General features: G+C 46.0%; 7 protein-coding genes across 33 annotated transcripts in view; 4 read left to right on the top strand and 3 right to left on the bottom strand.

Moving 5' to 3' along the window:
- Positions 1–7,635, top strand: part of NRXN2 (neurexin 2) — a 336,628-nt gene extending 328,993 nt beyond the window's left edge. For 15 of the 25 annotated variants that reach the window (XM_087913733.1, XM_087913744.1, XM_087913729.1 and 12 more), the window contains one exon: positions 6,603–7,635. In XM_087913733.1, coding sequence (XP_087769859.1) covers positions 6,603–7,501 — 899 coding nt within the window. In that variant the 3' untranslated portion in view covers positions 7,502–7,635. The remainder of the gene's footprint in view (positions 1–6,602) is intronic. The other 10 variants (XM_087913745.1, XM_087913746.1, XM_087913747.1 and 7 more) reach the window with 1 other exon arrangement.
- Positions 7,636–68,873: 61,238 nt separating this feature from the next.
- On the top strand, positions 68,874–70,920 carry LOC148124547 (cystatin-like). Its single transcript, XM_087913884.1, has 3 exons — positions 68,874–69,092; positions 69,597–69,722; positions 70,843–70,920. The coding sequence occupies exons 1-3, from the start codon at positions 68,874–68,876 to the stop codon at positions 70,918–70,920; spliced, it is 423 nt and encodes a 140-aa protein (XP_087770010.1).
- Positions 70,921–79,318: 8,398 nt separating this feature from the next.
- Positions 79,319–88,597, bottom strand: LOC113450568 (cystatin-like). The gene is made up of 3 exons (XM_087913764.1): positions 87,473–88,597; positions 86,744–86,872; positions 79,319–79,711 (listed from the first exon to the last, which is right to left on the bottom strand). Exons 1-3 carry the CDS (start codon positions 87,689–87,691, stop codon positions 79,634–79,636), a joined length of 426 nt encoding a protein of 141 aa, XP_087769890.1. The 5' UTR covers positions 87,692–88,597; the 3' UTR covers positions 79,319–79,633.
- Positions 88,598–89,440: 843 nt separating this feature from the next.
- Positions 89,441–99,416, bottom strand: SSR2 (signal sequence receptor subunit 2). The gene is made up of 6 exons (XM_026721796.2): positions 99,382–99,416; positions 97,509–97,669; positions 94,561–94,659; positions 92,070–92,178; positions 91,139–91,216; positions 89,441–89,949 (listed from the first exon to the last, which is right to left on the bottom strand). Exons 2-6 carry the CDS (start codon positions 97,667–97,669, stop codon positions 89,839–89,841), a joined length of 558 nt encoding a protein of 185 aa, XP_026577581.1. The 5' UTR covers positions 99,382–99,416; the 3' UTR covers positions 89,441–89,838.
- A 1,423-nt stretch (positions 99,417–100,839) lies between these two features.
- Positions 100,840–107,509, bottom strand: TSACC (TSSK6 activating cochaperone). 2 transcript variants are annotated; one of them, XM_087913762.1, is made up of 5 exons: positions 107,426–107,509; positions 105,458–105,526; positions 104,339–104,368; positions 102,178–102,336; positions 100,840–101,227 (listed from the first exon to the last, which is right to left on the bottom strand). In XM_087913762.1, exons 1-5 carry the CDS (start codon positions 107,472–107,474, stop codon positions 101,001–101,003), a joined length of 534 nt encoding a protein of 177 aa, XP_087769888.1. In that variant the 5' UTR covers positions 107,475–107,509; the 3' UTR covers positions 100,840–101,000. The 2 variants fall into 2 exon arrangements, with proteins under 2 accessions (XP_087769888.1, XP_026577611.1); XM_026721826.2 differs by lacking the exon at positions 107,426–107,509 and adding an exon at positions 107,268–107,394.
- CCT3 (chaperonin containing TCP1 subunit 3) lies at positions 107,371–122,316 on the top strand. Its single transcript, XM_026721798.2, has 14 exons — positions 107,371–107,816; positions 110,829–110,890; positions 111,566–111,616; positions 112,087–112,149; positions 112,513–112,609; positions 113,771–113,888; positions 116,636–116,822; positions 118,024–118,173; positions 118,707–118,839; positions 119,130–119,211; positions 119,420–119,600; positions 120,393–120,638; positions 121,199–121,330; positions 121,939–122,316. Exons 1-14 carry the CDS (start codon positions 107,786–107,788, stop codon positions 122,041–122,043), a joined length of 1,638 nt encoding a protein of 545 aa, XP_026577583.1. The 5' UTR covers positions 107,371–107,785; the 3' UTR covers positions 122,044–122,316.
- A 1,538-nt stretch (positions 122,317–123,854) lies between these two features.
- GLMP (glycosylated lysosomal membrane protein) lies at positions 123,855–139,103 on the top strand. Of its 2 annotated transcripts, XM_026721823.2 has the most exons (6): positions 123,855–124,001; positions 130,656–130,913; positions 131,550–131,735; positions 132,420–132,638; positions 134,182–134,459; positions 136,533–139,103. In XM_026721823.2, the coding sequence occupies exons 1-6, from the start codon at positions 123,900–123,902 to the stop codon at positions 136,699–136,701; spliced, it is 1,212 nt and encodes a 403-aa protein (XP_026577608.2). In that variant the 5' UTR covers positions 123,855–123,899; the 3' UTR covers positions 136,702–139,103. The 2 variants fall into 2 exon arrangements, with proteins under 2 accessions (XP_026577608.2, XP_087769884.1); XM_087913758.1 differs by lacking the exon at positions 132,420–132,638 and having other exon boundaries at positions 123,886–124,001; positions 136,533–136,838.
- The last annotated feature ends 1,996 nt before the right edge of the window (positions 139,104–141,099 follow it).

The following is a 141,099-nucleotide window of genomic DNA, read 5'->3' as shown; positions in this document are numbered from 1 at the left end:
TTCTTCCCCACTGTCCGATTCCGCTGCCATCTGCACAGGCTGCTGGCGAACCACAACAGGGGAATAGGGTTTAGATGCTGGATTGCGACCAGGGAAAGACCCCAGTTCAAATCCCTCCCTCACTGGCTGGGTCTCCACAGTTGGCTCCACCAGGTCAGGGAAAGAAGTAAACACCAGGGAAAGAAGTAAACACCAGAAGTAAACACCAGTTTCTGGCAAAAATGGTTGTAAGCAGGGGTGGGATTCTACAGGTTCGCACTATTCGCTAGAACCGGTTGTTAACATTCTAGGCAGTTGGGAGAACCGGTTGTTAGAAGAAATTACTGGGCTAATCCTGTAAGGAAGGCAGGAAGGAAGCATTCTGGGGTTGCTTACAGAAACTGCCTCTCCGTTAACCCTTATTACATTCATGGCAGGACTAGACTTCCTGTCTCAGGAACTTCTCTGGAGTTTTTTTCCCCTCCTTTGCTGGCATTTTGCTTGTGTGAAGTGGCCATTCAAACTCACAACGGCACTGAAAAAAGTGACTTATGACCATTTTTCACACTTACAACTGTTGCAGCATCCCCGCAGTCATGAGAGGCCAGGCGAGGAGATGCGTGCCTCGATGTGAGTGATATGGAGTTGGCCACACCCAGCCAATAACATGACCACCAAGCCACGTCCACCCAGTCACATGACCACCAAGCCACGCCCAACTAAGCCAAGCCCACAGAACCTGTTGTTAAAAAATTTGAATCCCATCCCTGGTCGTAAGTGTGAAAATAACAGAAGAGTTGGAAGGGACCTTGTAGGTCATCTAGTCCAACCCCCCACCCAAGCAGGAGATCCTGCCTACACCAGATAGCAGTCCAGTCTCTTCTTGAACACTTCCAGTGATGAAGGTCATAAGTCCCTTTTTTTAGTGCCATACCTTTGAACGGTCACTAAATGAACTGCTGTAAGTCAAGGACTACCTGTATTTGTGAACACAAACGTGGGAAAAAAACCATCATTTGCCTTACATTTTGTGTGAACTTGGTGACAATGACAAACCATTGCATAGGCTATAAACACAGCAATTAGGTTTCCTTCATCAGTGTTCAGCAGGTTGTGAGAATACAGAGAGAATCAGTTTTGTGCACACAGATTGCCTAAACAGGTCAATTTTACAATCCAGCAGATGGATTTCCAAAGCCTGCCAATTTTTTTTAAAAAAAACCCAACTGTGGTTAGTTTGTTAATAGGTATAGCATATTGAATGAATTCAGCCCATTTGGTTCCTTGACAGAGAGATCCTGGTAACATATTTAGAAAATAGGTCAGTTCAGTAATTGAGTTAAGCTTGCCTGCACTTTATTATGAGATAACAATATCTTTATTAGATGTTCGTCTTTTAAAACTGGGCCTCTAATTCACACAAGCCATTTTCCAAAATGGAGGGCAGGCATGAGATTCGCACGTCACTGGACCCAGGCCTTGAATTCCTCTGTTTCCTAGGTTCACCCGAACCAGGCTGAGTTTGCGACACTCTGTCAACCCCCCTTCCCTCCAAAACAGCCCCCCTTTAGCCCTACCCCAACATCATTAGCTGAGCCACCAGGCTGGCAAATTGACCTAGTTAAGAGGGTTGTGAGAACCGAGCTAATAAGAAGGACAAAAAAAAAATCCAGCTGCAATCAAGTGATAATTCCAGGTGGATTTTCCTCCTAACATCTCAGTTCTTGCTTATTAAAAAGCAAATGAGAGGTTTTTTTAAAAATGTATTATTTGCAGCATCTGGAGATTGAGACGGCAGGAAATCTGAAAATGTGTGACATTTAATTGGGGTGGAAAGCAGGCTGTTAATCATAGTGGGCCGGACGAGTGAGCCCCACCACTTCCCTTGCTCTGCTGTGGCTCTCGCGCTCCGCCACCGGCTCTGGCACAGCCCTTCCCTGCCTGCCATCGGTGCCCGGCCCAGCCTGGCCCTGCAGCTGGAGGCTTCCTTAATGAACCCACCGCCTAACAGCTGGGAATAGCTTGCCAGGGGGCTGCAAAGGCACGGACACGTGTGTGTTGCATGCCTGGGAACTCTTTGCCCTGCACCGCCTGGCTGCAGGTTGCAGGCAGGTACACAATGAATTGAACTAATTGTCTCCTGCAAAACCCCACTCCCCTTTCACTTCTCTTTATTCCCTCTGGGAGGGGCCATTCACCATCCACCTGTGCCTTTACTCCCAAGTCGACCCTTGTTCCTTAACTGTTCCCTTCTCCTGGCAGCTCTGTGCATGCGCACACTGGGAACAGGCTCCAGCTGTTCTTCTGCCCCACTGATCTCCGACTCCAAAGGCAGCTGATAACTGTCAGACTGTCCTGGCCCCATCTCTGCCTCTGATGCAGAGCCCTCAGAGCCTTCCCCAGACTCCAGGACTGGCCCATGTTCCTCCCCAACCTCCTCACTGTCCGCGTCTGCCGTCAGCTCTACTGGCCTCTGGCGGGCCACAACAGTACATAGGTTGAACACACCTGGCTGGAGCTGATGGAAGTTCTCTAGCCCAGCTGTCCCCAACCTTTTAGGCACCAGGGTCTGGTTCTGTGGAGAGACGTTTCTCAGTGGACTGGTGGGAACGTGGTTTCACATGATGCCTGCATTCCTTGGAAGCGGCTTTGCTTGTTTGCATGGCACGCTTTCTGGCATGCCACAACTCAATGCCGGTCCATGAACCAGCAGCTGGGGACACCTGGACTAACCTATAAGGAAGGGCTGGTGCCAGGGGTAGGCTGCAGGGGGCTCACAGGGGCTCGGGAGAGCCCCCACTAACCTCAGAAAGACAAGCAGCCAGGGAAAGCTCTTAATAGGCTTAATTGAACTTCTGGGCATTCAGCCAAGAGCATTTCACATCTTGTAAAAGTGTTGCAAGCTAGATAAACAATCCACTCAGCGCTTGCCAGGGAGAGGAATTGAGAAAATCAGATCACAGAGCCACTGGCCTCCGAGGGGATTAATTCCCAAATAATAAGAATCACATAACTCACCAGAAACTCCAGTAAGACTCCAAGATCCCTCTCTCAGTCACTGCTAGTAAGCCTGGATTCACCCAATCTTTTATTTAAGTATTAAATGCACAAAATAATAAACAACTTTTTGGTATATATCTTTTTTTAAGGTAATTAGGGCAAAGAAGTGACGTGGAGTTGGACACACCCACCCAGCCATGCCCACATGATCACCCAATCACATGACCACCTAACCACACCCAGCCAGCCAAATGACCAGCCAGTCAGCCATTAGGTCAGAGAGCCCCTTGCTTAAAAATGTGAAGCCCACCCCTGGCTGGTGCTAGCTGCCTTCCTGCGTTTCCCCCCTGCAGACATTCTAGAATGAGTGGTCCTGGGTGCTCTCGGAGCTCGCTTGCTTTCTTGCAGACGTTTCGTGACCCAAACTAGGGAACGTCATCAGTGCAAATCAGTGCAATTCAGTGCAATGTTCTGTCACTTGTCGCACTGACAGGCTAGCCACTGAATATAAACTGACAGCAAACTGCACTCCTTAATCGCACTGATGATGTTACCTAGAGCTGAAGAAGCTTCTTGGATAAGAAGTGAAACGTCTTCAAAGAAAAAAAGCAGAAAGTCCGGTTGCCTCTTGAAAAAAGCACCTTTGGGGGTAACATTCCTGAAGTTTTATGAATCCAAACTATTTGATTAGCTTCTGCTTTTAAGCAGAAGGAAAAATGAGTTAATTCCATTTAACCTTTTAACTTAATTAACCAGGCGAATGGTGCTGTGCAAACTCAGCTAAGGAATAAAATTATGCATAATTGTAATCTGTTTTAAAACCTTTTCAAACATCCTGCCAGATTTAGGCTGGCTTGCCTTGTCGAATGTGCTGCGCTGGTTTACTGTTTCAGGGTTAAGATGCAGCCTTCAAACTCTCCTTATAGCCTGCTCCTCTGAATATTTCAGTGCGGATCTTGCTTTTAGGAACACAAAAGTGGTTCAGACACAGCCCAGTAATTTTCTTGCTCTGCATGAAAATCTCCCTGATCTTTTCCTGCTTAAAAATGTTCAGAGTGCGACATGCAAAGGGCTTCCAAGCACTTGTGTATCTGTGACATGCCCATGACGAAGATAAAAACACAGTTTATACCAGCACAGAATAAACCTATGAATGTTTGCATCTCCTTCCCACTTTCCCCTAGAACAGCCATGCCATTTAACCTTCTCACATAATTAACCAAGCAAACAGCGCTGTGCAAATTCAGCTAAGGAATAAAATTATGCATAATCATAATCCAGGCTCTCCACCAAAAGGTGGAAATGCTTTTGCAATAGCCAGATTTATCATCCAACCCTCTTAAAGTTGCTGAGGCCAGAAACACTGGCTTAAGTGGTTAACCAAAATATATTAACAGATTAACAGAGTTGGAAGGGACCTAGTAGGTCATCTAGTCCAACCCCTCCCCCATCCTACTACACCATTTCTGACAGATGGCAGCCCAGTCTTTTCGTGAAAGCTTCCAGTGATGAAGCTCCCACAACTTCCAAAAGCAACTTCTACGCCATTGGTTGATTGTTCAGAAAATTCCTCCTTATTTCCAGGTTGAATCTCTCCTTGATCAGTTTCCATCCATTATTCCTTGTCTGGCCTTCGGGTATCTTGGAATATAGCTTGGCCCCCTCCTCTTCTTTGGGGCAGCCCCTCAAATATTGGAAGGTTGCTCTCCTGCCTCCCCTGGTCCTTCTCTTCCCTAGACTAGCCAGGCCCAGTTCCTGCAACCGTTCATCGTATGTTTTAGCCTCCAGTCCCCTCATCATCCTGGTTGCTCTTCTCGACACTTTTTCTAGAGTCTCAACATGATAGGTAGATAGGGTAGGTAGGTAGGTAGATAGATAGATAGATAGATGATAGATAGATAGATGATAGATAGATAGATAGATAGATATAGATTAGATATAGATAGATAGATGATAGATAGATAGATAGATATAGATCTATCTATATCTAATCTATATCTATCTATCTATATCTATCTCTATCTATCTATCTATCTATCTATCTATCTATCTATCTATCTATCTATCTATCATCTATCTATCTATCTATCAAATAGCCAGATAAATCTAGATGCATTCAATAAAACTGGATACATTGTTCTAATTGTGCTCTTATTTATTAACTGCCCCCACTCCACGGGGTTTTGAAATATGACGAACTATCCACAAAATGACCTCAAATATCCCGCCCGTTTTCTTCCCAACATGCTATTCAAAGCTCCTGCAGCTTGAGAAAAATTTTCCAACTTTCCAAGGATTTTTCCTCCTTTTCCCATTAAAAAGATGGGCTTTCTTCTCTCCTCCCCCCCCTTCTCTCTCTCTCCCCCTCCCCCTCTCCCTCCTCTCCTCTCCCCCCCCTCTCTCTTTCTCATACACTTCAAATCCACTTTTCTGCATCTCAACAAGCATGGATTCAGCCCAGATTCCCTCTTTAACTTCGTTTCGTTTTGCTTTTTTGTTTTGTTTTTAAATTGTATTGAGGAGATAGTTCTTCACTAAAACCTCTGTCATCTGTTTCCTATCCGGGGACCCCCGTGGGAATGCAGGGAAAAACTATTATCACCCCTCCTTGGGAGAAAAAACAAACACCCCATCCCCAACCACCCACTTTCATCCCATTTCGCACAATGCCAGGAAGATCAAATCCAGGATCAATTTGGAAAAAAGGGAAGGAAAAGAACGGAGAGAGAGAAGGCAGGCTGGGCCATCCCAGCTCTGGACAAAGTCATAATTTTGCCTTGATTTATATCTAAAATCCTCCAATTTGCAAAGAGCTTTAAAAATGGATTTGAAAGTCCCCGATGATGTTAGTTTTTGGAACATGGAAGTGGGTGATAGGGATTTTGGGGTGCAACAAATCCAGGGGGGGATTCTTTTGGCGGGTATGGGAGGAGGGAAGTGGCAAAGGGGGTGCCATGATGAAAAACCAAGCAAGAGAAATGAATCTCGGAAGAAAGCAAAATTAAAAAAAAAAATAAAAAAATAAAGGCAAGATGCAGAGAGAGAGTTGTTTAAAAGAAACGAAAAGAAAAAAAAAAGTTGATTTTTCTCCAAAAAACATTCTTACCTAGTTTTCTTTTTTGTAATTTTTTTTCTTCATGCTAATATCACACGGCCTATTTGTTGATGTAAGTTGACTGAATTCCGTGGTTTGCTCTCTTATTTTTTTTAAAAAAACAAAACAAACAGACAGGGAAAAAAATAAGGAAAAAACAGAGAGAGAGAGAGAGAGAGAGAGAAAAAGAATATTTGAGTGTTTTAGCCTGAAGAGGATGGGAAGAGAAATCAGCCAGAGAGGGTGTTACTGCTCTTAATTCTGCTGTTTTATCTGTTTTAATTTTTTTTCTTTCTTTTTCTTTTTTTATGGATTTAAATGCCTTTTTTAATTATCTTTCTTTTTTTTCCTTTGATTATGATTTCTCTAGACAAAAAAAAGGGAAGTTGCCAGGGACCGGAGTCAGTGGGGTTTGGCTAGCTAATTCTCGTGGTTGGCGCTGTCTTGTGTGGACGTGGGGGGGACCCCAGGCGGCCCGGCTGACCCTTCTCTCCCCGTCTCTTCTCTCCCCCTTTTCTCTCTGTTCTAGGAGGTGAATTAGTCTTGCCCATAATAACCGAAGACTCTCTAGACACCCCTCCAATCGCCACGCGCTCTCCTTTTATCCCCCTGCCTCCCACCTTCGGCCCCTTCCTAACCGTAATCGAGACCACCAAAGACACCATCTCCCTCCCGGCTCAGCCGAAGCCCCCCTGCCTGACCGACCAAGACGACGTCGACTGCGAAGAGGGCATCGAGGCCTCGGGGTACGCCTCCGGCGAGGTCTTCGACTCCAGCCTGCCCCCCACCGACGATGAAGATTTTTACACCACCTTCCCCCTGATCACTGATAGGACCCCGATGGGCCGCCCCGATGGAGGAGCCGCCAAAAAGCCCCACGGCTACCGCCCCAACCTTAGGACAGGATTGCCGGCTTCGCCCTCCGGCCCAGACCTCCTGGCCTCTACCACTTCTCCCACCCTGCTCCACCGCATCCCCGCAGGCAAAATGAACAACCGCGAGCCCCTGCGGCCCCACCCCGAACACTTCCCCCCTCTGGCCACCTCCTTCGAGCCGGACAAGCTCAACCGCCCCAAATACCCCGTTATAACCTCTTCCCCCGATTTCCACAATCTGCCCACAGCTAACCCCACCGACCCCGGGGAGAGGGGTCCCCCCGGCGCCGTGGAGGTCATCCGGGAGTCCAGCAGCACCACCGGCATGGTGGTGGGCATTGTCGCGGCCGCCGCCCTCTGCATCCTCATCCTCCTCTACGCCATGTACAAGTACCGCAACCGGGACGAAGGCTCCTACCAGGTGGACCAGAGCCGCAACTACATCAGTAACTCGGCGCAGAGCAACGGCACGGTGGTGAAGGAGAAGACAGCCACGGCCCCCAAAACGGCCAGTAAAAGCAAGAAAAACAAAGACAAGGAATATTATGTCTGAGGCCCCCCGCCCGTCCTAGACACCCCCCCCTCAAAATCCCTGCGTGCACCAGAGAGAGAGAGAGAGAGAGACCCAACGCCCGAAGGAAGTGCGCAGCGGGACTATCCAGACATGCATTTCCCACCCCGACCCCACCCCCCAAAAAAACTTTCTGGAGAGGAGACCTCCCCAAATGCCTCCTCCAGGGGAGGCAGCCGCTGCTCCTAACGCCCTCCCCCCCCGTCGCCCCGTCTTTGGTTCGCTCATCTCGTTCTCCTTTTACGCTCCCCCCTCACAAAAAGACACCCCCCCCAAACAAACAACTGGAAAGAGAGAAAGAAACACAGTGGAGGTGAGAAGTTTGTGGGGGGCCCCTCTTTCCACTCTGACCTTCCAACCCTGCAGGATTGTCGTTTCGTTCTCCCCCCCCCCCAGCCCCCCAGGCAGACTTAAAGGCAAGCAGTTGAATTAGGGCTGCCTTTTGCCCCGGAAGGGGGATGGAGGGTGCCTGGACCACACGAAGAGGAGGAGGATTAAAAAGGGGGTTTGGGGGGGGGATGCACAGAACCACAGCCCCTTCCCGCCAGGTGGGACTGCAGATGATGCGTGGCCAGCCCCAAGCAGGCAAGCGGATCGTGGTGCCCTCTCCCACCCGACCCTCGGCAGGGTTTGGGCCTTCGATGGAGGTGGGAACAATGGGGCTCCCTCCCTCTGGCCGTACCCCAACCGCGCTACCAGCTGCTCTGAAAGGAATCCCTGGCCAGCGCCAGGCTTGACCCCCTAGACTGGCCGAGGGAGGAAGGGGACACAGAGACCTCCCCCCAAACCCTGTCCTCCCTCTTCAAATTGTGTCCTGGTTTAACCCCTGTCCTGCCCACCACCCACCAGCCCTCCTCTCGTCCTTTAAGGTTTTCTGGGAGGGCAGCCGAGAAATGCCAGGGCACCCAACCTCTCCACAGGGGGACACTCCCACTTCCCAAATGCCAACCAGACGCATCCCAAAACGGGGGGTGGAAGTTCCAAATCACACTGGTTTGTTTTTTTTTAGAAGGTGGGGGGTTTCTAATAGGTTTGACACCCATAATTCGATGCCATTGTGAACCAAGTTGGGGTGGCGTGGGGTGTCCCCCCGCAGGGGCGAGCGGGGCCGACGTTGCCCGGAGTTTTGCTGGCTCGGCCCACACTCCCATCATCCGCCATGCCTCCCACCGTCGTCCTTCCTAGGTCTCCCTTCAAAAACAAGGTGCTATATTGTGTTCCTTTCTTTCCAAAACGGTGTTAAAAAGAAACGAGCATGTCAGATCACGAGTTGTTATTATTATTATTATTATTTGGTTAAACTTTGTTTTGCTTTTGTGAAAACCGAAGTGGGGGGCTGCGGGGTGGGGGGGCAGGGGCCGAAGAAGGACGCAAGAGTGCCTGGAGACCCGACGTGGAGCAAAGCGGTTGTGCATCGGTGACGCCACGGATGTTCCCCAAAGGCCGGTTGGGGGCAGAGGTATGATTTGGGGTAGGGTCCCTCAACTGGAGCCGATTTCCTGGTTCTGCCAAAATGTAGAGTAACCTCAACAGGCAGCCAACGCGAAGAGAAAGCCATAGATCAGAGATCTATCTATAAATACGTCGTTATATATGTACAGAGAGAGTGGTGTTTCTGAATCGTAGCCCTTTTAAGAGGGGGGGTTGGACTTTAACTCCCAGAATTCCCAGCCAGGAATTCTGGGAGTTGAAGTCCAACTCCTTCTTAAAATGGCTGAAGTTGAGAAACATCAATATAGTGTGATAAATAGCTTTATAAAGGTCTATGAGATACACAGAGTGCAGTATGCGTAAGCTATCAAGAGTTGAAACGAGGGGGCTTTGGGGGAATGGGGGAGCAGAGGGAGGGGGAGGACCACAAATAAAGAAGGGAAGATGGACGGAGTCACCTAGATCTTTGAAAGGGTTAGGGGTTCAAATCCCCCCTCCTTCCCCAACCCTTGTTGGCCTCTCCAGAGGTTAGGCTGGCCCTTTGGTGTGCCAGGCAAGGATTGCTCTGTTTCCTGCAGTTCACACTGATTGATCGTCAATGGGCAAACAGTGGGGAAACCAGGCTGAGGTTGTGGGAAGGGGCAGAAGGCCCAGGGGTCTTTTTGAGGCTGAAAGTGGCCTTGGAGCAGCAGATTTGGGTCTGGAACTCTTCCAGGCAGCAAAGAGGGATTCCAAACAGACCGCCGCCCTCTCAAAGATGCCAGCTTTCCTCTTGCCCGCCTGGAGAATCTGGAGGGTCAGCTCTGCCCTGACCATAAGGCACAGCCTGTGGCAGCTCCAAGAAAGGAGGGTGATTTCATGGAACCCCCCCCCCCTTCCTCCCACCCCCAAAACTACGGCGAAGCCAGTCAGGGGCTCCATGCATCCTGGGTGCCAAGGCGGTTCTGGGGCAGCTGCATTCAGACAAGCTAGAGAGAAATCTCTGGTTGTTTTGTGGTTTAGTGAGCTGTTGGGAAGCATGGCTGCTTCATGGGCTACCCCTATCCTGGCAGGACACAGTGGATCTGGCCCTTATTGTGGGGTGCAGACCAAGAGGCCCCTTGTTCCCCCCCGCAACTCAGTGAGATTCAGAAAAAATGGGAGTTTCTTGGCACAGGTTTCCACTCGGGTGCCGATCAAAATGTCCCTCCAGGAAAGCTTTCAACGGTGTTTGTTCCAGGCCAGGGAAGGAAAGAATTGCTATTCTAGACCAGAGTTTCTCAAGCTATCCATGATGAAGAACCAGGGTTGGTTTGTTTTTTAATTTCCAATCTGTCTCAGGCCAATACTTTTGTAAAATGCCATAAAAATGGACCAATAGCAAACCGAGATGGGGAGAAAATGCAAAATACAAGCCCACAATTACTATTAGACTCTGCAGACATAAATTACACCCGGGCAGCGTCTGGATGTTGCAACGGATGTCAGATTGCTCGAAAAATCTCCAAAGCCTTGAATCTCGTTGCCAATGAACAATTTGGGGACCCACCGCCACATTTTGAGTCGGACTTCTCTCGACTTTGGGGCAAAGGACCCAGTGGAGATGACCAATCCTATTTTTCTCGCTCCCCTTTTAGGTGAATCAAACCTTTGCCAGTTGTCCATTTGGCCATAGAGGGATTTCTCGTGTGTCCCCAGGCCAGGAATACTAAAAAGAGGAGGTTCGCCCCCAATTTTATTCCTGTCTCCCCCTCCCCCAAGAAACCTGCCTGTAGCTGTAAGTTGAGCTCTGACAGCAGGTGTGAAGCCAGTAGAGTGAAAAGCAATGTGTGTGTTGTGCAAATGCAGCACAACAGCCTGGACTGGATTCTGCAGGCTTGATGAGCTGCAATCTTGGTGACTTAGTTTGGGCATTGGGTTAGCTTCTAATTTGATCAACGTTTAGTAATAATTTATTTCTGGAATTTGCACTTTCATATGGCCCAAGGGCTAATCAAGAAAGAAAGAAAAGAGAGAGAGAGAGAGAGAAAGAAAGAAAAGAAAGAAAGAAAGAAAGAGAGAGAGAGAAAGAGAAAGAAAGAAAGAAAGAAAGAAAGAAAGAAAGAAAGAAAGAAAGAAAGAAAGAAAGAAAGAAAGAAAGAAAGAAAGAAAGAAAGAAAGAAAGAAAGAAAGAAAATGAAGAGAGGGGAAGGAACGAAGGAAAGAAGGAACGAAGGAAGAAAGATAGATAGATAGATTAATTCAAGGCCAAACCCAGCAAAACCTAGGATATTTCTCAACCTTCTCCATTTGAAGATTACCAAATCAGCGGAACAGCCTTCAGAAGTTGTGGATGCTCCATCACTGGAAACTGAAGACATATATTTGACCAAAATTTGTCCAAAATAGTATAGAGTCTTTTGCTCCAGCAGGGGGTTGCACTAGAGGACCTCCAAGGTCCCTTCGAACCCTATATCTGTGTTCTATCCCAAAGGTGTTTTTTCAAGAGGCAACTGGACTTTCTGGTTTTTTATTTGAAGACATTTCACTTCTCATCCAAGAAGCTTCTTTGGCTCTGACTTGGATGGTGAGGAATGGAAGGAATGGAACCATCCAGTCAGAGCTGAAGAAGCTTCTTGGATGAGAAGCGAAACATTTTCAAAGAAAAACCAGAAAGTCCAGTTGCCTCTTGAAAAAAACATCTTTGGGACAACCAAAAACCTGGATGACTGGGAATCTCCATAGATATTCTGTGTTCTAAGGTGTGTCAATTTCAACTCCCAGAATTCCCCAGCCAGCCGTTCTGACTGGAGAATTCTGGGAGTTGAAGTCCATGAATCTTCCACTGGCCAAGGTTGAGAAATGTTGATCTAGGAAGGAAATTATGCTTGTTATTAAAAAGGCATCTCTAAATGTTTGCCATTTGATTGTGATTTTGGTCCTTGGCTTCCCATTGAAAACAACTTCCAGTTTCCCACAAAAATGGGGGGGGGGAATAAGGCAACCCCTCAGGATTTTTCAGCAAAGAGCATTAAAAGAAGCAGGATCCAATTTGAACATAATCTGGAAACCGTCCACCCTGGATGCAGTTCTGCACCACCCTGGGTGCCTTAAAGTAGGAGGGGGACCTAGCAGGGCTTTTGAGACCAGGATAGGCAAAATGTGTCCAAATCCCAGCCTGTGCCGACCATTCCCCACCGGCCCTTCCACTCGGTGGAATGGAGAGCCTGCTGGGCAGCTGCCTCCATTTGTCTGGAGGCGCCAGTTGGATAAGCTGGATTAATCGGTGAATTATATTAAAAAGCACTTCGGAGTGAAGATGGAGGTTGGCCATTGCAGTAGATGGGATTTAAAACCGGTTCAGTTTAATCCTATCGGTTTTGCTTAAAGGCAGATATATCTGGAGTTTAAGACACAGAGAAAAAGCAACAGAACAAGGAGACGATATTTTGAAATTCTGGGTATTTCCCCAGCCCAGTCTTAACTCTGAATTAAGATTTCTGAGGGATTTGGGCTGATGAACGTCGAAGCAAGTGTGTTAAATAAAACTGAGGCAGGCAACTGTGACAATTTTGCGACCTGTGGACTTCAACTCCCAGAATCCCTTAGCCAGCATACCAGGGCTGCCAGTGGGATTCTGTGAGTTAAAATCCACCCGCCGTCTTCAAGCCACCAAGTTGAGAAACACGGCATTAGTCACAGGGCAAACGCAATATTCAGCCTTCCAAAAAAATCCCCCCCTCAAAATAAATTAGGAAGTGGCTGCCATGTTGGATGTTTGAACGGATTGTTCTAATGCTTTTGGGGGGCTGCCTTTCTCCCCCCGCCCCCCAAAAAGTCTGTGGTTTACAACGCCTGGCAAAAATCTTCCAAAAAGTTTCTGTGCTTATTCTTGGTAGAGGGTCTCCCCGAAGGAAGACGAGGAAGACAACAGAGCTTTTCCTGTTTTTTATTGTGCTTCAGCAGCTGTTTAGGAGATCTTTGGAGTTTGGGGAGGGGGGGGTTCGAATGGAATGGAAAAATATTGTGATTTTTTTTCTCTTTCTTGGATTCTCCAGCATTGTCTTCTCCCCAATCTGGAAATTTAGAACTCCCAGCATTCCTGAGAGTGCTGGGAGTTGTAGTCCCAGGAGAACTGGAGGGTATCGGGTTAGGGGAAGCTGACCCACTGCCTCAATTCGACCTGAAGCCCCGAAGGGTTCTGCAGGAAAATAAAACCGACATCGGGCCTTAAATATGCGCCAGCCATGTGCGGCGGCAGCCAAAAAAGCCAATGCAATCCTAGGCTGCCTGGACAGAGGGACAGAATCAAGATCACGAGAAGTATTTATAAAGTGACAGGACATCCCTTCGTCTGAAATGGTATAGACTCTCCAACTCAAGCAGGGGTTGGACTAGAAGACCTCCAAGGTCCCTTCCCACTCATTCTATGCTCTAAAACTAAATCCAAGCTAAAGGTACACATCCTGAGAGGGTGAAGTGAATTATTCTAGGAGGGCAGGTTGAGAACATAGAACATGGAATAACAGAGTTGGAAGGGACCTTGGAGGTCATCTAGTCCAACCCCCTGCTCGAGCAGGAGACCCTGTCCCGTTTTAGACAGATGGCTGGCCAGTCTCTACTTAAACTCCCGGTGACTTCTTGGTAAAGCGAGAGAAATCCTTTGCTGTAGCCTTCTAGGATTTTCTTTTCTATTTCCCCAGTCTAGCCTTAGATTTCCAAGTGGTCCCCCATCCCAAGCCTAGCCTAATTCTGACGCCGAGAAGGGGAGCAATCTGGAGCAAATCTAGGCCCCAGCCCCAAGAGAAGTCCCTCCCTCTCAGGGGGAGGGGGTCAGCAGAGAGACCCCACCCACCCACCATCCCACCCGAGACTGCACAGTGCCATCGGTAAGGTCCCTGTCCCCAGCTCTCAAGCTAGTTTAGCCAAAGTCCCGGGAACGAAATTGCCTGCAACTGAAGGTTCACACACCCTAAGAGCCCAAGAAACAAGAGGAGCTGCTAAGAAGGGAAACGTTTGAGGCATGGGGAAGACTTGAATACAGGACTGGGGGAGAAAGGGGTTTGCTGGGCCAGAATTGAGCAGTTTAGAAGTGAGGTCTCGTTCAGGGCATCGTCGAGGCCCCTGAGGAAGAATCGCTGTGTTAGCCCCCAAATTAATGCTGGGCGGTTTCAGTCAGTCTCCCTCTCGCCCCAAAGGGTGCCTGCTTGCCTTCAAGTCAGCATGCAATATAGACCTCGGCCGCATCCCCACGACCCCGTGGAAAATATGGGCTTTCTCACACAGTGCCCCCACCCCACCCCCCGGTTTGTTTTAATCCAGCTTCGTTTTTTGTCTCATCGCCGGAACTTCCCCCCATTAAAAAAGGCAAAATATCCAAACTCCGAAAATCAATTTCTCCAAGCGAGGTGAATGTTTGGGATTGGGGTTTCCTTGGAGAATACAGGTGAATTTGACGGCCAGGTGAGGTGCCCCGTGTGAATGCCATTAATCCCAGGGTGAGGGTGAGGCCGTTGGTGTCTACACGAACCATGTGGCCCCCCCACTGGGACACTAGGAGAAAAACGTGTGTGGGAATCAGGGCTCCCATAGTCCCCAGCCAACATGTGGAAGCCGGGGAGTTGCAAGCTGGCAGGTCTGAAGGCCGACCGATCAGGGAAGGGAAGGCCGTTTAGCTATTATCAACTTGCAAGGCCTTTAGATCGGTTTGATTGCTATCGTGGCTCCCATTTACGGAAAGAATGACCCAAAGCATTATTTTTAGGGTTGTTTTTAATGTTATTTTTTCTCCCAAACAGCCTCAATGGTTCATTTTCATCCTTGTGACTTTTCATGTTTCCCCTTTTCCAAAACTTTATCCGAATTTGTGGCAAAAAGTCCTCCTGCCCTTTTCTATGTGCACGTAATGAACATTGTTATCAAATGTAAATTTATTTGTACATTATTAATATTTCAGTTTTTTTATCTGGGAAGAAGGTTTGAAAAAAAAAACCCATAAAAAAAAAAAGATCCTGAAATCCTCTTTCTCTTTTTAAAGAAAAAGAACGGACTGGGAAAAAAAAGCGATTAATTTTAACAATGAAAATCCTGTCATTTTATTTTCTCCCCTTTTTTTAACAGCATTCCATTTGGGGTGGAAATCAGATTTAATTTCCTTTACTTTTTTTATAACAGATACTTTTTTAAAGCAACGGAAAAAATACCTTTCCTGTTTTAATTTTTTTTTTTTTCTGGGGAGGGGTTGGGTGGGATAAACTGTGATTCTACATATTTACCCTGTAAAATTCCTGTATTCTTCAATGTTATTGTAAAGTGTTACTGATAAAGACGATTATGAGCAAATGAAGACGTCCAACCCATGTACATTTAGCACAAAGGGGAATACAATTGATTCTATACTTCGTATACGTTGTTTTCGTCTTTATTTTCTTGGGATGGAACAAGTTGCAGACTGGAAAACGAAGACCCAATCCCCATTCCGGCTAAATTTTCTCCAGGTTTTCTGAAATTCTTTTACCTCGCTGCATCCAGTGCTCCTGTTACTAACCCTGGAATGGGACAACTCACCATGGGACAATTCACCACAGCCAACTTACCCTGGCCAACTCAACATGGCTACTTACCATGGCCAACTCAACATAGCCAACTCAACATGGCCACTTACCATGTCCAACTCAACATGGCCAACTCAACATGGCCACTTACCATGGTCAACAGGGCCAACTTGCCAGGGCCAACTCAACAGGGCCACTTACCATGGCCAACTCTCCATGGTCAACTCAACATGGCCGACTTGCCAGAATCAACTGGCTGTGGGACAATTTAACAATTCTATTATTTTAAATAATTTTAATTTTTGTCATTCTCATTTCATGCTGCACCTCCTTTTGCATCATTTCTTTAATGAGTCTATTCCACCATTTCCTTGATATTAGTTTAACTCTCATCCTGCGGTGAATTGGCCATGGTGAGTTGTCCCACGGTGAGTTTTCATAGACCCCAGAAATCCTGCGGAATGAAATTGTAGAATTGAAATTGTAGAAAACGAATATATTTTAGGGTTACATGGGGTTGGGGATTGACATTGTCTGCCCTCCCCATTGAATTTCCATGATTGTGCAATAAAAACTGGGTTAGGAAGCACCCTTAATGTGCAAGAATTAGATTCACACAACATGCCAGACTAAACTAACCTTACAGTGATTTGTCTGCAGTTTGTCATATTAATGGAAACCAGTTTTTCTCTGAGGCTATTGGCAGAATTAAGGCATCAAGGGAAACCAAGTTAAGATGGGGTGACGGAGACGAGAGGGGTTTTCATACCATCTGAACAGCACTAACGTTTCTTTAAAGATTATTATTAATATTTAATATTTAATCTTCCGTTTGATTCACAAATAAGGACTGGTAAAAACCAGTTCAAGTCCTAACCAAGGAACTAGAGCTGTTAAGGCAATGCGTGAGTACATAGGCAGCTCCAAGTAACGTGGGTTGTTTTTTTTTTTTTGCAAACTCAGAATATTCAGGTCTAATAAGTTCAGGATTTCCATGTATTTAGACAGCGTTTGATTTCTTCTTCCACAATCTCTCAACTTCAATTTGTAGATCCCAATATTTTGTTCTTCTTTTCCAGATGTTTCTCTTCCATTAGTGTATCACCTGGTATTGCAATATCAAACGAACCAGACTTTTGTTCTTTCCCAAATAGTGATGTCAGGCGTGTTGTGGGCTATATGTCTGTCTGTCTGGATTTGAAAGTCCTACAGGAACCTGACCTGTTCTTTATAGAATTAATGTTTAATTCGATTCATAGCCTGGGACTGATGAAAACGTAACAGTTCAAGTCCTAAACAAGGACCTAAGAGCTGTTAAAGTAACGTCTGTGCATATAGGCGCTCCCGAGTTATTATGATTATGATTGATTATGATCATAGGAACAAGCCACACTAAGCAAAAAATATACATCTTTATTTGCTTACTTGTTAAGCCAAACTTGGATTTAATCTTTTTCCTAGCGTGAGATCTTTGCTGACTTCCCAACAGGAAAATTGGGTACCAACAACCAAGATGGTGTGTGAGCTTCGATGGAGGGCTGGATGGAGGCTGGATTACTGTCTGTTGAAGGGGCTTGAAGTTGGAATCCTGTGCTGAGCAGGGGGTGGACTAGAAGGCCTTAAGCCACCCCTTTCAGCCTTGATTTGTCTGCTTCCATTCTCACTGCAAGTAGTCCCCCATTTACAAGCGTCCATTTAGCGACCATTCGAAGTTACAACAGCAGTGGAAAAAGTGACTTAAAACTGGTCTTTCTCATGCTTGGCAACTGGTTCTCATTTATGACAGTCATAGTGTCCCAGGGTCACGTGATCCCCTTTTGCGACCTTCTGACGAGCAAATTCAATGGGGAAGCCGGACTCACTTAACAACCGTGTGACTAACTTCACCACTGCAGTGGTTCGGTTAACAAATGTGGCAACAAGTGTCGTAAAATGGGGTGAATCTTCCTTGACAAATTTCTCGCTTAGCAACCTAAATTCCGGGCTCAGTTGTGATCTAGGTAGTCCTCGACTTATGATGACAATTGAGCCCCAAATTTTGGTTGTTAAGTGAGGCATTTGTTATGTGAGTTTTGCCCCTCTCTTCACACAGTTAAGTGAATCCCTGCAGTTGATAATGTTCTGACCCAGCTCCCCAAACACGACAAACCCTCTATATTTAAATCAACAATTCCTTGATTAGGAGCGCCAGCAGCCTCGGCAAAAAGTTTCACTGCATCACGTCCGTCCGTCCAGGAGGTGAATAGTTGTCTGCCACACCTGTTCATCTCCACCTCCTCCCTTTGATCCCAGAGCCTGGGTGGGGCTTTGCTAGCAGTGGTGGGATTTCCGTCCCGAGGACCGGTCCATAGATTTCCACTGCTCTCCTCTCCTCTGCCTTCTGTGCATCCAAGCGTCAGGCACTGGACCCGGCTGTTCCTCCTCCGGACCTGGGGGGGGGCTGTTGACTCTCCATCTGAGGGCTGACGGACAGCCCAGGCTCTGCCTCTCTCTCTCTGCCAGCTCCATTCCCTCTTCCCCCTCGGAGCTCTCAGGTTGCCCTGATGCTGACCCCGACTCCCACGCCTCCTCCTCCTCCTCCGATTCGGCTGCTGGAAGGGCCGGCGGCCAACAGGCCATAACAGATAAGTTAGTAGCCTGGTTGTTAAGTGAATCTGGCTTCCCCCCATTGAATTTGCTCGTCAGAAGGACACAAAAGGGGATCATGTGACCCCAAGACACTGAAACCATCACAAAAATAAATCACTTGCCAAGAGTCCGGATTTTTTTCACATGACCATGGGGATACTGCAACAGTCGTAAGTCTGAAAAATGCCACTTTTTTTAGTGCCATTGCAACTTCAAACGGTCACTAAACGAACTGCTGTAAGTCGAGAACTGCCTGTATTTCCCTAGCAAATCGTTTTTTTGCTTGGCCAGTTGTCGGAGTTGCCTTGTTCCTTCCCTTGCCAGAAATCAAATGCAAAAAAAAAAAAATCACACTGTGTTGTGAGGGGAGTTGTGCACCTGGGGGGCGGGGTGCATCCTTCATGGTTGGAAGGCCGAGGTGAGCCGTTGTGACTCTCCGAGGATGTTCGCAACTCTGAAAAGCTTTAGCTGTGGTGCTTGGAGAGTTTTTTAAGACCAACCTGCATCTTGTTTTATGCCCGTAAAGGGGAAAAAATCCATCCCAAAAGGGCTCTTTGGGGTGCAACTCAATACAAGCCAATTAAATGCAAATTCCAGCTTTGTTTGAGACATTGGCCAGAGACATTTTGAAAATATCTCTGCCCTCCCCAACATCCCCTTCAAGTCAAGGGCAAAATATAATGACTCATCCCTGCTGCAAATCTTACAAAACTTGACATTTAATCAGGGTGTGTGGTTGGTGGGGTTTTTCTGCCCTTTTATTAGAAACCCAAATTGACTGGAGAAAAAGTCTTAACAGTGGCCCCAAATTGCTCAACTCCGTTTTTCTTTTCCCGATAACAGCTTCTTCTTGTAGAACAAGGACTGGAAGAAGAATAGAAAAGGCAAGGGTTACGTGTTGTCTGCCCTCCCCATTGAAATGCCATGATTGCACAATTAAACCAGGGTTTGGGCGCACCCTTAGCATCCAAGAACTGGATTCACACATCATGCCAGTCACTAAACTAACCTCACAGTGACTTGTCTGCGGTTTGTCCTATTAATGGAATCCAGTTTTTCTCTTAGGCTGCCGGCAGAATTAAGCCATTAAGGGAAACCAAGTTAAAATGGGGTAGAGACAGGGGAGTGGTTTGCACGCCAACAACATTATTATTGTTGTTGTTGTTGTACACAAAAATGACAGTATACACAGCAGACGAGATAACCATGCTGGGTTTTGTATCACAAATCGCTAGTCGAACACTTCCCAAGCGTTTAGGACTGCGTGATGTCTCGGCGGATTATGCGAGCAGATCCCAGTAAGGTGGCCTTCTGCAGCTGACCAGTGGTGATCTTGTCAGCGCCAATTGTTTTCAAGTGCCTGCCTAGGTCTTTAGGCATAGCACCCAGTGTGCCCAGTACCCCTGGAACCACCTGCACTGGTTTATGCCAGAGTCTCTGCAGTTCGATTCTCAAGTCCTGATATCTGGTGATTTTTTCAAGTTGTTTCTTGTCGATTCTGCTGTCACCAGGTATGGCCATATCGATGATCCACACTTTTTTCTTCTCCACAATATCCAGGGTATTGTGTTCCAGAACTTTGTCAGTCTGTATTCGGAAGTCCCACAGTAGTTTTGCATGCTCATTTTTGGCCACTTTTTTAGGCTTATGATCCCACCAGTTCTTTGCTACAGGCAGATGGTAGTTGTGACACAAGTTCCAGTGGACCATCTGAGCGACTGTGTTGTGACGTTGTTTGTAGTCAGTCTGAGCTATTGTCTTGCAACAGCCCAGTATGTGTATCTTGACTTTTTCATTCTCCAGAACCTTCTCAACCTGATGTTCCCAGTAGTTGTTACTATACTCAAATCCAAACTTTTGGCATAGTCTCTAGTGAATGATTTTAGCAACTCGGTTATGGCGTTCTAGGTAGTCAGTTTGTGAAATTTGTATTATTATTATTATTATTATTATTATTATTATTATTATTATTATTATTATTATTATTATTATTATTATTACAGTATACAGCAACAACCCATGATGAAGAAAAGTATACATCTTTTACTTATTAAGCAAAACTTGGCTTTAAATGTCATGCAAATGAATTATTTCACTTACTCAGCAAAAGTCTTCTTAATAACATGCAGATGAACTATTAACATTTCAATCGATTTCAGGGATTAGCCCCAAATCACCCAGCCAGCTTTCATGCCTAAGGCAGAACTAGAACTCACCATCTGCTCATCATTGGGCCAAAGTCACCCAGCCGTAAAGTGGAGCTAGATAGTGATTGGCCCAAGATTACCCAGCCAGCTTCCCCACCAAAGGTGGAACTAGAACTCACCACCTCCTCATCATTGGCCCAAAGTCACCCAGCCAGCTTTAAAGGGGAATTAGAACTCATCACCTGCTCATTGTTGGTCCAAAGTCACCCAACTGTAAAGTGGAGCTAGAACTCACTGTCTCCTAGTGATTGGTCCAAAGTCACCCAACCAGCTTTCATGCCTAAGGCAGAATTACAACTCGCCATCTGCTCATTGTTGGGCCAAAGTCACCCAGCCATAAGGTGGAGCTAGAACTCACAGTCTCCTACTGATTGACCCAAAATCACCCAGCCAGCTTCCATGCCTAGAACTCACCGTCGCCTGGTGATTTAACCATGAGACCAAACTAGATTTACTTAATGAGGAAAACAGGGAAATGGAAAGTTGTAACCGAAGTATCTACTCCAACTAAAGAGCTCTCCATAAAATATTTGAACAAATACAGCGTGTCCTAGTTAGTGCCCAACAGATGGAGGAGAGGCTGTCACAAAAAAACTATCTCCATTTCTGCCCAACCTCCTGTGTGTTTCCAAAACCACTGGTATATAATTTCAAGGCAGGAAAGCATCTGCAAAAATCAATAAGAATCTTCCGGATTAAAAAAAAAAACCCCAAACCAAAAGCACGAAATAGCTTCTATCCTAAAAGAAGCCATTAACGCAAACCAGCAATTCTTTCCTGAAATTGATGGGTAGCTATCCATGGGAACGATAATAATTTTTCAGCTCTAGAAAATGTGGCCCACAGATGCCCAAATTGGTTTTCCATGCCCGTTTCCCCCTTCCTTCTTGCTCGCTCGGGGTTCAGTCTACTCTGTGAATGGCCGCCCATGTTTTTGCAACTCATTCCGGAGCTTAAATTAATTCCATGCAGTCTCATTCTTTTCTTCGTTTTTTTTACAGCTTATTTGCGGGGAGAATCGCTCAGCTGTTGTCCTTCTTCAAACAGTTGGGAGAGTGGAAAACTCGGTGCTATAAACCAACTTGAGATTGATCAGTAAATCTGGAGGGTTATTTTCTCAATCTTGGTTAAAATTGCACTAAAGTGCTTTCAAAACTTAAATGCTGTTACACAATTTCCTGGGCAGATCAGTAGGATCAACAGTCAAGGGGGAGCGGGGAGGGAAACCCGCAAGGTAGCAGCAATTTTTGAATACGATTATTGCCTTGCAGGCAAAGTCTGGCTGGTTTTTTTATTTTTAAATGCCCATGGGCTGGGGACAATTGCAGTTTTACGCCTGGGTTCAGGAATCTCTGTGCAGATTTGAAAGTACATTGATTTGGGAAGGGAGGGAGAGAGGGGAAAAGGGAAGGAAGGGAAGGAAGAGAGTGGGTCAGGGCAGGAGGAAGGAAAGATGAGAGAGGAAGGGAAGGAATGAAGGAGGAAGGGAGAGGGGAGGAAGAAAGGAAGGTGGGAAGGGACAAGGAAGGAAGAGGGAAGGAAAGGTAGAGGGAGGGAGGAAAATAAGAGGAAAGGGAGAAATGGGAAGGGAGAGAGGAAGGAAAGATGAGAAAGATAGGGAAGAGAAGGAAGGAGGAGAGGAGGGAAGAGAAGGAATGAAGGGAGAGGGGAGGAAGGAAGGAAGGAAGGAGGAGAGGAGGGAAGAGAAGGAAGGAAGGAGGAAGGGAGAGGGGAGGAATGAGGGATAAAGGGAAGGGAGGGAAGAAAGGAAAAAGGGAACGGATGAGGAAGGAAGGAAGGAAGGAATTGAGAAATGGGAGGAAGGGAGAGAGGGAGGGAGGAAAATTAGGGAGGAGAAAGAGACCCTGAGGGAAAGCGGGAGCTGCATAACAGAATGCCTCCCCTTGTTACTTTGCCCATTTTATAGCCACATTCACAATCTCATTTTCATAAGATATTCGGGGGAGTCAATTTCCAAAGCTCATTTAGTCAGTTTCACAAGGTTGGGAGGCATCCCATTTTTGCAAACGGAACTCCACTTTCCTGAACAACGTTCATTTCCTCAGGAGTAAAGCGGATATTATTGCAAACGAACAGGGTGGCTCACAGAGGCCGAGAAGGACTTTAAAAGGGGGTGGGGAGTGTTAGAGAAAAAAATAGCATTGCGAGATCAGGTGGGTGCAAGCAGCCGTGTGTTCCGTGCATGAGGGAACCGGCTCATCAGTTAGCCTCCCTCCCTAGAGACCCCCTAAGGCTTCGGGGAAATAAAGTTAGAAAGAAAGTGCAAACTTCAACCCAAATTTAAAAAGTAACAGGCAAAAAACGCTTAGTTCTTAGGAGGCAGGGAACCGTGCAAGACAGAAAAGAGCTTGTGCACAAACCTTCCAAAAAAATAACAGATTTGTCCTGCCACCAGTGTCGGTGGAAGGAAAATATTGTGACCTGATCAAGGTTTGATTTCCTCAGGAAAGAAAAGCTTGGATCCTTCCTGGCCTTCCCCACACAATACAGGCAGTCCTCAACTTACAACCACAACTGAGCCCAAAATTTCTATTGCTAAGTAAAACATTTGTTAAGTGACTTTTGCCCCGTTTTACAACCTTTCTTGCCACATCCATTAAGTTAACCACTGTGCCACCACAGCAATAGAGTAGAGTAGAGTAGGATAGAATTAGAATTAAAATGAATAGAAGAGAAGAGAATTTATAGAATCGAATGGAATCAATAGAACAGAATAGAATAAGGAATAGAATAAGGAATAGAATAGAATAGAATAGAATAGAATAGAATAGAATAGAATAGAATAGAATAGAATAGAATAGATATTGGAATATAGAATAGAATAAGAATAGAACAGAATGGAATAGAATAAGGAATAGAATAGAAAATCAATAGAGTAGAGTAGAGTAGAGTAGAATTCAGAATAGAATAGAATAGAATAGAATAGAATAGAATAGAATAGAATAGAATAGAATAGAATAGAATAGATATTGGAATGAAGAACAGAACAGAACAGAACAGAATAGAATAGAACAGAACAGAACAGAACAGAATAGAATAGAATTCTTTATTGGCCAAATGTGATTGGATGCAGAAGGAATTTGTCTCAGGTACAAGCAACAGTGATAAGTCATGGATCATAATTATACAATTATAAATCATAAGAATTGACTAAAACAAATCAGGTAATATCTAAAAGGTAACGACGGGGTGCAAAGTCTTCCACTCTTTTTCAGAAGCCCCTGGGGTGACTCAGGGCCCCGTTGTTCTTGCCAGCCCAAGAAGGGTATCACAGGGTTGTTGCAGGAAAAAGAGAAGGAACAATTTATCCACTTCCTGCAATGGCACAAAACAAAGCCACTGACTCCCACAACCAAGCTGGATTCCCACAACAAGCTGAGCCATCCCAAAAGAAACTCACCCGGGTTAATAGCAAACTAAGATGTGCTTGGTGTGCAAAACAAAACCACAATTCCAGAACTGAAGAAGTTAAACCAACTTTCAATCGGGGGCATTTGAAAGGTTGTGGGGGTGGTGTCGATAAAGGAAAAACACCCGCAGCCGTATGATCAAATCTTTAAACTCTGAACTGCAAATATATAAACAAATATCCAAACCGGGTTTGGCCATTCTAGGGAAAAGGAGGACCAGGGGTGATATGATAGCAGTGTTCCAGTATTTGAGGGGTTGCTACGAGGAAGAGGGGAGGGTCAATTTACTCTCCGAAGCACCCAGAGGCAGGACAAGAAGCAACGGATGGGAACTGATCAAGGAGAGAAGCAAAAAAGCCAAGGGAATCCTAGGTTGCATTAACAGAGAGAGAGAATCATTATCATGTGATGTATTAGTAGCATTTTACAAAGCCTCAGTAAGGCCACACCTAGAGTACTGCATCCAGTTGTGGTCACCACGCTATAAAAAACGATGTTGAGACTCTAAGAAAAAGTGCAGAGAAGAGCAACAAAGAGGATTAGGGGAGAGGAGGCTAAAACATATGAGGAACGGTTGCAGGAACTGGGCCTGGCTAGTCTAGGGAAGAAAAGACCAGGGGAGACAGGATAGCGGTCTTCCAATATTTGAGGGGCTGCCCCAGAGAGGAAGAAGGGGGTCAAACTATTCTCCAAGGCACCTGAAGGCCAGACAAGGGATAATGGATGGAAACTCATCAAGGAGAGAAACAACCTAGAACTAAGCAGAAGCTTCTTAACAGTGAGGACAATTAACCAGGGGAACTGCTTGCCATCAGACGTTGTGGGTTCTCCATCAATGGAGGTTTTCAAGGAAAGCCTGGACAGTTACTTTTCCGGAACAGTATAGGGTCCCTTGTTTGAGCAGTGGGTTGGACTACAAGACCTCCAAGGTCCCTTCCAGCTCTATTCTCACTGAACCCAAAGCCATTTTTTCCTTGCATTGCATGGTAAAAGGATGTGGGTTCAAGTTGCCCTCGCAGCTGCCATGTTAATTGCCGGCCCAGCCCTTCCAGGCAATGCCTCTGCTTGCAAATCGTCAGCGAAACACTCAAAATGTTTTTGCACAACACACAATGGAAAGTATCCATGAAATCACCACGAACGCCTGCCCAACGTACCCAAAGATTTTTGGCCCCGTCAGGATCGGAGAGGACCAAAGAGTCCAGCCAAGCTTTCAAGTTCCTCTGTATTTTTAGGCCAACAAAAATCTTGCAGTAAACAAGTTGCAACGCAGCCCGGAAAGACAGGTGACAAGTGGATTGAATCCGGGAGGGAGCAATTTCGTCAGTGATGGATCTCATCAGGCATTTGGAGACACGAAAATGGGATTTCCTCCCAGCTTTGAAAAACATTAAAAACCAGGCGGGTTTTAGCTCTGGTACAGCAATGAAAGTAAAAAAAAAATAAACTGGCCGGCGAGCTTAATTCCTGCTTGCTTAAACTCTTGTGTTTGCACACTGACCCCTCAACTTCAGCCGGTTACACAGCACGTTACATTAACCCTCTTCCTCTCCAAATATTAACCAAGATCAAACTGGCCACGGTGGCAAATAGAGCTGTGGGCTTTTTTGCTTGACACGGTTAAATACACAGAGCAGAGGAACACAAAGCAAAATTCCCCCGTGCAATTGTATTTTTAAAAGAGCCATACCCATTTTTGCCATCAAGTGTTTAATATGACAGCATTCAGGTGCATTTGTCTTAATTGTTGTCTTGCAAGTGAATGTATTTCATCTTTATTTTAATTCAAGAGCACCACCAGCGAGCCTGTTAATGGCTAGAGGGGGAAAGCATTTTTTCCCCCATAGTGATAAATGGAAAGACAGAAGGTTAGTTTTAAAAATCAATTATTCAATTAGTGCTGTAACATCCTTTTATTCAAGTGCTGCCAAGCAAATGTTTCAGCTATGTGTATGTATGTGTACCGTGTGTGCCTCCATGGAAGTATTTTAGCATGAATTAAAAGGCTGGTGAATTAAAAGGAGAGGTAAAATGCAATTTTGTTAGACAACAAAGGCTGGCGCTAATAGGGACCTCTATCAAGTGTCCAGAAAATCCAGAAAAAGGAACTCCTGGGACATTATTTTTACCAAAAGTAGAAATCTGAATAAACCACTTTGGCACAGAAGAAGCGAAGCCAGCTCTGGGTTTCCCGCGCAAAAGCTAGCCTTGCTCATTCCCCTTTTTCCCGACGGGCGACCCACGGCCCATAACATCCCCCAATCGCTCCTGTCCATTTTGCTGTGGGAAACAGCCAGCCACGCTGGGACATCTGCTCGGTGCGTCCTTGGGATGCCAGCAATGTCCCACGGTGCCAATGGATGCTGGGATACCATTCTCCCACCTTTGCATTCCATCCACCCACCCATCACCCCGTTATTGTCAAATTGTGAGCAAAGGAAACAATGTAGGTGATAATGCAAATCAGTCTTGACAACCTCCCAGAGTGAATTATAGTTCTATTTTTGCTTTCAAAAAAAAAAAAGAATGTTTTTTGGATTTTAAAAAAGAACAATTCTAGAGAATGCAGGGCAGTTTTTTTTTTTTAAAAAAAAAAAGCTCATAAAAACACATGGTTTTGGACACACATTAGACTGTGAAAGAGCCTCAGAGGTGCACAAATATCACTAACAATGTGTGCCTAAAACACAATCACTGTATTTTGGCCAATAAGGGGGAACGTGGCCAAGGGGAACGAGAGAGAGAAAAGGCTAATACAATCCTTGTTTGTATAACCAGAGGCACAGAATCAAAATCACATGAAGTATTAATACTGCTTTGTAAATCCAAATACCACTTTATAAATCCTTAGTAAGGCCACACCTGGAATACTGCAATCCAATTTTGGTCGTCACATTACAAAAAAGATGTTGAGACTTTGGAAAAAGTGCAAAGGGGAGCAAACTAAGATGATTAAAGACCTGGAGACTAAAACATGCAAAGAATGGTTGCAGGATTTGGGTGTGGCCAGTCTAGAGAAAAGAAGGACCAGGGGTGACATGATCGCAATATTCAAGTATTTGAGGGGCTGCCACAAAGAAGAGGGGGGGGGCAACTTATTTTCCAAAGCACCAGAAAGCATACATGGAAACTCTTCAAAGGCAGGACAAGAAGCAGTGGATGGAAACTGGTCAAGGAGAGAAGCAACCTGGAATTAGAGAAAAAGTTCCTAACAGCGAGGGCAATTAACCAGTGGAACTGCTTGCCACCAGAAGTTGTGGGTGCTTCATCGCTGGAGGCTTTTAAGAAGAGACTGGACAGCCATTGGTCTGGAATGGTATATAGGTTCTCCTGTTTGAGCAGGGGGCTGGACTAGAAGACCTCCAAGGTCCCTTCCAGCTCTATTCTGATTGCTCGATGAATGTTCAGATATATTGTTCAGGAAGCATCAATCAAATGTCTGAAACTGACTACTTCAGATCTCTGCCAAGAGGATTTGCAAAGGGAGGCTGGGCTTCCAGGAGATTCGTGGAGAAGACAAGACTGGCCTTTTGAAAAGCCTGTGTGAAATGGGCCGGAAGGAAGGAAGGAAGGAAGGAAGGAAGGAAGGAAGGGTGACCCTAGGCACCTGCGCGCATACAAGCTGGGGGTATTCATGGCTTCGAAGCAGAGCACTGCAGAAGGACACAGGTGTGTCCTCACCGCAAGGTGAACATCAGCCAGCCGCGAGAGGGAGATGCTAAGCAGGTTAACAACACTTCACCTCAAAGATGCAGGGAGCCTTTTTTTTCCTCTCTCCTCAGTTCTGGTGAACCTGGAGGGTTCAGGGGACAGCCATGAAGATGACTCAGCAATTTTGTCAAGCCCCCAATTGACATATGCATAGCCATTTTATTTAGCCTTATTATATAGTCCTTTCCTTTCTTTCCCTTTGCTGGTTATGGGGGGGGGGGGTTTCGGGCTTGCCACATTCCTAAGGTGGGAGGAGCAGAGATAGTGGGAGTTGTTTAGGCTAGATGGTTCTTCTTCCCGTGGGAACACAAGATGACCCTGCTGAGACCTGGAGGTGGACATTGATGACACCAGGCAACGTTGATTTTTTTTCTAACTTCCAATATTATGGGGTGTAGTTCCGGGTTGTGTCAGATCCAGAATTACAACAGACTTTGCCAATTTGATGCTTTCCTAACTAAAATAAATTGTTTTGGAAGATGGATTTTCCTCTTTTCTTTTTAAATGGATTTCATCACTTGGAAACTTGACAGATACAAGAACCTCCCCTCCAAGGACAGGCTGGAAGAACTGGGAGTCTTCATGCTGGAGAAGATATAATGGCCATCCATCAGGGAAGATGATGGCCAACAAGGAAGGCAATCAAGGACTACATTCCATGGCCAGAGAAGGCCAGAATACTACATAGAATAGCAAGAGCTCTTAGACTTATATCCCACTTCACAGTGCTTTGCAGCCCACTCTGAGCCGTTTACAAATGCCAGCCTCTTGCCCCCAACAATCTGGCTCCTCATTTTACCCACCTCAGAAGGACGGAAGGCAGAGTCAACCTTGAGTCGGGTGAGATTCAAACTGCCAAACTGCAGGCAGCCGGCAGGCAGCAGAAGTAGCCTGCAGTACTGCACTCCACTGTGCCGCCGAGGCTCATTTACTTAGTTTTTGTCTGAATATGAGATGAAACCTCTTGAAGTTAATGTCTGTGCAACAGCTTCTCCATCTCTGGAGGCTCTCAGAGAGATTGGGCGGCCATTTTTCAAGAAGGCTGTCTTCAGAACACAGAGCAGAGAACATCTTCTAGTCAAACTCCCTGCTCAACCAGGAGACCCTCTACCATTCCAGACAAATTACTGTCCAGTCTCTCCTTGAAAACCTCCAGTGATGAAGAACCCACAACTTCTGGAGGGATGCCAGTTAATTGTCCTCCCTGTGAGGAAGTTGCTCCTCAATTCCAGGTTGCTTCTCTCCTTGATTAGTTTCCATCTTTGGTTTCTTGTCCTGCTTTCAGGGGCTTTGAAAAATAGTTTGGCCTTCTCTTCTTTGTGGCAGCCTCTTAAATACACTGAGGCACACGGAATGCTGTTACCTTCCCACCAAGCGGTACCTATTTATCTACTCACCTTTGCATGCTTTTGAACTGCTAGGTGGGCAGGAGCTGAGCTGAGGATGGAAGCTCATCTATTGCATGACACTCGGGTTTCAAACCATGGCTCTCAAGTCCAGCGTCTTTAACCACTGAGCCATTGTGTCCCCCTAGAGACAGATGGAAATAGCTATAGATGAGATTATACAGATATATAGATGATATAAATATAACATTGCCTTTAATGCATGAGGCCAGAGATTCAAATCCCAGCTAGTATCTACCTTCTGTCATGTCCGTGTCGGAGTCTGAATCCAAAGAGGAAGACGAACAGCTGACAGGGAATGGGAGTGTGGCTCTGTTGGCTGTGGAGGAAACTGGGGAAGGGCAAAATCCGGCTGGGCAGAGCAGGGAAACAGAACAAGGGAGAGGGAGTTCAGAGGAAGACCCAGGCCCACCCCCTCTTCATCCTAGGGCACACAGGGAGGAACGGAGAAGAGAGCAACATGGGTTGCATGGCTTATGGGGGAGGAAAGGGCCCTGATTCCCTTCATTAGCTACAGCTGGGAATGAGAATTTAAAAGAGATGCAAACTGAGTGTGGCAGCTGCTGGGATCAAATGTGAGTTTATCTTGTGTTGACTTTGCTTATTTATTTATTTATTTAATTATTTATTTGATTTGTCAATTGTTTACAAGATAATAAGTATAAGTGTATACATAGTTATGAATACATGAAATGGGTACATATAAGAAAAATAAAAGAAAAATAAAAGAAACAATAGGACAGGGACGGTAGGCACGTCGGTGCGCTTATGCACGCCCCCTACAGACCTCTTAGGAAAGGGGTGACGTCAATAGTAGACAGTCTAAGGTTAAAGTTTTTGGGGTTTGGGGAAGAAACTACAGAGTCGGGTAGAGTATTCCAGACATTGATCACTCTGTTGCTGAAGTCGTATTTCCTGCAATCAAGCTTGGTGCGGTTAACCTTGAGTTTGTATCTGTTGTTTGCTCTTGTATTGTTATGATTGAAACTGAAGTATTCATTGATAGGTAGGACATTGCAATGTATGATTTTATATACCATGCTTAAATCAGACCGGAGATGGCGTAATTCAAGGTTTTCTAGGTCTAGAATTTCAAGTCTGGTGGCATAAGGTCTTCTACAACGAGTAGAGGAGTGGAGAACTCTTCTTGTGAAATATTTCTGGACTTTCTCAATTGTGCTAATATCAGATACGTAATGTGGGTTCCAGACTGATGAGCTGTATTCAAGTATTGGTCAAGCAAATGTTTTGTATGCTCTAGTTAGTAGTGTGATATTACCAGAGAAAGAGCTACGTAGGATTAGGTTAACAACTCTTAATGCCTTTTTGGCTATATAGTTGCAGTGGGCTCTAGCACTTAGCTCATTAGAGGTGAGTATTCCAAGGTCCTTTACGGAGCTTGGATCATCAACAAGATCTTGACTATTCAGCCTGTATTTTATTTTCTGATTTTTTTTGCCAATATGTAAGACAGAGCATTTTTATTTGTTGAGATTTGAAGTTGCCATTTGTTTGACCATTCTGATACATAGTCAAGATCTTTTTGAAGGGTAGCAGTATTGTCTGTGGTATTGAACAACTTTACATCATCAGCGAAAAGAACGCAGTTGCTCTTAATATGATCACAGAGGTCATTTATGTAGAGTATGAAGAGAGTTGGTCCTAGAACACTGCCTTGGGGGACACCACTATTGACAGGTACAGAATTTGATAGGACGCTCCCAATTTTGACCATTTGTTGTCTGTTTGACAGGAATGCTTCTATCCAGTTATGCAGTTGTCCAGAGATACCATAGGATTTTATTTTTAGGAGTAGTTTGTCGTGTACCACTGAATCAAAGGCTTTACAGAAGTCTATGTAGATTGCATCTATTGTTTTGCCCTGATCAAGTTGTGTAGTCCATACGTTTTTGCAGTGTAAGAGTTGCAGATTTTTTTTCTGAAACCAAATTGTTTATTGGAGAGTAGGTTGTTTGTCTCTAAGTGGAGGATGACAGATTGGTTAATAATTGATTCCACGACTTTGCAGGTGACGCAGCATAAGGAGATTGGTCTGTAATTTTCAACTAGGCTGGGGTCTCCCTTTCTGAAGATGGGGATGACCGTGGTTTGTGTCCATAGGTTAGGCAAGGAGCTGGTCCTGAAAGATTTTTCAAAGATTATGCTTAGAGGTTTGGCTATGGCAGTGGGTAGCTTTTTTAAGAAGTAGGCACATAGTCCATCCGGTCCAATAGATAGAGATGGTTTTAGATTGCGAAGTGCTTTTTCAACATTGTCTTCTGTAAAATCGATATGTATCAGATCATTGTAGTTGTCTGAGGTTCAGCTAGGAAATACTGGGCATGATCCATTGCTGTTTACAAATACTGAGCCAAAAAATGTGTTAAAGACGTTGGCTTTAATGGTGTCGTCGTTGCAGTCTTTACCATTAGGTCCTATCAGGGGTGGGATGGACCTTGAATCTTTTAGTTTGTTGTTTACAAAATTGTAAAAAGCATGAGTGGAATTGGTGCTTAGAAGGATTTCCTCTTGTTTAATGTGATAATTGGTGCATTCGATCTTTATCTGGTGGCATACATTTTTGTATCGGCTTTTGAAATTGGCAACGTGACCAGATTTGTTTTTCCGCCAGAGTGATCTCTTTTTGGATTGAAGTTTCCTTATTGTTATGGGTAATCTGTTTTTTTGTTTTGTTTTGGGAGTTGTTGGTACATATAGTTTGATGATTCTTTTGACTTCAAGTAAAAATATGTTGTAATGGTCTTCAACAGTATTGCATCCAGTGAATAGAGATTGCCAATCAAGGGATGAGAGATCGTTGTCTATAAGATCATAGTTGCCTTTTTTGAAGTTATAATTGGGGATTACGTCATTGTGGTGGTTTTTGTGTGGACGTATGTTGAGACAAAAGTCAATCATATTGTGGTCACTGCTGGAAAAGGGTTCTTTAGTTTGTATTCCGTAAATTTCCGTAAAATGCTTGTCTGTGTTCCTGGCGTCTTCCCAACCGGGTTGAGTTATTGCCGTGCTTCACGTCTGAAATTCTTGCTCCTGCCCTGCCGGACTAATGACCTCATTTTGCCTTGATTGGACTTATAGTTCCAGTTTTTGTTGACCACGTTTTGGACTGGATTCCCTGCAGCCAAAGGCTGTTCCTGGGAGAGTTTTTCTCCAGCCCAGAAGGTAACCAGGACATTGGGGGCAAAGTTGGAGCTAAAAAAGGGACTCCTACTGATTATCTGACTGTGTTGCCTTTGTGCCACGCTCCTTTGGGTCATCACACCTTACCAGTATGGGTCCTTGGGCAAAGACGCCCTAATGCTTCACCCATCTACCTCAAAGTGTGAGAAGGACACAAACCAGGAGAGTCATGTCAGCACGGATGTCGCAACATTAACAAGATTGGCATCAGATGTTGGGGAACCAGGACAATCTCAGATGGAGCTGGTGTGGTGTAGATCAGAGTTTCCCAATCTCTGCGGCTTTCTGGACCGGCTTGAGGGGGGCAGGGAAGGGGGGATAGTTGTGCCTGAGCAGTGGGCAAGCCCACGCCCCTACACAGCTCCATTTGTGCGGATCAGCAGGCTTGCATGCACACCCATGAGCTTGCTAACTGCTTGGACACCTGGGTTGTGTGCATGATGCACTCACCTGTCATTCTGCGGCCCGGTTCTGAAGGGTTCAAGGCCCAGTAATGGCCTGGGGGATGGGGACCCTTGGTGTGTAGATCAAAAGGTACTTTGCATTGGCTCAGAGGCAGGGTTGGCATTTCCAAGCCAAGCTCTAGTTATGAAAATGCCAAATGTTTTTTTCTCCTTGTTTTTATTGTTCGCTCTGCTTTGCAACACCCTGCAGCTTTAGTCGGGCAACTGGGTAACATTAGATAATTTAAGATGCCAGGCTTAGCTATCTTAGGCACGCATGCATTGTAAACAGTCGAAGTGCACCAAAAAGTTTGGATTTGAAATGTCCAAAGCTTTGAAAAAGTTCCAGGAAGAAAGGAAGGAATAAGACAAATAGCCGATGAAAAACAGGTGTTTTCAACTGCAGAGTATTTTGAATTCAAGGGAAATATTTCCTATATGTTGTTTAGACATCTATGTAGAATCCAAGAGTATGTGAGTTGGAAGAGACCTTAGAGGTCATCAAGTCTAAGCTCTTGGAAATGCAAAAATTCACCTCATGGGGTAGGCACCTAATCCCCATTTGGAAACTTCTAGGGCAGGAAGAAGGATGGGTCAACCTCTAAACCAGGGGCCTGCAAACTTGGCCATTCTAAGACTTGTGGACTTCAATTCCCAGAATTCCCCAGTCAGCAAACTTGACCATTTTAAGACTTGGAGACAGAGAAAGAAGGAAAGATTTGCATGTGATTTTTTTTAACAGAATCTAAAAGTAATATGAAGTTTTTAAAAAAGAATGAAAAAGAAACCAAAAAGAACTGCAAGAAAGTGGATAAAAGTAAAAGGAATGTAGAAAAGGGGAGAATATATATGTAAAGAAATAGCTTCTGATTTTCTTTACATCAGTTATAAGTACAACTACAGATTTACCTCTTACTCAATATTTACCGCATAAACTTCTTCTTTCTACAGCCCATCCTGTCTAATCATCAGAACCATAAATCATAAATTCATTTTTCCCCGTTTCATGCAAAAATGTCTATCAGGGATTTCCAGTCAGCAAAAAAAGGGAAGATATTGTCTTTTTTCCAATCCGAGCAGCCAATTCAGCCACCTCAGCATTTCGCCAACCAATAAAGGAGAATATTTGCAGTTCAGGGTTGACATGAGGGGTCCTGGGTGCCCTCTGAGCTTGCCAGTTTTCTTGCAGGCGTTTCATGACCAAACTAGGTAACATCATCAGTGTTATCTGTGCACGTGGATCCCACAGTTCCACCCGGAGCTACAAACTGTTTTCTATCCGATATTTGGTGGCTTTGAGCAACTTTCCCTCCTCCAAAAACCTGTTTCTGCTCACATATTCCAGCAGGCTATGAATGCTTAGAGCTTTGCTGGCGTCTGCCCTGAATTGTAAGAGGGAAGAGGGGGAGGAATAGAAGAAACAGGCAAATGGCATGTAGAGGATACAGAGGTGAGTTAAAGCAGAGCGGGTGTCAAGTTTGCTAGAATCCAGAGATGTCAGAACCAGCCTATTCCAGTCTTCAAGGCCCCAGAGCCTGGGAAAGGAATGTGAATTGCACCCAACATCCGAGTGGTTCCCAAAATATATATGCAGTACACCATTGGACGAAGACAAAGCAGCCCAAAGTGGGGAGGACTGGGATAAGGGGGGGGGGGGAATTGCACCCTTTTGCACAGGAACTTGAGATCTAGCCTGCTTTCACTGCAACCAGTAATCCTTAGGAAAAGAACCTGTTGCTTCAACCGAATGGAGTCGAGGGTCTTTCTTTCCTAGGGACGCAGCTGGGACAGGCCTGACACTGCCTCTGTTTGCCGCCTTCCCTGCCAAACTCCTCTTGTGGGTGAACCCCCTCCTCTGCTTCCAGATGAGGCAAACCATGGCTTACCATCAGAGGTGGGCTGCTAGGGGTTTGCAGGGGTTCAGGAGAGCCCCTAGCTAAGATCCTGGGCAGTTCAAAGAACCCCCAAATCCCACTTCTGTCTGGCCCCGGCCACCCCTCCCCTCCCAGGAGTCCCCATGCAGCCTGCTTTGGATGCAGGGATGCAGGGCACGCATGGAGGCTTGGGTAGGGCAAGAAATGGGCCTCGCAGAAGTTCAGGAAGGCCGGAAATGGGCCTGTTTCCAGCTTCCAGAAGGCCTCCGGAGCCTGGGGAGGGCAGAAACACCCTCCCCACACACTGGGGTGCAGAAGGCCAATTAGGCCACGCCCACCATAGCCACGCCCACCCAGCCACTGGGCAGAGAACCCCTTGCTAAGATGTTTGAAGCCCACCCCTGTTTACCACTAATATAGCAATGAAAGAGGGGGAAGAGACATCGTGAGAGGAGAAAACTTCCCTGCTATGCATCGGAATCAGGCACCTTTGAAAGCCGAGCTTATATGATTATATGTGATTATATGTGCTCAATGGAAGGAGCAAGGGAAGATCTGGGTGGGGAATGGGGCTTCTCCCCAGCCTCCAGGGAGCCCTTGGGCAAGTTCTACTCTTAAGTAAGACAACAGTAAGGAAAGGAGGAGGAAGCAAGACAATTAAGGGTCCTTGGTGCTCTCTCAGCCTGGTTGTTTTCTTGAAGACCTTTCATTACCCAGCTAGGTAATATCATCAGTGCTAGAAGGAAGAGGGGTTTGTGGAGAGGAAGAGGAGGGGGGGAGGAGGAGGAGGAGGAGGAGGGCTGTGGGGTTCTTGGTTGTTTTCTCACCAGGGGTGAAATGCTATCGGTTCAGCCCGGTTCAGCCTACCTGGTAGTAAAGTAAAAAGCCTCCGATGATCAGCTGAGAGGAGAAAGAAGAGAAAAGATCGGCCCTCGCACACACACACACACACACACACACACACACACACACACACCTGTGCTTTTCTGTTCTTTATCCTCTCAGCTGATTGGCACGACAGAGCCTCCACTGGTGTGTGGAAAGCTGCACACGCGCAAATTGCGTGATCACCAAACCGGTAGGGAAACTCTTAGAATCCTGCCGCTGTTTCTCGCAGACCTTTCATGATCTAATTAGCTTAGTTATTTTCTGTGATATGTAAAATTATACCTGTGAAAATATAAAGCAATGGCAATGCTGTTTTTGGCCTCTGTGTTAACCTAAGATAATTTACTGGATTATTATGTAAGAATTCTCTGTATTGTTTTGTATGAAGGTCAGATATTTGGCAGGTCAGGCTGTCCAAAGGTCATGGTGTCATGTTAATGATGGAGATTACTGGAAATGGAAACGGGTAAGCAGGACAAGGAAACAGATGTTACACTACAACAATAATAGGGTGTTGTGTAGGGTGATGGGTAGCTGGATAGATTGCAAACCCGGAAAGGGGCAGAGAGTGTATATATTTGAAACTGTATATAAAACCCAGCCTTCCTAAGAGAAATGTCTTCTGTGGCTCCGCCCAGGAGCACAGAATTCCCTTTTGCAAAAGCTCCATGATAAAGCTCCTATTTATTGCCCAAGAGTCTCCAGTTGCATGAAAACCTGAAAGGTTGGTTTTTGTCACATTGTCTTTCAGACCTTTCATGACCCAACTAGGTAATGTCATCAGTGCTGAGCACAGATGCAGCCATCATGAGCACTGATGATGCTACTTAGTTTGGATACTGAGCCGTCTGGAAGGGAATAATCAAGCTCAGCCTCACTTGCCAATTCAGAAAGACCCTCTCCCTCCCACTCCACCCTTCCTCCCTTTTATGAAACACAATCATTCCGTGTGTCTTGTCATTAAACCCCGTTGGCGTTATTTTGACGGTTAAAACGCTCTGTTCTCCATGAGAAGGAAACAGGCCCTTTTAACGGTCAAAATAAATGCACATCCTCTGAAGACCTGCGCACAGACAGCCGAAGCCACAAATGCCCACAAATAATATTAACGAAAGCAACTTAATGCGATTAAACAGCCACATCGGCCCCTGCCAGGTGTCCGGGAAGAACTCGGTCGGTGGACAAAAATGCCAAATCCAGGCTAAACATCTGCTAACTGGGCGGCTGACCAGAACAGTACGATGATATATAATAATTTAGGAATGGGCTCCGATCCCCTCCTCCACCAACTTGATAGGTTTTTGGGGGGTAGGACTACCGTTCCTATCCTCCCCAGCGATTGGTTGTGCTGGATGGGTTGATGACAAATGTAATTCATTCTCTCCACTAGAAAACTCCTATCCGCTAAGTGGGGATCAACGGAATACAGAGTTGCAAAGGACTCCCATACCATTCTAAACAAATGGCTGTCCTACCTCTAAGAAACCTCCAGTGATGAAGCCCCCACGACTTCTGGTGGCCAGCAGTTCCACTGGTTAATTGTTCTCACTCTTAGGAAATTTCTCCTTAATTCCAGGTTGCTTCTCTCCTTGCTTAGTTTCCATCCGTTGCTTCTTGTCTTGGCTTCAGGTGTTTTAGAACAGTGGCTGCCAACCAGTGGGCCGGGGACCACTGGTGGTCCCCGAGAAAAGTTTGGTGGTCCTCAGAGAAATGTCACCCCCAAAGCACCCTCCGAAGCAATTAATCCAGGCTGCGGGGAAACACAAGGCCGTGCCGCCCACATGGCCCATGGGAACATAACGCTTGCATCGCGTGCATTGGGAAGAACACGAGGTAGTGAGGGGAGGGGGGGAAGGGCAGAAGGGGGGAACTTGCCCCAGGCGCCCCACGCGCCTGGCCTGGCCACCGGACTGCTTCTTTCCGCTTCTTTCTCCTTCTGCTTTTGGCTGCACGCAAGGAAAGCAGCGAAAGTCTTTCTTTCTCTCTCCCAAACTCTGCCAGAAATGAGTCTTTGGGACCCTGCAGGGCCTCCTGCTCCAAGAGGCTGCACCATTCTGGTGGAATGTGGGGGAGAGAAAGAAAGACTTCTGCTGCTTCTGCTGCTTTCCTTGCATGAAGCCAAAAGTCTCTCTCTCCCTCTCTCTCTCCCCCTGAAAACGGAGCTGGAGACGGTATCCTGCGATCCCAAGTAAAGAATGATCGATCGGTAGGAAAACGAGGTGGGGAATTTTCCTGCAGACTTTTTGGGGGGATTTTCCCAGGGTCTCTGGTCTGCGGCATTTAAAATGATGAGTTTGGTGGTCCCTGAGGCCAAAAGGTTGACAACCCCTGCTTTAGAAAATAGGCTGACTCCCTCTTCCCTGGGGCAGCCCCTTAAATATCAGGACACAGCTAAATATGCAGGATTGATTCTGGAAGGGTTAAAACTTTTCCAATTAAGAGGATGCCAAGGTGTCTCTGGCCCTTTGCAGAAGCTCACCATTGTCGATAATTCCCACCTCAAAGGCACCCGGGGATCAGGCGGCTGGTAGGATGAAGCGCCTGGGCTAAGCTCCAGCTTTCCAAATCAGGCTGATGTGGGGTTTCTCCCACCCCCACCCCCCCCCCGCCTTCCCCGCTTCTCTTTCTCTCCGTCTCTCTCTCTCTCTCTCCCTCTCTCTCTCTCTCCAGTCGCTGCGTTTTACATCCCTAATGAGAATAATTTGATTGTTTTGAAATGCATTAATTTTTTTGCCTATAAGAAGAAGTTGAATTACTGCAAACATCTGACAATGTAATGAAGTGATTATGCGGGTAGGCGGTGCCGGAGCGGTTATCTCTGCCAGTCTGCCAGCTTCCCCAGTGGAGGGAAAGCATCCCAGCAACTGGTCCCTGCTCCACCTCCTCTTCTCCTCCTCCTCTTTCTCCTCCTCTTCTTCCTCCTCTTCCTCTTCCTCCTCCTCTTCCCTCCTTTTAATTCATACAAAAGAAAAAAAAAGGATAACACTAACTGAGCTGAAATGAAAGCAGGCAAGGAATAACTTTTCCCATTCGCTATAGCAAATCCACCCAGGCGCGAGTGACAACTGCAGGAAAGGGAGCCTCCCCCTTCAGGCGCAGTCTGCCACTTTCGGACTGACCTCCAGTCAGTTCAAATCTTGCTTTCATTTTTGGGGTGTAAGGTCTTGGGGCAGCCCAGCCTATTCTATCTCTTTAGGTATTCTTAGGAATGGTGCAATTCAGCACCAAGGCCCCCCTGTTCTCTTCGCTTTCCAGCAGAGCCTCCCTGGCCCACAGGGGGCTTTCGCAAAAGGCCAGGCGGGGTCCAGCCTGCTTAATAGACTGGATGGGGCACCACCCTGTGATCCATCCCACGCCTGCAAGCTAGTTTGGGAGGGCCGTCCCAGCTGGCCTTGACGTGAAGTGAGCCTGTTTTCCTCCTGCCTGGTTGTTCTGCATGGCACGAAATCTGCTCGGTTCCTTCGCACAAAACAGCCCCCTTGAGTGTAAACACGGCTGACTTGGAGATGAACCGGGAGCTGTCAATCAAGAGAAAGAGTGACGTCGCCTATCAAAATATTGTCGTCTTTTCTTTGACATCCAAGAGGGGGTCATCAATTCCATCAGATCCCCAAAGAGGCAAAGAGGAAATCAGGATCGGTCCTTTTCTCCCATTTCTGGCGTGGGCTTTGAATTCAGGGTCTGGTTAATTCTGAGAATCTCCCAAGCCTGCCTTGACCATCCCTCCAGTTGTGTGTTCACACACATAACCAGGATCCCAATTTCTCCCACTGTTCATCGCTCCCAAAAGACGTTGGGTCCCCCTTTAAGGAACAGGGTGGGGTTATTAAGCCCCCAAAAAGATGAGGGGGGAGGGAATCAAAAGAGAACGGAGGAATGTTGGGCAAAGGAGGCCCTGCAAATCTTTCACCTGGATGCAGGTTTGGGTGTTATCTGAATGCAACTGAACTCAATTCGACGGTCAAGCTGAAACTAAACTAATTGAGTCAAAATTGCAAACAGGAGGAAATTCCTTCTTAAACCCACAAATAAGTTACCCGGACCTAATCCACATATCAAAGGAGAAGGTCTGCAAACACAAACAGAATTAATTAAATTAGGTCTCCCAGAAGAACTGCATAAACATACCTACCTACACACACACACACACACACACACACACACACACACACACTCACACTCCTCAGGTGTCATCCAAGAATCAGTACTTCCATATCCCGGACAAGCTCCCCCTATAAAAATCTGCAGCTGAACTCCAATTTCTCTGCAGCCTGCTCCTAAAGGCAAAATCTTTTCCATTTAGGAATAAATATTTCTTCTTTCCTCACAGCTGTCTGCCTCTCATTTTTATTTATCACAAAATTAAAAATATTGATGATAAGAGCTCCGGAAGCAACCAAACATTGGAGTATTGTCAGGGCTTTGGGTGTTATCCGAATGCAACTGAACGCAATTCAACTGTCAAGCTGAAACTAAACTAATCAAGTCAAAATTGCAAACAGGAGGAAATTCCCTTTCTCAAACCCCCAAATATCAAAGGATAAGGTCTTCAAATACAAACAGAATTAATTAAATTAGATCTCCCAGAGGAACTACATGTTCCCAAGAATAAACATAACTACACACACACACGCACACACACACACCTGTGCTAAGGGGTTTTCAATTCCTACATGTGCTTTCTGCACGGTGCTAGTCCTCTCTGATGCAGTGATGCCCCGATATCCGCGCTGTGTCTTTCATCTGGAACCCGATGGATTGCAAAGTAGGAAATCGTGAGCAAAGTTAAAGAAAGAATCTTTGCATTGTCCTTCTCAAGCGTCAGAGTATCTTTGCAAGCTGGCTGAGGGGAATTATTTGCAAGACACCCAGCTGAATAAAAATGCCTTCATTGGACTCCCTCTCTGCCACCATCTTATATTTGATAACCTTAGCAATTGTAATATTCCTCCAGAAAGAAGATGGAAGGATTTAAGGATTTGGAAGAAGGCTGCAAAAGATATAGGTGATGTCTGCACCTTATTATAGTTGTATGTATGTTTTTGTTGATTCATGTTCTGACCAAGGGTTCACAAAATCACGAAGCATTCCTTGTCCCAACCAAACCCCTTTTATTTAGGCTAATGTGAATTCCTCTCATTTACATCCAGCAAAGTCCCAGCAAACAGTCTTTCAAGGGTGATTTACAATCACAGACCTTCATCAGATTTGGAGACTTGCCAGGCTGATAGCTTCCAAACACTACGCTGTGGTAGACAATACTTGGCAAGGAGTCAGGAACAAATCTTCACCCTCATTAAACGAACTAATTGTCTCCTGAAAACACCACTCCCCTTTTGCTCCTCTTTATTCCCTACCATTCACTGTCCACCTGTGCCTTTACTCCCAAGTTGTTCCTTAACTGTTCCCTTCTCCTGACAGCTCTGTGCATGCGCACCCTGGGAACAGGCTCCAGCTGTTCTTCTTCCCCACTGCTTTCCGACTCCGAAGGCAGCTCATAACTGTCTGACGGACCTGGCCGCATCTCTGCCTCCGAAGCAGAGCCCTCGTCAGAGCCTTCCCCAGACTCCAGGACTGGCCCATGTTCCGCCCCAACCTCATCACTGTCCGAGTCTGCCGCCAGCTCCGCTGGCCACTGGCGGGCCACAACAATTCAATGTATATGGCCACCTTACAAGAAAGTGAATAAAATTTGTGCCTGGTTTTCAGATGAGCAAAAAAGGGGAAGGTTTTTTGAAAAACAATATTTGTTCTGGTTTGAGCAGAAAATAGATCTGAATCTACTTGATAAATGAGTGGGTGTCTTGCGGTCAATCAGCTGATTTTCTTTCTTGGGTAAGAAGGCGTAAGGAGTGAATTTATTTGCAAGATAGTTGATGTCTTGCCTTCCAGCCCCCAAATTGGGAGGAAAAAAAAAACAGGTCCATAAGTGAAGATTTAATTAAACTGATTCATTACTAAAAAAAAGAAAAAGCAGAGGAATTTTCTCAACCAAGTCAACATCTGCTTAGAGTTAGATAAGGTCAAAAGACATGAGGGAGATTGGACTGTGTTCACTTGTGACTAACCTGTTTCTCCAAAAATACGACCTACCCTGAAAGTAAGTCCTAGCTTGTTTGTTTTACACGTGTGCCCAAAATAAGCCCTACCCCCAAAATAAACCCTAATTTAGATCCCACCCGCTCCAGAGTGGATGGGTAAAAATTAAGCTAGGATGGGGGTGGTGGAGCTGCCCTACTGCTTACCTTTGGACAGTTGTAGCCGGCCTCGCACACCCCGACACCTGCCTTGCTGGCCCATTGCTTCTGCAGCTGGCAAGGCTGGCAAGGCAAGGCCTCTGTAGCTGATAATAAAGCTCTGGATCAATCTGAAGCTCCATTATCAGGTGCAGAGGCCTTCAGGAAAGCCTTGCCAGCTGCAGAAGAAGTTCCTGGAGATCTCCGACAGCAAAAAGGAGTCCAGGGGGCGACGCACGCAAGTAAGGTTAGTCAGTATATAATGTCCCCCCCAAAATAAGACCTGGTACCTCTTTTTTTTTTGCAAAAACAATATAAGAAGGTCTTATTTTTCAGGGAACCTCAGTATGTAGGGATTCTAGGCTTTTAACTCTTTTAATTCCACCCCCAGGTTCTGCCATCCCTTCGCTTACAGTGAATCCAACAAACACATACATTTGATAGCCAGAGGAAGCGCCTGTCAGATCTGCCATCCAGGTTTGCTTTGCATCCATGTTATCCTGCTATAAAAGGGGGGGAAGGGGAATGGGGGGGGTGGGAATCTTTAGGAGGGGATGACAGGAACCCGAGGTGTCAACCCAGAACAACAGATGAGAGATCCAAGGACATAAGCATTAGAATGGAATGCAAACACCCACCGAAGAGGTGCCAATGTTGGGACGGTTACCAAGACATCTTAATTTGAATCCTATTGGACACTGACCAGATGACTAAGGGGAGTGGGGAGGATCTGGGAAAGGAGAAAACCACAGGATTTACGCAGGAATATTCAGGTCTAGCTTTGCTTGTGTTGTAATTTCTTGGTTTCGGTAAAAGTATCTCTTTTGTCTACTACTGGAGTCAAGTCTTTCTTTCCTAAACGCCCAAGCTGGGACAGGACTGACAGCATCTTCCGCAGCCTAGCCCAGCCAAGGAGGCCGGGTGGGACTGAGTTCAGGGATGAAGTGCTTGAGAAGGTTCACATCCCTAACCAGGATCCCCCAATGACTGGGCTGAATTTGGGAAAAGAGAGCCAGTTCTGGAAACAGCCCAGTAATGTTAGTCCTCCACCGCCATCTGCTGGAGGACTAACGTCCATATTCATTTTAAAGTTGTGTTGTTTTCAACCAATGTGTGTCAAATTCAGCAGGGAGTGAAGAGGTTGGGAGAGTCTCTCCGTAGGTTCTGGCCACATTAGGAATCCTATAAACTCAGCAGTTTGGAGACTTGTGCTGGCTGTTTGTTCCACAGCAGGTAGCAATAGCACTGTGAAGCATATACCGCTTCCCAGGGCTTTTACAGCCCTCTCTAAGCCGTTTGCAGAGTCAGCCTCTTGCCCCACAACAATCTGGGTCCTCATTTTATCCACCTCAGAAGGATGGAAGGCTGAGTCAACCTTGAGACCGTGAGATTTGAACTGCTGGCAGTCGGCAGAATTAGCCTGCAATACTGCATTCTACCAATGCGTCACCATGGCAGGAGAGGAGAGTAAAACAATAATGGAATTGGAATTGGAATGGAATAGAATACAATAGAATATTGGAAGGAATAGAATGGAATGGAATGGAATGGAATGGAATGGAGTAGAGTAGAGTAGAGTAGAGTAGAGTAGAGTAGAGTAGAATAGAATAGAATAGAATAGAATAGATATTGGAAGGAATAGAATGGAATAGAATAGAGTAGAATAGAACAGAATAGAAAATAGAATAGAAAATGGAATAAAAAATAGAATAGAATAGGATTCTGAAAAGAATAGCAATAGCACTTAGACTTCTATACCGCTTAACAGTACTTTCAAGCCCTCTCTAAGCAGTTTACGGAGTCAGCCTCTTGCCCCCAACAATCTGGGTCCTCGTTTTATCAACCTCGGAAGGACGGAAGGCTGAGTCAACCTTGAGCTGGTGAGATTCGAACTGCCAAACTGTTGGCAGCCAGCAGAATTAGCTGCAATGCTGCATTCTAACTGCTGTGCTGCGCCACCAGGGCAGAGTAAGCAATCTGACCTTAATTTGCCATTGCTGGATTCATCCAGAGTTGTGAAAATCAGCAGCAAAGTGGTTTCCCTCCTAGTTTAGGATGGAAAAATACATGAAAACGGTAATGCAAAATCTAAATAAAGTAGGAAATGTACCCAACTCATTTATTCCGGAATTCATTCCAGTTCCTTTAGCAGCTGTGACCTTGGTTTTCTCTAGACTAGAGTTTCTTTGCTTCAGGAAGCATCACGTTAGCAACAAAAGAAAATATGTTCAGCCCACTACAGTTGTTCATTGATCTTGGACCTGTAAGTGTACATCCATATGCTCCCACTCAACACCATCAACAGCTAATTTAACCTCCATCTGGTTCCTGGTTCCATTCAAACGTTTTTTGGGAGCAACCAAAATAGCCAACAAAATCCAAGGTTGCATTAACAGAGGGATAGAATCAAGTTCATGTGATGTATTAGTAAGTTGTTACAAAGAATAGTGCATCCAGGTTTGGTCACCATATTATAAAAAAAGGATGTTGAGACTCTGGAAAGAGTGCAGAGAAGAGGAACCAAGAGGATTAGGGGGCTGCAGACAAAAGTTGCTGGAATTGGGTATGTTTAATTTAATGAAAAAAATAATCAGAGGTGGCATGATAGCAATGTTCCTATATTTAAGGGGATGCCACAAAGAAGAAGGGGTCAAATTATTTTCCAAAGTACCTGAAAACAGGACAAGGAACAATGGATAGAAACTAATCGAGGAGAGAAACAACCTGGAATTAAGGAGAAACTTCTTGACAGTGAGGACAATTAACCTGTGGAACTACTTGCCTCCAGAAATCGTGAATGCTCCATCACTGGAATCTTTTAAGAAGAAACTGGACAGCCATTTGTCTGAAATAGTAAAGGACCTCCTGCTTGAGCAGGACTAGAAGACCTCTGAGGTCCCTTTCAACTCTGTTATTCTGTTATTCTGCATTTTCTAACTTTTGCCATCAAGCAATTCCTTCAATTTACTCAACAACCCGCCCCCTTCCACACACACACATATACACACAAGCCTTTTGATTATTACGGCCTGATGAGAAATAGTCAGTGGCCTCCAGCCTGGTCATGCCCTGCTCTGCTATAATACCAGCTGAAGATTCACCAGTGGGACAGTGAAAAGATTTTATTTTTACAAATTCATCAGAAGATTGGTTGTTGGGTTTTTTTTAAAGGTAGGGACGAGGGACAAAGTCTACTGCCCGTTTGCCCAAGGGACATCTGTTAGCCAGAGGCCACGCTAAACGGACCGAATCTTCAGCCATCTCCTGGGCCCAAGCGAGAGAAAATAAAGATGCCCAGAAATTGATCTGTTAAGTCAGCTTCATTTTCCATCTGTTTATGCACAGGAGACAAATTGCTGAAAACGGCAGTGCAGAAGAACCCGTAAGCGAAGGGAAGGCGAACTGAACCACGGGAAATCATGCAATAATATTTTTTTTTCTCGCCTCTCCCCAGGATCACTCGGAGGTTTTCTGAGCTTGGCAGCTTCAGAAGGTTTCTCCTTTTCATGTAATCCTCCCTTTCAGTTTGTTCGCCGCTCAGCATTTCTTGCGCCAGATCAACCAGACTAATAAAGAAATCAAATGAAAACAGCGGCATTTCAATTGCACCGTTGTGGCTCACCACAACGTGCGCTGCAGATGCCTCCCAACTTCAGGAGATCCATAATGCATGGTCCTTCTTTCCCTTTTCCCCCAAAACCATATTAGTAAACACGACACCATTTGCAATTCTGAGCTCCGTCTTAGTGAACGACCACTTGAACGCAAGCCATCCATGTGGGGCGGCAGCCCAAAAAGCTAATGCAATCCAGAGGCATAGAATCGAAATCACGTGAAGTGTTAGTACCACTTTACAACTCCTTACAATTCCCTAATTTACAAATTAGTGCCGCTTTACAAATCCTTAGTAAGGCCACACCTGGAATACTGCATCCAGTTTTGGTCGCCACATTACAAAACAAATGTTGAGAAGTGTAAAGAAAAGCAACTAAGATGATTAACAGCCTGGAGACAAAAATATGTGGAGATTGCAGGATTTGGGTATGGCCACTCTAGAGAAAAAAGGACCAGGGGAGACATGATAGTAGTCTTCCAATATTTGAGGAGCTGCCACAAAGAAGAGGGGAGGCTCAACTTATTTTCCAAAGCACCTGAAGGAAGGACAAGAAACAATGGATGGAAACTCATCAAGGAGAGACGCAACCTGGAATTAAGGAGAAATTTTCTTAACAATGAGAACAATTAACTAATGGAACAGCTTGCCACTAGAAGTTATGGGTGCTTCATCACTGGAGGTTTTTAAGAAGAGATTGAACAGCCACCTATCTGAAATGGCACTGGTGTCTCCTGGTTGAGCAGTGGGTTGGACTAGTTGACCTTCAAAGTCCCTTCCAGTTCTATTCTGATTGACTGACCTTTGTGGTGAGTTGTGTTTTATGATCTTGATGATTTTTCAGAAGCAATCTTAGTACGAGTGCTAACATGCCTTTCTGGCTGGCTCTCTTTAAAAAAAAAAAAACCTTAAAAATTAGGAAAACTGCCTTTAAACCAAAGAACGTTACAGAGCTTGTAACACTAATTTAGCAGAAACAATAGCCTTTCCAATCAAAGCATTTTGACAAAGTGCTTTCTGTCCTAGCTAATTAAACCCTTATGAACTACACTCTCCATCCAAAACAAACATTAAATCTTTTTTTAAAGCTCCCTTAGACAGGAATCAGGTGCTTGGGTTTAAATTAATAAGTGTTTGGCCCCGGCTAATTAAATAATGGATTCTTTAAAATTAAGGTGGCTCGGCCTTGGAAAACTGCTTTGTTCCTTTTAAATTAGCTGCCTGGAAAAATTGGATGGATGGCTGCCTCTGTTGCAACAGGGACTTCTCGGCTGGGATGGAGGTGTAATCAGGTATAAAAATCTCTTGCAAGGCTGCGCCTGAAAACAAAATAATGCCCCTTTTAAGCTCAACTCCAGGTGACTTACCCATATATAGTTTTCCTCAGAGAAACACCAAAACAGTTTCTGTCATTCCCTGATGGTCCTTCAAGATTCATTGCATATCGTAGCAGGAAAGAGAGTTTAGTAAGGCATGTAGTTATTTATTAGAAGTTTATCCCACCTTTATTATTTGTATAACTTACAAAAGGCGGTAAAGGCATATCATGCTCCTTCTCCTGTCTTCCTCACAACAACAGTCCTGTGAGGTGGGTTGGCCTAAGATGGCCCCTAGAACTCACAAGTCACTCAACTGCTTTCATGCCTATGACAGGACCAGAACTCACTGTCTCCTGGTGATTGGTCCAAAGTTACCCAATTGCTTTCATTCCTAAGGCAGGACCAGAACTCACTGTCTCCTGGTGATTGGTCCAAAGTCACTCAACTGCTTTCATGCCGAAGGCGGGACTAGAAGTCACTGTCTCCTGGTGATTGGTCCAAAGATACCCAATTGCTTTCATTCCTAAGGCAGGACCAGAACTCACTGTCTCCTGGTGATTGGTCCAAAGTCACTCAACTGCTTTCATGCCAAAGGTGGGACTAGAAGTCACTGTCTCCTGGTGATTGGTCCATTGTCAGCCAGCCTGCTTTCATGCCAAAAGGTGGGACTGGAACTCACCATCTATTAACACTTCAGTATAATGCAACCTAGAATTGTGTTGGGTTTTTTGGCTGCTGCAGCACATTGTTGGCTCATATTTAAGTGATTGACCACTAGGACTCTAAGATCCCTCTCAGAGTTACTGCTATGGAGCCAAGTTTCATTTAATCTTGATAGATAGACAGATAGATAGATAGAGATAGATAGATAGATAGATAGAGATAGAGATATACACATATATACATACATACATACACACACACACACTCATATATATCTATACCTATACCTATCTATCTATCTATCTATCTATCTATCTAATTTTATTCATAAACATTTTTGAATACAGTATATTGTCAGGGTACACCATTTACAAGAAAAAAAAAGAAAACCATAAGGAATACCATATTAAATATTAACACATGTAGTGATAGCAATACTAATATATACTAATAATAACACATGATAATAGTAATAATATGACCAAGTACTTTTAACTAAATTTCTTTTTATATTAGCTTACTTACATTTTTAGTAATTATAATGATTATAATTATAAACCACCTCTCTTAGATACATTCATCGTCTTTCTTCCTCTAATTTCTACCTCTTGTCTCTAACGTTTCATAAAAACTATTCCATATCGAATAGTAGTCTGAGTCTTCTTTTTTATTTTTAAAGTTAATCTGTCCATTTCAGCATAGTCTAAAATTTTCCGAAATTACCTCCTCATCTGGCTTTACTTAACCTGTAACTATAGATTTGGTTTTTCTTGCCTACGTGTAAAACTTTTCTCACATTGAATTCTGTTTTTCTGTATGGTGCTACTCTAATCCACATTGCGAACCAACAGATATATAAATTGTAGCCCAGAGTTAGTTTGTTTTTTCAAATTTCCAGAGTGCACACATTGTCCAAAACTTTCTAATCTCCCTTTGCACAACGCTGCCTCTCAAAAGATGAACCTGTGGAAAATTGCATGACGTGAGTAAACACTGACGGCATAGTAGACCTTGTACGGTGAGCAGAATTAGAAAGGAACGGCTTTTGCCTTGAGAAACGTAGCTCCAAATCTCTGCCTTTTTAGGCGAGCTTTAGAAAGAATCTCGGCTCTGGGAAACGGAACCTGACAGGTTTTGCAAAGATGAGAATCCAGGAGAAAAACCAAATGGGTAGAGAGCTAAATTAGACTAGAATCGGATTTGCTATTTGTGGTTTGGCAAATTGTGGGATGTAGCCCTTCTCTCGGCAGATAACTTTGTGCTTTGCTACTGCATTTCATTAACCCAGGTTTAGGTTTTAGTATAGGTAGTTCTCGCCCTACAACAGTTCATTTAGTGACCGTTCAAAGTTACCACGGCACTGAAAAATGTGACTTATGACCATTTTTCACACTTATGACCATTGTAGCATCTCCATGGTTCTGGTTTCAAAATTAAATTGCTTGGCAGCTGACTCAACTCACCATGGCCAACTCTCCATGACCAACTCAACATGGCTAATTCACCATGGCCAACTCTTCATGGCCAATTCACCACAGTCAACTCACCATGGCCAACTCATCACAGCCAACTCACCATGGCCATTTCACCATGGTCAACCCACCATGGCCAATTCAACATGGCCAACTCAACATGGTTAATTAACCATGGTCAACTCACCATGGCCAACTCAACATTGTCAACCTACCATGGCCAATTCAACATGGCCAACTCAACATGGCCAACTCACCACAGTCAACTCGCTATGGTCAACTCACCATGCCCAAATCACCACGGCCAACTCAACATGCCAACTCAACATGGCCAACATGCTGCAGGATAAAAGTTACACTACTATCAAAGAAATTGTGGAATAAGATCATTAAAGAAAGGATGCAAAAAGAGGGAGAGAATGAAGTGTGAATGACAAAAGTTAAAATAGTTTTTAAATTATTTTAGATAATTAAATACCATTGTTGAATTGTCCCACAGGGAGTTGTCCCATGGCGAGTTATCTTTTGGTGAGATGGCCAGGATTAATTGACCATGACAAATTGGCAGCGGTGACTTGGCAGCAGCAAGTTGTCCTACTCTGTCTATATGAAGGGTCTCATTTTGCACCTCCTCATTTTGAGGAGATAGTCAGGGCCAGGTTGTTCATTCTTGATGATGACCTTGAAGAATGCAGATTCTGAAGAAGAGATTGGATTTCTGTCTGGGGTATGTGGTATGAGGACTCCTGCCTTGGACAGGGGGTTGGACTAGAAGACCTCCAAAGTCCCTTCCAACCCTAGTTCTGGGCTGCAGTGCTTCCTGCAAACCCTTCTCCCCCAATCTCTTTTTGCTCCTTACACTTGAAGCTGGGCTTCAAGGGGACATGCAATCTTAGATGGCATGGGGACGCAGCACCCATAATCCCATGAGAATGGGCTGGGAATTATGGAAGCTAACATCTCAATAGCTCTGGAAGCCCCCTAGTAGTGAAAATCTCCTTTGAATCATTTTTATTCCTGTTTGAATACTGCACAATGTTCTTCAAGCATTCCACACCTGCAGTATAAGTAATCCTCAATTTATGACTGCAGCTGAGCTCAAAATGTATGTTGCTAAGTGAGAAACTGGTTAAGTGAGTTTTGCCCCATTTTCACGATTTTTCTTGCCCACGTTTGTTCGGTGAATCGTTGTGGTTGTTAAATCAGTCACACGGTTGTTAAGTGAATCTGGCATCCCCGTTGACTCGTTCAAAGGTCGCAAAAGAAGATCACATGATCCAGGGACACTATGACCGTCATAAATATGAAACAGTTGTCAAGCATCCGAATGTAAATCACGTGACCCTGCAGGCTGCTGCAACAGTCGTAAGTGTGACAAACAGTCGTAAGTCACTTTTTTCATTACTGTTGTAACTTCGAATGGTCACTAAACAAACTGTTGTAAATCGAGGACTAATTGTATTAACCATCAATAATTTCAATAATCCAATCTTGCCCCAGAGGTGCTTTTTTCGGGAGGCAACTGGACTTCCTGGTTTTTTTCTTTTGAAGACATTTTACTTCTCATCCAAGAAGCTTCTTCAGCTCTGAATTAGATGGTGGGGAACGGAAGGATTGATAATCCTTGCAGGCAGCTGGTCATTTGCATCCTTTTAGAGGGACATTGAGGCCACTTGGAGGTTTGTCTGTGTCCTCAGTTGTTTTTCAGGAGGCAACTGGACTTTCTGGTTTTTCTTTGAAGACGTTTCACTTCTCATCCCAGAAGCTTCTTCAGCTCTGACCGGATGGTGAGGAACGGAAGGATTGATACTCCTTGCAGACAGCTGGTCATTTGCATCCTTTTAGAGGGTCTTTGAGGCCACTTGGAGGTTTGCCTGTGTCCTCAGGATCACCCAAGTGGTGCTCCTGGTTCCTGTAGTCTGCATTTTTTTTTTCCTCTACAGGACTACCAGAACCATTCTGGTGACTCTGGGGACACAGACAAACCTCCAAGTGGCCTCAACGACCCTCTAAAACAATGCAAATAACCTGCTGTCTGCAAGAAATATAAACCCTTCTGTTCTCCACCATCCAGTCAGAGCTGAAGAAGCTTCTGGGATGAGAAACAAAACGTCTTCAAAAGAAAAACCGGAAAGTCCAGTCGCCTCCTTAAAACAGCACCATGGGGACAACCAGGACCCGGATATTTGAGAATCTCTACAGACTAAACCCAGTCTTGCCCTTCCCAAATTCTTCCCCAGCTCCTTCAACCTTGTGAGGTTGTCAGACGAGGTGAACGTTTCCTGTCCCACGCCAATCTGTTACTCATGCCCTAACTCTTAATGCACTCCACAATTTACTAAACTAAAGTTGGACACCTGAAGACATTGTTGACTAGCCTACAACTCTGATCTCCTGGTGGTCTCCCCTCCAAATTTCAAACCTGGATCCAAACCTGCTTAGCTTTTTCAAGAGCAGCTAAGGTCAGCTAAAGAGTACCGCACTGCACCATAAATCTTTTATAAACTGCACAGGGTTTTGGGGAAGAAAGCGAGGGAGGGAAGAGATTAATAAAACATCAAAGATAGGAGATGAAAGAATGTCAAGCCACCTTAATGACTAGCACGTTAATTAGGAATCAGGTTCACAGGAGCTGACGCCCCAGCGCATTTATTAGCCTTTAAAAGTGTCACACCAGCCTTTGTTGTGTTCGATGTGGCAGACTATGGAAGAAGCTGGTCCTTTTTTTCCCCCGAAGCTGTGATCCTATGAGATAATGTCTAAAAATCAATGTTGTTCTGTTGGGAACACCAGTCCAAGGAAATATCACAGGGAGAATGAATGGAGCAACACTGCCCATACGCCACTCTTGTAAAAGTCTCTGGAGGCAACACCATAGAACTAAGACGGCAAGGAAAATGGGGTGTCCCAGGTGGGTCTTCAAGGCAAAACGGATGGACCCAGAACAGGGGTGGTATTCAGCAAGTTCTGACCCGTTCTGAAGAACCGGTAGTGGAAATTTTGAGTAATTCAGAGAACCGGCCAATACCGCCTCTGACTGGCCCCGCCAACACCATCTCTTCTCTGCCTCCCATGGAGTCCCAGCTGATCGGTTGGATCTTCTTTGCTTGCCCTGCACAGGAGAACGGAGCTGGAAAGCAGGTCAGTGGGGTGGGGAGGGAAGAGGGATTTTGCAGTATCCTTCCCCTGCCACGCCCACCAAGCCACGCCCACAGAACTGGTAGTAAAAAATGTTGAATCCCACCACTGGCCTAGAAAGGACCCAGATTAGACGCAGGTGATCCCGAGGACACAGACAAACCTCCAAGTGGCCTCAACGACTCTTTAAAAGGATGCAAATGACCAGCTTCTGTGCAAGGAGGATAAATCCTTCCAATTCTCCACCATCCAGTCAGAGCTGAAGAAGCTTCTTGGATGAGAAAGCGAAACGTCTTCAAGGAAAAACCAGGCAGTCCAGTGGCCTCCTGAAAAAACACGTTTGGGACAACCCTGACTTGGATGACCGAAAACCTTTACAGACTTTTAGCAATACAATTTAGGATGAACACCCTTGGAGTGGTGTGGGAGCAGGAATGGATTTCCAGAAGAAAAACTGCAGACTACAGGAACCATTTTCACCACTCAGGTGACCCTGAAGACACAGATAAACCTCCAAGTGGCCTCAACAGGTCTCTAAAGGATGCAAATGACCAGCTGTCTGCAAGGAGGATAAATCCTTCCATAATTCCCCACCATCCAGTCAGAGCTGAAGAAGCTTCTCAAATGAGAAGGGAAATGTCTTCAAAAGAAAAAACAAGAAACTCCTGTTGTCTCTTGAAAAAAGCACTTTGGGGACCCCCCAGGACCTGGAGGACTGAAAATCTCTACAGACCGAGATATGAATTATACAGGACTGCCAAAGGAGGGCTCCAACCATGATCCTTGCAAACACTTGGGGAAGCGGTTGTGCCATTGGGTACAAGCCTCACTCTTCTGGGGGAGCCAATGCACCTAGTCCTTGATTTATGACAATTGAGCCCCTATGGCTAAGTGAGACACTGGTTAGGTGAGTTCTTCCCTGTTTTATGACCTTCCTTGCCACCGTCGTTAAGTGAATCACGGCAATTGTCAAGTTAGGCACACGGTTGTTAGGGGGATCTTGCTCGACCATTGATTTTGCTTGTCAGGAGGTCGTAAAAGCGGATCAGGTGACTCCGTAACACTGCGACCGTCATAAATAGGAATCACTTGTCCAGGATCTGAATTTTGATCATGTAACCCTGGAGATGTTGTCTTGCCTTCTGATGCTTTGGAAAATAAATGGACCCCTTCCTCTTCTCTGTGGCAGCCCCTCAAATATTGGAAGGCTGCTCTCCTGTCTCCCCTGGTCCTTTTCTTCATTAAAATCAGATTAAAGTCAAATTAACAGAGTCGGAAGGGACCTTGTAGGTCATCTAGTCCAACTCCCCGCCCTCAAATATTGGAATGCTGCTATCCTGTCTCCCCTGGTCCTTCTTTCCCTAGACTAGCCAGGCCCAGTGCCTGCAACCGTTCTTCATATGTTTTAATCTTCAGTCCCCTAATCATCCTGGCTGCCTTCTCTGCACGTTTTCTAGCATCTCAACCTCTTTTTTATAGTGTGGTGACCAAAGATTAGGGGACAGGAGGCTAAAACATATAAAGAACAAAGCACGCCTTTTCATTTTTCATGGTGGAAATGTTGCCCATTCCAATATCTCAGGGGCAGCCCCAAAGAAGAGGGAGTCAAGCTATTCTCCAAAGTACCAGAGGACAGGACAAGAAACTAACAGATGGAAACTGATCAAGGAGAGAAGCAACCTGGAATTAAGGAGAAATTTCTTAACAGTGAGGATAATTAACCAGTGGAACTGCTTGCCACTAGAAGTTGTGGGGGCTCCATCACTGGTGGCTTTCAAGAAGAGATTGTGCAGTCACTTGTCTGAAATCGTATAGAGTCTCCTGTTTGAGCAAGGGGTTGGACTAGAAGATCTCCAAGGTGCCTTCCAATTCATTCTATTCTATTTTCTATTTTCTATTTTCTATTTTCTATTTTCTATTTTCTATTTTCTATTTTCTATTTTCTATTTTCTATTTTCTATTTTCTCTCTTCTCTTCTCTTCTCTTCTCTTCTCTTCTCTTCTCTTCTCTTCTCTTCTCTTCTTCTGGATAGAAACTGATCAAGGAGAGATTCAACCTAGAAATAAAGAGGAATTTTCTGACAGGGAGAACAATCAACCCATGGAACAGAAGTTGCCTTCTGAAGTTGTGGGAGTTTCATCCCTGGAGGATTTTAAGAACAGACTGGACTGACATCTGTCAGAAATGGTGTAGGGTCTCCTGCTTGGGCAGGGGGTTGGACTAGATGACCAACAAGGTCCCTCCCAACTCTGTTAATGTTAATAAATGGTATAGGGTCTCCTGCTTGGGTAGGGGGTTGGACTAGATGACCTCCAAACCAAGGTCCCTTCTGTCTTAATCTGTTAATAAATGGTGTAGGGTCTCCTGCTTGGACGGAGGGTTGGACTAGATGACCTCCAAGGTCCCTTCCAACTATGTTAATCTGTTAATAAATAGTATAGGGTCTCCTACTTGGGTGGGGGGTTGGACTAGATGACCTCCAAGGTCCCTTCCGACTCTGTTATTCCATTCTGTTCTGTTCTGCCAGAGGGAAGAATTCTTCTAGCAGGACAGAGGGGAAAAAAAGAGTCTCGGAAAATCCAGGGACGTGGTGGAAGAACAACCGTTTTTTAAAAGAAATTAGGCAGCCGGTGACCGAGAGCCGAAATCTCACCCCCTTCATTGCTGGGAGATGATGCTCGGATTGCGGTTTCTCCGCTCTAATTAGCAGCAGAGAAACACCAGCTGTTCTTTTGAGGCAGCTCAAAGCCTTCAGGTATCGCAGGGCTCCCCTCCATCCTGGCTGCCCTGCATTTTTTCGGAGCATACGACTGCACCGCAAAGCTCCTACATCCACAGATACTACAGGTAAAAGGTAAAGGTTCCCCTCAGACATAGGTGCTAGTCGTTTTCCGGCTTTAGGGGGCGCTGCTCATCTTCATGACAAAGCCAAAGAGCCGGCGCTGTCCGAAGACGTCTCCGTGGTCACGTGGCCGGCAGGACTAAGCGCCGAAGGTGCACGGAGCAACGCTGTTCCCTTCCCACCAAAGGGGTCCCTATTTTTCTACTTGCATTTTTTACATGCTTTCGAACTGCTAGGTTGGCAGAAGCTGGAACAAGGAACGGGAGCTCACTCCACGACGCAGCGCTGAGGATTCAAACCACCGAACTGCTCTGATTGACAAGCTCAGCGTCTTAGCCACTGATCCACTGTGTCCCTATTTAGAATTGATAGAGGTCAACAATTATGGATTTTTTTAGGCACGAGGCTTCGCTAAAACAATTACCAAACACTACCAAAAAGAAAGATCCATAGTTGATTTTTAACAGGGGGTTATTAATGCCAATTTTCTATCAATATCTGACTTTTTTTAAAGAACCAAGAGAAAAAAAAATCAAGCAATGTAATTAGATTTTGAAATTAAGTTATTATTAATCAGGCCCTCTTTTTTGTCTTTCTAAAAAGTTCATAATTACAAAGTTTGAAATTGTTTTGTGGCATTAACTATTGTACAAAATTACAGTCCTTGACTTACAACAGTTCATTTAATGACCATTCAAAATTACAAAAGTCACTGGAAAAATATGACTTATGACTGTTTTTCACACTTACAACCATTGCAGCATCCCCATCAAAATTTAGCTATTTGGCAACCAACTCATATTTACGACGGTTGCAGTGTCCCGAGCTCACGTCACTAACTTAACAACTGCAATGATTCACTTAACAACCAGCAGGAAAAGTTGTAAAATGGGACAAAATTCACTTAAGAACTGTCTCGCTTAGCAACAGAAATTTTGGGGCTCAATTGTGGTTGTAAGTCGAGGAATACCTGTATTTTTTTACCTATTATTTTGTTCAGTCCATATTTATTTTTTAAAGTTCAACTTATTGAAATCTTTGAATGAGAATGAAGTTTGCCGTGTTAATTTGAAAAGGCAGAATTACGTACAATCCCCTTCCTTACGAGATCTAAGCAACTTTCTTTCCCATCCTTAGATGTGACTTGGAACTATTTTCATCTTTAGTCAGAAATGAAATGGATGTTTTGCTAAGTTGGGGAAAGAAAGAGAGAGAAGGTGAGAGAAACGCACGACCTTTGCTTTGGAAAAAAAAAACCTACTGGTTTGGCTGTGCAAAACCAGGTTTTCCTTACAGCTCCGACCAAGTTTGGCTGAGTTTCAACAGAAAGGCAGACTCAGGGTTACTGGATCATTCTAGACTAAAGAAATGTGCACACCTAAGGGAAGGTGGAGGTTTTTCTGTTCCTTTCTTTGTGTCTTGTGGTGGTCTGGATTTATGCAGCCAGACCAGTGGGAGCCCCACAAAACATTTGTGTGTTAGGGTTTTTCACTTCTGTTTCTGGATTTCTTCTCATTTCTTTCTGTTTTTAGTTTTTCCCAGCCAGGTTTCTAGGTCCCAATGAATCTAGCGTGCAGTCTTTTGGCTTTTCTTTTCTTTTTTCCCTGAATTTCCTCTATATTGCCACTAAAGGGAGTCCTTGGCTTGCAAATTTAAGAGTTACTATACAGGTATTCAGGGGTGGGATTCAAATTTTTTAACAACTGGTTCTGTGGGCGTGACTTAGTTGGGGAGTGTGGCTTGGTGGTCATGTGACTGGGTGGGCGTGGCTTGGTGTTCATGTTATTGGCTGGGCGTGGCCAACTCAATATAACTCACATCGAGGCACGCATCCCCTCGCCTGGCCTCTCATGACTGTGGGGATGCTACAACAGTCGTAAGTGTGAAAAATGGTCTTAAGTTCTCTGATTTCAAATGTCAATTTGCTCATTTCAGCACAATCCAATATTTTCTTAATAATTTCTTCTTCTGATGGAATTTTCTCACTCTTCCAGTTCTTAGCAAATACAATCCTAGCCGCTGTTAATATATTTACAATCAGATACTTCAAATTTTTATTATATATATCCGGTAAGATTCCCAATAAAAAAATCTCTGGTTTCAAGTCTATATGTGTCTTTGTCATTTTTTCCAACCATATGCGTATTTTAGTCCAATATTTTCTAGCGTCCTCACAAGTCCACCACATATGGTAGTATGAGCCAGGTATCTGATGACATTTCCAACATTTTTCAGATTTGTTCTTAAACATTCTTGCAATTCTTGTCGGGGAAAATGCCACCTGTAAAACATCTTATACAAGTTTTCTTTATAAGCTGTTGACATTGTCATTTTATAATTTTGAGACCACACAATTTTTCCCAATTCTCCAAATCAATCCCATATCCAAAATTCTTCCCCAAACAATCATCGCTTTCTTTTAACTTGTTCCTCCTCTAATAAAATTTCCAACAAATAAGTGTATAATTTTTAATCATTTTTTCATCAGTACCTGTCAAGATCCTGTCTAGATCAGTCAATTTATCATAAAATCCTCCACTTTAGAATCTATAAGATACCTTGAATGTATTTGCGCATATGAAAACCAATTCATCTTTATGCCTTGTTCTTCTAGTTTTTGCATTGTTTTAAGTTCACTCTTTTCATCCAATATTTCCCCATATCTAACTGTTTGTTCCTTCTCATATATTATAGGATACGAAAAAGCTTCAATAGTTGATAACCAGACTGGGATTTTCAAATAACATTTTCTCTTAATTTTCTCCCAATTCAACCATAAAGACTCCCTTATATAATGCCTTCTAAAATAGCCCTGTGATTTGGTTCCCTTATACCACAGAAAAGCATGCCATCCCAGTAATAAATCATGCCCCTCTAGAGTCAACAATCTAGTCTTTCTTAATGTTATCCAATCCTTAACCCACATTAAATTTGCAGCTTGGTAATACAACTCCCAATTCGGGAGGCCAAAACCTCCTCTAATTCTAGCATCTTGCAGGAGTTTTAATTTTATTCTGGCTTTCTTACCTTGCCATATGAACTTCAACACAATTTTATTTAATTCTTCAAAGTAATCTTTACCAAGCCTGATTGGTATGGTTTGGAATAAATATAAAATTCTGGGTAAAATATTCATCAGAGAACAAGAAGATAAACAATTTTATGAAGTTTGGGATCTTTTTTATCAATGGTTAGATAATAAAACATAATGATAGAATATTCAGATTTAGCATAAAAAAATTTTTTTTTTCTTAATATTATCTTTATAAAACATTATTAAGGTAGATTTGGTATGATCTTATGATTTATTGCAAAATAAATTAAGCAAACTATAGTTATCTCGTTAAAATATGAATTAACAAAATTAAAAATGATTTATTTATTTTTTTAGTGATGATATTAGGTTATACAATTGTTGATTGATAATATGAGCTATTATGTAATATAATTATACTGGTGACTAGGAAATGGATGCACAAAAAAAAGTGGTAAACCAATCGATGCACTGTATGTAAATTTATGAAGAAGGATCTTTTATGTTTTTGTGGTATGTTTATGTTTATTTTGTTATGTATGTTTATGTTTATTTTGTTATTAAAAAATAAAAAAAATTATTAAAAAAAAAAAGAAAAATGGTCATAAGTCACTTTTTTCAGTGCCATTGTAACTTTGAATGGTCCCTCCACACAAGCAAAGTACCGGCAAAGGAGGGGGAAAAGCTCCAGAGAAGTTCCTGAGACAGGAAGCCCAGTCCTGCCAAGAAGGTAATAAGGGAGGAAGGAAGGAAGGAAGGAAGGAAGGAAGGAAGGATGAGTCAATCTTGAGCCAGTCAGGATCGAACTCTAACCACTGTGCCACAAGCTCTTAATGGAAAGGTTGTGGGGGGAGCTGGAGGGAGTTTGTGGGGGGGAGGTTTCTAAGGGAAGGACTGTTATCGTGGATCAATACGACATGATTTCTACTGTTCGTATCTGATACGGAAATCTTTCCTCTTGAACTGATGTTCTTGCTGCTGTCAAGGCATAAAGTGCTTTCCTGGTCACCACCAATGAAGCCGAACATGTTTTCTAATTAATTAAAAGGCCATGTATTCATTTTTATATCCAGATGATTAGACCGATCCAATACGATCTGTTGGTGGAGTTGGTGAAAACAACATGTAAAAAGAAGATCGGTAAGATAAAGAAATATAAGGAGATCCAGGAATGTGAGCAACTTCCAGGGAATCCGGAGGTGAGATTGGATGCCAAGTTCCGATTATCTATTTGTGGTTTAATGGATAAAACCTGCCTTGTCTGAGCTCAGCAGCCACTTTTGCAAAGCAGCTTTTAATTATTTCCAGGGAGGATCTCAATTCAAAACAGGAAGGGTGACGCGATAGCGGTGTTTGCTATTTGAGGGGCTGCCCCAAAGAAAACGGGGGACAACCTTTTCTCCAAAGCACCTGCAGGCAGGAGAAGAAGCAACGGATGGAAACACATGAAATAGTACTGTCAGCTAGTGCTCCATTCAAAATCCAAGAAAGGAGGATTAGGGATCTGGAGACAAGAACATACAAAGAACGGTCGCAGGAATTGGGTATGTCTAAGGACAAGAAGGGCTGGGAGAGACAGGATAGCAGTCTTCCATTATTGGGGGGGCTGCCACAAAGAGGAGGGGGTCCCCTTATTTTCCAAAGCACCCGAGGGCAGAACAAGAAACAAGGGATGGAAGCGAATCAAGGAGAGAAGCAACCTGGAAGGAAGGAGAACTTTCCTAATAGTGAGAGCAATTAACCAGTCACCAGAATTCGTGGGGGCTCCATCATTGGACTAGATGACCTCAAAGGTCCCTTCCAACTCTGTTTTTCTCTTTCATTCCTTTCCAGAGACCCAACTGCTACTTTGCAGTTAGAGCTGGCCATATGCAGTTCAAAATGAACTTGGAAATCACAGCCTGCCTCTGATCTGGGCCTCCCAAGACCCTCTTCTGCTCAGACTAAGGATGCTGAGGGTGTCCATCAGCCGAGCAACCTCTGGTGTGCAAGCTGGGTTCACAGCAAGCTTTGCTTCTTCTGACACGACTCAAGAATGAGGCCGTTTGCTTAAGCCCAAATTCGCATCTCCTGAGTTCCTGAAATTGTTCCGTGACCTCCAGGGAGACCTTTTCTTGTACTTCTCCTCTTTCCCATCATTTTCACCTTTGAGAAGAATCCGTATTTTGTTAATTCTGGTAATTAATCTCAATAAAGCTATCAGCATGATGTTTCCGGCTTGTGTCCTTTTCTCGTCCAAATCCCACCCAACCTTCAGGATTTGACACCCACAGCACAAGGACACGATGGCTTTTCCCAGAAACCATCTGGCTCGAAAGACTCCCTTGGCTGTAAACTCTCCATGGAGCGGGGGAGGCTTCCTTTCAATGGCTTTGGGGAGGGGGCAACAATCCTGGCTTGGGCAGATCCCACATCATCGTTGTCCACATGGCGAAAGGTAGCCTCGGCTAATGCTTAGGAAACAGACAACCAGGCTAATAGATTAACAGAGCTGGAAGGGACCTTGTAAGTCATCTAGTCCAACCCCATCCCAACTCCCGCCACCCTTGGCTTCTGTTCAGGAAATACACAACTAGCAGGAGCGCTGACATTTGGTAGCAAACCACGACTAGTAACTGCCGTCCCCCCACGCCCCCTCCCTCCCCAACCTCAGCCCTAACCTCAACTAGGGGGAAGAATTGGGCCGAAGGGGACCCAAAGCGCGCGGAGGTGGTGAGCACCTGGGCAGCGGACACGGTCCAGCCATGTGGGGTGGGGCTTCTGGACAATGGGCATGGCCTCCACACAGGTGAGCACCTCCGTCCCCTGCTGCTTCTTGCACATCGAAGGCAGATACCTGGAGGACGCTCTGCTTCCGTGCCTGCCAGCGACCCTCTCTCGCCAGCCCCATGGGACGCTCCCGGCTGCCTCTCCCCTCCCTCCTCGGCCTCTTCTGCGCCCTCCTGATGGAGCTGCTAACGGTGAACGCCATGCATCTTTACGACGTGCCCGTCGATGATCCAGAGGTGCAGAAAGCCCTGGCCTTCGCCGTGGAGCAATACAACCAGGACAGAGAGGACAGTGCCAACTATTTCAAGAAGCTGCGCGTTCTGAAGACGATGGTGCGGGTGTGTGTCTGTAGACAGGGAGGTTTCTTAGGGGGTGAGGCAGGTAGGTGGGCAGCCTCGTTGGATCCCTGGAGTAGCCAAGAGCAGTTAGACTTAGATACTGCTTCAGGGTGCTTCACAGCCCTCTCTGAGCTGTTTACCAAGTCACCATCTTGTTAGATGCTTAGATCTGGGTCCTCATGTTACTGACCTTGGAAGGATGGAAGGCTGAGTAACCCTTGAGCCAGGATGGATTGAACTACTGGCAGTGGGCAGAGTCAGCCTGCAATACTGCATTCTAAGCAGAAGGAAGGAAGGAAGGAAGGAAGGAAGGAAGGAAGGAAGGAAGGAAGGAAGGAAGGAAGGAAGGAAGGAAGGAAGGACACTTAGACTTATATCCTGCTTCACAGGGTCTATAAGCGGTTTACAGAGTCAGCCTCTTACCCCCAACAATCAGGGTCCTCATTTTACCCACCTCGGAAGGACTGAAGGATGAGTCAATCTTGAGCCAGTCAGGATCGAACTCTAACCACTGTGCCACCAGCTCTTAATGGAAAGGTTGTGGGGGGAGCTGGAGGGAGTTTGGGGGGAGGTTTCTAAGGGAAGGACTCTTATCGTGGATCAATACGACATGATTTCTACTGTTCGTATCTGATACGGAAATCTTTCCTCTTGAACTGATGTTCTTGCTGCTGTCAAGGCATAAAGTGCTTTCCTGTTCACCACCAATGAAGCCGAACATGTTTTCTAATTAATTAAAAGGCCGTGTATTCATTTTTATATCCAGATGATTAGACCGATCCAATACGATCTGTTGGTGGAGTTGGTGAAAACAACATGTAAAAAGAAGATCGGTAAGATAAAGAAATATAAGAAGATCCAGAAATGCAAGCAACTTCCAGGGAATCCGGAGGTGAGATTAGATGCCAAGTTCCGATTATCTATTTGTGCTTTAATGGATAAAACCTGCCTTGTCTGAGCTCAGCAGCCTCTTTTGCAAAGGAGCTTTTAATTATTTCCAGGGACGATCTCAATTCAAAACAGGAAGGGTGGTGCGATAGCGGTGTTTGCTATTTGAGGGGCTGCCCCAAGGAAAACGGGGGTCAACCTTTTCTCCAAAGCACCTGAAGGCAGGAGAAGAAGCAACGGATGGAAACACATGAAATAGTACTGTCAGCTAGTGCTCCATTCAAAATCCAAGAAAGAAACCCTTTGACTCCGTTAATTAGAGAAAAGATATCTTTTACTGGCAATCAAGTGGTAGCATCAAAGGAATTCTGAATCTGAGAAAATGAGCGCGTAAATCACACATACAAAGTGATGGCAACGTTCCCACCCACAAGAATTCAAACTGTCCGTCCAATTAAAATTTGCATGTAATGTCCTGTGGGGCCTCTTCACGTGGTGATGAGGCCTCTGTCCGTTGACCTTGGCCTATTTTGATAGAGAGGTGCGCTTGCGCATAGCATAGTAAAAGAAGCAGGAACAAGAACCCCCCCACACAATTTATACAGTTTATTCTCTCAAACCTCCAGCTCGCTCCCCATAAATATTTCACGCCCCCGCCTCCTCCTCCTCCCCCTTACTTGAGAGCCAAAAGATGCAAAGCAAAGGAAAGCAATCTTGAAGACTGACAAGTACCTTATAATGCCTTGACAAGACCCCCCTTGCAATACTGGATCCAGTTTTGGTTGCCACCATATAAAAATGATATCGAGGCTCTAGAAAAGGGGCAGAGAAGAGCAACAAGGAGGATTAGGGATCTGGAGACAAGAACACACAAAGAACGGTCGCAGGAATTGGGTATGTCTAAGGACAAGAAGGGCTGGGAGAGACAGGATAGCAGTCTTCCATTATTGGGGGGGCTGCCACAAAGAGGAGGGGGCCCCCTTATTTTCCAAAGCACCCGAGGGCAGAACAAGAAACAAGGGATGGAAGCGAATCAAGGAGAGAAGCAACCTGGAATGAAGGAGAACTTTCCTAATAGTGAGAACAATTAACCAGTCACCAGAATTCTTGGGGGCTCCATCATTAGACTAGATGACCTCCAAGGTCCCTTCCAACTCTGTTTTTCTCTTTCATTCCTTTCCAGAGACCCAACTGCTACTTTGCAGTTAGAGCTGGCCATATGCAGTTCAAAATGAACTTGGAAATCACAGCCTGCCTCTGATCTGGGCCTCCCAAGAGCCTCTTCTGCTCAGACTAAGGATGCTGAGGGTGTCCATCAGCCGAGGAACCTCTGGTGTGCAAACTGGGTTCACAGCAAGCTTTGCTTCTTCTGACACAACTCAAGAATGAGGCCGTTTACTTAAGCCCAAATTCCCATCTCCTGAGTTCCTGAAATTGTTCCGTGACCTGCAGGGAGACCTTTTCTTGTACTTCTCCTCTTTCCCATCATTTTCATCTTTGAGAAGAATCCGTATTTTGCTAATTCAGTTAATTAATCTCAATAAAGCTATCAGCATGATGTTTCCGGCTTGTGTCCTTTTCTCGTCCAAATCCCTCCCAACCTTCAGGATTTGACACCCACAGCACAAGGACACAATGGCTTTTCCCAGAAACCATCTGGCTAGAAAGACTTTGCTTTGTCCAAGGAGGGGGAATGGGGGTCTGCCCTGGGCTTTTGCTTTGCCCCTCCCTAATTGCGGTCTTTTTTAACCCCTGACTGTCCCACCTGGGGGGAAGAGAGGCCATCAGAGACCCCTGAAGCATCCTTGGTTGGAAATGCAACAGCTGCCAGATGCTGAATGGTGAAGCAATTTGGTCCTTTTCCAAACTTCTGGAAACTTTAGCTGTGGTGGCTGCATGTGTTTGTCCGTTTTCTTTTCGGTAACTACAATTAGCAATTCTTAACGGAATTACTACTGTTTTCTGAAACCCTCCCTCACTTGCTTAAACTGTGTTCACGGATCCTCTCCTTTAGGTTTCCCTCCACTTTTCAAGCTCTATATCCCACGCACGTCTATGCAGAAAGATACCCCTCGGCTGTAAACTCTCCATTGAGGGGAGGGTTGCTCTCCAGGGCGACAATCCTGGGGCTCCTGAATTCCTCATTATCCATGTATGAAAAGTAGCTTTGCCTTATCCTTAGGAAACAGACAACCAGGCTAACACATTAAGGGACCTTATAGGTCATCTACTGCAACACACACACACACACACACACACACACACAAACACCTGGCCAAGCAGGAGATCCTACACCATTTCTGACAGATGGGCAGTCTAGTCTTTTCTCGAAAGCTTCTTGAAAACTAACAGGAGTTTAGTAACATGGTGGGGGAGGGTTTCCTCTCCATGGCTTTGGGGAGGCGGCAACAATCTGGGGGTGGGTGGGTTTCCCTCATCCTCATTGCCCACCTGGCTATAGGTAGCCTTGGATTTTGAGAAAATACAAGAAGAGAAGAGAAGAGAAGAGAATTCTTTATTAGCCAAGTGTGATGGGACACACAAGGAGTTTGTTTTGGTGCAAATGCTCTCAGTATACATAAAATAAAAGATACTTTTGTCAGTAGTCAAGAATTACCAGGTGCAACACTTAATAATAGTCAAAGGGTACAATAACCAATCAAACCATACTAGGAAACAGTCAATATAAATCGTAAGGATACTAGCCACAAAGTTACAGTTATAAGTAGGAGGGGATGGGCCATAAGGAGTGATGAGGAGATTAATAGTAATAGTAGTGCAGACTTTGTAAATAGTTGGACAGTGTTGAAGGAATTATTGTTTAGCAGAGGGATGGCATTGGGGAAGAAACTGTCCTTGTGTCTAGTTGTTCTGGTGTGCAAGGCTCTATAGTATCGTTTTGAGGGTAGGAGTTGAAACGGTTTATATCCGGGATGTGAGGGGCCTGTAGATATTTTCACAACGAGGAGTGCTGACGTCCTGTACCAAACCGCGACTAGTAACTCAACCCAACTATCCCCGCCCCTTCCCCCTCCCCCAACTTCAGCTAGGGGGAAGAATTGGGCCGAAGGGGACCCAAAGCGCGCGGAGGCGGCGAGCACCTGGGCAGCGGAGATGGTCCAGCCACGGGGGGCGTGGCCTCCGCGCAGGTGAGCGCCTCTGCCCCCTGCGGCTCCTTGCACATCCAAGGCAGATACCTGGAGGTCGCTCTGCTCCCGCGCCTGCCAGCGACCCTCTCTCGCCAGCCCCATGGGGCGCTCCCGGCTGCCGCCTCTCCCCTCCCTCCTCGGCCTCCTCGGCGCCCTCCTGATGCTCTCCCCGGAGCTGCTAGCGATGGACGCCAAAGAATTTTACGACGCGCTCGTCAATCAACCGTATGTGCAGAAAGCCCTGGCCTCCGCCGTGGAGCAGTACAACCAGAACAGAAAGGACAGTGCCAACTATTTCAAGGCCATGCGTGTTCCGAAGGCCCGGGTGCGGGTGTGTGTCTGGAAGTGGGGAGGTTTTTTAGGGGGGGGCGGGGGGAACAGGTAGGTGGGCAGCCTCGTTGGATCCCTGGAGTAGCCAAGAGCAATTAGATTTATATACCACTTCAGGGTGCTTCACAGCCCTCTCTAAGCTGTTTACAAAGTCAGCACCTTGTTAGATGCTTAGATCTGGGTCCTCATTTTACCAATCTCGGAAGGAAGGAAGGTTGGGTCAACCTCGACCGGGTCAGGATTGAACTTCTGCAGTGGTGGGATTCAATGGGTTTTACTGCCGGTTCTGTGGGCGTGGCTTGGTGGGCGTGGCAGGGGAAGGATATTGTAAAATCTCCAGTCAGAGGTGGTGGTATTTGCCCATTCTTACTAAAAACTTCTGCTACTGGTTCTTCAGAACTGGTCAGAACCTGCTGAATACCACCTCTGACTTCTGGCAGTGTGCAGAATCATCCTGCAACACTGCATTCTATGCAGAAGGAAGGAAGGAAGGAAGGAAGGAAGGAAGGAAGGAAGGAAGACTTATATCCTGCTTCACAGTGTCTCTAAGCGGTTTACAGAGTCAGCCTCTTGCCCCGCAGAATCTGGGTCCTCATTTTACTGACTTTGGATGGCTGAGTCACCCTTGAGCCTATCAGGATCGAACGCCTGGCAGTTCGCAGAGTTAGCCAGCAATGCTGCACTCTAACCACTGTGCCACCAGGGCTCTTAATGGAAGGGTTGGGGGGGGGGCTGGAGGGAGCTTAGGGGGGGGGTTCTAAGGGAAGGACTGTTATAATGTCCCAAAATGACATGATTTCCACTGATACGGAAATCTTTCGTATCTGATACGGAAATCTTTCCTCTTGAACTGATGTTCTTGCTGCTCTCAAGGCATAATGTGCTTTCCTGTTCACCACCAACATGTTTTCTAATTAATTAAAAGGCCATGTATTCATTTTTAAATGCAGATGGGTAGTCGGGTCGAATACCATTTTAGAGTGATTTTGGTGAAAACAACGTGTAAAAAGATCGGTGAGGTAAAGAAATATGAGAAGATCCAGGAATGTGAGCAACTTCCAGGGAATCACAAGGTGAGATTGGATGCCAAGTTCCGATTATCTATTTGTGGTTTAATGGATAAAACCTGCCTTGTCTGAGCTCAGCAGCCTCTTTTGCAAAGCAGCTTTTAATTATTTCCAGGGACGATCTCAATTCAAAAGAGGAAGGGTGGCGTGATAGTGGTGTTTGCTATTTGAGGGGCTGCCCCAAAGAAAACGGGGGTCAACCTTTTTTCCGAAGCACCTGAAGGCAGGAGAAGAAGCAACGGATGGAAACACATGAAATAGTAGTACCACTTTATAATGCCTTGACAAGACCACCCTTGCAATACTGGATCCAGTTTTGGTTGCCACCATATAAAAAAGATATTGAGGTTCTGAAAAGAGTGCAGAGAAGGGGGCTGCCACAAAGAGGAGGGGGTCCCCTTATTTTCCAAAGCACCCGAGGGCAGAACAAGAAACAAGGGATGGAAACGAATCAAGGAGAGAAGCAACCTGGAAGGAAGGAGAACTTTCCTAATAGTGAGAGCAATTCACCAGTCACCAGAATTCGTGGGGGCTCCATCACTGGGGGGTTTCCAGAAGAGACTGGAGTGCTGGAGTGCTACAGGGTCTCTTGCTTGAACCAGGGCGTCCTCCCCCCTTTGGCTCCTTTGGCCCTTGGGGAAACGGGGGAAGGGCAGAGTCAGTCCGGGCAAGGCTTGCCTGAAGGAGGGAAAGCTCAGGGGACCGGCAAGTCTCACCCGCTCCTGATCCCAGAAGTCGGAGGGAGGAGAGAAGGAGGGACCAACCCAGCCCCCGGCCCCGCCCCCTTTCACAAGGCACACCTGGGGATGGAGAGATGAGGAGGTGCTGGTGGGGGGCATTTCTTGGGAACAAGGGGGAGCCTGGTGTGAAATTGCCAAAGCCTGGGTTTGCTGTGATCGGTTTTGTGGGGGGTTGCCTGCTTTTCTGAAGCTCTGAAGCCCTGTTTGCTGGTGGGGGGCTAACCTGGCTTCTTGGCCTGCTGGCCCTGGTTGCTGAAGGGGGCTAATCTTGCTCCGTGGACCATGTGCAGCCAGAGGCTTCTGCAGGCGGGTGGGAGAGCCTGGCTCAAGGACTGCAGTGGCTGTGGGAACGGTTTGGGGGCACAGTTGGAACAATAAGGGGAAGTTGGACCGGTTCTCTGGCTGCGTGGCTTTCGTGCCATCCCAGGTCATCATAAAAGGGGTTGGACTAGATGACCTCCAAGGTCCCTTCCAACTCTGTTTTTCTCTTTCATTCCCTTCCAGAGACCCAACTGCCACTTTGGAGTTGTGCCAGACTCTGTGCTTTTTGAAATGAAGTTGAAAATCACAAACTGCCTCTGATCTGGGCCTCCGAAGAGCCTCTTCTGCTCAGACTAAGGATGCTGAGGGTGTCCATCAGCCGAGCAACCTCTGGTGTGCAAGCTGGGTTCACGGCAAGCTTTGCTTCTTCTGACACAACTCAAGAATGAGGCCGTTTACTTAAACCCAAATTCGCATCTCCTGAGTTCCTGAAATTGTTCCGTGACCTGCAGGGAGACCTTTTCTTGTACTTCTCCTCTTTCCCATCATTTTCATCCTTGAGAAGAATCCGTATTTTGCTAATTCAGTTAATTAATCTCAATAAAGCTATCAGCATGATGTTTCCGGCTTGTGTCCTTTTCTCAAAGAAATCCTACCCAACCTTCAGGTTTTGACACCCACAGCACAAGGACACGAGGGCTCATCCCAGAAACCATCTCACTAGAAAGACTTTGCTGTGTCCAAGGGGGGGAGGGAATAGGGGTCTGCCCTGGGCTTCTGCTTTCCCACCTGGGGGGGAAGAGAGGCCATCAGAGACCCCTGAAGCATCCTTGGTTGGAACCGCAAGAAGCTGCCTGATGCTGAAAGGTGAAGCAATTTGGTCCTTTTCCAAACTTCTGGGAATATTAGTTGTGCTGGCTGCATGTATTTGTCTGTTTTCTTTTCGGTAACTACAATTCTTAGCAGAATTAATACTGTTTCTTGAAACCCCTCCCTCGCTTGCTTAAACTGTGTCCATGGATTTCGCCCCCCCGCCCCCCCAGCTCCATATCCCACGCAGATCTATCCGGCTGCAAACTCTCCATGGGGTGGGACTTGCTCTTCAGGGCTGTGTGGGGAGGACAATCCTGGGGCTGCGGAAATGCTCACTATCCCTGTAAATAGCCTTGGCTTATGCTTAGGAAAGACGCAACCAGCTTGTGGTTAACAGAGTTGGGAGGGACCTTGGATATCTAGTCCAACCCCCACCCCAAAGCAGGAGACCCTACACCATTTCTGACAGAGGGGCAGTCCAGTCTCTTCTTGAAAGCTGCTTGAAAACTAGCAGGAGCTTAGTAACGTCCCTGGCTTTGGGGAGGGGCGACAATCTGGGGGGGGGGGTCTCCCGCATCCTTATTGCCCACCTGGCTGAAGGTTGCCTGGGCTTCTTATAAAATACACAACTAGCAGGAGCGCTGACGTTTTGGAGCAGATCACCAGCAGTAACTCAACTATCCCCCCTCGCCGCCACCACCTCGACTTCAGCCCTAACCTCAACTAGGGGGAAGAATTGGGCCGAAGGAAGGGGACCCAAAGCGCGCGGAGGTGGTGAGCACCTGGGCAGCGGACACGGTCCAGCCATGGGGGGTGGAGCTTCTGGAGAATGGGCGTGGCCTCCACACAGGTGAGCGCCTCTGTCGCCTGCTGCTTTTTGCACATCGAAGGCAGGTACCTGGAGGACGCTCTGCTTCTGCGCCTGCCAGCGACCCTCTCTCGCCAGCCCCATGGGACGCTCCTGGCTGCCTCTCCCCTCCCTCCTCGGCCTCTTCTGCACCCTCCTGATGGAGCTGCTAACGGTAAACGCCGTGCCTCTTTACGACGTGCCCGTCGATGATCCAGAGGTGCAGAAAGTCCTCGCCTTCACCGTGGAGCGATACAACCAGGAGAGAGAGGACAGTGCCAACTATTTCAAGCTGTTGCGTATTCAGGGCATCAAGGTGCAGGTGTGTGTCTGGAAGTGGGGAGGTTTCTTGGGGGGCGGGAGGTAGGTGGGCAGCCTCGTTGGATCCCTGGAGTAGCCAAGAGCAGTTAGACTTAGATACCACTTCAGGGTGCTTCACAGCCGTTTCTAAGCGGTTTACAGAGTCAGCCTCTTGACCCCAACAATCTGGGTCCTCATTTTACCCTCCTTGGAAGGCTGAGTCATCCTTGAGCTGGTCAGGATCAAACTCCTGGCAGTTGGCAGAGTTAGCCTGCAATGCTGCACTCTAACCACTGCGCCACCAGGGCTCTTAATGGACGCGTTTGCGGGGTGGCTGGAAGTTCCAAGGGAAGGAATTTTATCGTGGATCAAAGCAACATGATTTCGTATCTGAAACGGAAATCTTTCCTCTTGAACTGATGTTCTTGCGACTCTCAAGGCATAAAGTGCTTTCCTGTTCACCACCAATGAAGCCGAACATGTTTTCTAATTAATTAAAAGGCCATGTATTCCTTTTTATATCCAGTTGATTATACCGATCGAATTCCAAGTATGGGTGGAGTTGGTGAAAACAACATGTAAAAAGAGGATCGGTGAGGTAAAGAAATATGAGAAGATCCAGGAATGTGAGCAACTTCCAGGGAATCCAGAGGTGAGATTGGATGCCAAGTTCCGATTATCTATTTGTGGCTTAATGGATAAAACCTGCCTTGTCTGAGCTCAGCAGCCACTTTTGCAACGGAGCTTTTAATTATTTCCAGGGACGATCTCAATTCAAAACAGGAAGGGTGACACGATAGCGGTGTTTGCTATTTGAGGGGCTGCCCCAAAGAAAACGGGGGTCAACCTTTTCTCCAAAGCACCTGCAGGAAGGAGAAGAAGCAACAGATGGAAATACATGAAATAGTAGTACCACTTTCTAATGCCTTGACAAGACCACCCTTGCAATACTGGATCCAGTTTTGGCGAATCAAGGAGAGAAGCAACCTGGAAGGAAGGAGAACTTTCCTAATAGTGAGAGCAATTCACCAGTCACCAGAATTTGTGGGGGCTCCATCACTGGGCGGTTTCCAGAAGAGACTGGGCAGCCATTTGTCTGGAGTGCTACAGGGTCTCTTACTTGAACCAGGGCGTCCTCCCCACTTTGGCTCCTTTGGCCCTGGGGAAACGGGGAAGGGCAGAGTCAGTCCGGGCAAGGCTTGCCTGAAGGAGGGAAAGCTCAGGGGACCGGCAAGACTCACCCGCTCCTGATCCCAGAAGTCGGAGGGAGGAGAGAAGGAGGGACCAACCCAGCCCCGGCCCCGCCCCTTTCACAAGGCACACCTGGGGATGGAGAGATGAGGAGGTGCTGGTGGGGGGCATTTCTTGGGAACAAGGGGGAGCCTGGTGTGAAATTGCCAAAGCCTGGAGTTTGCTGTGATCGGTTTTGTGGAGGGGTTGCCTGCTTTTCTGAAGCTCTGAAGCCCTGTTTGCTGGTGGGGGGGGCTAACCTGGCTTCTTGGCCTGCTGGCCCTGGTTGCTGAAGGGGGCTAATCTTGCTCCGTGGACCATGTGCAGCCAGAGGCCTCTGCAGGCGGGTGGGAGAGCCTGGCTCAAGGACTGCAGTGACTGTGGGAACGGTTTGGGGGCACAGTTGGAACAATAAGGGGAAGTTGGACCGGTTCTCTGGCTGCGTGGCTTTTGTGCCACATCCCGGGTCATCACAAAGGGATTGGACTAGATGATCTCCAAGGTCCCTTCCAACTCTGTTTTTCTCTTTCATTCCCTTCCAGCCACTACATTGCTACTTTGGAGTTTTAGCCGCCCATGGGCAGTTCAAAATGAATTTGGAATTCAGAAGGTGCCTCTGATCTGGACCTCCGAAGAGCCTCTTCTGCTCAGGCTAAGGATGCTGAATGTGTCTAGCAGTTGAGCAACCTCTGGTGTCAGGCTACAGAACTTTTCCCATTCAATCAAATAGAATGAACTTCTGAAAACTAAACTGATCAAAAAGAACCCTTTATTGAGACGAGACAATTGATGTAGGGGTTAAAAGCAGCGTCTAAGGTCTCTCAGGCATGCAGAGATAGATAAGGGAGTTTAAGCCCCACCCCCCTTATCTTGATGTGTATTTAGTAAAAGAAAGAGCCAATATGTTAATTCCCCCCACTCCCTTTTTAGAACGATCTTTTCCGGAGTTTCCCAGGACACATCTCACTACGGTCTCTTCATCCCCCGGCTGTGTCTTCCAGAAGTGATAGATTTCCGGGCATCTGGTTTTCGTCCCTCCATTGTATCATGTGTAGTTTATACAAATTCGATATAAGATTAAATATATTCAGGTTACATCAAAAAAGGATTTCTTTATCAGTCTCCCCCGCCTTTTCTTCTTCCATTGAAGAAATGAGAGATACACGGATCTGACATCTGGTGTGCAAGCTGGGTTCACAGCAAGCTTTGCTTCTTCTGATACAACAAATGGGACCCTTTGCTTAAACCCAAATTCACATCTCCTGAATTCCTGAAATTGTTCCTTGACCTGCAAGGAGACCTTTTCTTGTACTTCTCCTCTTTTCTATCATTTTCACCTTTGAGAAGAATCCGTATTTTGCTAATTCAGTTAATTAATCTCAGTAAAGCTATCAGCATGATGTTTCCGGCTTGTATCCTTTTCTCATCCAAATCCCTCCCAACCTTCAGGATTTGACACCCACAGAACAAGGACACGATGGCTTTTCCCAGAAACCACCTCACTAGAAAGACTTTGCTTTGTCCAAGGAGGGGGAATGGGGGTCTGCCCTGGGCTTTTGCTTTGCCCCTCCCTAATTGCGGTCTTTGTTTAACCCCTGACTGTCCCACCTGGGGGGAAGAGAGGCCATCAGAGACCCCTGAAGCATCCTTGGTTGGAAATGCAACAGCTGCCAGATGCTGAATGGTGAAGCAATTTGGTCCTTTTCCAAACTTCTGGAAACTTTAGCTGTGGTGGCCGCATGTGTTTGTCCGTTTTCTTTTCGGTAACTACAATTAGCAATTCTTAATAGTGTTTCTTCTAACTCCTCCTTCCCTTGCTGACACTGTGTCCACGGATCCTCTCCTTTAGATTTCCCTCCACCTTTCAAGCTCCATTTCCCACACACATCTATGCAGAAAGATGCCAAGATGCCCGTGGGCTGTAAACTCTCCATGGGTGGAGGGACATGGGGGGGGGTGACAATCCTGGGGCTCCCCAAACCCTCATTATCCACTTGTCAAAAGTAGCCTTGGCTAATGCTTAGGAAACAGACAACCAGGCTAACAGATTAACAGAGTTGGAAGGGACCTTGTAGGTCATCTAGTCCAACCCCATCCCAATTCCCCCTCACCCTTGTCTTCTGCTCTTGAAATACACAACTAGTAGGACCACTGACGTTTGGTAGCAAACCACGACTACTAACTTGACTGTGCCCAACCTCAGCCCTAACCTCAACTAGTGGGAAGAATTGGGCCGAAGGGGACCCAAAGCGCGCGGAGGCGGCGAGCACCTGGGCAGCGGAGATGGTCCAGCCACGAAGGGTGGAGCTTCTGGAGAATGGGCGTGGCCTCCGCGCAGGTGAGCGCCTCTGCCCCCTGCGGCTCCTTGCACATCCAAGGCAGATACTTGGAGGTCGCTCTGCTCCCGCGCCTGCCAGCGACCCTCTCTCGCCAGCCCCATGGGAAGCTCCCGGCTGCCGCCTCTCCCCTCCCTCCTCGGCCTCCTCGGCGTCCTCCTGATGCTCTCCCCGGAGCTGCTCCTGTGGATCCCAGAGGATTTTTCTGACTTACCTGCCAATGATCGTGGGGTGAAAAAAGCCCTCGCCTTCGTCGTGGAGCGATACAACCAGGAAAGAAAGGACAGCACCACTTATTTCAAGGTGCTGCGTGTTCCGAAGGTGCAGTCGCAGGTGTGTGTCTGGAAGTGGGGAGGTTTCTTTTGGGATGGGAGGTAGGTGGGCAGCCTCGTTGGATTCCTGGAGTAGCCAAGAGCGTTGGACTTAGATACCACTTCAGGGTGCTTCGCAGCCGTTTCTAAGCGATTTACATAGTCAGCATCTTGTTAGATGCTTAGATCTGGGTCCTCATTTTATCAACCTCGGAAGGAGCCGGTCAGGATTGAACTTCTGGCAGTGAGTAGAATCATCCTGCAATACTGCATTTTAAAAGGAAGGAAGGAACGAAGGAAGGAAGGAACGAAGGACTAATACATATATATCACTTGATAGTGCTTTACAGCCCTCTCTAAGCGGTTTGCAGAGTCAGCCTCTTGCCCCACAGAATCTGGGTCCTCATTTTACTGACCTTGGATGGCTGAGTCACCCTTGAGCCTATCAGGATCGAATGCCTGGCAGTTCCCAGAGTTAGCCAGCAATGCTGCACTCTAACCACTGTGTCACTGGGGCTCTTAATGGAAGGGTTGTGGGGGGCTGGAGGGAGCTTAGGGGGGGTTCTAAGGGAAGGACTGTTATTGTGGAACAAAACGACGTGATTTCTGCTGTTCCAATCTCATACGAAATCTTTCCTCTTGAACTGATGTTTTTTCTGCTCTGAAGGTATAAAATGCTTTCCTGGTTACTGCTGATGAAGCCAAACATGTTTACTAATTAATTAAACGACCATGTATTCATTTTTAAATGCAGGCAAATAGTCGGGACGAATACCGCCTTACAGTGGACTTTGTGAAAACCAGATGTAAAAAGAGTAGGAAGATGAAATATAAGGAAATCCAGAAATGTAAACCACTTCAAGGGAATGAGGAGGTGAGATTAGATGCCAAGTTCCGATTATCTATTTGTGGTTTAATGGATAAAACCTGCCTTGTCTGAGCTCAGCAGCCACTTTTGCAAAGGAGCTTTTAATTATTTCCAGGGACGATCTCAATTCAAAACAGGAAGGGTGACACAATAGTGGTGTTTGCTATTTGAGGGGCTGCCCCAAAGAAAACGGGGGTCAACCTTTTCTCCAAAGCACCTGAAGGAAGGACAAGAAGCAACGGATGCAGAGGTGCTATTCAGCAGGTTCTGGCCAGTTCTGGAGAACCAGTAGTGGAAATTTTGAGTAGTTTGGAGAACCGGCCAATACCGCCTCTGACTGGCCCCGCACCCATCTATTCTTTGTCTCCCACTGAGTCCCAGCTGATTGGCTGGGTCTTCTTTGGTTGCCCTGCACAGGAGAACAGAGCTGGAAAGCAGGTTAGGGGATTTTGCAGTATCCTTCCCCTTCCATGTCCACCAAGCCACAGTCACAGAACTGGTAGTAAAAAAATTGGAATCCCACCACTGAACAGATGGAAACACATGAAGTAGTAGTATCACTTTATAATGCCTTGACAAGACCACCCTTGGAATACTAAATCCAGTTTTGGTTGCCACGATATAAAAAAGATATTGAGACTCTAGAAAAAGTGCAGAGAAGAACAAACAAAAAAAGGATTAGGGAGCTGGAGATTAAAACATAGAAAGAATGGTTGCAGGAATTGGGTATCTCTAGTTTAACGACAAGAAAGACCAGGAGAGACAGGATAGCAGTTTCCCAATATTTGGCGGGCTGTTACAAAGAGGAGGGGGTCAACTTGTTTTCCAAAGCACCGGAAGGCAGAACAAGAAACAATGGATGGAAACTGACCAAGGAGAGAAGCAACCTGGAATTAAGGAGAAATTTCCTGACAGTGAGAACAATTAACCAATGGAACAGCGGCCACCAGAAGTTGTGGCTGCTGGCCCTGGTTGCTGAAGGGGGCTAATCTTGCTCCCTGGACCATGTGCAGCCAGAGGCTTCTGCAGGCGGGTGGGAGAGCCTGGCTCAAGGTCTGGCAGTGACTGTGGGAACGGTTTGGGGGCAAAGTTGGAACAATAAGGGGAAGTTGGACTGGTTCTCTAGCTGTGTGGCTTTCATGCCAAGCCCCTGGTCATCACAAAGGGTTGGACTAGACAACCTCCAAGGTCCCTTCCAACTTGGTTTTTCTCTTTCATTCCCTTCCAGGAGCCCAGCTGCTACTTTAGAATTATACCCTGCTCTCCGCCATCCAAATGGCAGTTGGGATTCACAGACTGCCTCTGATCTGGGCCTCCGAAGAGCCTCTTCTGCTCAGGCTAAGGATGCTGAGGGTGTCCATCAGCCGAGGAACCTCTGGTGTGCAAGCTGGGTTCACAGCAAGCTTTGCTTCTTCTGACACAACTCAAGAATGAGGCCGTTTGCTTAAGCCCAAATTCGCATCTCCTGAGTTCCTGAAATTGTTCCTTGACCTGCAAGGAGACCTTCCCTTGCACTTCTCCTCTTTCCCATCATTTTCATCCTTGAGAAGAATCCGTATTTTGTTAATTCTGGTAATTAATCTTAATAAAGGTATCATCACAATGTTTCCGGCTTGTGTCCTTTTCTTGTCCAAATCCCACCCAACCTTCAGGTTTTGACACCCACAGCACAAATGACACAATGGTCATCCCAGAATCCATCTTGCTAAACTTTGTTTTGTCCAAGGGGCGGGGGAGGGGGCAATAGGGGCTTGCCCTGGGCTTTTGCTTCCCCCCCATGTGGTCTTCTTTAACCCCTGACTGTCCCACCTGGGGGGAAGAGAGGCCATCAGAGACCCCTGAAGCATCCTTGGTTGGAAATGCAACAGCTGCCAGATGCTGAAAGGTGACGCAATTTGGTCCTTTTCCAAACTTCTGGAAACTTTAGCTGTGGTGACTGCATGTGTTTGTCCGTTTTCTTTTCAGTAACTACAATTAGCAATTCTTAACGGAATACTGTTTCCTATAGTCTACTCTAATTGGCTTACCATTACGCCAATGAATATGTCTTGCCAGTTAGGGATAATTACCAGGAAACCTTCTGGGGTATTGGAGGGAGGGAGAGAAGGAAATAAGTAAGTCAGGAAGGAAGGAAGGAAGGAAGGAAGGAAGGAAGGAAGGAAGGAAGGAAGGAAGGAAGGAAGGGGAGATAGGTTGAAAGGGAGGGAGGGAAGCAATGGTGGAATTCAAAATTTTTTACTACCGGTTCTGTGGGCATGCTTTGTTGGGCATGCTTTGTTGGGCATGGCATGGTATGGCAGGGGAAGTATACTGAAAAATCCCATTCTCTCCCCTCCCCACTAACCTGCTTTCCAGCTCCATTCTCCTGTGAAGCCCCACCGATCAGCTGGGACCCGTGTATCTGCCATTCTTCAATGGAAGAAGAAGCGGGGGGCGGTTTGACACAAGTAATTCTTTTAGAGGTAATCTGAATATCCTAACTCTTGTACTAAATCTGTTTTTATTTATTTATTTGATTTGTCAAAATGCTTACAATATAATAGATATAAGAATAAACATGAGTAAGCCACAATTATTAATAAGGTATATCAATGCGCAGAGGTAGATAGATTAACAAAATTATTGAAGGCTAAAGAAGGAGAATATTATAAAATATAGGATGTTTTGTACGAATGGATAAGAATAAGACGCAAAGGCATCAAATGATCTATGTAATATGATAAAACTATAAAACCATAAGGTTTTTGTGTAAATAAATGTAAATAAAAATGTATATATGTATAAAATGCCTAGAATGACGAAGAATCAAATACAGAGATGTATAACACATTAATAGAAGATATTTACACTGTAAATACTGCTATAGTAACGTCGTAAAGTGCGGATATTTGTTTTTAAGTGTTAAAACGTTGAATAAATAAATTTATTTTTTTTAAAAAAAGAATAAACATGAGTATAAGTACATGAAATAGGTACAAATAATTGGGGACAATAGGACAGGGAAGGTAGGCACGATGGTGCACTTATGCACGCCCCTTACAGACCTCTTAGGAATGGGGTGAGGTCAATAGAGGTTAGTTTGAGGGGAAAGGAGTGGGGGTTTGAGCAGGTGATAACAGAGGCAGGTAGCGAGTTCCAGACATTGACCACTCGGTGGCTGAAGTCGTACTTCCAGCAATCAAGTTTGGAGTGGTTTACATTAAGTTTATATCTGCTGCGTGCTCTTGTGTTGTTGTGGTTAAAGTTGAAATATTCATTAACTGGTAAGGCATTGTAACAAGATAATTTTATGTGCTATGCTTAAGTCCAATCTTAGACGGCGTAGTTCAAGGTTGTCTAAGCCTAGCAACTCTAGTCTGGTGGTGTAGGGTATTCTGTTGCGAACAGAGGAGTGTAGTACTCTTCTTGTAAAATACTTCTGGACTCACTCAGTTGTATTAATGTCTGATATAGTGTGGATTCTAGACTGTTTTATGATTTACAACCATTGCCTGGCACCCCAGATGCCTGGAAACTTCTCACCTCTTGGAGAGATGGCAAAAGCGGAGAAGGGGCCATATAAATTTCAATTCTGAAAGAAACTTTCTGGGAATCTCTTCTTAGCTACGTTCTCAGAGGCGGGGAGAAAATAACATGTTTGCTTCTGCGTATTGGCGAAATCCACATCAAACTAAGAGGGAGGGATTCTAACTCCCTTTATCTGAGCTGCATGTTGTGGTTAGCCAGATGAGGGGCCAGGACCATTAGGGAGTGGACTGCTGGCTTCAGAGATTGTGGGGGCTGGCAACAGCGATGAGGAGGTTCCCGAGGAGCCTGTGTCAAGTGCGTGTGCGTGCAGGGTTGCTCACAGGCAAGAGCAGTTGCAACAGCATGGGCGACTCGGGAGTAAGGCTGCAAGGTAACGGCCCCTCCTTCAAGAAGATAAAAGCCAGCTGTGAAGTGAACGTTCTTTGCAGAATGCAAAGACATTTTGAAACTCAGCCTCGTGGACATTACAGTATCTTAAGTTGGTATTTGAAGATTCTTGTGTTGCAAAATATCTCTAGGTAACCTTATGTTATTCTTGGCAGCCTCGCAGTTTTGATGAGGCTCATGCTTATCAAAATTAATTAGTTTGCAGCAGCCTTTTAACCGGGAATTTGTAAGAATCATTAAAAGGTTTCTCTTCCCTTTGATTCATGTTTGTTTTATTGGAAAAGGGTTTGGGTCAAAACAATACCAGACCCTGCTTTGAATGTTGACTCGCTTTCTTCCCCTTCAATAAAGAATTGCTGTTGAAATACCCAGTTTTTGAAAGTCCATTCTTATCGTCTGATGGGTGCGGGGGGAAGCGTCTGGTCCTTACACATAGTGAGTGTCAGAACATGGTTAGATGGTGTAAGGTCTGGCAGTACGCTTAAGCCAAAAATGAACCAAAACAAAGACTTAAATGGAGGCGTGCAAATCAAAGAAAGCAGACTTTATGTTTGATCAAATTTACAAGTTCTGGGTAAGAAATTCCTAGCACATCACAAGAGACATGGGAGGAAAATTCTACAAAATACAGAAAGATGTCCTGCCCTTCTTATACACGCAAAAACCTTTGTTCTTGATTCTCTAATTACTTTGTAGATCTCTGGTCATGTTGGCCTTTTGTTAACACCATAGGTTAAAGGTGTGTTTGCAAATTGCCTTGGCAGTTGGAGGTATAGTTAGGTGCCAATTCCTGGGAGAAATAGGGGTGGCATTTCTGGAAGGATTCATGAAGGATTTATATAACAGGACCATATACTTGATATAGGAGGATGCAATTGATTGCAGGCATATGTTCAACAATGAGTAAATGCATACGGAAATAAGTTTACACCAGGATAACATATATTTTTCAAGACAGCTAATGTCTATAGAGTAACTTTCTACTTAATGGTAGAATGCTGTGATGGTGAACCTATGGCACGTGTGCCACAGGTGGCACGCAGAGCCATTTGTGCCGGCACACAAAGCCATATGTGCCGGCACACAAGCTGCAGCCAATCTTACCTCACTGCTCATGCGCGTGCCTCACAGCTGATTTTTGGCTGGTTTGAGGCCTTTTTTGGCCTCCCAGAGACTTGAGGAAGGCTTCCGCAGGCTTCAAACTAGGCCCGTTTCATCACTTCTTGTTTTTCCGGAAATACCAGAAATGATGAAACGGGCCTAGCTTCGGCCCGCAAAGCCTGCAGAAGCCTTCCTCAAGCCTCTAGGAGGCTGAAAAAGACCTCAAACCAGCCGAAAATCAGCTGTGAGGTGCAGTGCAGGTAAGGGGTGGGGGTGGGGATTGCGTGCACACGCTAGGGGGCGTGGGGGGAGTGCACATTACCTTCTGGGTGCTGGCACACACACGTGCAAGCACATGCACACTTTTTGGCACAGGAGCCCAAAAAGATTAGTCACCACAGCTATAATGTATTCTACTACATTTATTTATTTATTATTACTATTCTCTTCAATGGGATTTGGACAAGAAAGGGACACCAGCCAGAAACATCATCTGATAGCTTTATTAAGACCAATTAACAATTGACTCATCACTTGGAGCTGTCTTCTCTATAACGCAAACTACAGCAAACAAAGCTAGAGAAAAGAAAGGGAAACTGAGGAGAAGGAAAAAAATTGTGAACTGGGGCTTAAGTGAATCATTTGACTCAAGATTTGTGAAGGGTCATATATGACGGACGAAAAAAGCAAAGCTTCCTCTAAATTCAGCTTGTAACGTCAGAGGTTTCTCGGCCACTGGACACACTCAGGATCATTTGCCCATGTTGGGGGTCATCTCGTGAGTCCATCCCAGCTGTCCAGATTAGTTACAACTCATCTTTGTCAACTCCATCTTTTCCAGCCAAGGACGGGACCAGACTTGGAAGTGGCAAGTAAGTTTCTAAAAGAGAATGAAGAGAAAAAAGAAGGGAAACCCAGATAATCAGCGTTTGAAACATTTGGTGGTATATAAATTATCAGTAGGAAAGATAACTTATAGGTAAGGGTTGAAATGATGCTCTTGGAGCCTGGTTGTTTTGTTGCAGACATTTCATGACCCAATTTGGTAACATCATCAGTGCTACAAGGGTTTGTTCTCTGTTTATATACAGGTAGTCCTCGACTTACAACAGTTCATTTAGTGACAGTTCAAAGTTGCAACAGCACTGAAAAAAGGGACTTATGATCATTTTTCACACTTATGACCATTGTAACTTCCCCATAGTCACCTGATTGGCAATTGGTTCATAGTTATGACGGTGGCAGTGTTCCAGAGTCATGTGAATCCTCTTTTGTGATCTTCTAACAAGCAAAGTCAATGGAGAAACCAGATTCACTTAACACCCATGTTGCTAATTTAACAACGGCAGGGATTCGTTTAACAAATGTGGCAAGAAAAATCGTAAAATGGGGCAAAACACCCTTAACAAATGTCTCACTTAAGATAAATTTTGGGCTCGATTGTGGTCATAAGTCTAGGGCTACCTGTGCGGCGGCTTGCCCTGTTATAGCTGGTGGGCATTGATAAACACCTTCCTACCACTAAAGATGTTACCTAGTTGGGTCACAAAATGTCTGCAAGAAAACAACTTAAGCTAAGGGAGCATCAAGGACCCCACAATATATAAACCCTTCATAGAAACAAATTACATGCGCTGACGTAGATTCTGGGGAAATTCTGCACACACCATCTGCAATCAAAGGATTTAGCCTGGTCTTTCTTGATATGGAGAGACACGGTAGCTGAGTGGCTAAGACATTGAGCTTGTCTATCAGAAAGTTCAGCGGTTCGAATCCCTAGCGTTGCGTCACGGAGTGAGCTCCCGTTCCTCGTCCCAGCTTCTGCCAACCTAGCAGTTCAAAAGCATGTAAAGAAATGCAAGTAGGAAAATAGGGACCCCTTTGGTGGGAAGGGAACAGCGTTCCATGCGCCTTCGGAGTTTAGTCCTGCTGGCCACATGACCATGGAGATGTCTTCGGACAGCGCTGGCTCTTCGGCTTTGAAATGGAGATGAGCACCGCCCCGCTAGAGCCGGAAACGACTAGCATGGATGTGCGAGGGGAACCTTTACCTTCTTAATATGGAGTCCTGGCACAGCGGATTACAGGTCCCATCTCCCCAAGTCACCAAACCACCCATCCAATTCACCGGTGGAACAACTACCTTCCAGAAACTGTGAGTACTCCATCACTGGAGGCTTTCTAGAAGAGATTGGACAGCCATTTGTCTGAGATGGTATAGGGTCTTCTGCTTGGGTGGGAAGGTTGGACTAGCTGACCTCCAAAGTCTCTTCCAACTCTATACAATCTATATTATAATAATCTATATATATAAAAGCGAAATACCACTCACGCATCATCACAAAATCTCCAGAATCGTAAAGACTACAAACTTGAAATTTGGCACGTATGTTCCTCCTGGCTTCTAGGAGCTCACTAAAAAAGGATTTTTCCAAATGACCATCAGAGCATTAGCATTTCCTATATTATTATTATTATTATTATTATTATTATTAACACGCTCTGATGCTAAGGAGTTCTACTCCCCCTCCCCACCTGAAAAGAAATCTGTTCCAAATGCAAAACACAAGCAGAGGAGAGGAGTTTCAGTTTCACAGCACCAAGCAGCTTTAGTACAGAACAGTTGAGCTAAGCCACGCCCAGGCTCCTTGCTGTCTCCTTATTGCTCACAGAGCAAATGCTATTTCAGTTTCCAAACAGCCCTCAACTCTCTCTCACCCACTAACAGGATGCATGGATGCTGGTAGGTAGAGGCTGAATTTCCCTCCCCCCTTTATTTCCCTCCCCAAAAACTAAGCCTGACCACAGAGTTTCATAGCAAAGCACGGGTATTGAGCTAGTAATCTATATTATAATTAATGTATTCTAAAATTACAATGAAGGAAGCCCCAAATACCGAGGGACAGCAGGTGTCTGTCTTCAAAAAAAAAAGGGAGGAGGAGGAAAATACCGGAAATGGCAGTCCTGTCAGCTGGATGTTTTATTGGGCAAGAGCCTCAAACAGATACCGCTGTGAAGCAACCTTATTTCTGAGCACTTGAGAGCAATGGGCTCGTTAGCAAAAGCCAGCTTGGTCAGCAAAGCAATTTGCTCATTCCATCTTCTCTTGAGACGTGGGGAAGTTCCAGGCAGCTGAGACAACTATCATTCCCTGAGTGACCTAACTCGAGAGAGCCTCCAGAGTGACTTAATTAAGTTTGGAAAGAAGGACGGAGCAAGGACGAGATTGTTGAGCCCCAGCTCTGCGCATCTTAATAGCTTTATTAATGAGTTAATTTATTGTCATTGCACCTCGTACAATGAAATTAAATGCCATCTATGTCATCGTTATCTTCTTTAAACAGCCCCAATAATCCCTTGCGGGGTGGAGTCTGGACAACTGAATGGAGCTAGCAGAGTGTTTTAATGGCCGGATGCCTTTCCTGTTGCCAATGTGGAGTCTTCCCCCCCCCAGCAGATATATTTCTGATCGTGCCCAGAGAGATAAATATCTGCCCTGACCTAAGATCGAACTCACAGCCTCCTGATTGTGAGGTGAGAGCCCCACCACTAGGCCACTGCACCACTCCTATCTTCAGTGTACATTGTACATAAAAAGATAAAACAAAACACACACACACCCTTCACATTCCATGCAACTGAATAGAAAACCCCTGATATTGCATTCATGGTGCACTAGACAGTAGAATTCAGTAGAGCTGTGATGGTGGCATGCAGGTGGCACGCAGAACCATTTGTGCCGGCACGCAAGCTGCAGGCAAACTTACCTCACTGCGCATGTGTGCACCTCACAGCTGACTTTCGGCGGGTTTGAGGATTTTTTCCATCTCCCAAAGGCTTGAGAAAGGCTTCCGCAGGCTGAAAACTAGACCTGTTTCATCACTTCCTGGTTTTCTGAAAATACCGGAAGTGATGAAACGGGCCTAGTTTTCGGCCTGCAAAGCCCTCAAATCAGCCAAAAATCAGCTGTGAGGCGCAGCTGAGGTAAGGGGGTGGCAGGGGTGGGTGGGTGGGGATTGCATGCGCATGTGTACGGGGTGTGGGGGGAGGCGCATTGCCTTCTGGGTGCTGGCATATGAGCGTGCAAGTGCGCACACAATTTTTGGCACAGGAGCCCAAAAAAGGTTAGCCACCACTGCAGTAGAGTGACTGCTCTGGGATAGAAGCTGTTTTTCAGCCTATTTGTCCTTGTTTTTATTATTATCCTGTACCGTCCGCCAGGTGGTAATAGTTCAAAAAAGAAGTGGGTTTTGTGCCCAGGATGAGATGGATCCTTGAGAATGTTTTGAACTTTCTTAAGGCAGTGGGAGCTAGAAAACTCTTCCAAAGAGGGAAAGAAGCCAGATCTAAGCCAGTCTAAGTGCGATTGTCATTTGCTAAGTGAATCAGTTCAGTTGTTAATATAGTAACATGGTTGTTAAAGCGAAACAGATTTCCTCATTGACTCGGCTTGTCTGTCAGAAGGTCGCAACAGGGGATCACGTGACCCCACCCCGGGACTCTGCCACCATCATAAATGCGAGTCAGTTGCCAAGCGTTTCGCATTTTGATGACGCAACCGTAGTGATGACACAACGGTCACTACAAGTGTGGAAAACTATCATAAGTCACTTTTTCCAGTGCTGTTCTAACTCAAATCACTAAATCTAAATTCTGTCATCTGCACCTCTATAACTGCCTGGTTTGATTCTGCAACCCAACAGGACAGACACAGACTCCAGAGGGTAATTAGGACTGCAGAAAAAATACAATGGCTACCAACCTGCCTTCCACGGAGGACCTGTACCCTGCACGAATCAAAAAGAGGGCTGTGAAAATATTTACAGACCCCTCACATCGCGGACATAAACTGATTCGACTCCTTCCCTCAAAACAACGCTATAAGGCACTGCACACCAGAACAACTAGACACAAGGGGAGTTTTTTCTCTGCTAAACAATTAATTCCCTCTACACTGTCCAACTATTTACAAAGTGTGCACTACTATTACTATTAATGTTCTCATCACTCCTTATCACCCATCCCCTCCCACTGGTGACTGTATGACTGTAATTTTGTCGCTTGCATCCTTACGATTTATATTGTTTCTTAGTATGATTTGATCGCTTATTGTACCCTATGACTATCATTAAGTGTTTGTACTTTTATGATTCAACGAATGTCTCTTTTCTTTTATGTACACTGAGGGCACTTGCATCAAAGACAAATTCCTCTCTTCTGTATTCTCTTCTGTATTCTCTTTCTCTTTCTATTCTATTCTGTTCTATGCTATGCGATAAGCAGCCCTACAAATTACATAATTTTAAAAAGTGGGTTAGAAAAGCAGAGGTTAGACACATCCCTTTTTCACACCTGTGCTGCCTTTCAGTGCCAAGACTTGCCAAGTTTTATAATTAATGACAGCCTAAGAGGGAAGAATGGGGATATATATCATAGACGGTGACCTATCTTAAATTATTTTGAGATGAGTGGCAGGCTGCCATTCGGCTGAAAAAGGCCCCACCTTCTTCCTTAAATGGAAGGTGAGCAATCTTTTAAATGCAGGAAGGATCAACTTGTGACATTCTTTGCCTTTGAGTGTTGGATGTCTACACCCGGCCTTATTTTGACAGTCGACTAAACGGTGAAATAAATCCATCCGGGATTGCTTGGCTCCACCCTGGATCTCCAAGCTTAAACTCATTACTCAATGGCCAAAATATTTGTGGAAGTGGCCCATCACAGACCATGTGGTGGAGGCCCTTCCCAAATAATAATAGCTGTGGGATAATGGTCTGGCTGCCACTGAGAGTCATTAATCAGAATAGAGCTGGGAGGGACCTTGGAGGTCTTCTAGTCCAACCCCTGCTCAAGGAGACCCTATACCATGTTAGACAAATGGCTGTCTAGCCTCTTCTTAAAAACCTCCAGGGTTGAAGAACCCATAATTTCTGGTGACAAGCTGTTCCATTGGTTAATTGTTCCGTGAGGAAGTTTCTCCTTAGTTCTAGGTTGCTTCTCTCCTTGATTGGTTTTCATCCGTTGCTTCTTGTCCTGCCCTTCTGGTGCCTTGGGGAATAGCTTGACCCCCTCTTCTTTGTGGCAGCCCCTCAAATTCTGGAATACGGCCATCATGTCCCCCCTATTTCTGCTTTTCTTTACACTAGCCCACACTTAAACCCCACAGCCGCTCTTCCTATGTTTTAGTCTCCAGGCCTTCAATCATCTTAATTGCTCTTCTCTATACTTTTTCCAAAGTCTCAACATCTTTCTTTGCAATGTGGGGACCAAAACTGGAGGCAGTAATCCAGGTGTGGCCTTACTACGGCTTTATAAAGCAGTGCTAATACTTCATCTGATTTTGATTCTGTGCCTCTGTTTATAATACAAGGATTGTACTAACTTTTTTGGCCGCTACAGCACACAGCTGGCTCATGTTTAAGTCATCGTCCATTAGGTCCATCTTGGAGTTACTGAGCTAGGTTTCGCCTGATCTGTCCTGTACCTTTGTCTGCCAAGAGTCCCAGAAAACCAATTCGCCAGAAAACAACAGAGACCCAAAGATGCTGAATTCACATGGCATAATAAATCTGGAGACATCATTAATTCTTCATTTATCTAAGACACAACACCCCACCCAGGGGTGGGATTCTACCAGTTCGCACCTATTTGCTAGAACCGGTTGTTAACATTCTAAGCAGTTTGGAGAACTGGTTGTTAGAAGAAATTACTGGGCTAATCCTGTAAGGAAGGCAGGAAGGAAACATTCTGGGGTTGCTTACAGAAACTGCCTCTCTGTTAACCCTTATTACATTCTTGGCAGGACTAGACTTCCTGTCTCAAGAACATTTCTGGAGTTTTTTCCCCTCCTTTGCTGGTACTTTGCTTGTGTGGAGTGACCATTCCAAGTTACAATGGCACTAAAAAAAGTGACTTATGACCATTTTTCACACTTACAACTGTTGCAGCATCCCCACGGTCATGAGAGGCCAGGCGAGGAGATGCGTGCCTCGATGTGAGTGATATTGAGTTGGCCACACCCAGCCAATAACATGATCACCAAGCCACGTCTACCCAGTCACATGTCCACCAAGCCACGCACACCAACTAAGCCACGCCCACAGAACCAGTTGTTAAAAATTTGAATCCCACCCCTGACCCCACCCCCAGAATAATCCAGATTAATCCTGTCCAACTGCCAAGGCAAGTTCTGGAGTTTTGCCAGACCGTAAAGTCATCACTGGATTTCAGGGTTCCCTCATCACAGGTCCCACGGGGACAGGATCAGTTCAAAACTCCGGTGCCCCAACAGCTGTGGGGAGGCTGGTCTGCTTGGTTCTCTGCCCCTCACACAAACCCCTTGGCTCACCACTGACCCCTTTGCTCAGCCTGTTCATCCGACGGAGCCATAAGCTACTCTGACTTGGCTAGGAAATCACAAAATCATTATTATCCTTTAGCGACCCTTGCATGGTGGAGTCTGGGAAACTGAATGGAGCTAGTGGAGTGTTTACTGGCGGATGCCCTTCCTCTCGCCAATATGGAGTTTTTTGTTCAGCAGATATTTTCTCATCCTGCCCAGAGAAATATCTGCCTCTACCTGGCATTGAACTCACAGCCTCCTGATTGTAAGGCGAGAGCTCCACCTCACACTAGTCTAGGAAATCACAAAATACCTAGGAAAAATAATATCCATAATCCAATTAGCCTGCTATGTGATGCTGTGTGAATGGTTCCTCTGGGTCAGCCTAAATCCACAATTCTTATTTTTGTTCCAGATCAGCTTCACTTTTGTTTTGAACTGAAAACCATGAAAAGAATTTAAATCTGTTTTTGTTTCTGTTGTTCAGCTGAGCCTGCTGACCTCAAACAAAGGAGCTTTTGTCCACTAAATATTAAAAATACATAATCAGATTTTGGCATCTGATCTCACCTCCTGCTGAGCCTTTGGAGGAAGTTCACAGTTCTGGATCTCTTTGTACACCTTTGGCTTGCCGGTGGCCTTTGCACACTTGGTTTTCATCAACTCCATCGTCAGATAATATTTCGCCCCTGCGACTACCTGGATTTAAATGAAGAAAAAAAATACAGTAATGTGACCTTAAAGTGAATTACAGGTGGGAAAAACCCAGAACAGATTCAGCTACATAGATTGCAAACCAGGAAGTAGTTTATCACTAGAGAGGAGCAATAACAGAACAACAACAGAATCACAGAGTTGGAAGGGACCTTGTAGGTCATCTAGTCCAACCCGCCCACCCAAGAAAATCAACGCAAGAGGAAATATTTCTATATCTGATATGAACAGCAGAAATCATGTCCTTTGGGGTCATGATAACAGCCCCCCCCCCCGAACACCCCTAAGCTTCCTCCAGCACCCCCAAACCTTTCTACTGTTTCCAGAGGAATTCCAAATCCTTTGGCTACTCTGAGGATCCAACGAGGCTGCCCCTCCCCCGCAAAAACCCTCCCACCTCCAGACACATACACTGCCTCCCCAATTCTCTTCCACTGTACCTACAGCCCCAATTCTCTTTTGTTGTACCTACAGCCCCCAGTTCCTTCGTTGTACCTACAGCCCCAACCTTACCTAGAGCCCCCCGGGCTTTGGCTATCCCAAAAGACCCCAACTAGGCTGTTTCACCCTCCCCAAGACACACACCTGGGACTGCGCCTCCACAATGCGCAACTGCTTGTAATAGTAGGCGTTTGTGCTGAGCGAGTTGTATTCTTGCACGGCGAACTCGGCGGCTTTCTGCACGTCCGGATCCGTGACGGATCTCGGGGAAAGGCCCCCGGGGATCATCGTCGCCGAGGGCAGCAACAGGAGGGCGCAGAGCAGGCGGAGAGGAGCCGCGACGGGCAGCTGGGAGTGCACCATGGGGCTGGCAGCCAAGGCAGAGCGAGCAACCCCAACTGCCGCTCCGGAGGGAAGTTCTCGCAGGTGCCTCCGATCTCTGATCGAGCTGGACGTGGAAGCGGGGCCCTCCCACCTGCGCGGAGGCCACGCCCCTTCCCGACAAGCCCCGCCCCGCGGCTGGGCCTTCTCCGCTGCCACCGCGCGGAGTTTGATCCGTTGGTCGATCGGAATAGTGTGTGGGAAGGGACCTTGGAGGTCTTCTAGTCCAGCCCCCTGCTCTCCTCCTCCTCCTCCAAATAATGGAGTGGGAAGGGACCTTGGGAGTTATACCACCTATTCTGTACTTACGTAATTATACTAGAATGAGCTGGACGGGACTTTGGAGGTCTTCTAGTCCAGCCCCCTAAAGGAGACCCATTTCAGACAAGTGCCTGTCCAGACTCTTCTTGAAAACCACCAGCAATGGAGCAGCCACTTCTGGTGGAAAGCTGTTCCAATGGTTAATTGTCCTCACTGTTGGGAAGTATCTCCTTAGTTCCAGGTTGCTTCCATTAGCAAACAATAACAAATGTCCACCCTAAGTTCTGAACCTTACTTTTCTCACCCATGAATGGCATTTTTTTGGTTAGGGCCCCGTGTTCATGTCTGTCTACACCCTTCCGGATCCTGAACTTACCTTCTAAATCAGGGATCTCCAACCTTGGCAGCTTTGAGCCGTGTGGACTTCAACTCCCAGAATTCCTCAGCCAGCTGGGAGTGGAAGCCCACAAGTCTCAAAGTTGCCAAGGTTGGAGACCCCTGTTCTAAATAAAGTATTGGCTATTTCCACCAGCTTGGTGTCTTCTGCACATTTGATGAGTTCCCTTTCTATCTCCTCGTCCAGGTCATTTATGATCCATCCTCAACTGGAAAAGAGATTTCTTTTCCCTTTCTTTTAAACCTACACCCAATGTAAATCCAGTATCTTTACTTGTCTACAAATAGGTGGCAATATAAATTCAATATCAGGTTGAGGAGGTTCTGGAAAATGAAAAAGTCAAGATCTTGTGGGACTTCAGAATTCAGACTTGACAGGCACTTGGCCCACAACACACCTGACAGAACAATAGTTGAGAAGAAAAAGGTTTGGTTCATTGACATTGCAATACCTGGGGATGCACGAATTGAAGACACGCAGCAAGAAAAAAAAATCACAAAGTATCGGGAGTTAGAAACTGAAGTTGAGCAACTTTGGAAAAAGAAATTGTTGTTATCCCAATTGGAGACCTTGGGGGGTTGCCTCACCATTTGGAAATCCTGAATTTATCAGACTTGAATACCCTGATTCTACAAAAAACCACCCTCCTTGGAACATATATATCCTCCCACGCTACCTGAACAGTTCCTAGGTCCTTGGTTAGGACTCGAGCTGTTGAGCTACCAACCAGCCCCAAAGGCTCTGAATCTCACCAAAGATTAACCAATAAATAATAATAATAATAATAATAATAATGTACTTGGTTGACACCTAGGATGCTGGCAGCAGCCTGTATCAAGCATTAGCACCAGTCATGGTATTTGTGATGCATTTTTGAATGTTCATTTGACTGAGTTTCATGTTTAATGAATAAATAATAATAATAATAATAATTATTATTATTATTATTTCTCTTTTAAGATGCTATTCAAACCAGGCAGACGGAAGGAGAAAGAGAAGGGTGTGTGTGTGTGTGTGTGTGTGTGTGTGTGTGTGTGTGTGTGTGTGTGTAAAATCCCACCAAACACCCAACGGAGAGTTTTGAGATTTATTTTTCTTTAAAAAAAAATCCGCCAGTGCAGATCGGAAAGGACCTCTCAGGGGGATAAGGAAGCCAATGCCACATTTCGACCTCTTTTTGGCTCCGGCGTTTCCTCTACCAGGGATGTGATCTTCTTCCTTGCACCATCCTTTTTTTGATCCAGGGAAGCAGGTCTCAAAAGGAGAAGAAATGGGGTGCAGGGAGAAGGGGGGGGGAGGCTGCCCAGAGGAAAAAAACATCCTTTTTTAAATCCCCTCCCCCCTTTTCAAACTGGAAAGAAGTTCTCAGTCGGCGAAAGGAGGACCCTCCGTGAGCTGAGTGACCCCATCGCCTCTCCGCCTCCTGGCAGCCTCCCTGGGTGAGGGGAAGCGCCCACTCCGAAGGGCCGCCTCAGTTCTTCTTGTTCTTGGGGGTGTCGTACTTCCTCTTACTCGAGTACCACAGCAGCAGCGGGATGCCGATGGAAGGGAGAGTCATGACGCCAAAGGCGGCCCAGTCCAGCTTTTACAAAGAGAGGGAAGCAAAGGAAGTGAAAGGGGAGAGAAACTGAGGCCAGCCCACCCAGGTATCAGATGCAGATGAACAGAGCTGGAAGGGACCCTTGGAGGTCATCTAGTCCACCCCCACCCACCCACCCCAAGCAAGAGACTCTACATTTCTGACAGACAGCAGTCCAGTCTTTCCTTGAAGCTCTCACAACTTCCGAAGGCAACTTCTGTTCCAGGGGTTGATTGCTCACACCGTCAGAAAATTCCTCCTTATTTCCAGGTTGAATCTCTCCTTGATCAGTTTCCATCCATTATTCCTTGTCTGGCCTACAGACACTTTAGTAAATAGCTTGACCCCCTTCCTCCTCTCTCTGACAGCCCCTCAAATATTGGAAGGTTGCTCTCCTGTCTCCCTTGGTCCTTCTCTTCCCTAGACTAGCCATGCCCAGTTACTGCAACCGTCCATCGTATGTTTTAGCCTCCAGTCCGCTAAAATCATTCTGGTTGCTCTTCTCTGCACTCTTTCTAGAGTCTCAATATCTTTTTTATAATGTGGTGACCCAAACTGGATGCAGGACTCTAGGTGTGGCCTTACTAAGGCTTTATAGAGTGGTATTAATACCTCCCTTGATCTCGATTGTATCCCTCTGTTAATGCAACTTAGGATTGCATTGGCTTTTTTGGCTACCGCCGCACACTGCTGGCTCACATTTAATTGGTTAATCAGCAGAGGCCCCCTCAGAGAATCATTTACCCACAACTGGGTCCCAGTTCAGAGGAGGAGGATGAAGAGGAGAGGTTGAAACTGGGACCATCCAACAAGGAACTGCATCTCTCCCCTGGAAGGTTTGGCGAGTCCAGGAGCTCAGGATGATATTGTCCCAGGCCCCTCGGGCATTGGGGGAAGAGGTCAACCAGGGCAGAAGCTGCCTGACTTCACATACATACATACATACATACATACACACATATTACAGTCACATGAATGCAGGACATTGCAAACAACTGGGCCAGTTGCCAAGCGTTGGAAATGTGAGTGTGTGTGTGTGTGTGTGTGGCCATTGGAACTCTGACTCTGGATCATAAGTGTCCTTAGGGAGGTCTGTTGTAACCTCAACCAGTCGTCATAAGCTGAGGACTATCTAAACTCAGTTATTCCCAGTGATACAAATTAGGAAGTGAGTGAACTCAAGATTACTTACAAAGTGCGGTGAAAACCTCCTGTCGAATTCCCGCTGGGCCAGGATCCCTCCTTGCCCTGGGGCACTGGTGAAGCCGACCTAATGGAAGAAATTAAGGGGGGGGGGGTTCTTGATTGGTGGGGGATGCTGGACGCCAGGACCCCAAAAACTCTTGTCCTCAAAAGCCCAAAGATCCCTGTCCCCAAACTCACTGAATAATCATCAGCCATTTGGATCAATGATTGATGAATGTCTCTTTTCTTTTATGTACACTGAGAGCATTTGCACCAAAGACAAATTCCTTGTGTGTCCAATCACACTTGGCCAATAAAAGAATTCTGTCCTGTCCTGTCCTGTCCTGTCCTGTCCTAATCTAATTTACCTAACAGCCCAATGAGCTTCCTAGAGCATTGTGGCATGCATGCAACCCTTTCCAAGTCCCTTGCGCAGAATTAGCGGAAGAAATGACCACTGGCAACTTCAAATCCTGCCTTATCATAATATGGTAACATCAAATTTCAGGAACAAAGGAAGGAATCCTTGGGGATTTTACTCTGCTAGTCATTGCCAGATATAGGATCTCATCTCTGTCTCAAGGCCCTTGAGCCAGCGCTGTCCGAAGACATTTCCATGGTCATGTGACTAGCACATCATCACAGAGTGAGATTACTGTTCCCACTGAAGTGGTACCTATTTATGTGCTCGCATTTGCATGCTTTCAAACGGCCAGGATGGCAGGAGCTGGAGCGAGGATGGCAGCTCCCTCTGACGTGTAGCGCTGGGGTCTCGAAACTGAGCTGCCAACAAGCACAGCATCTTCATTGGTGAGCCACCACGACGCGCCCCCCTCCCAAGGTCAGGAAGAGTCGCATAAATATTGCCTGATAAGTTACTAATTTAACCAGTGAACGCTGGCAGATCCTGGCCTCAGGCCAAGGCACCTGTGACTTACCACCACCTGTCCCCCTTCCTGCACCAGGTAGGTGATTGTGGCAGATGTGAAGTTGAAGTAGCCGGCCTTCAGTGGTCTGAGGACCACAGTGTGGGACACGTTGCTGGCCCTGAGCAAGTCAACGCTAAGGAAGTCAGACACACATGTGAAAGCAGCAGAAAAAAAAACCCTCCACTTTGGGACACAGGTAATCCTGGGCTGACGACCATTTGGTCCAAGGGTCTTCAAACTTGGCAAGTTTAAGACTTGTGGACTTCAACTCCTGGAATCCCTCAGCTAACATGACTGGAGGAATTCTGGGAGGTGAAGTCCACAAGTCTTAAATCTGTCGAGTTTGAAGACCCCGATCTCTCTCTCTTTCTCCCTATCTACTGTCGTCCTTTAATTAGGACGATTGCTGGAATCCTAACAGCTACAGTATTATATCTATCTCTATCAATCTATTATTTCCATTATTTATTTATCTCTATTATCTATATCTATCTACAGATTATATCTATTTATCTGTCGTCCGTCTCTCTAATCAATATATGTTATTCATCTATCTGTACCTATATATCCTGTCTCTAATTTATAACACCTATAGCTCTGTCTGTATCTGTCTATCTTATATCTGTCTATCATCTATCTATCCTATCTATCTATCCTATCTATCATCTGTCTCTAATCAATATCTATAACTATTTGTTAATCATCTATATCAAGGGTCTTCAAACTTGGCAAGTTTAAGACTTGTGGACTTCAACTCCCAGAATTCCTGAGCTAACATGACTGAAGGAGGAGGAATTCTGGGAGTTGAAGTCCACAAGTCTTCAAGCTATCAAAATTTAAGACCCCTGAATTTAGTCAGTGAACATTCCAAATTCTGAAGGCACTCTATGCATGAGTGGTCAAAGAAGATGTCCAAACTCCTTGGTAGCCTCACACTGCGATGAACAAGGACACACATTCAATTCTGCAACTACAAGAGCCATGGTGGCACAGTGGTTAGAGTGCAGTAAGCTACTTCTGCTGACTGCCAGCTGCCAGCAGTTCGAGTCTCACTAGGCTCAAGGTTGACTCAGCCTTCTGTCCTTCCGAGGTCGGTAAAATGAGGACCCTGATGGTTCGGGGGCAAGTGGCTGACTCTTAAATCGCTTTTGAGAGGGCTGTAAAGCACTGGGAAGCAATAGATAAGTCTAAGAGCTATTGCTACTAAGATTGTTGGATGAATAGGCACAAAAACACCTAGGGAAGTGATTGAAGCCTGGGAAATCAGCCTGTCAGTCAACAGGTTAGTCCTTGGGAGGGGGCCCTTGGCTGTAATAATCTAAGCAGTGTTCCTCAACCCTGGCAGCTTGAAGATGGATGGGCTTCAAGTCCCAGAATTCCCCAGCCAGCAATGCAACATCCTGCAATGCTGGCTGGGGAATTCTGGGAGTTGAAGTCCACCCATCTTCAAGCTCTCAAGGTTGAGAAACAATGATCTAACACTAAATGGCCATCTTAGGATTGTCGCTTTTTAACTGTTGTCTGTCAACTTGTAAAGCATTCCTATGCCTGTTTTCGAGTTGCCATAATCAGGAGGCGGGGGAAGCCTGAAGGAGCAGTATAGCAATTAAAACCAGAAGTACATTCCACGCTAATCTTACAAAGATTGTAGCTGGGCTACCGGATCTTCTGCCCACGAAAATCCTTCACTGGAGAATGTGATTGATGACACCCAGCCCGTGAACATGCATCTGATTTATGACACACCCAGGGTTGAGGGGAGAAACAGGGTCACAAGCGACCATAAATGACGTGTGGCAGAGTTGGCTTCATATGAGTCAGTGCCGACATGTTGCTCCTAATAAATCTTTTGGATTCTTTTGAAGTTTGGCTCGAGGCTCATGATTGGGGCAATCGCCGGAACCCTGACATTGTCATTATTCTAGAATTTTGAAATTATTAACCCTCATTTAATTTTTAATTCCTAATATTATTTTTTATGTGCTGTTTATCAGTTATATTATAATTGTACACTGGCCAGAGCTCCTCTCTCAGAAGGATATTTAGAAATATGAAATATTTCTAATTTGCGCATCCTTCCCAACCTGCGTGGCAGCTCTCATGCACCACCCTGTCTGGAGGGGGAGGGCTCACAAGCACCTTTGCATCCTTACTGTGCCCCTGGCACATCCCCACGCCACTCCAAACTGAACAGCACAGTCTTGTGTCCTCCCTGAACTAACCTGTGGTGCCTCTTGTATATTTTGCTGTTTTTACGAACCACCCAAAGTCAGTGGGCATAAAATTGTGTGCTTGTTAGTAGGATTCACTGGGTTAGGGATTTTCCTTTTTTGCCTTCACTGTGAGTTGTGTTGGGTGTGTGTGTGCGCGCGCGCAAAGGGAGACTCAGACAATCTCATTGTACACATGTTGTACTCTGACAATAAAGGTTGGTTTGATTTGATCAAATCAATGCAAACCCATCCAACAGATCAGGGTCCTTCGGGGGGAAAAAGGATACGGTGCAATCCTGTCCCATTTCACGTTGAGCATCCCGGAGACGATACCAAAATCTTCTGGAGGGAAGGAGTCATCCGACAACTCAACATCTAAGGCAGCGCTACGCACCCCAGCAGAGAAAAGAGGGAACAAGAACAAAGCATTACAAGGTAGGCCTTGAGTTACGATCGCCGTTGAGCCCCAAAACGTCTGTTGCTAAGTGAGACAGTGGTTCTGTGAATTTTGAGTCATTTTATGACTTTTTGTCAAACCCTGAAGCTGACCTGACGGAAGCCATCTTGGAAGCTTCAGTATTGCCAGAGATACTGCAAATAGAAACATTTTTAGAACTAATCAATTGAATTTTGCTTATTTTAAAATCAAGAGACAGCTGGGTTCTAGAGTAGGGGTCTCCAACCTTGGCAACTTTTGAAAAGAATAGACTAGACTAGACTAGACTAGACTAGACTAGACTAAGGGATCCCTATCCCTTAGGGATAGGGATAGGAATAGAATTCTTTATTAGCTGTGTGATTGGACACACAAGGAATTTGTCTTTGGTGTATAAAGTCTCAGTGTACATAAGAAAAAATAAAATATATTAAACAAGAATCATAAAATACAACACTTAGTGATAGTTATAGGTTACTAATACAAAATCAAAACATACTAGGAAAATAAATTAAAAAATAAAAGGAATTTGTCTTTGGTGCATAAGCTCTCAGTGTACACAAGAAAAAATAAAATACATTCATCAAGAATCATATGATACAACACTTAGTGTAGTCGTAGGTTACTAATAAGCAATTAAATCATACACAGGTTACTAATACGCATTCAAAACCTACTAGGAAAACAAATTTAAAATATAAGTTTTAAAGATACAAGCAAGAGTTTATAGTCATAAGTGGGAAGAGATAGATACTAGGATGGATGAGAGGAATAATGGTAATACAGTCTTAGTAAATAAGTTGACAGTGTTGTGGGAATTAGTTGTTGAGCAGAATGATGGCATTTGGGAAAAAACTGTCCTTATGTCTAGTTGTTCTGGTGTACAGTGCCCTATAGCATCATTCTGAGGGTAGAAGTTGAAACAATTTGTCCAGATTTAAAACTTGTGGACTTCAACTCACAGAATTCCTCAGCCAGCAAAACTCTGGGAGAACTCTGGGAGTTGAAGTCCACAAGTCTTAAAGTTGCCAAGGTTGGAGATTCCTGCTCTAGAGCAATTTTTTTAAAAAACTAGATCCATTGTTGGACAGTAACTTTATTAGGACCAACAAACTTAAGACATGGGAAAAGTTTTCCAGAAGTCTTCATTGGCCTAAAAGCTACAGAAAGCAGAAGAGGAATCCTAAACTTTCAAAAACTAAACCATTAACCTTTGTGTGATTGCGTGATCTTTTACATCCAGCATAATCTGGATGCCATAACTAATCTTAAATCCATTCTTGGCAGGTCTACTAATGTCTCTGGAATGTAGATCAGTTTCAGTTTGTGACACCTATTGGAATGAAATGTTGCTCTGACTTCTGATTTACAGATCATAAGCTGCTACAGTTCATAAATCCCCTATGAAGGATGCAGTGTCAGCCCTGAAGCTTACCTGACCTCCAAGCACCATCTTGGAGCTTCAGTGTTGTCACACTGGAGCTAAAGGATAGGGAGGAAGGATTTGAAATAGCTGGGGTTTTGTAGCCAAAATACAATACTTTCTTCTTGGGAACCAAGGTCATTCTCACACCTGGTCGGAGGAAGGCGGAGTGATGTCGCCAGGCACCCAGACAGTGTCGTGACTGGGCCGATAGTTTTGAGAAAGGGACAAAACTTTTAATTAAGTGAAAACAGCGGGAAGCTTCAGAGTCGGTTTTCACCAGATCTGTGCCAATATATCCAATAAAGCTATATGAACTGCGGTGGAGCAATGGTTAGAGTTCAGTACTGCAGGCGACTTCTGCTGACTGACTGACTGCCTGCAATTTGGCAGTTCGAATCTCACCAAGCTCGACTCAGCCTTCCGTCCTTCCAAGGTCAGTACAACGAGGACCCAGATTGTTGGGGGCCAAGAGGCTGACTCTGTAAACTGCTTAGAGAGGGCTGTAAAGCACTATAAAGTGGTATATATGTCTAAGGGCTATTGCTATTCTTTGAGGAAATCTACCTGCCTCCGAGGTTTGCTTGCTATGGATCTATTTACTTGGAACCCTGATGCTTTTTTTGCCACAAATTGTTATGTGAATCATTGTGTCAGGATTCTGGCAGTTCCCCCCAATTAAATCATGAGTCTTGAGCCAAACTTTCAAAACTTCAAAAGGATTTATTGGGAGTTAACATGTCCGGCACTGCCTGGGTGTAACCAACTCTGAGACACATTGTCACCCTTGATGCTGGTTTTCCCTCTACCCACCTGGGTGTATCGTAATTCATATTCTCCAATGGGACACCTCCCTAGCCCAGAGTCATCAATCATGTTCTCCAGTTAGATTTTTGTGCAGCAGAAACTTCAGTCACCTAGTTACTATCTTTGAAAAACTATGGAATGCGCTTTCGATTTCCAAGCTGCCGCATTGCTCTTTCAAACCCCTTCCCCCCCCTCTTTCTGTTGGCAACTCTAAAAAGACCATAGAAATATTTTATGAGTTGACCCATTGCAGCTGTTAAGCTAGTCGCACACGGTCGTTAAGTGAATCTGGCTTGCCCAGGGACTTCGCTCATTAGAAGGTCACAAAAGGAGATCACATATCCCGCTCCCCCGGGGACACTGCCACCGTCATAAATATGAGCCAGTTGCAACTTAATGGTCACCAAGCAACCGTTCGTTAAAGTCAGGGCCTGCCTGAATTGTCAAGTATAGTTAGGTCTTCAGAGTAGCCCATATGTGTGCAAGCCACCTATCCCCAGCCCTCCAGGCATCGCGGGGGTCCCAGATCAGCAAGGGGGCAGCCCCCTTGTCATTGCTTCTGGATGTACCTGGAACCAACATTGTAGATGTTGTACTGCAAAGTGAGATCTCGGCCCTCGACGGCGTATCTGTTCAGAAGAGCCTTGGAGGCTAGAAGCCTGGCCCCTTCCTCACAGCGGACGGAAGAGAAGACCCCAAGGAAGGCAAGCAGCAACAGCAGCTTCATCATCTGGAAGGAAGAATGAACACAAGGGGTGTGTTTTCGGAGAAGGAAGCAAAACACCGACAAACTTTCAGGACTGAGACATCGGTCCTATTAACAGAGAAACATCAATCCATTTAAGCCACTGCAGGTGGCTGCAGGTTTAGGAACTGGCTAGGACTTACTTAGACACTGATACAGATTAACAGAGTTGGAAGGGACCTTGTAGGTCCTCTAGTCCAACCCCCCATCCAAGCAGGAAACCCTACATCATTTCTGACAGATGGGTAGCCCAATCTCTTCTTGAAAGCTTCCAGGGATGAGGCTCCCACAACTTCTGAAGGCAACTTCTGTTCCATGGGTTGATTGTTCTCACTGTCAAAAATGTCCTCCTTATTTCCAGGTTGAATCTTTCTTTGTTCAGTTTCCATCAGTTATTCTTTGTCTGGTCTCTGGGTGCTTTGGAAAACAGGTTGACCCCTTCCTCCTCTCTGTGGTAGCCCCTCAGATATTGGAAGAACCTATCATGTCTCCCCTGGTCCTTCTCTTCACTAGACCAGCCAGGCCCAACCCCTGCAACCGTTCTTCATATGTTTTAGCCTCCAGTCCCCTCATCATCCTGGTTGTTCTTCTCTGCACTCTTTCTAGAGTCTCAACCTCTTTTTTTGGGGGGGTGACCAAAACTGGATGCAGGACTCTAGGTGTGGCCTTTGGAAATCCCAGGCCGGAGGGTAAATTGGTAAATCCAGAATACATCCCGGAAAAGCACAATTGCAGTCCACTTCCCAGAAAACCACGGGAGACATCCACAGCGTGAAGCTCAATTGGAAGGAAACCTTTGGGGAGCCGGTTTGGTGCTGTGATTGAGGCATCGGGATAGAAACCCTGATTGCTAGTCAGATTGTCAGCTTCCACCTTAACCACCATTACATGTTGGAGGCGGTTGGAAAGGAAGAATTTTAAGAAAAATCAAGGAACGGCCACCCTCCTTCTTTGCTCCCACCCACCCACCTACCCACTTTGAAAGGCTCTCAGGGTAGCTTCTGTTCAGGAATGATGGGAACTGTAGTCCTACCCAACCTTAGGGTGCCTGGGGTGCAAGGCAGGGCAGGGGAAGAAGAAGGGTAGCTCTCAGGGTACTTCTGGTTGGGGGTGATGGGAACTGTAGTCCTGCCCAACTAGAGGGTGTCTGGAGTTCAAGGGGAGGACAAAGAACAGGTAGGTTTTGGTTGGAGGTGATGGGAACTGTAGTCCTACCCAACCAGAGGGTGCCTGGGGTGCAAGGCGGGGGGATGACAACAAAAAGGAGGTAGATTCTGGCTGCGGGTGATGGAAACTGTAGTCCTACCCAACTAGAGGTGCCTGGGGTCCAAGGCGGGGTGGGAGTGGGGCAAAGGAGGAGGGTAGTTTTTGGTTGGGGATGATGGGAACTGCAATCGTACCAACCAGAGGATGCCTGGTGTGCTGAGGCTGGGAACCAAAGAGATAAGGTGGAACCGCAAGGAAGGGCAATCTTGGTAGTATTTATGCAGCGCCCCCCCAAGATTTTATCCCCCTTCCAATTCCCAAGGTTCTGTCTTTGGGGGTCTTTTTAAAGCAGAGACCCCAGAAAGTTTCCTCCCCCGCTCCAAACAAACAGAGCCCGATGAGGATCTCTCCCTTCCTCCCTTAATACCCTCTCTCCTCCCGGCAGCCCCCTCCCCATTAATAAACCCCTGGACCGCGCAGCCCCCTCCCACCTTCGCTCCTGCAAGCCGCCAGCAGAACGGAAGAGGACGTCAGCGCTCGGCTGCCTCGGAGGCGCGGCGGACGCTCCGCCCCTCGGAGCGTCACGTGCTTCCTGCCTTTGCCGCTGAGATCCCTGGGAGATGGAGTCTTCGGGCCCAGCGCCTTTTCCTCAGCTCAGGACGGCGCCTCATCGACCCCCACCCCACCCCACCGCCTCATAGTCAAGGAAGAGAGCAATTCCCTGTTGTAGATGCCTCTGGTTTTTAAAAGAAAGGTTACTTTCTCGAAGTCTAAAGCCAAATTAGAAAAGAAAAAAAGGAACCCAAACTGGGAAGAAAAAAAAAATCAGAATAAAAAAATCAGAATAACAAGGGACCTTGTAGGTCATCTAGTCCAACCCCCCCTGCTCAGGCAGGAAACCCTACACCGTTTCTGACCGATGCCAGTCCATCAATAAAGGTGGTCCTTGAGTTATGACCACAATTGGGCCCAGAATTTCTGTCAATAAGCAAAACAGTTATTAAAGTGAGTTTTGCCCCATTTTATGACTTTTCTTGCCACCATTGTTAAATGAATCACTGCGGTTTGTTAAGTTAGTCACACGGCTATTAAGTGAATTTGGCTTCCACATTGACTTTCAGGTCACAAAAGGGGATAACTTGATCCCAGGACACTGCAACCATCATGAGTCAGTTGCCAAGCGTCCAAATTTTGATCGCCTGGCCACAGGGATGCAGCAATGGTGGTTGAGTCTGAAAATGGTCACAAGTCAGTTTTTCAGTGTCAGTTTAACTTAGAACGGTCACTAAATGAACTGTTGTAAGTTGAGGACTATCTGTACATTAAAATGCAAGCAACAAAATCAGTGTTTGGCTAAAAACAAACCACCAGGTTCAGTTACAAAGTTTTAAAGGAAAAATATCCTAGCCTGGGTTCACACAACACACTGCAGTCAGATGTGGCTGTCCTGCCAGGCCTGCCTATTGTTTGAAAACTGCATGCTTTATTTATTTATATCCATCCTTTATTGTTTTATATAAATAATTCTGGTACGGTGGATGTACCAAAGATTGCTTTCCCCTCCTATTTTCCTCACAACAACAACCCGGTGAGGTGGGCTGATCTGAAAGTCATCCAGCTGGCTTTCATAGCTAAGGTGGGACTAGAACTCACCATCCCGTGGTGATTGCCTCAAAATCACCCAATTTAGTTTCATGGCTAATACAGCACTAGAACTCACCGTTTCCTAGTGGTTGGCCCAGAGTCCCCCAATTGACTTTCATGCTTAAGATAGCACTAGAATTCACTGTCTCCTGGTTTCTATCTGGGTGCCCTCACCATTAGACCAAACTCTCAATGTTCTCTGTTTCACAAAAATATATCACTTAGTTCAGAATTAACCCAGCAAAGGATCTTGTGCGTTTCAGATCAAAAGCGGATTTCTGGTGGAGCAAAACAGCCACGGGGCAAAAAATATAACAAGCACTTTATTTGCATTGCGCAGCTTGCGCTGCCAGTCAGTCCCACCACACAAAATCTTGCATCGTGGACACCGCCACATGCTGGGCAACGCCTGCCCAGGAGGCCCGCAGAAGGCCTGCATCCAAGAGAGGGGCCCCGGCGTTCCCTGTTAGCTGCCCGGGTGGGGCGAGGGGGACGGGTCCCTTGGGGGGCGCTGCTCCAACTGGCCCCGCAGCTCTCCGTTCTGCTGGTCCTGCTGGGAGATCAGGAGGTTCATGGACTCCCGGATGTCCTGCAGCAGAGCCAGCTGCTCCTGTGCGATCTGGGTCTGCACCTGCATGTTGTTGTGCAGGCATTCAAGGAGGCCGAAGCATTCCTGCGGCTGGTGGTCCGGAGCTGGAAGGGAGAAGGTGGAGAGGGGGGCCCGGGGAAGAGTGACTGGCTTGCTGAGAAGGGGGACGCACAAGCAGGCAGCTCTGCCCCCCAGGTCTCCGCCTCAGCAACAAATTCAGGAAAAGCTCTGGGGCTTTTCCAAAAAAGTACATTAGTATTTATTTATAATAGGGTGTATGTATTTATATATATTGTTTTTATTGTGTTTTACTAGTCTGGGTGAAATCTTTACATTGCTAGATGTATGTATGTATGTATATGTATGTGCAGAGAGATAGATTAGCTAGCTAGCTAGAGATAGATAGATGATAGATGATAGATGATGGATGGATAGACAGACAAGACAGATAGATAAATGAGATAGATGGATGGATGGATGGATGATGGATGGATGGATGATAGGTAGATAAATAGAAGATGAGAGATGAGAGAGGACTACCTGTGTGTGTGTCTTATAAAACTTTAAGCCGGACTGGCTTGGTGCAAGCTGGCTAGCACTGGGTTCCAGGGTTTCAGCTACCCACATACATAATGTAGGCAGGGGTGGGATTCTACTGGTTCAGACTGGTTCGGGAGAACAGGATATTAAATTTGCATCTGGTTTGCCAAACCAGTAGTTGAACTGAGCGAGAGTCTCCTGGAACCCATTTTTGATGCAGGTAAGGGCAGGGTCCGCATGGAGGCTCGGGGGGGATTAGCCTTCCGGAAGTACCAGAAGTCCGGAAATTGGCCTGCTTCCTGCTTCCAGAGGGCCTCCAGAGCCCAGGGGAGGCCATTTTCGCCCTTCCAGAGACCCCAGAGAAGCCTCTGGACCCTTGGGGAGGCGGAAGACAGCCCTCCCGGAAGTACCGGAAGGCCATGCCCAACGTGGCCACGCCGACCCAGCAAGTGGACAGCGAAGTGGTTGCTGCGATTTTTGGGTCCCACCCCTGCATGTAGCCCTGCATCCTTACAAAAATGCCGCTTTCCTTTCCCCGTCCGTGCAGCCCCGGGGTATGGCAGGACTGGATTGGGCCTCCACTGAGTCGAGGGCAGTTCAAGAAAACTGGGGGAGGGCTTAGCAGGACACAGAGGCTTAAAAGACGTGGCCGGAGGGCCGTCAAGGTCTTCTCCTGTTCAGAGAGAGAGAGAAAGAAAAAAGAAAAGAATCAGGACTAAGAGGGATGCTGCTAAGAACCTGGAGCTTTCCAGATCATTATCTTCTTTTAACAACCCCATAATCCCTTGCGGGGTGAAGTCTGGAGAATGGAGATGAGTGTTTTAATGGCCGGATGCCCTCCCTGTTGAAAATGCAGAGTTTTGTTCAGCAGATTTATTCTCATTGCAACCAGAGAGAGAAATAGCTGCCTCACAACCTCCTGATTATGAGGCGAGAGCCTGGAGCTACCCTGATGTGGGGCAGAATTCCCTGACTTGGGAAAAGCTGTGCTAAACCAGGATATGTTGGGTCAAGGGCCCAGCAGTAAGAACCTCTGAACTACAGGTAATCTTCGACTTCCGACCACAATTGAACCCAGAGTTTATGCTGCTAAGTGAGACATTTGTTAAGTGAGTTTTGCCTCATTGTTACGACTTTTCTTGCCACCTTTAAGTGAATCACTGCAGTTGTTAAATTAGTACCCTGGTTGTTAAATGAACCATGGACTTGGCTTGCCAGAAATTTGCAAAAGATGATCCCATGACCCCGGGACGCTACGCTCATCATAAAGATGAAGTGTCCATATGTAAATCACATGACCATGGGGATGCTGTAACGGTCATAAGTGTGAAAAACGGTCGTAAGTCACCTTTTCCAATGCCTTTGTAACTTTGAACGGTCACTAAATGAACTGCTGTAAGTCAAGGACGACCTGTATAGTTCTGTTGCAAAAAACCCTGCGGTCAATCAATCCTGTTCAAGTGGATTTCACCCCGTTTTACAATCTTTCTGGCCACAGCTGTTCAGCCAGTCACTGCCATTTTCATGTTAGTAACATGGTTGTTAAGTGAATCCGGCTTCCCCACCGACATCGCTTGTCAGAAGGTCATAAAAAGGGAAGGATGTAACCCTGGGACACTGCAACTGTCATAAATATGAGTCGGTTGCTAAGCGTCTGAATTTTGATCACATGGCCGTGGGGATGCCCACAGTTGTCAAGTGTGAAAAATGACATTTTCTGCGGCAGGGAGGAGGCCTCTCCGGACTGTGAGATGGCCAGCCTACTCATCACACAAACATTAAAACAAATGAATAATGGGGGAAGCTGGGCTACTGATTCCTGCTGAGGCAGGGACAGGGATGGGATTCCACCTGGTCAGACTGGTTCTATAGAACCGGTTGTTGCGATTCGGCATAGTTCGGAGAACCAGCAAATCACGCCACTGGCTGGGCCCCCCCTCCCCTGCTCACTCACTCCTTACCTGGCATGCGTGCCATCTAACTTGTCTGCGTTGTGCCTTTGCCTAATTTGGGGTAAGTTGTTATTTTTCCTTTTTTTTCCCCCGACCATCAGCTGTTCCAACTATCAGCTGTGCTGGGAGATTTAGATTAGCTAGAAAGCAGAAAATCGTTGGACTTCTTGCTTTCTAGCTAATCTAAGAGCAGAGCTGAACCTTCCTTAGGACGGAAGCTTCAATTTTTTCAGTGCAGACTCAGGTAGCAGATTGCAGAAAGGAAGATCTCTGTGTGAATCTGTGATTCTGGGAGAAACTCAATCTGCCTGCCTGCTTTGCCTGGTTTTGGGTAAAAGTTGCTCTTTTTTAATAAAAAAAATCAATATTTACACAAATATTTACAATATTTACATACAAGCCACGCCCATCCAGTCACATGACCAAGCCACACCCAATCAGCAAGCCATGCCCACCCAGTCACGACCAAAGCCACACCTACAAATTAAGCCACACCCACATGCCCAGTTGTTAAGAAATTTGAATCCCACTCCTGGGCAGGGGTCTTCAAACTTGACAGCTTTAAGACTTGTGGACTTCAACTCCCAGAATTCCTTTTCCTCCAGTCATGTTAGCTCAGGAATTCTGGGAGTTGAAGTCCACAAGTCTTAAACTTGCCAAGTTTGAAGACTTGGCAAGTTTTGCTGGGAGGAATCAGAAAAAAGCTGGTGTTTAAAGACTTACGTGGAGCTTGTGAAGATCTTCTTGGAGTGCCTGGAAAGGAAGAGTAATTATCATTGGTGCTTGCACTGCTCTTCTCATTGACTTAGTAGATAAGTCATGAACAGAAATAAACAACATACATGTTATATGTTGTATATGTTATACAGTACAACGTTATAAAACCCTAGTAAGACCACACATGGAATACTACAACCCATTTTGGTCACCATACTATAAAAAAAGATGTTGAGACTTTGGAAAAAGTTCAGAGAAGAACAACTAAGATGATCAAAGGCCTGGAGTCTAAAACATACGAAGAGCGGCTGTGGGATTTGGGTATGGTCAGTCTAGAGAAAAGAAGAATTAGGGGTGACATGATAGCAATATTCCAGTATTTGAGGGGCTGCCACAAAGAAGAGGGGGTCAAATTATTCTCCAAAGCAATTGAGTGTAGGACAAGAAACAATTGTTGGAAACTCATCAAGGAGAGAAGCAGCTTGGAATTAAGGAGAAACTTCCTGACAGTCAGGACAATTAACTAGTGGAACAGCTTGCCACCAGAAGTTGTGGATGCTCCATCACAGGAGGTTTTTAAGAAGAAACTGGACAGTCACTTACCTGAAATATTATAGATTATCCTGCTGAATAGGAGGCTGGACTAGAAGAGCTCCAAGGTCCCTTCCACTCATTCATTGTAAACATAAAAACATTGGATCTAGCATGTTAAACCCAGACATTGTGCCTGGAAGCTAAGCTTTGTGGCATACCTGATATAGTAATGTAGCCACTGGATTACTCAACAATATATGGTTAAAATAAACCTGGTTAAGATGATATGGGAGCTAAGCCACTGAGAAAGTCTCATCCGCAGCCTTCTCCATCTACACACTTGATGGAGCTCTACAACAACACGGCACTTTGATTCTTCTCCACCTCCACTGAATGTAACCGGGTTGGGGAACATGGGAACTGAAGTCCAAAGCCTTCAGAGGAGGTCAGGCTGGGAGTGGCCTGAATGGAAGATAAGCCACATGGCCTGCTATTTGACCTATCCATGCCTGGGGTGCGTCATTTAGCTGGACAACTTCCTTTGTTTAAGCATTTGCTCACAGGGAAGAGGGTCAGGAGGGGGCCACCTACTTTTTCGATGCTGCTTCTCCTCCTGGGGGTTTAAGTCTGGCTCCATCCGAACAGGACTGGAACTCATGTCTAGAAAAAAGGGAGAGCCATCCAATGAAGATAAACATAGAACGTAGAATAATAGAGTTGGAAGAGACCTTGGAGGTCATCCAATCGAACCCCCTGCTCAAGAAGGAAACCCTATAGCATTTCAGATATATGATTGTCCAGTTTCTCCTTAAAAGCCTCCAGTGATGGAGCACCCACAACTTCCACTTATTGACTGTTCTCACTGTCAGGAACAATTAACCTGTGGAACGGGTTGCCTCCAAGAAGTTGTGGATAGTCCAACACTGGAGGGTTTTTTAAGAAGAGATTTGACAACCATTTGTGGAGAATGATATAGGACCTCCTGTTGGAGGAGTGGGTTGGACTAAAAGACCTCCAAGGGTCCTTCCAACTCTGTTATACTCTTAACCTATTCTCCAAAGCCCCTGAAGGCAGAACAAGAAGCAACCGATGGAAACTAATCAAGGAGAGAAGCAACCTAGAAATTAAGGAGAAATTTCCTGACAGTGAAAACAATTAACCAGTGGAACAGCTTGCCACCAGAAGTTGTGGGTGCTCCATTATTAGATGTTTTTCAGAAGAGTCTAGAGACAGTCACTTATCTGAAATACTATAGGTTGCCCTGCTGTATAGGGGGCTGGACTAGAAGACCTCCAAGGTTCTATCCTATCCTGTCCTGTCATTTATCCCATCTCATCCCATGGTTTCTCAACCTTGGCAACTCTGTAAGAAATGTGGACCTCAACTCCTAGAATTGTTCAGCTGGCGTATGCGCCCAGACACACAAACTTTCAAGTCCTAAGTGTTTCCTTTTCAGTTCCCCTCACAAAAGAGAAAGCAAAACATTTCTGCATGAGGAACTCCTTCTCCAAAACACCCAGACTGATCACTTATTCCAGGAGTCTTCAACCTTGACAGCTTTAAGACTTGTGGAGTTCAACTCCCAGAATTCCTCCTCCAGTCATGTTAGTTCAGGAATTCTGGGAGTTGAAGTCCACAAGTCTTAAAACTTGCCAAGTTTGAAGACCCTTGACTTATTCAAACTCAACTTAATTTGGAACTGCTGTACAGGTAGATCTCCTTTAAAAAGTCATCTTATGACCAATCCTCGCATTTATAACTTTTGCAGGCTTGTAAAGCTAAGGTAGGTTCAAGTAAGTGCAGTTTCATTTAGCAACCGCTTTGCTTAACAACCGAGCTTAGCAATGAGACCTCGTTTAACAACCACCATCCCAATTGTGATTGTTAAACAAGTACGAAGAGATTGGACTGCCATTTGTCAGAAATGGTGTTAGGTCTCCTGCTTGGTTGGGATAGGTGGGTGTTGGACTAGATGACCTCCAAGGTCTCTTCCATCTTCTATTCTATTCTATTCTATTTTATTTTCTACTTTCTATTCTATTCTATTCCTTCCAATATTCCCTTCTCTTCTTTTCTCTTCTATTCACTTGAGATTTTCAAGAAGAGATTGGACTGCCATTTGTCAGAAATGGTGTAGGGGTCTCCTACTTGGGCAGGGGGTTGGCCTAGATGACCTACAAGGACCCTTCCAACTCTATTAATCTGTATCTTGGGCGGGGTTGGACTAGAATAGAACACGTGTCAGAATAGAGCGGACTACAATTCCCGTCATGCCTCATTGCATGAAGGGCGAGGCCAGGCGGTTGTTACTTGTCCAGACCGTCCTGAGGCGAAAGACACACGTGTCTGGGCTTGGACGAGGTAGAAGGTCCCCGTCTTTTGAGACCTCCCCCAAACTCGCCTCTCGGGTGCGACCGCCCGGGGACGAAGTGCGGCAGGAACTGCAGGGACCGCCGCCGAGAAGGCCTCATCCACCTAACCGCTGGCACCCGCTTGTGCGCAAGCGCGTTTGCTTTGCCCTGCCTTTCAACGTTCTACCTCCCGCGCGGATGGCTCTACCTTGTGCGCAGGCGCAGGCAGGCGGGACGCGACCGAGAGGCCTGCGCATGCGTGCGGCCTTCCTCCCGCGGCGCTCTGCCGAAGCATGCTTGCCTAGGAGAGGAGGAAGAGGCGGAGAATAATCCGTTGTTCTCTCAACGCACCTTGCTGTCAGGCGAGGGGGCGGAGTCCCCGCAGAGCAGATGCGCCTTCATTGGCCGTCCTGAAGGCAGCGGCGTTGGGGATTGGAGGAGTCGCCGCCACCCGCAGGTTAGGTTGTCCGAGCGCGGTGAAACGGCGTTTTTCCCCCGCCCTCCGAGCTCTTTTATTGTCCGCCTCCAGAAGGTTCCTCGCCGGCTTCTGCCTCGCCTCGCCGGGAAGATGCTGGGCCAGCGCCCCGTCCTCGTTCTCAGTGAGTCTGAGGGGAGGTGGGCTGGGGGGAGAAGAGAAGAAACCCCTCCCCGAGTGACCCCCTCATATCTTTCCCCTCAACTTTCCCCTCAGAATGTCCTACTTTGGGGGTTCCGTTCGCCCCTCGTGTGCATCCTTCCCTCGATCTCTCCCCCCCAACTGCATGCTGGGAAAATCCATTTTCTCTCATCGCGGTCTCCGTTCAGTTTCCCCAGGAAGTCCCCCCACGAGGCAAGCCCCTCCCCAAATACCTCTGCTTTTGGGGACCCCAACCCCCAAAAGCGACAGAAATCTTGTATCTCCTAGCCTCATTCTTAAGGACGGGTAGCTAGAGGGGCGTCAACATTGTCAAAGGAAGAGAAAAAATGACCGAAAAAGGAATTCAATAAGATAGTCCTCGATTTACGACCACAATGGTTCCTAAGCGAGGCAGTGAATTTTGCCCCATTTTACCTCCTTTCTTGCCACGGTTGTTAAGCGGATCACGGCAGCTGATAAGTTAGTAAGACAATGCAGATTAACAGTTGGAAGGGACCTCTAAGGTCATCTAGTCCAACCCACCCAGGGCCCAAGTAGGAGACTACACCTTAAGCGATTATGGCTTCTGCACTGATTTTGCTTGTCGAAAGGTGATCACTGTCATAAAGTGTGAACAGTCATAAAGTGTGAACCAAGTCTGAATTCTGATCGCGGGGATGCTACAGAGGTCATAAGTGTGAAAAATGGTCCTAAGTCCCTTTTTTCGGGGCTGTTGTAAAGTTGAACGGTCACTAAATGAACTGTTATAAGCCGAGGACTACAGGCAGTCCTCAACTTACAACAGTTCATTTAGTGACCATTTTAATGAAGTTACAACAGCACTGAAATAGTGACTTATGACCATTTTTCACACTTGTGACCATTGCAGCATCTTCAAGGTCACGTGATGAACATTCAGATGCTTGGCAACTGACTCACATTTATGACGGTTGCCAGTGTCCCAGGGTCACGTGATCCCCTTTTGCGACCTTCTGACCAGGCAAAGTCCCTGGGGAAGCTGGATTCACTTAACAAGAATGTCATTCATTTAACACATCCGGTGATTTGCTTAATAATTATGGCAAGAAATGTCAAAAATGGGACCAAATTCATTTAATAACTGTCTCACGTACAGAAATTTGGGGCTCAATCGTAAGTCAGGGACTACCTGTAAATGACTAACCAGGGCCAGGTATGAAGCTTCTAGGAGACTGGTCTCAGCAGTCTTAGAGGTCTTCTAGTCCACCCCTTGTCCAGGTAGGAATCCTCAGACCTTCCCAATGACTGTCCAACTTTTGCTTGAAAACCTCCTGTAATGGAGCACTCCAAAGGTGATACAGTAGTCCTCAAGTTACAACAGCTCATTTAGTGACTTCAAAGTTACAACGGCACTAAAAAAGGTGACTTATGACTGTTTTCACACTTAATGACCATTGCAACATCTTCATGGTCACATGGTTAAAATTCAGATGCTTGGTAGTTGACCCATAGTTATGATGGTTGCAGTGTCTGAGGGTCATGTGACAAGCCAGGTCAATGGGGAAGACAGATTCACTTAACAGCCACCTTAACTAACTTAACAAATGCAGTGATTCATTTACCAACTGTAGCCAGAGAGGTCTTAAAATGGGGCAAAACTCATTTAACACTCAAGCAACATAAATTTTGGACTCAGTTGTGGTTGTAAGTCAAAGACTGTATTCCAGTGCTTCTCCCAGTTAGGAAATTTCTTATTTTGAGTTTGAATCTCTTTCTGTAAAGCTTCCACCTGTTGGTTCTTGTCATATCCTTGGGCTCTGTGGAGAATAAATCTCCACCCTTTTGCCTGGTTGCCAGGAGGAGGATTGTTGTTGGGATCGGTCTTCCCTTAAATGCTTTGCGCATTTAATTCATGATTCCTGAAGTAATCCATTTTCTGGATCTACTTGGTGAATTCTTTCAGTGACAAGTTCTTGCCCTCCTCTCCTTCATGAAGCAAGGCCTGCAGATTATGTGAACGCATCTGCCTTTTTAATTTTACTGGAAGTGATTTTATTTTGTTATTCAGCCAGGCAGTCAAAATTTCCATAGCTGCCCATCTCAACCAATAACTCTGAACAGCTCAGAGTTGTATAACCCATCCTCTGGGAATCGTTAGGATGCAGAGGAACCACAGACTTAGCTGTAAGGGATGAAGAAATATGGGGTGTCCCAGCAGAGAAGAAACTTGCGGCACTAAAGGGGAAGAACAATAAGAGTAAGGCTTGGGAAATGAGCCTTAAGAAAGGTGCAAATTGTTAAGAGACAACTGTGAGTCCCTTCCCAAAGTCTCCTGGAATTGTAATCTGCAAATCTGCAGCTTGCAGACAGTTATTTAATGGAATGTTTTTACAGAATGAGTAAAAGGAATGCAGGTAATCCTAGATTTACAACCACAATTGAGCCCAAAATTTCTGTGGCTGAGTGAGACTATTGTTAAGTGGCGTTTGGCCCTTTCTTGCCATAGTTGTTAAGTGAATCACTGAAGTTGTTAAGTTAGTAATATGGTTGTTAAGTGAATTTGTCTTCCCCATCGATTTTACTTTATCAAACGTTGCAAAAGGTGTTCACATGACAGGACACTGCAACTGTCATAAATGTGAACCAGTTGCCAGGCATCTGAATTTTGATCATGTATTTGGGGGATGCTGCAATAGTTGGAAGTGTGAAAAATGATCATTAGTTGCTTTTTTCAGTGCCATTGTAACTTCCAGCAGTTGCTAAATGATTGGTTGTAAGTTGAGGGCCACCTTTACATGCATTGAATTATTATGTTTTCTGGCTTTGCAACATAGGGAACCCTAAACCAACTAGTGGCAGGGATGACCCACAAGGTTAAGCCATCTCCAAAATAATCAGTAAAAGCCTAGCCAATTTAGTATGTTGGGTGATTGCAGCTTCTAAATGATGGTCTATTTCTTCAGCTATTTTAAGTATTTGAGCATGAAGCTATTTTTCTTTTCTCTTTTCATCTTAGGTCAAAACACAAAACGTGAGTCTGGAAGAAAAGTCCAGACTGGAAATATTAATGCTGCTAAGGTATGGATTCCAGGAAAATAGATGGGAGAGAAATAGAGTGTGTTCATTTACCACCAAGGTTCCACAGAGTATGGGAGTTTGTTTGAGGATATATATTTTTATTGTTCTAAATCTGCATGTCTATAGAGGAAATCTTGGTCTAAATCTTGGATATTCTGGTGTAAACGATGTAACATTGAGCTTGGGAAAAACAAAAAAGCTACCTTTGTCAACTGAGACGTTTAGAGAGAGGCTCTTTAATTTTTTTAAAAAATGTGTAGTTTTTGAAAGTATGTTTTGCAGCATTTATTTTGCCCTAATCTCACTGAAAGAAATTCACAGTTGCTCAGTAGGTTATATATAAAACACAGTTGTAATTACGAAATTTCAAATGTTCTGCTTGTAATGTATGCCTGCCTTATCCTACTTTCCCTGTAAAATGTTTTCAGGATCCTTCTGGATTTTGTTTCAGCCAAATTAAAGTTTGATAGAATCTCAAGAGCAATAGTTGTTCTGGGTGCAAAACAAAGTCTGAACTTTATGTTGTGATTCATCCCACTTTAAAAGCTTTCTTTCAGATAAATAGATATGCTTTTATAAAATGTGCCAACTTCTTTAACCGTTGCACAGGCATTAAAATAGAGGATAGTTTCCAAGTCAGTTGAATAAACATTTATTATACTCTTTTCCTTTTAGACTATTGCTGATATTATCAGAACTTGCTTAGGACCAAGGGCAATGATGAAGGTGAGGATTATTTTTTGCTTCGTTTATAGGTACTTTTTAAGACCAGAATTTCCATTGCTAAGCAAGACAATTAAGTGAGCCATGTCTGATTTTTACAACCTTTTTTTGCTGTGGTTGTTAAGTAAAATACTGCAGTTAAGGGTTTCACACTATTGTTAAGCAAATCTGGCTTCCCCCATTGACTTTGCTTGTAAGAAGCTAGCTGGGAAGCTTGCAAATGGAATCACATGATCCTGGGATGTTGACACCATAGTAAATGCATTTGCCTGAATGTTGATCCTGTGATAGTGGGGATGCTGCAACGATGTGAGGACCAGACATATTTTTTTCACTGCAGTGGTAACTTTTAATGGTCACTCAGCGAATGGCTGTAGTTTAAGGACCACCTGTAGTTCACAAGAGATAACCTGCATAAAATTGTTTTGCATTTTGTGGATACTACAAGAGTTTCCTCTGAATTTCCCATGCAGATGTTGTTGGACCCAATGGGTGGAATCGTCATGACAAATGATGGCAATGCTATTCTTAGAGAAGTAAGTCACTTTAGTAGCAACATTCGATGCTTGTCCACAAGGCAGGCATAATTTGAAATGTGGTTTCCAATATTTCATTACAGAATTTTAGCTGAAGATGTGTGTGTCTGTCTGTCAGAATTTCATCTTGCCAAGCTGTCTCAGAAGTTCATTTTTCTTGAATGGCTAAATGCTAGATGCAGAAATATGTATGAAACATAAATTGTACACTCCAGTTGCTGTTTACCTCATTTGCTTTGCATTCTACTCAGTTGCTAGCTGGGGAATTTCTGAGAGTTGAAGTTCAAATATCTTCAAGTGCCCAAGGTTGAGAAACTTTGCCTCCAGAATGTTAACTGTTTGCATCTCCTTCCTTCCTTACAGATTCAAGTACAGCATCCAGCTGCCAAATCCATGATAGAAATTAGCCGTACTCAGGATGAAGAAGTGGGCGATGGGACCACATCTGTGATTATTCTTGGTAGGATGTGTGATTGTGGATAAGAAATATGCAAGGACCTTAGATCGCAAGATATATTTTGGGTGTTAGGTTTTTTTTAACTATTGCCACCTGGCAGGTGGTATAGGACAATAAAGACAAGGACAAATAGGCTGAAAAACAGCTTCTATCCCAGAGCAGTAACTATATTGAATTCTACTGTATAGTGCAATATTAATGCAATATCAGGGGTCTTCAATTCAGTTGCATAGAATGTCAAGGGTGGGTGTTTGCTTTTTTATTTTTATAGTTTTCTTATGTATAATGTACACTGAAGATGGAATTTAATTTCATTGTACAAAGTGCAATGACAATAAAGTACTACTACTACTTGTATAAGGCCACATAAGATCAATTTATTGAGATATATTTAGTACCATTAAAGGACCTAACGGGGAGATCTCAGCATGGAAAGTGAGCAAAATCGACTTGCTTCCCAGTGGAGTGTCACAAATGTTAATTACGTTAAGCCACTGTTGGGCATCCCTAAATATTAGTCTTCCCCCCCACCCCCAGCCAATAAACCCCACTGTGTACTTATGGGCCAGCCACTCTTTCTCAGCCCAGCATTTTCTGTTTAAAGAAGAAACGCCACTGAAGCCACCTTGAGCTCCTGAATTGAGAATAGAATAGAAATAAATATATAATGAAATACATAAGTTTCTAAATGGAAACCGATTCTTTTAATATACTTGGAACTGGAAAGATTAAGAAAGGATAATTGTCTGTTAACTTTGTGTAATTCATCTGTTCTCTGTCCAAACTTTGTTGAATGCCTCCATCCTAGGTCATCTGATAGATAGGTGGATAGGTGAGCACGTGTTGGATGGTATCCTAAAGGCCCTGCAAGGCGCTAACAACTTTCCATATGTTCCCATAACCAATTCACAACACGAAATACATTTTCGGTTCGTGTGTGGGACGTTTTCACTGGGGCTTGGGAGCGGTTCAAGGATGGCCACCTCAAAGACATGCGGACTTCAACTCCCCGAAATGACTGACTGGGGAATTCTGGGAGTTGGAAGTTCACGTGTCTTAACATAGTCAAGCTTGAGAGACACTGCAGGAGTGCTTCTGTTTCATAGGTTTTAAATCAACGGCGCGGTAGTCACGGTAGTCACGCGGTCTCCTTTTGCCCCTTAGCTGGAGAAATGTTGTCCGTGGCAGAACATTTCCTAGAGCAGCAGATGCACCCCACGGTAATCATCAGCGCCTACCGAAAGGCCCTGGATGACATGATCAGCGCTCTGAAAAGAATCAGGTGAGCCGAAGGGGGAGGCAGAGGACTTGGGGGTGTATTTCTGAGCATTTGAAGGAGCAGCGGTTGGGAGAAAGTGCCTTGGGTTGATGTATCATGACTACAGATATTCCTCAACTTACAACAGTTCTTTTAGTGACCAAAGTTACAACATTACTGAAAAAAGGGGATTTATGGCCATTTTTCACATGACCGTTGCAGCATCCCCATGGTCACATGATCAAAAATTCAGACACTTGGCAATTGGCTCACATTTATGACCATTGCAGTGTTGTGGGGTCAGGTGATCACATTTTGTGGCCTACTGACAAACAAAGTCAATTGATAAACCAGATTCGCTTAACTGTGTTAGTACTTTAACAACTGCAATGATTCCCTTAACTGTGGCAAGACTCCCTTAAACAAATTTCTCCCTTAGCAACATAAATTTTGGGCGCAACTGGAATCATAGGTAATGCGTACAGGTCGTCAACTTAAAACCATAATATGGCTTTTCTATTACTGTTGTAAGTCATTGTGGTTGTGAAATAAGGTGGCCACGTGATTGACTTGCTCAACGACTATACACTTGATCTTAGCCAAAAGTTCTGCTGTGTTTTGATGCACATTTTATATGTTTCTCGGAATTTTATGCACCATGCTGCATTTTGCTGCGAAATAAATAAAAGACGGCTCTCCCAGCTCCCAGGTGAGGTTGCTAAGCAAACAGCAAAATAAAATAAAAAGATGCACAGAACTAGTGTGCTGGGCCAAGGAAACAAAGCTTGGGTCATCGGGACTTTCTTAGAATACACACAGAGGGGAGGGGAGCCAGCACACTGGAGGCAGGAGATGGCTTGCACCTTCTCTGTCCCTGTTAACCTGAAGAAACCTGCAGGGAGGGTTGCAAATGGCGATCCCAGAGACCTTGGCAAGCCGTCATAAGTGTGAATGGGTTTGCCAAGAATCCAGATTGTAATCATATGATTATGGGGGTGCTGCACTGGCAGTAACTTCAAGCACTTGTTGTAGATCCCTTTGCTCAGTGCTATTGTAATTTTGAACAGTTGCTGAAAGAAAAGAGAGTTGGGAATTTCTTGTATTTAAAAGCAAGCCTAATCTCCATTCAAGATGATAGGTCCTCTTTTTCCCCTATGAAAAATCCTAGGTTCAGTACTTAGTCATTCTCCCTTCCTAAGACTGCTAATGTTTTCCAACTGACAAAATAAGAACCAAATTCCCACTGACACAAACTGCAGGTCACAAAAACTCCTGCCTGGTAATAAAATGACTTAGTTGGGAAAAGCACTACCATTTCCTCTTGGGTTTTTTTGCCTCTATCATTCTTGGGAAGGACTTTTCAGTTGCGTTAGATAAAACCAGGGAATACTGGCTGGATTTTATACAAAGCTCCTTTCCATCTTTATAAATAATGTTCTAGAAATCAACATTATTTTAAAATGAAGTCAGGCCTGCACAGCTTGCTAAAGAGACTAGCCTGCCTTTCCTTAACCTGGTTTTCTCTGGATTGGATGAACTACCTTGACCATTATTCCTGAACACCCTGTGTTAGTCGGAGTTGATGAGTCAGCAACCTTGGTGTACACCAGGTGTAGTAGATTTCCTATAAAGATAGATTGATTCTGCAATGGCTCAGTTGTTGCTAGACTCCCTCCCAAAAGTGTTATGACCCAATTTTGAAGTTCTGATAGCTACACACACAAACACAGTAAAATATCTTTACAATCCCCAAGGCACGTCACAACTTTTTAGCACCTCTAATGTTTGGATATTGAATGTTGTAAAATTTGACATGCCCTAAGCACATACACTATGATCATGTGATTGCATTTGGGTACTTGGCAACCAACTCCCCTTGAGAGCTGTCTGCAGCATCTCAGGGTCACCCGATTGTGATTTTTGATATTTTTTGCAAGTTTCCAGCATTTACTCCCAATTTCTGGCAAAAAAAATGCCTGTTAGATAAAATGGATTTGGTTAATATCACCAAATAAGCTTAACAGCTGCTAGACCAAAAAGGTTAATGAAATCAAGTATGATCATGTGGTAACCTCATTTAATGATTCAACTTTAAAATGGGCTTAATTATACTCATAAGTCAAGGACTACCTGTATGCAAGGGAAGGACCCTGAAAGTTGAAAGGTCAGCAAATGTTTGGCAAGTTCTTTTGTCCTTGGCTATTGGGAAAGATGCGTATAGTCTCTGATGGGCTTCTGGATAATGGACTTCAGGCAATGAATAGGCTAACACTTGCAATTAAGGAGAAGTAACAAACTGAATACTATACAGGAATTATTTTATCAATGGCTGGAGAATAAATGTGGAAGTTAGAAATTAAAGAAGATTAGCAAAATATAGAAAATGTGAATAGAATTAAATAAGTTAAGAGGGGGATTTTTATAATAATTAGATATAGATATATAGATATAGATGCCCAGAAGCCTGATGATGGCAAATGAGATTCTGCCGAAACGTTGCTACAACTTTAAAAGCACAACTACAATGACGTGGGAAAATACCCGAACAAAGCTGAAGGCCATATAGATATAGATATATAGATATCAGTATTAAGAATAGAATATCAACACTAAGATAATGAATATGTGTAAACTGTAATTGTTACTGCACGAGACATTTGTACCCAGACCACACACTGTTTAAATGGAAGATGGATTGTTTGTATAAAATAAAATAAAAAATGTATATATTTTTTAAAAAAGGTAACGGGCTTCATGCTTGGTTTTTGCAGCACTGCCGTTGATGTCAGCAACCGCGAGGCCATGCTTAAAATCATCAACAGCGCCATCAGCACCAAGGCTATACACCGCTGGTCGGATCTGGCCTGCAGCATTGCCCTGGATGCGGTCAGAACAGTAGAGTTTGAAGAGAATGGCAGGAAGGAAATTGACATCAAGAAGTACGCCAAAGTAGAAAAGGTACAAAGAAAAAAACACCGGATTTCTAGGGTTTGGGGATTCTGAAGGCCCAGAAGAAATTTGGAGAATCAATCCTGATAGTGCCTTTTGTGGCAGAAATAAGATCATATGTACATATATGTTGGGTTGTTGTTTTTTAGTAATCTCAGTTTTACAAACACGATTCCCAGGATGTTCATCTTTGCAAAATTCACATAGCAAGTTAGGAAAAAATCTAGTAACTTGGAGAAGTCATAGTAGAATATTGGACTAATAGACCAAGACCCAATCTTAACGCAGTAGAAAGTTCTGTGTTCTTATTTTCAGAAGTTCTTTGAGAAAGGAGAGCTCTGAAAAAGCTGCTCTCTCCACTTATGACAAGCCTGTAATTGCTTGTCTGTCCTAAAATGAACTGGTGGTGTTTCTGAAGAAAGAACAATTGCCATTTCTTCTTGAGTTCTTTTTCAAAATGATGGTCAAAAATTACTTTCTGATCCTCAAGGAAGAACTTGGCTCACTTACGTTTCCCCCAAAATAAGACCCTGTCTTATTTATTTTTGCCACCAAAAAAGGCACCACATCTTATTTTCAGGGGATGTCGTCCACTGACTAACCTCACTTGTGCGCGTCACCCACGGCCTCGTTTTTGCTGTCAGAGGCCTTCAGGAAATTCTTCTGCAGCCGGCAAGACTTCCCTGAAGGTCTCTGCAGCCGATAACAGAGCTCTGGATCAATCCTGAGCTTTGTTACCAGCTACAGAGGCCTTCAGGAAAGCCTTGCCAGCCTAGCCGGCTGCAGAAGAAATGGGCTGGCAAGTCAGGTATCGGAGTGTGCAAGGCCTGGCTACAGCTGTCCAAAGGTAAGCAGTGTGGGCAGCTTCATCCCCCCATCCCCACCCTAGCTTAATTTTTACCCGTCCATCTTAAATTAGGGTTTATTTTGGGGGTAGGGCTTATATTGGGCACGTGCGAAAAAAAATCAAGCTAAGCCAGGGCTTATTTTCAGGGTAGGTCATATTTTCGGGGAAACAGGGTAGTTGCTTTAAAAAGAATGCTCAGGAACTTCTATGGGTGCCGTTGAAAAGCCTGGATGGTCATCCTTTACTAAGACAAGAGCCTATAGATGGTTGTTTCCTTACCCATGTATATGTCCCTGAGAGATGTTTAACCTAGTAGCCGATCCTGTGGCTCTGAGATCTGAATAGCCTCTTTGTCACCTTCAGATTCCTGGCGGTTTTATTGAGGATTCCTATGTCCTGCCTGGGGTCATGATTAATAAAGATATCACCCATCCTCGGATGCGCCGCACCATCAAGAACCCCCGCATCATTTTGCTGGATTGTTCGCTGGAATTCAAGAAGGGGGAGAGTCAGGTCTGTCAGCCACCGAAGCTTCTCGCCTCTTCTGAACTGAGCAAATGTTTATGGGTGGGCTGGGGGGTGGGGAGAAAGCACAGTTTTCAAGCATCTTCCATATATTGACAAAGAGTCGTGGGACTCATTCCTGAACCTGAATATTCAGAGATTTTGGTTTGACTTACAGATGTGAACTTCCAACTCCCAGAATTCCTCCTCCTCCAGCCATGTTAGCTCAGGAATTCTGGGTGTTGAAGTCCACAAGTCTTAAACTTGCCAGGTTTGAAGACCTTTGACTTAAGAAAATGAATATACCTAATACTCCTTCCTTCTACTTTCACCACAAGATCCCTGTCTGGTGGGTTGGGACCAAGTGACTGACAGGCCCAAAGTTACTCAGCCTAAGGCAGGACTAGAACTCACCTCAGTCCTGCAATAACAATGAACGTTAGATAAATGGGAAAATGGTACCTGTTTAAACACATTGGTACATTGGTCAAATACTGTACAGCTGTGAACTCACCCGGAACCCTTTGCCTCCTTTTGTGCAGACCGATATTGAAATAACCCGTGAGGAAGACTTCTCCCGCATCCTACAGATGGAAGAGGAATTTATTCAGCAGATGTGCGACCATTTGATCAAAGTCAAGCCTGACCTCGTCATCACAGAGAAAGGAATCTCTGGTAAAGCACGCAATCCACTCTTCTTGAGATGGCACTTCTTTCCCTGTGGAGCAGTGGTTCTCAACCTGTGGGTCACGGCCCCTTTGGGGGTCGATCAACCCTTTTACAGGGGTCACCTAAGACCATCGGAAAACACATATTTTCAGTGGTCTCAGGAACAAATAATTTTATGGTTGGGGTCACCACAACATGAGGAACTGTATTAAAGGGTCACGGCATGAGGAAGGTTGAGAACCACTGCTGTGGAAGGAGGTAGTATGTAACCAGACCTTTTTTTAAAAAACCTTTAGACCTGGCTCAGCATTTCCTGATGAGAGCGAACATCACAGCAATCCGCCGGGTGAGGAAAACTGACAACAACCGGATTGCAAGGTGAGGATGCCTAAATCACTAAGTGTTATTCAATCACTGTACATTCTTTGCACGGGACGGCTAACTCCACGCACATCTGAACCTTCTGCCACTAGCAGGAAAACATGAAACCAGCTACCGACGGAAAGCAAGCCCATGGAGCATTACTAACAGCCCTTCTGTGTCAGCTCAGCATTAGGGCTATCTTGCTTTTTTCTCCCCCTGGCAGGGCTTGTGGCGCTCGTATCGTCAGCCGCACGGATGAGTTGCGTGAAGAGGATGTGGGGACTGGCGCTCGGCTCTTCGAAGTGAAGAAAATTGGAGACGAGTACTTTACTTTTATCACTGACTGCAAGGAGCCCAAGGCCTGCACCATTTTGCTCCGGGGTGCCAGCAAAGAGATTCTAGCGGTGAGCAACCTCCAAGCGTTCCCCCACCCCCCCACCCCACCCCTGAGAAAATAACTTCTGAGGCTGTAACAGGCACCCGAGGCTTTGAATTTTCCTTCTGAAGAAAATGGCCGCCATTGGGCTGGCTTTCTTACTCTTGATTTACAGTCAGCAGTGCTTGTGAGGGGTGGCTGTCTCTCAGACCCACTGTTCAAGTGGAGCTTTGGGGGGCATTTCAAGGGCTTGCAACGATGTGGAGATCCTAATGGAGGCAGTGCAGCCTCCTGGCCTTTCACAGGGCTGCAGGAAGCCTTTGGGCGACGTCCCCTTTTCAGAGGTGGGCCTGACTGTTTTTAGCTGGTTTCTTTGGCGTGTTAAAGGATGAGAAGGAGAGCAGAAAAGAAATCTCCACCCTCGTCTTTGAACCTCCAGCTCTCAAAAAACCCACGATTGGCGCTGCTGTGGGGGAGGTGAATGTTGGAAATAAGAAGGTGACTTGAAACAGTCACTAAGAACCACCTGTAGTGAGGACTTGTTTCTGGAAGCATTGAACTGCTTGGTTGGCTACTGAGGCGGAGGTGGCCCAGAATGACTGGAGGTGGGTGGGGCTTTTATTCAGAAGGGGAGGGTAATGATTCTCACAGACACAGCCCCCCCCTCCCCCCAAGAATGGCTTCTTTTGCGACCCACTTGTCACCAAAAAATATTTATAGAGGGTAAACAAATGTGCTACTGAATTGCCCTCTGACTTGCCAAACAGCTTCAACCTCAAGCCTTCAACTTTCACACCGGCTGTTTCTCTCCTTCCCGCAGGAGGTGGAGCGTAACCTCCAGGACGCCATGCAGGTCTGTCGCAACGTCCTCGTTGACCCCCAGCTGGTGCCAGGGGGTGGCGCTTCCGAGATGGCCGTGGCCCACGCCTTAACTGAAAAGTCCAAAGTCATGACCGGGGTGGAACAGTGGCCCTATCGTGCCGTGGCCCAAGCCCTTGAAGTTATTCCCAGGACCCTCATTCAGAACTGTGGCGCAAGCACTATCCGTGCCCTCACTTCCTTGCGGGTGAGAACTGCCTCTGATCACCCGCAGTGCGAACTGTTTGCCTTGTGCTCTTCGCCCTTTCTTTCTGGAAAGGTCCTTGTGATCGTTGGGTGGAGAGGAGTGGTGTGGTCATTGCACGGATAGTGGAGGAGGGGGAAGAGAAGGGACAGACATATTACCTGTAGGAGATGACCAGGCTGTGGCAGGGGTCAGACGCATAGTAAGTCATGAATCCCTGCGTGCCCATAAGAGATCTAAGTCCAGCCCACCGTGAATGCCTCTTATCTCCCGCTCATTTCCCTTCATCGTTAGTAGCTCAGATTCTTATAGCGTGCTTAAGCTTGCAATACATCTTTATACTCATTTGAACTGACCATAATCTCCTGATTTTCCCGGCGCTGGACATTATCTTTCCAAACAATCGTGGGAAGTATTTAGTAAAAAAAAAAAAAAATAGAATTTCCGACAATGAGCAAGAGGTGGACTGGTGTGAGACCCCTTTGAAGTCGTTGGATGGTAGAGGTGAAACACGGGGTGAGCTTCTTGGTTTGGGGATGCTTAACTCCATCTGTTGCTCACAGGCTAAGCACACTCAAGAAGGCAGCCAGACCTGGGGTGTCAATGGAGAGACTGGAGCCTTGGCTGACATGAAGGACTTGGGCATCTGGGAGCCCCTCTCTGTCAAGTTGCAGACCTACAAGACGGCTGTTGAGGTGAGAAGAAAGCCTCCATGGCCCAAGGAGTTGCTCTGGGGTGGCCGGAGACCCTCTTAGCCATTGGCAGAAGTGTCCTTCCGATGAAATCTCTCAGACTGTGCTTGAGTTGATGTTCTCCGGTTCCCTGGTGCCTTCTAGCCAGGTTGAATGTTGGGGATAGGGACTTTGGAGGGTTATTGTCGTCTTCTTGATGGAGTGGTGGCCAAGGGGTGGAGTTCTCACCTCACAATCAGGAGACTCTGAGTTCGATCGTAGGTCGAGGCAGATATTTCTCTCTCTGGGCACAATGAGAATATAATACTCCTTACTTCATACTTAAGTGGTCAGTAGAGGGGACGTGCATAAGTGCACTAACATGCCTATCGTCCCTGTCTCTGTATTTTTATTCTCTCTTGTTCTCGGGTTGTTGTTTTTTTTTGACAAATTCTAATAAATAAATCTGCTGGGGAAAAAAAAACTCTGTATTGACAACAGGAAGGGCACCCGGCCAGTTAACACTCCGCTCCATTCAGTTGCCCAGACTCCACACCGCAAGGGATTATGGGGTTTGTCATTAAAAGAAGTCGATTGACGTAACCAGGCCACCTCCCTCCCTCCCTCCCCAGACGGCTGTCCTCTTGCTGCGGATCGACGACATCGTTTCCGGCCACAAGAAGAAAGGCGACGACCAGAGCAAGCAGCCCGGAGCCCCCAACGCAGCCCAAGAATAAACGGCCCCTTTGGCAACGAACGCGGGGACGGTTGGAGGAGGAGCCCCAGAAGCATGTCAAGAGGACGGGGTTCTTCAGCCTCTGGATTCAAAGACGGTTGGAGCCCAAACACCGATTTGGTTTCTACTTCTAGGTCACGGAGGAGGAAAGCGGACGGCGTCAGCCCTGCGTTGGCACGGAGGAGACGGGCTTTTATTTAAATGTACTCCGTAGCTGCTTGGAGGCTTTATTAATAAGAATAAGAATAATAATAAAAACGCCCCCTTCACGTTCCTAGATCACGTTTCGTTCTGGTTGTTTCCTCCCCCCTTTAACACTTAACCAGCTTGGCAGGCAGGTGGTTGGGAAGAGCTCCGGCGGCTGGTCTGGCTTCAAGCACAGCAAGTTCTCGACTTACAACAGTTGGTTCAGTGACTGTTCAGAGTTAAGACGGCCCATGAAAAATGGGTGACTTGCGACCATTTTTCATGCTTAACAGTTCTGGCAGCACCCCCGTGGTCATGTGATCAGAATTCAGAGGCTTGGCAGCTGGTTCGTATTTATGACGGTCGCAGCGTGTTCCGAGGCTCACGTGATCCCCTTCTGCAACCACCTAACCAGCAAAGTCAGTAGGGAAGCCAGATTCACTTAACAACAGGGTGACTGACTTAACAGCTGCAGGGATTCACTGAACTGTGGTCGTAGCATGGGGCAAAACTCACTTAACAAATATCACACTTAGCGACAAAAATATAGGGGCTCAATTGTGGGCGTAAGTCAAGGACTACCTATATTCTTAAGATGAAAAAAAGCAGGATTGTTACGGAAGAGAAGGGGGTGGCAGGAGAGGAATGTCCATGCTTGGTTGGGGAGATGGGCTTTGTAGTCCAGTTCTGGAAGAGAATAGGTTGGAGGAAGCTGGAGTGCCTCTTCCCCAGTTTCTCCAGACACGCAAATCAGGAATCTGGAACCCAGGATCCAACTTTATTCATCCATTTAATCTCCAGATGGACTCAAATCAATGGAACAGGTTGCCTTGTGGGTGTTTTGGCTCAAGGTTGATTCAGTCTTCCGTCCATCCGAGGTGGATTAAATGAGGACCCAGATTGTTGGGGGCCAAGACTCTGTAAACCGCTTAGGGAGGGCTGGAAAGGCACTGCGAAGCGGCATATAAGTCTAAGGGCTATTGCTATTTTCCTTTCCTTCCAATTAGAATGCAGAATTACAAGCAAAACTCTACCCACAGTCAGGAATTCGATCCTGACCGGCTCAAGGTTGACTCAGCCTTCCGTCCTTGTGAGGTCGATAAAACGAGGACCCCGATTGTTGGGGGCAAGAGGCTGACTCTGCACGGCTTAGAGAGGGCTGTCAAGCAGTACATAAGTCTTAAGCGCTCTTGCTATTGCTCCGTTGGAGGTTTCATTGGACAGCCAGTTGTCCAGAATGCCATAGGTAGGGTCTCCTGCCGGAGCAAGGGGCTGGACTAGAAGACCTCCAAGGTCCCTTCCAAGTCTTACTCTGAGGAGCAGGAGAGAAGTTGCCTTCTGCCAGAGCAGCGGGTTGGACTAGATGACCTCCAAGGCTCCTTCGTTCTATATTCTAAGCGAGGGAGAGCCCTCCTGCTGGGCTGGAAAAGCTCTCCGGACCACCCGCCGGCCAGTCTCCCTCCCCCTTGGCCGGGGCGCTGCTCTTCTCCGCCCCCAAGCCGAGCTTGAGGGGGAAGCCCCCTCCCCCTCCCTCCTTCATCCGAGGGCAAGGCTGGCTTGCTTTGCCGCGGCCCCTTTAAGGGAGTCCCCGCCCCACTTGGAGGGAAGCCCGGAAGGAGCGCCAGCCGGGTCACGTGGCGGGGCTTTCACAAACCCCGCAGTGGGAAAAACATGCTGGCGGCGGCGGCGGCGGCGGCGGCTTCTTGGGCCGGCCTGGCTCTCCTCTGGGCGGCGGGCGGCTGCGCTGGGGACGCGGGGGGCTACCGGAGGAGGGTAGGTGCCGGACGCGGGAAGGGGAACCGCCGGGCGGGTGGGCGGGCTGGTGGGAAGCCTCGAACGCGGTTTGCGGAGGAGGAAGGCGCGCTCTGTATATGCCCCGAGGCGCTCTTGCCTTTCTCCCAGGCTCCCCCTCACACACACACCCGAAGAGGCGGGTGGACATCACTGGGTCTCCTCCCTTAAATTCGAAATGCGGGTAGTCCTCGACTTACAGCAACTCGTTTAGTCACCGTGGCAAGTTACAACGGGCACTGGGAAAAAGTGACATCCCATTGATGGCCATGTTTCACCTTTACGACCGTTGCAGCGTCCATCACGGGATCACAGTTGAGACAGCTTGGCAAGTTGACCTCTGTTTAGGACGGTCCGCAGTGTCCTGGGGGTCAGGAGATCCCCTCTGGCCATCTTTTTTGTAACCAGCAAAGTCAGTGGGGAAGCCGGATTCACTTAACAACACAATGTTCATTTTTTTGCAACATTTCAGTAGGTATACATATGGTTTCTAAACATTTTTGTTATATCTATATCTATTTTATATATATATATATAAAGTGAAATGCCACTCATGCATCATCACAAAATCTCCAGAACCGTAAAGCCTACAAACTTGAAATTTGGCCCCTAGGTTCCTCTTGGCTTCTAGGTGCTCACTAAGAAAGGATTTTTCAAAATGGCCATCAGAGAATTAATATTTCCTACATTATTATTAACGTGCTCTGGATGCTAAGGAGTTCTACTTCCTTTCCCCACTTGAAAAGAAATCTCTTCCAAATGCAAAGCACAGCAGAGGAGAGGAGTTTCAGTTTTGGTTTCAGAGCACCAAGCAGCTTTACTACAGAATAATTGAGCTAAGCCACGCCCAGGCTCCTTGCTGTCTCCTTGCTCACACAACAAATACTGTTTCAGTTTCCAAACAGCCCTCAACTCACACACTGACAGGATGCTAGCCAGATGAATACCAATGGATGCTGGTAGACAAAGGCAGAATTCCCCCCGCCCCACTTATTTTCCTCCCCCAAAACTAAGCCCAACCACATAGTTTCATAGCGAAGCACGGGGATCCAGCTAGTATTATATATATATTCCTTTCCACTAAAGTATGTACAATATATATTTCTTACTTCAAATATTTTCCCTTTTACGTTTTATGATGCATATTTTACATTTTATTATCCTGCCGTAATATTTCATATTCTTTATTTATCTTTATATCTACTGTTTAACCACTTGTACCGTGCATTCCAAATCAAATAATATTCAGTGCGAAGGTTAAAAGTCTGTTCACACAACCTTAACAACACAGAAACCCTGTGATCAGGGATCCTGGGCTGCTCGGGGTCAAGCATAACCAGGTAACCAAGTTTGACCAGGCCTTAAAACATTTGAAACTTGGAATCAGTCCAAACCAGGATTCCTCAATGCTGGCCACTTCAATAACTGGTGGATTTTCAAACGAAAGCGTGAGAAAAGTGGAAATCTTATAAAGAAAGAAAATATGCCAAACTCAATTGTGGAAGACATTAAATCAGGATTTCCCAACCTGGACAACTTTTAAGGTGTGTGGAATTCCCCAGCCTGCGTGGCATTGAAGTCCACACCTCTTAAAATGTCCAAGGTAAGAAGCTCTGATTTAGAAGGGAAGCCCTTGAACTTTCTAACTAGGTAGACCAGACCTTCCCCGTCCCAAGGCTGTCCCAGCGTGTGAGTGAAGAAAGGATAATGGGAGTTGGAGTCCTCCCTGCCGGGAAGGCACCCAGTTGGCACGAGCTCCTCCATATTCGTTGTATTTCCCTGGCTTTAAATCTACACTTTAAAACTTTATTAGTTTTTTTTTTAAATGAAAATAGTTATGTAGCCCTTATAATCAATTCTGGATGGTTCACAATCCAAAGAAAACTGCTTACAAAGCAATGTTTAAAACTGTAAAACTAAACACAATTTAAAAATATTTAAAAAAAAAACCAAACCCTGGCACCAAGTCATATTTTTTGATGTGGCAGTTATCTCATCCCAGCTCTTGGGGAAACCAAACTCGCTTGGTGAACCTTGTGACTGCTTTTTCTTTAATCCTGCCTTTATTATTTTGATAAATAACTCAAGGCAACAACATACATACCTACTTTTTCCTCCTATCCTCCGCACAACAACAACCCTATGGCGGGGTTGGGCTGAGAGAGACTATGAGTAATCCAACTTTACCCAGCTACTTTCAGGAAGTTGCATTACATTATTGAATTTCAGTTAGGAATCAACCGATGGAACAGAAGTTGCCTTCAGAAGTTGTGGGAGTGTCGTCCCCGGAACCTTTCAAGAAGAGACTGGACTGTCATTTCTCAGAAATGGCGTAAGGTCTCCTGGTTGGGCTGGGTGACCTACTACAAGGTCCCTTCCAACTCTGTAAATCTTTTTTTTTAATAAGGGTTTTTTATTTTTTTATAAGTACAAACAATTCATCTTCGATTTAATGGTGTGTCACCTGGGTACAGATACCTTGTGCAACAATAATCAAAATTACTACCATGTTTATTACATTGATATTAGTTCTCCATTGTTATTATTAATATACATAATGTCTCTCACACTATAACAATAACATGTTGAGATCTTCACTTATTAATATATATATCTATTATTATAATAATCCTCTTCTTACCATGTTTAATTCTATTAAGATATTTTCCTTCTTTCACTACTAGTTATTAGATGTCTAGCTTTCGTGTTTTTTCTCTAACCATCAATAATATAGTTCCCGTATCTTATAATATTCAGATTGCTCCTTCTCTTTAATTGCCAGTGTTAATCTGTTCATTTCTGCATATTCTAATATTTTCCTAATCAAATTTTTCATCAATAGGAATCTGATGAACTCTGTTAATCTGCTAGTTCTGCCTAATGTGGTTGTTTTTAAAAAAATTAGATTTTTTAAAAACTTATCAAAAACAAAATATAGGCAATCCTCGACGTACAACCACAATTAGGCCGAGCATTACTGTTGCTAAACAAGACAGTGGTTAACTGAGCTTGGTCCCGTTTTATGACTTTCCTTGCAACAGTCATTAAATGAATCACTGCAGTTGTTTTAAGTTAATCACCCAGTCGTTAAGTGAATCCGGCTTCCCCATGGACTTTGCTTCCCAGAAGGATCGTGAAAGGGCCCCCTGGACACTGAGACCGTCGTAAATAGGAGTCCGTTGTCAAGAATTTTGATCATGTGACCCTGGGGGGGGGCGTTGCTGCAACAGTTGTGAGTGTGAAAAACAGTCATAAGTTGCTCTTTTTTTGGTGCCGTTGTAGCTTTGTGATCGTTAAGTCAAGGACTCCCTGTGATAGACATCCCTGTGGAACTCCATCGCTGGCAGCGCAACTCCAGATTTTAATTTGGGATTTTTCCTCCTTTCGTCTCTTTCTTTGCTGCTCTGGAGGAATCCGATAACCGTGATGGCGAAGCTCTGCCACAAGTAGTGAAGGATCAGATGATGGGATGTATGTGCAGAGGAGGCCAGATGAGGCCTCGGGGGATCCGGGGAAGGGTCCTATGTGGAGATAGCACCCAGGTATGGACAGAATGGACATGAGAGTGAGGAATACGAATCCTGATTAAAACGTTTTCTCTTGTCTTCCTTTCTGTGCCTTTAAGCAGCCTGGCTCCTTCCTGTCTTCTCCTTCTCTACAGAAGGAGGGGGGTCACAGGGGAGTGGGGGGTGCTACCTCAGACAAGGTGGGGGGGTCACGGGGAGTGGGGGAGCCACCTTGAGTTGCTCTGCAATGGGAAAGGGGTTGGAACCGCACATTCTTAGCGAGGCCTTAAACCACTAGCCAGGATATCAGGAACAAGAATAGCTTGCTGATAAGAAAAACCCCAAAACCCACATAGCTGGCACATGAAACTGGGACACTGTGCAGGATACCCGTGACCTGGGTTGAAACACAGGTGACGCGACATTTAGCTGTGTAGGGGACTGAGATCCAAATAACCAATCAATGTTATCAGTTATGCATGCATTATTAGGGGAAGGGCAAAGGTTGAATGCGACCATCCCTTGACTATGAGAAAGATTGTAATTGGGGCCCTCGGTTAGCTTTTGAGCCAGGGTCCTTATATCTTGATACCAAAATAAAAGTATATTGTATCATACCTTGTGTCCCGTGACGAAGCAGCTTCGACACCAAGAACCCAGTTTTGGGGACAACAGTAGCACGCAGAGCCATTTGTGCTGGCAGGCGAGCCGCAAGCCAACTTTACCTCACTGCGCATGCGTGTGTCTCACAGCTGATTTTTTTCAGTTGGCTTGAGGCCATTTTTGGCCACCTACAGAGCCTTGGAAAAAGCCTCTGCAAGGCTTTTCAGGCCAAATTATAGGCCCGTTTCATCACTTCCTGTAATACCAGAAGTGACAAAAATGGGCCTATAATTCGTCCTGAAAAGCCTTTCAGAGGCTTTTCCCAAGCGTCTGGGGGAGGCTGAAAAAGGCCTCAAACCAGCCAAAAAATCAGCTGTGAGGTGCAGTGCAGGTAAGCGGGTGGCGGGGGTTGGGGATTGCGTGTGCATACATGGGGTATGGGGAGGGTGTGCAGTGCATTCTAGGTGCTGGCATGTGAATGCGTGTGTGCAATTTTTGGCACAGGAGCCCCAAAAGATTAGCCACCACTGCTCTATAAAATGTATTTTGATTGGGGGTCATTAGAGCAAAGCCCAGAATCGTTCCTCTCTTCAGGATTTTCTTAGGGAAAAGAAGGGGGGACGTGGGGCAGGGGACATAGAGCAGAATTCCAGTGTTTGAGGGGCTCCCCCAAAGAAGGAGGAGGGGGGGTTCAACCTATTCTCCAAAGGCTGGACAAGAAGCAGTGGGTGGAAACTAACCAGGGGTGGGATTCAGCCGGTTTGGACCAGTTCAACCGACCCGGATGTTAAATTTGCATTTGGTTCGCCAAGCCACTAGTTGAACTGATTGGCTGGCCCCACCCACCCTCCCCTCCCAGAAGTCTCCATGAGGGCCATTTTGGATGCAGGTAAGTGCAGGCTCTGTGCAGAATCTCTGGGAGGGGAAAAAACGGGCCATCTGGAAGTACCAGAAGTCCGGAAACGGGCCTGTTTCTGGCTTTGGGACGGTCTCCAGAGCCCGGGGGGCAGTTTTTGCGTTCCCAGAGGCCCGAGGGAAGCCTCCGGACTCTGGGGAAGGCAAAAAACAGCCCTCCCGGAAGTTCCGGCAGGCCACGCCCACCATGGCCACGCCCACCCAGCAATTTTTGAATCCCACCCCTGAAACTAACCGAGGAGAGAAGCAACCTGGAACTTGGGAGAAACATCCTAACAGTGAGAAAAATTAACCAGTGGAACAGCTTGCCACCAGAAGTTGTAGGTGTTTCATCACTGGAGGCTTTTAAGAAAGGGTTGGGCAGCCATTTGTCTGAAATGGTCTAAGGTTTCCTGCTTGAGCAGGGGGATGGACTAGAAGTCCTCTAAGGTCCCTTCCAACTCTGTTCTGATTCTGATGCAGCCTTTTTGGGATAAGAAAGTCTGGGTGAGAGTTGTGGGAGTTCAAAGTTCCTCTTTTCCTCTGACTCAGAGCAGAAGGAAAAATGCTGCTTCTGGGTTTTCCTCCCCGAGCTTCAGAAATTAGAAAAATGAATCATGCCGTTTCCTTCAGAAACGTCACCAATGAATTAACTATGTGGCTCTCGGCGGTTCCTTCTGTGACCATTTTCTAATCATTCCTCTTTCCCTTCCTTTTTTAATTTTTTTTTTTTTTAAATGGCTTTTATTGTTTGATCCAAGTATAAAATATAAAAGAAAATAGAAAATAGGAAATTAAAGGGAGGAAAAAAAAAAGAGGGAGAAAGCAAATATAGGGGAAAAAGGAAAAAAGGTAGCGACTTCCAACTCTTTTTAGCACAGGACGGGTAGTCCTCGACTTAAAACCGTTTGGTTAGTGATCGAAGTTACAACGGCACCGAAAAAAGTGACTTATGACCACTTTTCACACTTATGACTGTTGCAGCATCCCCAGGGTCACATGATCAAAATTCAGGCCCTTGGCCACCAACTCATACTTATGACGGTCACAGTGTCCCAGGGTCACGTGATCTCCCTTTTGCGACCTTTTGACCAGTAGAAAGCCTGGTTCATTTAACAACTGGGTTACTAACTTATCAGCTGCCATGAATCACTAAACCATGGCGAGAAAGGTGGTAAGATGAGCCAAAACTCACTTAAGAAATGTCTCGCTTAACAACAGGAAATGTTGGGCTCAATTGTGGTCATAAGTCCAGAAGTACCTATGCCAAGGTAAGCTTTAGCCCCCTAGTTTACTAACCATGATTCATGGCTTAGTTCCGTGATGGCATGCGTGCCGAAAGTGGCATGCGTAGCCATTCTGCCGACACGCGAACCGTCGCCCGGAACAGATCCACTGTGCATGGGTGTGCGCCTCCCATCAGCCAGCTGATAGTTGGGTATCTGCCACACATGCGCAAAGGCCAAGGCGTGTGCAGGAGATGTGCGTGCATGCACAGGGGGCGGGGGGGGGGGGGTTGTGCGCACATTGCATTATGGGTGCAGGCCCGCGATGATGAAAAAGTTAGCTGTCACTGGCTTAGTTAGTGGCACCTGTGTGTGAACTTAGCTTGTTGGTGCAAATCTGTTTGCAGGTCTCTCTGGAGTACAACCCAGGCTGGGCGAGCCCAGGTGTAAACCTTCTGCACACCCGAGCAGTGGGCGTCAACGACACGCTTCACTACGTCTGGAGTACCATCGGGGTCCCCACGGTGTTGTTGGTGTACACCGCGAGCGACAACAGTTCCCTTCAAGTCAACTGGACCCGGCTCCTGTCCTCTTCCCCGGCTGGAGCCATCCGGATCGAACCAGCCGGCAGCGTCTTATATTCCACCGCTGTGGTCTTTCCAAGGGTGCGTCCAGTGGGGAGGGGGCTGAGGGAGGGGGAGGAAGGCAAGGGGATACAGGTAGTCCTTGGTTTGCGATGATTCACTTAGTTAACAGTGGCAGGAGTGGTGTGGGGGCCTAAATGTCTCATCTCACCATCAGGAGGCTGTGAGTTCAACTGTAGGGAGAGGCAGTTATTTCTCTCTCTGGGTACAATGAGAATATATCTGCCGAACAAAACTCCACATTGGTGACAGGAAAGGCAACCGGCTAGTAAACACTCAGCTCCATTTCAGTTGCCATTCAAATTTGGGGGTCCATTGTGGAATGGAAATGAGTGGTACGGTGGCCTAGAGGTGGACCTTTTGCCTCACAACCGGGCAGCTTTGAGTTCGATCCTAGGTAGATATTTCTCTCTGTGGGCACCATGAGAATATATCTGCTGAGTATAACTCCGTATTGGCAATCTTGGGACATAGCAACGATCATAAAATCGAGTCAGTTGCCGAGCACCTGAATTTTGATCACGTTTTGACCCTGGGGATGCTGAAAACAGTCATAAGTGTGGGAAAATGGCCCTAAGTCACTTTTTTCCAGTGCCATCATAACTTTGAGCAGCCGCTAAACGAACTGTTGTAAGTCAAGCTCTCCCTGTATTGCAGCTCTGGGAATACAACGGAAGCAACTTGTTGGACCCGGTCCAGGGGGGACAGGTCTACCCCAGCTACAACCTGGGCAACTTCACCTGGGCCAGCCTGGAGGGGCAGCTGAATGAAACGGCCCTCAGCGCCAACTTCCAGGGCTCCAGCCGCGAAGGCACCTTTGCCAACGGGAGCATCTCTTTCAAGGTAAGTTGGGCTGGGTTTGTGTGTGTGCGTGTGTGTGATGTGGGGCAGAGGTTGTCTCCTTTTGGAAATGGCTGTGGGTTGAATTACAGGTTAGTCCTCGTCTTACAGCGGTTCGTTTAGCGACCGTTCAAAGTTACGATGGCATTGGGGAAAAGGGGATTTTACGGCCGTTTTTCCCCCCCCATCCTTACGAGCTTTGTAAGCAAGGCCGTGATTGTGTGATCAAAATTCAGACGCTTGGCCACTGACTCATACTTACGACTGTTGCTGTGTCCCGTGGTCATGCAATCCCCTTTTGCAACCACCTCACAAGCAAAGGTAGATTTGCTTAACAACCGGGTTGCTAAGTTACCAAAGCCAAAGCCAACGAGGAAGCCCAGTCACGTTACTGAATTAAGAACTGCAGTGGTTCCTTTAACAACTGTGGCAAAGGAAGGTCGTACAATGGGGAGAAACTCCCTTAACAAATGTCTTGCTTAGCAATGGAAATTTGGGGCTCCAAATCTCAAGGACTACCTGCATTGAACCCTTCACGGGACAACCTCCTTCGCCAAGCCCTGATAAATCAAGGTTAACTCGAACCGGGTTAGGGAGGGAGGGAGGGAGGGAAGCGAAGGCTGGTGAGATTGTGGTCGGTCTGGGCCGCCATCCTGCCACTGCCTCTCTGCCTCCGTCCCCCTGCAGGTGACGGCGTACGAGGAGGGCAGCCGCGACAGGCCTCTCCCACGCCTTCTGCACAGCGCCAACAGCTCCAAGGTGGAGTTCACCATGGAGGGCGTAGTGCCCCGGGGGAACCACTCCCGCTTTGCCCTGGAGATCCTGGCGGTCGAGGAGGGGAGCCGGAGGAAGCAGCTGCAGTCGGCCCGCTCCATCGATGACGAATATACCCCAACCATTTTTGAGGTACGGACGGGGCATCGGCTTTGGGTACCAGTCGACAGTCTTCTCGGCCATTGTTTGGGCGATGGAGCCATCGCTGGCTGGATTCGCATGGGGCTCCAGGCTCAGAGGGTCTCCCAAAGGCAGAATGGGACAAGTTGCCACAAGCAACTTGGTGTGGCCTGTCGGCCGCCGGCCCCTCCAGCAGCCAAATCAGAGGAGGAGGAGGAGGAGGAGGCGGCGTGGGAGTCAGGGTCAGCACCAGGAAACCTGAGAGCTCCGAGGGGGAAGAGGGAATGGAGCTGGCAGAGAGAGAGAGAGAGAGAGAGAGAGAGAGAGAGACGGAGGCGTAGTGTGGCCCGTCCGTCAGCCCTCAGATGGAGAGTCAACAGCACCCCCCAGGTCTGGAGGTGGCTGGTGAGGAAGAGGAGGAACAGCCGAGTCCAGTGCCTGACGCTTGGATGCACAGAAGGCAGAGGAGAGGAGAGCAGTGGAAATCTATGGGCCGGTCCTTGGGCAGATAGAGGCACCCCTGCTAGCGAAGCCCCACCCAGGCTCTGGGGATCAAAGACAGTGGGGGGCGGAGATGGACAGGGGTGGCAGACAACTATTCATCTCCCGGCTGGACGGACTTGTTAGCCTGCGGTGAGAGAGAAACTTTTTGCCGAGGTGCCGGCGCTTCTAATAAAGGAATCTTTGAGTTCACTTCAGAGGGTTTGTCGTGTTTAGGGAGCTGGGTCAGAACACGTCTAGCTGCAACCAACTTGTAGTAGCCAACTCATCGTGGCCAATTAACTTGATGCGGGACAAGAATCACGAAAGAAAGGATGCCAAAAAGGAGGGACAGAATGAAACGTGAATGACAAAAATTGAAATATTTTAAAAATTATTTCCAGTCATTAAATTGTCGAATTGTCCCGCAGCGAGTGGTCCTGTGGCAAGTTGGTCATGGCGAGTTGAATTAAGGAGAAACTTTCTCACAGTGAGGACAATTAACCAGTGGAACTGTTTGCCTCCAGAAATCGTAGACGCTCCATCATTGGATGTTTTTAAGAAGAATCTAGACAGTCACTTATCTGAGATATCATAAGTTCTCCTGCTTGAACAGGGGGCTGGACTAGAAGACCTCCAAGGTCCCTTCCAGCTCATTCATTCTATTCTATCCTGTGGCAAGTTGTCCTAGACCTCTCTTGAAGATGCTTTTCCAAAAGGCAACTGGACTTTTTTGCTTGCTGTACATCATCATCTCCTTTTAATGACTCCATGATCCCTTGCGGGGTGGAATCTGATGCAACTGAAGGGAGCTGAGTGTTTACTGGCCGGATGCCCTTCCTGTTGCCAATGCGGAGTTTTGTTCAGCAGATATAGTCTCATTGTGCCCAGAGAGAGAAAATATCTGCCTCTACCTAGGATCGAACTCACAAGCCTCCTGTTGGTGAGGTGAGAGCTCCACCTCTAGGCCACCCCACCGCTCTTTCTTGCTTGCTGTACATGGGGGACACAGAACAACCCTCTCCAAAATGGAGTCTAATAATGGCGTCGCATTTCCTTTCCCCTTTCCTCCCAGATGGCCCAGCTGACCTCCGAGCCTCACAACCACAGCTTGGGGTCCAGCTTCCTGCAGTGGAAGACGGCCGCCTACAACTCTAAAACGCCCCGTCGGGAAAACACCGTCCACTGTCAGTATTACCCCCTCCAGGCGATGCGCACCCTCGGCCCCGAGTTCAGGATTCTCCAGGCTTACTTCGGGGAGGACGTCGAGCAACGCTGCAGCCTGTCTGCCCTCAATATCTCTTTTGGCAGTGAAGACAACGAAGCCTACAGCGAGAAGAGATACTTGAGCTGGTGAGGATCCCTTTATGGTGGGGATTTGGGGGGTGTCTTTGCCGGAAGCCGAGGATGGGAGGGGGGTCTCCTTCCTAGATCACTGGGAACTTCTTCCTGTGGGTTTGAAAGGCATCATTTCGTAAATTGGGGTTCCCTTCCTGTGATGGGGGCCAGCGCTGTGATCCAGGTAGCCCAGTTCTCCCAGTTTGATAGGACCCAGCGGGCACTTTCTTCGCTGGTCGTGATAAAGCGAACCGTTGTAAGTCGAGGACTACTTTGTAAGAACTCATTTTGCATTCAGTGCCGTTGTAAGTTAGAACGGTCACTAAACAAACCGCTGTAAGTCGAGGACTACCTGTATTGACTCATTTTGCCTTCCTTGTAACTTTTGAACAGCCACTAAACGAACTGTTGTAAGTCAAGGACTACTTGTAAGGACTCATTTTACATTCAGGGCCGTTGTAACTTTGAACAGTCACTAAAGGAACTATTGTAAGTCTAGGACCACTCTATAAGGACTCATTTGGCATTGATTGTTGTTGTAACTTTGAATAGTTACGAAACGAACCCTAAGGACCAGGGATGGGCTTCAAAAAATTTAGCAATTTAGCAGTTCTCTTCCCGATGGCTGGATGGGTGTGGCCATGTTGGGCGTGACCTAGTCGGCCTCCTGCACCATGTGTGTGTGGGGGTGTTTTTGCCCTCCCCAGGCTCCGGAGGCTTTCCTCAAGCCTCCGGGAGGAGGAAAATGGCCTCCTCGGGCTCCAGAGGTTCTCTGGAGGCCAGAAACTGGCCCATTTCTGGCCTTCTGGAACTTCCAGGTGGCCCGTTTTCTCCCTCCCCGAGCCTCCGTGCAGGCCCTGCACTTACCTGGGATCCAAAATGGGCCATGTGAAGACTCCTGGGGGGGGGGGCGGGCAGGGTCTGCCAGTCGTTGCAACTACTGGTTTGGAGAACCAGATGCAAAATTAACAACCGGAACCGGTGCAAACTGATAGCAGCCCACCTGTCAGGATTCCGGCAGTTACCCCCCATTTAAATCATGAGTCTGTAGCCAAATTTCCAAAACTTAAAAGATTTATTGGGAGTTAACATGTCTGCCACTGCCTGGGTGCAGCCGACTCTGAGGCACACCATTCATTGTCACCCTTGACCCTGGTTTTCCCTCCACCCCCTGGGCGTATCGTAATTCATATTCTCCAATGGGACACCTCCGTAGCCCAGAGTCATCAATCATGCTCTCCAGTTAGAATTTTGCACGGCAGAAACTTCGGTCACCTAGTTCAGGGGTCGCCAATGTTTTGGACCTCAGGGACCACCAAACTCATAATTTTAAATCCTGCGGACCAGAGACCCTGGGAAAATCCCCAAAAAAGTGTGCAGGAAAATTCCCCACCCGGTTTTCCTACCGATTGATCGTTCTTTATTTGGGATTGCAGGATACCATCTCCAGCTCCGTTCTCAGGGGGAGAGAAAGAGAGACTTTTTGGCTTCATGAAAGAGAAGCAGCAGAAGTCTTTCTTTCTCTCCCCAAATTCCACCAGAAACGAGTCTTTGTGAGATTTGTTGCACTGGCGCAGCCTCTTGGAGCAGGATGCTTTGCAGGGTCCCAAATTCTCATTTCTGGCGGAGTTTGGGGGAGAGAAAGAAAGACTTTTGCTGCTTTCCTTGCGCTCAGCCAAAAGCAGAAGAAGAAAGAAGTGGAAAGAAGCAGCCCGGTGGCCAGGCCAGGCGCGTGGGGCGAGTGGGGCAAGTCCCCCCCTCTGCCCTTTCCCCTCTCCCCTCACTACCTCGCGTTGTTCGCAATGCAGCCTGGATTAATTGCTTTGGGGGTGACATTTCTCTGCGGACCACCATAATTTTCTCGCGGACCACCAATGGTCTCCAGCCCACTGGTTGGCAACCACTGACCTAGTTACTATCTTTGAAAACATTTATGGAATGCACTTTGCAAGCTGCTTCACTGCTCCCCCCTCCCTTTCTGCTGGCAACTCTAAAAAGACCCTAGAAATACTTCATGAGTTGACCCCACCCCTGAGAAGGACTTCCTGCCATGACTCGTTCCTCCTTCTTCCGTCTCTTTCCTTCCAGGTCTGCCTTGGTGGGCTTTGGGGAGCCCCCATGTGAGGGCTTCTCTGTGCTGGTCATCGGGATCCTGGCCGTGGCACTGGGCACCCCGGCGGTGCTTCTCATCGTGGGCAGCCTGGCGGTGCTCACGAAGCAGCAGAAACAGTGTTCGGAGTACGAGCCCATCAACTGACAGGCAGCCCGAAGTGGCCCCCTTCTCCGGGGACCGAATTTTATGGACAGACCAACCGAGCTTCCTGGGCCGTTTTTGCAAAGGTGCCAGTCTCAGCTGCCCCCGTCGGGTCGGGTTTATTTATTGTTTTTCTCTAAAGGGGGCAGAATTCATCTCAAAAAAAATCAGAATAATCAGGATTTCTGGAGAGGGACGTGTTCTCCGGGCCTTCTCCTTGCATTGATATGGATTTTGTGGATTTCTGGGGTGACAACAACACAGGGCCCTGCTGTTGGGTCGAGCAGGAATGGGACATGACTTAACACAGAGGCCTCCAAACTTGGAACTTTAAGACTTGTGGACTTCAACTCCCAGAATTCTCCAGCCAGCATAGCTGACTCTCTTGTAATCTCTTCCTCTGCAATCGCTCTCTATTTTACGAGATTAAAGGAGAGAAAAAAAAAAGTAGGCATGGCTGTCTGGAGAATTCTGGGAGTTGAAGTCCACAAGTCTTAAAAGTTCCCAGGTTTTGGGACCCCTGACTTAACGGTTTACTGGTTGGGAGTTGACTCTTTCTCCAAGGGTCTCTTCTCACAACACGCAACGCCCCTCACTATACACGGAGCACAATTCTCAACCCTGAGGACATTTGGGTTTACAGAGCTCAAGTTGGCCCGAATGCAGATATTTTTCTGAAAAGGACAAGGGTTTGGAGAGTGGGAATGTGTCTTTGCTTTTTCTTCAGCCTTACGGCGCGAGTCCCCACTGCACAACGCCTGAGTTTTTGCCAAAACGATAGGTGGGTGCCTTCGTTTGCCACCTTCAGGGGGGAAATGTGTGTGCCTGGACAGGTTGACTTTGCTGATTCTGCTTTTCCTGTCCTGATCTCAAAGACCCAGAATGTTGAACTCTTGTTTCCACTCATCATGTGGGTCTTTCCACTTAGGAAAAAAAATTAATTTCCTCCCTCCCTTCCTTCCTCACTTCTTTTATTTCCTTCCTTCTCCAATTCTCCTTTCTTCCCCCTTCTCTTTCCTTCTCCTTTCCTTCCTCCCTCCCTCCATTTCCTTTCTTTCCCCTTCCCCTTCAATTCTCCCTCTCTCCATCTTTCCCTTTCCTTTCTTCCTTCCCCCTTCCCTCTATTTTCTGCCTTCCTCCATTTCCTTCTTTCCTCTCCCCATCACCTCCAATTCTCCACCCTCCCTCTTTCCCTTTGCCCTTTTTCTCCTTTCCTCCCTCCTCCTCCCTTTCTTCCCTCTCCCCTTCCTTCCTTCCTTCCTTCCTTCCTTCCTTCCTTCCTTCCTTCCTTCCTTCCTTCCTTCCTTCCTTCCTTCCTTCCTTCCTTCCTTCCTCTCCTCTCCTCTCCTCTCCTCTCCTCTCCTCTCCTCTCCTCTCTCCTCTCCTCTCCTCTCCTCTCCTCTCTCTCTTCTGAAGGGGACTTGTAGCCTTTGATTTTCTCGAAAATCCATGTAGTTCTCTTTAGGTGGTTCTCATTTTGAAGCCAGTAAAACCCACAGGAGCACAGTTGGGGGAAGTGGTTGGCAGCTGTTTTTTTTTTTTTTTAAAGGCGTAGACCTGAGTCAGCCACTAATTGTGTTTACACACTGCTGTTCAGAAAACAACAGCAGGCAAAATTGCACACCGTACTCAAATGCACTCTGGAAAAAATGGATCCCCTGTGCTGGGACCTGAATGAATTGGAGCCCTGGGCTTACAGAATAGATCTGCCCACCTGGTGTGTTGTAGAGATCGAGCCAAGACCGATTTTTTTTTAAAAAAAAAACTCTTTGAAAAGTTATCAAAGCCAAGTCTCGGCAAGTTTTTGGAGCAAGCCTGCCTCTCCTTTGGGATCCCCAGAGGTTGGGGTGGGATTTCCCAGCATTCTTAGCATGTTGGCTTAAGAATGCTGGGAGTTGAAGTCTTCAGCCTTAAAGGGCCGTCTCTCCCCACTTGTTGGGGAAAGCCTTGGTGAGATCAAGTCTAAATCAAAGTGGGGAAGGGAGGCCAGGAAGGCAGGCGAGCTTGCGAGGTGCTTCGAGGACCTGCCTGCCCCCTTCATTTTCCTGGGGGGTCTTTCTCTGCTTCACGCTGGGAGGCTTTGGGGTCAAGGTGTTGGCTTCCATCGTGCGCCTGTGAGGGTGTTGCTGTTCTCTAACCTATTGCCACAAAGGGCCAGTGCTTCCCAGCATTGGCTCCTTTAAAAGATGTGGTTTAAAGGGGTGTTGGCCCCTTTAAAAGATGTGACCTTCAACAAGCTGCCCAGGGGAAGTCTGGGAATTGTAGTGCACATCTTTTAAAAAGAGACCAAGGTTGAGAAAACACTGCATTTGTGGGGGGATTTCTGGCAGAATGGGAGCCTTGTGGGCTGTTCACCACTGCTTTGTCTTTCAGGGACCAATTAAAAAGGAGATTTTTGCAACACAGCTTGTTTGTGGCTGTCATCTGTTCGAATCCAGTTTTGATCTCGGGAGCTTTGCTTAACAGGCTCTGGATTTGCTTTTCAGGATCAGTTTAGTTTACTTTATTGTCATAGCACCTCGTACAACGAAATCAAACACCCTCTTCAGTGCATATCATGACCATGAAAATAAACACAAACACACATCCTTCACACTCCACACTTTGAACCCAGAAACCAATGACACCGCACCAACACTGCACTATAGAGCAGAATTCAACAGAGCGACTGCCCTGGGATAGAAGCTGTTTGTCCTTGTTTTTATTATTATTCTGTACCGGCTGCCAGATGGTAATAGTTCAAAAAAAGGGTTCCCAGGATGAGATGGATCTTTGAGGATGTTTTGAACTTTCTTAAGGCAGCGGGAGCTCTAAAGCTCTTCCAAAGAGGGGAGAGGGCAACCAATGATCCTCTGGGCCATGACATTCACCCTCTGGAGCACCGTCCTATCTGCCTCTGTGCAACTGGCAAACCCTACAGAGGTGCAGTGAGTTAAGATACTCTCTCTGGTGCAGCGGTAGAAGGTCCCCAGCAGTTTTTCATTCATTCAGAGGGGAATGTCTAAGGAGATTCTCCGTTATCCAGGTCATGGTTGTGCCAAAGGTGCTTCCCCCGACCCCTTTTAAGCCCCAAAAGCTGGAAGCTTATGGGACCCCCAAGGATAAAACACCCAGACACAAACTCTGCCGAATGCAGTACAAGGCAGTGAGGCGTGTTTTGAGACCTGTCCATTGGAGAAAGGACTCCTCAAACACAGCACTGGGGAACAAATCTATCAGGACTAGGTTCAGCAGCCCGTTTAAAAGACAAAAGGCTGCTCCTTTGAAGACAGCAAAAGTCCACATTTTGGACAGAGAGGACAAGTCAAGGAAGTCAAGCTATTCTCCAAAGCCCCTGAGGGCAGGACAAGAAGCAATAGGTGGAAACTAATCAAGGAGAGAAGCAATTAAGCAGAAATTTCCTGACAGCGAGGACAATTAACCAATGGAACTGCTTGCCACTAGAAGTTGTGGGTGCTCCAACTCTGGAAGTTTTTAACAAGATGTTGGATAACCCTTAGTCTGAAGTGCTGTAGGGTTTCCTGCCTAGGCAGCGGGTTGGACTAGAAGACCTCCAAGGTCCCTTCCAACTCTGTTCTGATTCTGATGCAGCCTTTTGGGGATAAGAAAGTCTGGGTGAGAGTTGTGGAGTTCAAAGTTCCTCTTTTCCTCCGACTCAGAACAGAAGGAAAAATGCTGCTTCTGTGTTTTCCTCCCCGAGCTTCAGAAATTAGAAACAGGGAGGATACGACATCCTCTTATCTCCAGTCTGTCTACAACCCAGCTCCTTTCAACAGTTCCAAGAAGGCTCCACATCCATTTGCACTACTCAGGTGACTCTGAGGACACAGATAAACCTCCAAGTGGCCTCAACGACCCTCTAAAAGGATGCAAATGACCAGCTGTCTGCAAGGAGGATAAATTCTTCTGTTCCCCACCATCCAGTCAGAGCTGAAGAAGCTTCTGGCGTGAGAAGCGAAACCTCTTCAAGGGAAAACAAAGTCTTATCTGCCTTTTGAAGAAAGGGGCAGCATTTCCTAGCCCTGTTCCTCACTGCTGTTCGATGGCTCTGCAGAATGTGAAACTTAAGAAAGAGGCAGTTTTGCCACAAATATATTCTGTGCCCAGAACAGGAGCTTTGCAGGGCAGTTCTCTTTTTATTTAAATGTTTTTTTTTAAAGGGGGACCTCCAGGGAGGTGTTGAGAGAACATTGGCAATATGTGGTTCAACTAGCCATGAGTTATTTACTAAATCGTGGTTAAATAGCAATAGCACTTATATACTGCTTCGTGGTGTTTACAGCCCTCTCTAAGCAGTTTTCAGAGTCAGCCTCTTGCCCTCAACAATCTGGGTCTTCATTTTACCCACCTCGGAAGGAGGGAAAGCTGAGTCAACCTTGAGCTGGTCAGGATCGAACTGCT

Source organism: Pseudonaja textilis, chromosome 16 (genome assembly GCF_049901715.1).
Source record: "Pseudonaja textilis isolate UNSWEBS1 chromosome 16, rPseTex1.2, whole genome shotgun sequence".
Taxonomy (NCBI): domain Eukaryota; kingdom Metazoa; phylum Chordata; class Lepidosauria; order Squamata; family Elapidae; genus Pseudonaja; species Pseudonaja textilis.
The sequence above is the reverse complement of the archived record's forward strand: the minus strand, read 5'-3'. Positions and strand labels throughout refer to the sequence as shown.

Bases quoted from the DNA above. Each gene is read 5' to 3' on its own strand.
- LOC148124547 (XM_087913884.1), top strand. From the start codon at position 68,874: ATGGGACGCTCCTGGCTGCCTCTCCCCTCCCTCCTCGGCCTCTTCTGC. The intron at 69,093-69,596 runs GTGTGTGTCTGG...TTTTATATCCAG, and splicing joins TTCAGGGCATCAAGGTGCAG to TTGATTATACCGATCGAATT. The intron at 69,723-70,842 runs GTGAGATTGGAT...ATTCCCTTCCAG, and splicing joins AACTTCCAGGGAATCCAGAG to CCACTACATTGCTACTTTGG.
- LOC113450568 (XM_087913764.1), bottom strand. From the start codon at position 87,691: ATGGTGCACTCCCAGCTGCCCGTCGCGGCTCCTCTCCGCCTGCTCTGC. The intron at 86,873-87,472 runs GTGTGTGTCTTG...ATTTAAATCCAG, and splicing joins TTGTGGAGGCGCAGTCCCAG to GTAGTCGCAGGGGCGAAATA. The intron at 79,712-86,743 runs GTGAGATCAGAT...ATTCTCTTTTAG, and splicing joins CTCCAAAGGCTCAGCAGGAG to AAACTTACTTGCCACTTCCA.
- GLMP (XM_026721823.2), top strand. From the start codon at position 123,900: ATGCTGGCGGCGGCGGCGGCGGCGGCGGCTTCTTGGGCCGGCCTGGCT. The intron at 131,736-132,419 runs GTAAGTTGGGCT...GTCCCCCTGCAG, and splicing joins ACGGGAGCATCTCTTTCAAG to GTGACGGCGTACGAGGAGGG. The intron at 132,639-134,181 runs GTACGGACGGGG...CTTTCCTCCCAG, and splicing joins ATACCCCAACCATTTTTGAG to ATGGCCCAGCTGACCTCCGA.
- SSR2 (XM_026721796.2), bottom strand. From the start codon at position 97,669: ATGATGAAGCTGCTGTTGCTGCTTGCCTTCCTTGGGGTCTTCTCTTCC. The intron at 94,660-97,508 runs GTACATCCAGAA...TGGGGTGCGTAG, and splicing joins ATCTACAATGTTGGTTCCAG to CGCTGCCTTAGATGTTGAGT. The intron at 89,950-91,138 runs GTAAGTAATCTT...TCTTTGTAAAAG, and splicing joins GGAGGTTTTCACCGCACTTT to CTGGACTGGGCCGCCTTTGG.
- CCT3 (XM_026721798.2), top strand. From the start codon at position 107,786: ATGCTGGGCCAGCGCCCCGTCCTCGTTCTCA. The intron at 116,823-118,023 runs GTACAAAGAAAA...TGTCACCTTCAG, and splicing joins AGTACGCCAAAGTAGAAAAG to ATTCCTGGCGGTTTTATTGA. The intron at 119,601-120,392 runs GTGAGCAACCTC...TCCTTCCCGCAG, and splicing joins CCAGCAAAGAGATTCTAGCG to GAGGTGGAGCGTAACCTCCA.
- TSACC (XM_026721826.2), bottom strand. From the start codon at position 107,337: ATGAGGCCTTCTCGGCGGCGGTCCCTGCAGTTCCTGCCGCACTTCGTC. The intron at 105,527-107,267 runs GCGAGTTTGGGG...CCTTTTTTCTAG, and splicing joins CGGGCGGTCGCACCCGAGAG to ACATGAGTTCCAGTCCTGTT. The intron at 104,369-105,457 runs GTAGGTGGCCCC...CTTCCTTTCCAG, and splicing joins GGAGAAGCAGCATCGAAAAA to GCACTCCAAGAAGATCTTCA.